Here is a 141,961-nt window from a genome sequence, read left to right as displayed (position 1 = left end):
TTTCATCTTCTCCTCTGTGTGTTCAGCTGTTTCTGTCGTATTTACTAACCTTATGGGGACCAATGAAGGTCCTGCTGCAGTGTTTGGGTTAAAGGTCAGGTTTAGGGTCAGCTTTGACCAGTAGCGGTCAAAAAGAAATTCAGTAAATAAAATGATTTTTGTCCCTGGAAAGTCTTCATTTATGTAGAAATACCAGCATGTGTGTGTGTGTGTCCATGTGTGTCCATGTGTGTGTGTGTGTGTGTGTCCATGTGTGTCCATGTGTGTGTGTGTCCATGTGTGTGTGTCCGTGTGTGTGTCTGTGTGTGTGTGTGTGTGTGTCCATGTGTGTGTCCATGTGTGTGTGTGTGTGTGTCCATGTGTGTGTGTGTCTGTGTGTGTGTGTCCATGTGTGTGTGTGTGTGTCCATGTGTGTGTGTGTGTGTGTCCATGTGTGTGTGTGTGTGTGTCCATGTGTGTCCATGTGTGTGTGTGTGTGTGTCCGTGTGTGTGTGTGTGTGTGTGTGTCCATGTGTGTGTCCATGTGTGTGTGTGTGTGTGTGTGTCCATGTGTGTGTGTGTGTGTCCATGTGTGTGTGTCCATGTGTGTGTGTGTGTGTGTGTGTCCATGTGTGTGTGTGTGTGTGTGTGTGTGTGTCCATGTGTGTGTGTGTGTGTGTGTGTACCTCGACCTCCCACAGGGCGTTGGAGCTGGTAGCCGACGTGGCCGACTGCCTCAGAGTCGTCCGCAGGAAAACGTGCAGCTTGCTCTTGTATTCGTCGCAGGTCAGAAACTTTTCCTGCTCGGCGTGAAACAGTCGGACGACGTCGCCCTGGAGACAGCCGGGGTTAGAACTACGTTTCCCAGGGTTCATTTCTGCAGGCAGCTGAGCTGACCCGGTCTGACTCACTCCTTTCAGGACTTCCTCTCGGTGGTCGCTGAACATCATGAACAGGTTGATCTTCCAGCTCGTGTTGCAGTTCACAGAGTTGACCTGCAGGGGGAGGAAGACACGTCAGAGTCTGCAGCAGGAAATGATGTTTTTGTCATGACTTTATGTTTATGCTTATTTTTAAATCTCCTTTAGACATTTAGCTTCTGTTTGTCTCTTTATTGGACTCATTTAGTCTCTTTTGCCATAATTTAAGTGTTTTTTTGTTGCTTGGTTTGGTTTGGGTCCGGTCGGAGTCTCAGACCGTTTCTCATATTTTCTGTTTTTGTTTATTTTTCTGATTTTCCGTCTTCCTGTCGTCTCACCTCCTTGCAGCCTGGATGGTCGCTGAGCTCGTAGTTGGAGGCGTGAAGCGGCTGGCCGGCGTTCACCGGGTTCATGATGACTTTATCTCCCACAACCACCTGCAGCACAAACGGCACATTAATCGGACTCTGCTTAAAATGTTCTGATTTCTGAACATCGTTCAACTTCTGCTCGGATCAGCTGAAAAGGAAGATATATTAACCTAAAATCACATAAAATTAGTTTTATAGCTGAAATTGAAAAAAGCTCAATTAAGAGACTCATGCATAAAAAAGTGAAATTAAATTAAAATCTATGATCTTTAAAGTAAATAAATAAAATAAATGTTAAATGTGATGCTGTACAAATAAAAAAACTTTTCATAATGTTTAGATATCTAACATTTAATTTTTATGGTAAATATTAAAATATTTTGAACAGTCAGTAAAAGTTAAATAAAAGTTCAATGTGTCTGTTTAGAAAGTTGATGTACTAACAAATGCAGTTTTTAATAACATTTTGCTAAATTAAATTTATGTTCACTTTATGCATTATGACAGTTTTAATGAATCAATTTTCTGAAATATCTTTTAAATTTTGTTCAACTGAAATAACTTTTGGTACATTTTATTCATTTGTCCATTTCTGAGAATATTTTGTTGTTAATATTTAGTGAATCTGAAGGTCACAGGAAGGTCATGTGGAGGTCATGTGGGGGTCATGTGGGGGTCATGTGGAGGTCATGTGGGGGTCATGTGAAGGTCATGTGGGGGTCATGTGGAGGTCATGTGGGGGCATTGGGGGTCATGTGAAGGTCATGTGGGGGTCATGTGGGGGTTGTGGAGGTCATGTGGGGGACATGTGGGGTCATGTGGAGGTCATGTGGAGGTCATGTGGGGGTCATGTATTTTGTTACGTTGTCTCCGTTGGCCCGGAGTTTCCAGAATGGTTGGATGAAGACCAGGATCCCTCGTTCCCCGTCCCGTCCAGCGTGACGCGCATGGCGTTCTCTCCAGCAGCGGCAGACGCTTGTTCACCGTCAGATTTATTACTCTTCATGTGGAAGAAGCTGCAATGCACATGTGGAGAGAGAAAAGCTGTGTTCACACGGCAGGAAATTATGATGACTATCCGACGTTGTACTTCCGATGTTTTCATCCAAACGTCTTTCCACTTCCAAAACTAAATCGTCTCAGATTGTTTTCAAAGCGTCTGAACGCTGATGTCTGTTTATCTGTCATTAATGTGAGAAAAGCGTCATAATTAATAAGAATCTGAACTTAAACAATAAAAATGATAATCATGAAGTGAACGCATCACATCCCAACCCCTCCACTCCTGGTCCAACCAAGGCAGAAGGGTCAGTCAGTGCTGTTACCCTACCCCTACCCTAACCTTTACCCCTAACCCTAACCCCTAACCTTTACCCCTAACCCCTACCCCTAAACTTAACTCTTAACCCCTAACCCTTCATGTTTCTGCTCACAGTTCAGGTTTTTTCCTCTGTTTTTTTGTTGGGGGTTAAAACCACCGTTCTGCTCCCAGCTGCATCCGCCCCCTAATTAGCCCTTCTGGTACTTTTGTCATCTCGGTTTATTTAATCTTCCTGCCTCTTTAATCCGGAGCGATCTGATCGTTAATCTCAGCTCCAGTCTCAACTGGTTCTCCATCCCATAATAACCGCCCAGTTTAAAGCTCTATAGGAAAATTGTTCTAGTAACTCCTCCACTCCTTCATCTCTCTCACACACCCTGCAGTGTGTGTTGACACGCCGTTATCGCAGAGTCAATATTGACTGGGCTTCAGGGCCATAAACTAATCCAGATGAGAGACGGCGGCTGGGAGAGATTCCTGCTGCTGTGATAACCTCTGATCGGCCCAGATCAACTGATAATCTGGACCTGACAGATCAACTGATAATCTGGACCTGACAGATCAACTGATAATCTGGACCTGAACAGATCAACTGATAATCTGGACCTGACAGATCAACTGATAATCTGGACCTGACAGATCAATGATAATCTGGACCTGACAGATTAACTGATAATCTGGACCTGATAGATTAACTGATAATCTGGACCTGACAGATTAACTGATATCTGGACCTGACAGATCAACTGATAATCTGGACCTGACAGATTAACTGATAATCTGGACCTGACAGATTAACTGATAATCTGGACCTGACAGATTAACTGATAATCTGGACCTGACAGATTAACTGATAATCTGGACCTGACAGATTAACTGATAATCTGGACCTGATAGATTAACTGATAATCTGGACCCTGACAGATTAACTGATAATCTGGACCTGACAGATTAACTGATAATCTGGACCTGACAGATTAACTGATAATCTGGACCTGATAGATTAATTGATAATCTGGACCTGACAGATTAACTGATAATCTGGACCTGATAGATTAACTGATAATCTGGACCTGACAGATTAAACTGATAATCTGGACCTGACAGATTAACTGATAATCTGGACCTGACAGATTAACTGATAATCTGGACCTGACAGATTAACTGATAATCTGACCTGATAGATTAACTGATAATCTGGACCTGACAGATCAACTGATAATCTGGACCTGACAGATCAAACTGATAATCTGGACCTGATAGATCAACTGATAATCTGGACCTGACAGATTAACTGATAATCTGGACCTGATAGATTAACTGATAATCTGGACCTGACAGATTAAACTGATAATCTGGACCTGACAGATTAACTGATAATCTGGACCTGACAGATTAACTGATAATCTGGACCTGATAGATTAACTGATATCTGGACCTGATAGATTAACTGATAATCTGGACCTGACAGAATAACTGATAATCTGGACCTGACAGATTAACTGATAATCTGGACTTGATAGATTAACTGATAATCTGGACCTGATAGATTAACTGATAATCTGGACCTGACAGATTAACTGATAATCTGGACCTGATAGATTAACTGATAATCTGGACCTGACAGATTAACTGATAATCTGGACCTGACAGATTAACTGATAATCTGGACCTGATAGATTAACTGATAATCTGGACCTGATAGATTAACTGATAATCTGGACCTGACAGATTAACTGATAATCTGGACCTGATAGAAACTGATAATCTGGACCTGACAGATTAACTGATAATCTGGACCTGATAGATTAACTGATAATCTGGACCTGACAGATTAACTGATAATCTGGACCTGACAGATTAACTGATAATCTGGACTTGATAGATTAATTGATAATCTGGACCTGATAGATTAACTGATAATCTGGACCTGATAGATTAACTGATAATCTGGACCTGATAGATTAACTGATAATCTGGACCTGATAGATTAACTGATAATCTGGACCTGACAGATTAACTGATAATCTGGACCTGATAGATTAACTGATAATCTGGACCTGATAGATTAATTGATAATCTGGACCTGATAGATTAATTGATAATCTGGACCTGATAGATTAACTGATAATCTGGACCTGATAGATTAATTGATAATCTGGACTTGATAGATAATTGATAATCTGGACCTGATAGATTAACTGATAATCTGGACCTGATAGATTAACTGATAATCTGGACCTGATAGATTAACTGATAATCTGGACCTGATAGATTAACTGATAATCTGGACCTGACAGATTAACTGATAATCTGGACCTGACAGATTAACTGATAATCTGGACCTGACAGATTAACTGATAATCTGGACCTGACAGATTAACAGGTCATCTATACCCTGCAAGGATCTGGATCTCCTGGACCTGCTGGTCTGGACTGCGGCTCTGTAACCATGGTTACTGACCCGGTTCGGCTTTTTGATGTCGGGAAACGGTGGTGGATCACCTGGTCGTCATGGAAACAGGGAGCGGCCAGTAAAAAGTAAAAGTCATTCATGTTGACTCGTCATCGCCATGACGACCGATTCTCCAAACTGACTACAGGTAGGATATTGATTAGAAATCGATCAGAGCTGCTCCACACGACCACATTAAACTTAGACAAACATGAACTTTGACCTCTGTGGGGAAGCTGCCCTGATTTACAGGAACCAAAAGTTCTGCAGAGGCAGTTTGGATGTATTGATCCGTCATTAGATGTCAATACTTATGGATCACATTCCGGCTGAGTGGAACCGACCCAGGAAGCAGAACCGGAACCACCGGATCAGTCTGTCCGGATCTGGTCCGGATCCGGACAGATTGACTGAAATGCTTTCTGTTAGCGATCATTCAGATGTTCTGATGATGAAGATCATGAAGAGAAGCTCTGCAGGGTTCTGCTGCAGAACCAGAACCGGGTCCAACCATGCTGTGTTCGCTGAGCCTCAGAGGAAGCAGGAAACGCCGGTTACCTGGATGACGGTTCCGTATTTGACGATGTCTCCATGGACCTTCCTGTTCTCCGTCTCATTCTGCTTCTGCTCCAGGTTGGATGCGTGCTGCAGACCCAGAACAGAACCAGATCAGAACCAGACCAGCAGAACCTCCTCCTCCGCCTGTCCAGTCCGCTAACCTGCAGCTTCTGCAGCAGAACCACGTCGCCGATCTTGTCCTTCTCATGCTTGGCCTGCTTGGCCTTCCAGTACTGCTTCGGGCCGAGTACCGGCTCATCGGACACACCTTGAACAGGCAGTCTGGAAAACAACAGAACCGGGTCTAGAACTCTGTTTGGACTTTGAGAAACTGTCTGATGAACAGAAAAAGTACCGAACCCAGAACCTCACACAATAAAGATGATATCAGTTTTAATGAGAAAATTCATATTATGATATTATTATTTCTGGAATAAAAGTTTTAATCTTGTAAACAAGTTAAATTAATCTAAAAGTTTTTTGGTGGGAATTTTCCTCTTTGTTATTTCCCTGCATTCAGGTCGCGCTGCTTCAGTGTGTTGCGTTCAGGGTGTGTGCGTTGCAGGGTGTGTTGCATTCAGGGTGTGTTGCATTAAGGGTGTGTTGCGTTCAGGTGTGTTGTAAGGTGTTGCGTTAAGGGTGTGTTGCGTTCAGGTGATGCGTTCAGGGTGTGTGTTCAGGGGTGTTGCGTTCAGGTCACGATGCGTTCAGGGTGTGATGCGTTCAGGTCACGATGCGTTCAGGGTGTGATGTGTTCAGGGGGTGATGCGTTCAGGTCACGATGCGTTCATGCGTGTTCAGGGTGTTCAGGGTGTGTTGCGTTCAGGTCGTGTTGCATTCAGGGTGTGATGCATTAAGGGTGTGATGCGTTCAGGTCGTGTTGCGTACAGGTCGTGTTGCGTTCAGGGTGTGATGCGTTCAGGGTGTGATGCGTTCAGGGTGTGATGGGTTCAGGTCACGATGCGTTCAGGGTGTGTTGCGTTCAGGTCACATTGTGTTCAGGCTGCGAAGCGTTCAAGGCCCAGGACTGGTGTTGGGAGTGCTGGCAGGACTCGACACGCAGCTCTGAAGTTTTCCACAGAAATGTGATCAGAGCCTGAAGGCTCAGCTGGAAACCCGCCAGCAGACGCTTTGTTTTCATTTCTCTGTGCTGCAACCCGGCCCTCCAGCCACTCCCGATCTCCTCCTCTGTCTTCTGGACCCGTCCTGGTTCCAGAACCCGTCTCAGTCTGGACTGGGACTCTGAACCGAGATCCGGAGCCGTTGTGTGAAAAGAACTGTGTCAATATTGACTCTCCTGCAGGATCCTGGGTGTTTCCTGCTTCCACTGTGTGTGTTTGTCAAACAGCAGATATCTGTGTGTGTGTGTGTGGTGTGTGTGTGTGTGTGTGTGTGTGTGTGTGTGTGTGTGTGTGTGTGTTTAATGTTAAGAGTCATTGCTTTGGTCCTAATGGAGCCACACAGCTCCGTTTTAACATTGTCTACAAGATATTAAAATGCATCTAAAACCAGATTACAGATTTTATTACAAAATAAATAATTAAAAATACATTTATTTATTATGGATAGCACAAGAAATGAATTTCAAATCCCTACTTTATTATTTTTGTTGTAGTAGGACTTGATTTTTTTAATCATTTTTGCATGTTCTAACCATTCCTGCAGCTTCTTTAGAAATCCACTCTGTGCTAACATTAGCATTAGCTGCTAAATGTTTAGCAGGAGATGCTATTTTAGGCTAGCATCGCTGATAGGCTAAGTCCTTTTAGCACAAGTTGGGCACATTACCAGCGTTGAAGCAGAAATGAACCAGAGTAGCTGCTTCCATCGCTGCTGTTAGCAGATGTAGCTTTGTGTGCGTCAGATATACTGGTATACCAGAAACACTGGCATGCAAAGGTTCCTACTGGTTAACAGTTTCCAAAGTTGAAATCCTTCTAATTAGTTAATTCAAGTTAAATGAACTAATATCTTTGCTACATGTATGTAAATTCAGCATTTCTTCCTCTGTTTGACATGAAATGAATCAAAACTTTTTATGCTTTTTGTCAGTTGGGATTAAATTATATTTTATTTTCAGTTTTTTCACTTCAGCTGTTTTTTATGCACATTTTCATTTTGAGCTGCACATTTATTTCAAACAGTGCTATTTGAATTATTTTTCGATGTAGTTTATGTCTCCATGTTGCCGTTTCTTATTTTACTGTTTCATTATTTCCTTTCAATCTGCTGCTTCTGCTGACCTTGACCTGAATCTCCTCACAGCGGGACACAAATGAACATTTCTATTCTCGATGTTCTGGGTTTTCTTCCTGAAGGTTTTTCTGGATTTTTCTGCGTTCCTCCTGACAGAACCAGTGGAAATGGGTCGGGAAGTTTAATCAGAAACTCTAAAGTTTGAGCCGTCAGTCTGTGTCTCTGATCCACTTCTAAACTGGATCGCGCCCCCCGGGTCCCGGCGACCAGATGGACCGGCCCCTCGGAACCAGCCGGGCCGGGCCGGGCCGGGCCGGGCCGGGGCCTGGCAGCGGTCAGCAGAGAGAAGCTGCTGGAAGCTTGGTGTTGCTGCGGCTCCCTGCGGAGCGGAGCTGGACTCGCTCTAAAGGCCTTATTTCTGTTCCACATGCAGCTTTAATGGCTTCCTGCTGGTTCTGACCCAGGAACAGCCTGGTACCGGTTCACAGCTCCTCAAACTGGTTCAGACCCATTCACTATAAAATTATGTTTTATATTCCAGCTGAATAAACTGAACCAAGCAGAATAAATCAGTTTCATTAAAATCTCATAAACGACACATTTTATTCTGAAACTTTTCATTTTTTAAATAACTAATTATACGTATTGATGATTTAATCTGATTCTTTGAACTCTGAATCACATTATCCTGGATTTATTTGCAGTGTTTGTTGAATGAAGGTTTTTCCTGCTGCCTTTAATGGTTTCCTGTCTCTGACAAAGACTGATTCATAACTAAACTTTACCAAAATGTTTTACAGTGTCAACAAAGATGGAAGCAGAAGGTGAAACTGATTAAATCATCTGTTTTGCAGAGAGGAAGACGTTCAGGAAACGACTGGGAATCAAACCGACGACCCGTCCTCTACGTTTGAAAAAACGTAGACAATCTGCTAACTGGCCGTTGTCATGGTAACCAGCGCCCCGCCCTCAGGCCTGCAGACAGGAAGCGTCACCTCTGAACTTTTTGGGCGGGTTCTCCAGATCACCAGCAGCCGGTTCCACGACGCAGCGATCGTCCACCAACCTGCAGAGAGACAGAAACATTCAACAACCTGCAGCAACACAAACCTGCAACCAGCAACCTGCAACACAGACCAGCAACCTGCAACACAGACCAGCAACCTGCAACACAGACCAGCAACCTGCAACACAGACCAGCAACCTGCAACACAGACCAGCAACCAGCAACCTGCAACACAGACCAGCAACCTGCAACCTGCAACACAGACCAGCAACCAGCAACCTGCAACACAGACCAGCAACCTGCAACACAGACCAGCAACCAGCAACACAAACCTGCAACCAGCAACCTGCAACACAGACCAGCAACCAGCAACACAAACCTGCAACCAGCAACCTGCAACACAGACCAGCAACCTGCAACACAGACCAGCAACCTGCAACACAGACCAGCAACCAGCAACACAAACCTGCAACCAGCAACCTGCAACACAGACCAGCAACCAGCAACACAAACCTGCAACCAGCAACCTGCAACACAGACCAGCAACCTGCAACACAGACCAGCAACCAGCAACACAAACCTGCAACCAGCAACCTGCAACACAGACCAGCAACCAGCAACACAAACCTGCAACCAGCAACCTGCAACACAGACCTGCAACCAGCAACACAAACCTGCAACCAGCAACCTGCAACACAGACCAGCAACCAGCAACACAAACCTGCAACCAGCAACCTGCAACACAGACCAGCAACCAGCAACACAGACCTGCAACCAGCAACACAAACCTGCAACCAGCAACCTGCAACACAGACCAGCAACCTGCAACACAGACCAGCAATCTGCAACACAGACCAGCAACCAGCAACACAAACCTGCAACCAGCAACCTGCAACACAGACCAGCAACCAGCAACACAGACCTGCAACCAGCAACACAAACCTGCAACCAGCAACCTGCAACACAGACCAGCAACCTGCAACACAGACCAGCAATCTGCAACACAGACCAGCAACCAGCAACACAGACCTGCAACCAGCAACCTGCAACACAGACCTGCAACCAGCAACCTGCAACACAGACCAGCAACCAGCAACACAGACCAGCAACCAGCAACCTGCAACACAGACCAGCAACCTGCAACCTGCAACACGAACTTGCAACCAGCAACCTGCAACACAGACCTGCAACCAGCAACACAGACCAGCAACCTGCAACACAGACCTGCAACCAACAACCTGCAACCAGCAACCTGCAACACAGACCTGCAACCAGCAACACAGACCTGCAACCAACAACCTGCAACACAGACCAGCAACCAGCAACACAGACCAGCAACCAGCAACCTGCAAACAGCTTTCAGAAAACCAAAGAGGTGCAACAAAAATAAAAGTTGGTCAATTTAACCCAGAATTATGAATAAATGTTATGATCTTAGAAAAACTAAAACTCCAAACTAAGTCAGTTCTGAGGAATGTGGAGATAGAAACCTTTTCTCTCCTGTCATCCAGTGATATTCTGGTTTCACTAACTGGGCTGAAACTGGGAACAGAAAAATAACAACCAACTCTAAATAACAGATCTGCTTTATTCACGTTGTTTCGCTCTGGTGGTGGATGGAAGGCCTCCTTACCATCACCCTAATCTTCAGCTCCCTCCACTGATTCTCTGTCAGATTAAAAATGAAATTTAAAATAGATAAAAGATTCTGGAAACAGAAATATCTGTCGACCCAAATAAATAAAGGTGATAAACTGATGATGTTTTTGATGATAAAGTTATCGTGATATTCTTGTTCATGAATCGTGATTCCAGTCTGAACCTCAAAGAACTAATAATCATTCTCAGATAAATAACCAAAACATCCCGATCTATTGGCTGGACGTCCAACTGTTAAATAAAACATCTGAATTAAACCCGAGTGACAGACAGATGTTAAAAATGGCCGCCGTCCCCCTCGGTTTCCAGCCAATCGGCAGCGAGATGCAGGAGGATGACGGTGCGGCGCAGGAGAACCGGATGTGACTCGTAAATGAAATGAAAGCTGAAAGCTGCAGGACGGCCGTCTGCACACAGGAAGCTCATCTATTTATAGGCTCGGGTTTTAACTCATGACACAAAACGCTTCACATCCGACAGCCGTTACTGGTTATTACTGGTTATTACTGGTTATTACTCTGTAATAAAGGGGGATGCAGACCCAACCTGAGGACTGTTTGCTTTCTGGAGACGTGTTTCAGTTCCTGATGCGAATCGCTTGGCTGAGCTTCATAAAGAGGACAAAGTCTCAGCTATTGATAGAATATAGAATAAAACTGAACTAAACTGATGAAACTGCCTGATGTTGAACTTTTGCCTTTTTGGGTTAAAAATAAAAATGAAACATACATATTTAAAAATGTATCTTAATATTTTGTAATATTTATAGTAATTTAGATAGTACTACTACTAATAATGGAGATCATTTAAAGGCTCATCTCAATGGTTTTGGTGGTAAATGTGTTGACGGAAGACAACAACTGTTCTAAAAATAAAACTTCCTGGTTATCAGACGAGCTGCAGCTGCACACCAGACACAATCAGTCACATTTCATGAATATATATTCATGTTTTCAAGACTTTCATGCAGAATCACAACCAGACATTCAGTCACAACCATCATAAGAGCCATGATGGTAATAAGGACGTTTCTCATCCTGACAGGCTCCATTATCTCCAGTAAAGATGACAGAGAACATGATGATCCCGCCTGCGGTTAGAAATGCTGAAATTATGGAGCCATGTTGGGTTTCGCTCAGGTTCTGATCGGTTCTTCAGGTTCAGGACCAAATATAGAGTTCAACCTATTTTCATTTTTATGTTTCAGAGTTTATTTCTATTTAAGGAGCTGCTGGTTTTACTGAACTAGTCAGAGCGTGTCAGTGTGTGTGTGTGTGTGTGTGTGTGTGTGTGTGTGTGTGTGTGTCCTCATCAACCATCAACCTCACTGTTTAGGACAAAGCAGAGCTGCTCTTTACAGATGGACACACATGACTTCATCACTCTGAGGAGCGTTTCCTCTTCAGGAACGGCCGCCGTGCTACGAGGCCGTTAGCTGACAGCCGTGCTACGAGGCCGTTAGCTAACAGCCGTGCTACGAGGCCGTTAGCTGACAGGCTACGAGGTCGTTAGCTAACAGCTGTCATATGAGGCCGTTAGCTGACAGGCTACGAGGTCGTTAGCTGACAGGCTACGAGGTCGTTAGCTAACAGCCGTCATATGAGGCCGTTAGCTGACAGGCTACGAGGTCGTTAGCTAACAGCCATCATATGAGGCCGTTAGCTGACAGGCTACGAGGTCGTTAGCTGACAGGCTACGAGGTCATTAGCTGACAGGCTACGAGGTCGTTAGCTAACAGCCGTCATATGAGGCCGTTAGCTGACAGGCTATGCGGTTGTAGGCATTAATCCAGAGCTGCTAGCATGTTGCATTAAGGAACTACTAATGTGTTTCAGCAGAAGTTGCTTGTCTGAGAATATTGCTGCTCTCTTGCCATCAATGTTTAGTTGGTGAGGACTGAACTCTAATTGACCTCTGACCTCCAGTTGTACAAACCTCAGTCTGATTTTGGTTGAAGTGAACTTTGGTTCAGTTTGAACGTGAACACCAAGCGGACCAGAGACCGCGCCAACAGCAGGAAGTGAACTACAGCACAAGGCATTCTGGGTAAATACAACTAAAGCTAACATGTTAGCCTAGCGCTAGCAGCAAAAATGGCTCCTGGTCTTCAGCCAAAGACTAAAGAGAAATCACTAAATACTGACGCCTCCATCTTGTTTCATCTGGTGAAACAGGAAGTTGCTCTCAGCGTCTTCAGAGGTTTTAGTGTCGTTTCCTGCAGTGGTTCTTGGTGCAGCGCCCCCACAGGCCAGGAGGGGAACAGGCTGGTTTGATTCAGAGCCACAGCAGCTGGAGGTGGAGCAGAAGTTCTGGTTCCAGTAGAACCGGGTCGACCATCATGGGGGCTTTTTGACCACCAAAGCCGTGAAGTTGCTCCACTTCTGTGTTTTGGTTTGGTTTTGTTGAGATGTTTCCGTCTCAGACTCGTCGTCTGAGGTTGGATCTTTGTTCTTTCTAAACATGCAGCAGAGTCTTGATTTACATGACCGGTGGTTTTCTCTGACACCATGTTTACTTCCAGGTTCTAATAAAAAGCCACAACCTGCAAACATCAGGTTCACAGGTTACAACGATTCTGCTTTAATGTCCCGATAAACAAATCAGGAGTCTGCAAATTGATGATGTAAATTGGTACCAGGCTGTGAGGTCGCTTCCTGATGCTAACCTCCATTAGCCTCCACTCAAGACATTCAGGTCTCATTTCTGAAAACTGCAGAGCAGTTTTTTGTTTTTGTTCTGCTTTTCTTTAAAACGTGGCGGCTGTAGCTTTTATGCATCATTACTCTCCCTCCACTTCTTCCTTTGTTTGTCTTTTCGAGTTGAAAGCTCTTTCCTTTCAGACTGTTTTCCTTGAAGAGCAGCCAATCAGCTCCTTTGTGTGTCTCTGGGTGTTTTCAGGTGTGCGTCGCCGGCTGATTGCTCCTTTTACTCTCCCTCAGGTGTGTTGACTCAGTCCTGCAGCATGAAGTCGTTCTTCATTCTGATTCGCAGCAGAATTAATCACCAGGATCCAGAAACTAACCCAACTCCGTCACACATGAACGGCGGAGCGGATCTGGCAGGAACCTGCATGTTGTTCCTGATCTTCACCACAAAAGTCCCTAAAAGCTGCATTTCTTCATAAATGACACTTTGGATCAAAAACAAACTGACGTGTAACTTGAGCCGCTTCTAATTTGTTAAGGCTTGTTCGCACGGTTCTGGTTTCACATCCAGGATTCCCAGCTCCAGATAGAATGTAGAGGAGAAATCAGCTCATAATTAATGACTCATATTAAACGTCGGCAGGTTTTAACGCCCTCCTGATGAACGGAGCTGTGTTGGTCAAACCTACAGAACCAGGAACGACGGCGGGTCGTCTGCTGCTTCCTGGAAGCTCTGAGCCGCTCGGCACAATTTGACTGTATGGAAAGCAGCGGGTCCATCTTCCCTCCGTCGACCCGGTTCGAGTATCCCGCTCTGAACCCATTTACCTACAGGAAACACTGTGGGACAGAAAAAGCCGGATCTCTGCACGTTTATCCGTGTTTGACTTGATGGGTGGAGGAAGAGCTGCAGTCCTGCTGCAGTCGTGCTGCAGTCCTGCTGCAGACGTGCTGCAGTCGTGCTGCAGACGTGCTGCAGTCGTGCTGCAGACGCTGACAGGCAGAACAGACAGGTAGGACAACCGGAGACACCAGGAAGTCGTTTCACTGGAACTCAAACAGAAAAAACAACGATTCTGCTTTCATGTCCAGATCCGATCAGACATGGCCTAATTAGGGCCGTGCTGTGGTGGCGCAGAGGTCGGCACGGCCAGCGCTTGGAGGCCTCAGTCCTCGACGCGGACGTCGCAGGGTCAACTCCTGGTGACCTTTGCCCCATGTCTCCCGGTTTTCCTGTCTGTCAACTGTCAAAAATACAAACCACTGGCTCCGCAAAAACTCTTCGGAGGAACAAATGAAACATGGCCTAATTAAAGCATGCCGCTAACATGCTACCGCTAATGTACTTTTCTATTTAGCACTTTGTAAACGTTTAGCGCACAGCTTCCCCTACATTAATATTTCCAGGAAAATTAACATAAAGTGCTAATTTTCAGTTAAAATTGGACTTTTACGTTGAAGTTTTAACTGTTAAGAATTCTTGAAGTTATTAAGTGTTGATATTCATGCTCTTAATTTGAAGGTGACGCCTGTTCTGTTTTCTGCCCCAATAAATTAATTCAAAAGAAGAAATATAGTGGAAGAAATGGAAAATATTTATGAATGTAGATAAAATATCTAAGATTGTTATAGAAAATATTAATTATGATGTCAAAATTAAATAAATGTTTGAGCACATTAGCATTAGCTTCCACTACATACTATGTGTACGTATCGCTTTAGCTACTTTTTAAAAAACCCAACAGGGGTCAGAGGTCATTTAGCCACAGAAATCAGTTCCGTTCAGTCCTTAACAGTTCAGATACAAAGATCCGTTCCTTCCAGTGAACTGTCCATTTAGTTCCATCTAGTGAACTGTTCATTTAGTTCCATTCAGTGAACTGTCCATTTAGTTCCATCTAGTGAACTGTCCATTTAGTTCCATCTAGTGAACTGTTCATTTAGTTCCATCTAGTGAACTGTCCATTTAGTTCCATCTAGTGAACTGTTCATTTAGTTCCATCTAGTGAACTGTTCATTTAGTTCCATCTAGTGAACTGTTCATTTAGTTCCATCTAGTGAACTGTCCATTTAGTTCCATCTAGTGAACTGTCCATTTAGTTCCATCTAGTGAACTGTTCATTTAGTTCCATCTAGTGAACTGTTCATTTAGTTCCATCTAGTGAACTGTCCATTTAGTTCCATCTAGTGAACTGTCCATTTAGTTCCATCTAGTGAACTGTCCATTTAGTTCCATCTAGTGAACTGTTCATTTAGTTCCATCTAGTGAACTGTCCATTTAGTTCCATCTAGTGAACTGTTCATTTAGTTCCATCTAGTGAACTGTTCATTTAGTTCCATCTAGTGAACTGTCCATTTAGTTCCATCTAGTGAACTGTTCATTTAGTTCCATCTAGTGAACTGTTCATTTAGTTCCATCTAGTGAACTGTTCATTTAGTTCCATTCAGTGAACTGTTCATTTAGTTCCATTCAGTGAACTGTTCATTTAGTTCCATCTAGTGAACTGTTCATTTAGTTCCATTCAGTGAACTGTTCATTTAGTTCCATCTAGTGAACTGTTCATTTAGTTCCATCTAGTGAACTGTCCATTTAGTTCCATCTAGTGAACTGTTCATTTAGTTCCATTCAGTGAACTGTTCATTTAGTTCCATCTAGTGAACTGTTCATTTAGTTCCATTCAGTGAACTGTCCATTTAGTTCCATCTAGTGAACTGTTCATTTAGTTCCATTCAGTGAACTGTTCATTTAGTTCCATCTAGTGAACTGTTCATTTAGTTCCATTCAGTGAACTGTTCATTTAGTTCCATCTAGTGAACTGTTCATTTAGTTCCATTCAGTGAACTGTTCAGGTTCTGTATTGTCCGGTTCTGCCCGGTTTTTGGTTCCGTTCTGAACACCGAGATGTTTTACGTCCAAAGCTAATTTGATTGAAGAGATTATGATGACCTTTCACTGACCTTTGTTGCTATGGTAACCACACAACATTATCGTTGACCTTCAGTTGGGAGACAACGAGAATCAGCAAGAGAAGTTCTAAACTTCAGACTGAGTCAGAACCAGAACCACCTGGATGGACACACACACGCTCGCACGCACACACACACACACACACAATAAACACACACACACACATAAACACACATAAACACACACACACACACACACACATAAACACACACACACACACACACACGCATAAACACACACACACAGAGATACACACACACACCACACACACACACACACACACAGACAGACACACACACACACACAGACCTGCATCAACGTTTCAACCCTAATTGGACCCGACTGTCAAAGAGCCACACAGAACTTCCTCTGACAAACCTGAAGTGGGTCTGGACCTGGACGGGCTGCGACCCGGTCCAGCAGAACCTCAGTGGGTTTCTGTTCTGGTTCTGTAGGTTTGCAATGAAAAGAGTTTTATTTGCTCCTGATGGTCCAGTTCTACCTTCAACAGTTTGTAAGAAGAACCGGTTCTGACCCGACGACTCAGGCAGCGATCCGGTTTGGCTGCCTCTGTCCAGACCCAACGTTACTGTCGGGTCTGCGCCCGACTGGATCCAGATCAGCTTCATGTTTTAGATCCTCATGTCTGATTTTCTATGAAAATCTGATTTTGTTAAATAATCAGATCATCGATACGCGATCAATACTGGTCAGGCTCTGGTCAGGTTTTCATCGTTACATTGAGTAAATTAACTCATCATCATAAATGAGTTCTGCTTCCTTTCTTCACTTTCAGTTAGAGCCTCCAAACCGAGCAGACAGGAGAAAACAGCAAAATACAGACAAAACTAATCATGTCTGTTGTGACGTCTGCCTGTCTGAACTTTGACCCTGGTGTAACTGCAGCCGAGGTTCGTCAGAGCCACAGTTCAGTCAGTCGTCTGGAAATCCCCCAACAGAAACAGAACTAGTGAGAAGCACGGTGGTGGCAGCATCATGATGGAGAAAACCTGCAGAAGAGCTTAGCCTGGGGTCAAAGGTCAGCTTCCAGCAGGACAACCAGTCAGAGATATTATGGGATGGTTCAAGTCAAAGCAGGGTCATGTGTTAGAATGGCCTAGTCAAAGTCCAGACCAATATCCAGCTGAGAATCACGGGAAAGACTTTAAAGTTGAAGCCAACAGACTCAGAAGTTTCCAAGTTAGAAAGTTTAGAGACAAAAACTTCAAAATGTAAAAATCTGAGACTGTATGATTCTTTTCCTCTTCTGGTTTCATGTGTTCATAGAACCTGGACCCACATCTGGAAACGCCACAAAACCTCGACGCAGAAAACTCAAAGCACACAGGGAGGCAGAAAATCCCCAAAACATGAAAATATTCTGCAGAAAACTCCAGAATCCCGTCAGATTCAGAGAAACGATTTAAAATGATCTATTTGATCCTGATAGCTCATCAATAATCATCTTTGAACAACTTTAGTTTATTTTATTCTGAGCTTTTTCTTATTTTAAACTTACTTTTTTATTTTAATGTGTTTATGACATTTATATTAAATGATACGTTTGTTTATTGTTTGTAAAATGTTTATTTATTAAACTAAGTTTGTGTTTCATTGAAGTTATCATCATTATTATCATCATTATCAGCAGCAGCAGCAGGCTGGACTCACCCCAGCGTGCTGATGAAGCCGTTCACCGAACCCTCCGCGTACAGAGACACGATGTCTCCGATGTGGAGGAAGCTGGACGCAGAGTCTGACATCCTGCAGCCGCTTCAGGCGCCTCCAGCAGCGGGGAGATCCTGCAGGTGGAGCCGCAGATGGGGCTCCCTGCGCCGGCCTGCCGGCTCTCCGGTCCCGGGTCCGCTGGACTCAAAGGTTCAGCAGCTGCTCCTCGAACCCGCTGCCGGGTTCTGCATGAAAACAAAAACGCGAACCGGTTTCCAGAAACTTTCCCGGGCAGAGTGTGTGCAGCAGGTCCGGGTCCTGCGTGGACTGTGCGGGACGCGGCGCTTCCACGCGGCGGGGCGGCTCGCTGCCTCCCTGGGTGAGAAAGTCAAGACTCTCCGGCGAACAGAACCAGGAAGTGCGCGCCGCGCTGATAAGTCTGCCAGGCGACTTCAAGACTGAGCCGCCGCTGCAGGGCAAACAGGAGCGAACTGCCCCGCGGGCACGCGCGCACACAAGCATGGGCACGTGCACATGCTGGCACATGCACGCCCCCTCCGCCTCGAAAACCAAAACAAGGTCAGCCTCACTAAACTCAAAGTTTCGGTTTGTTGATGAATGCTGACAACAGAGGGAAGAACAGCAAAGTTCAAAGGTCAACCTGAACCAATCAAACCTCTGGAACCTCAGGAGTGGGAGCGGGCCCAGCCAGAAGCACGGTGGTGGCAGCAGCATGACCTTCAGGTTGGATCCAGCGGAATGACTGGATCAGCAGGTCCGGAGTCCAGAACCAAACCAGGCAGGAGAGACTCTGAGGTCAAACTGACGCCTGTCACATGGTCAGATTCACTCGTCGATTCTTCTTGTTTCTGATAATTTAACCTGACAGTTTGTTTGTTTTCATGCTAATTTGCAGAGAAGATATTAAAACGTTTTGCAGTAGAAGCTGCTCCATCTTCATATTCCACGTTAAATTGTTAATTCTGCATCAAACCGTCTCTATGCTGCCCTCTGTGGTTGAAAAGTTGCTGCTGCAGCCCAACTTGACCACGCCCCCACGTGCATCCTGACTCCGCCCACTTTTGGTCGTCATTTCCTAAATATGCCAGAGGGTGGAGCTATGCTCTCACTTCTTAAAAGGATCATTTTGTTTACAGAGATTTTGTGATTCATTTTATTTGAGTTTACGTGAATTTGTTCATTTTCAAAATGTATTTCAGCTCCAGTGTTAATATTTGCTTGAAAAAAGAAGATTTTTGAGAGAATGCATTTCTGTGCCATCATTATGTTATTGAAAATGATCTCAGGAGACAATGTTATCATTCATCGCCATAACTTCTGGAACATTTGTTAACCTGCAGGTCTCCGGGAGGACCGTCTGTTTAAACAATCCCAGGTTCACCTTCTGTCAGGATGACCTCTGACCCCTGAGGCCAGGCGCTGTCTGGCCGAACCTTCAGTCGATGTGAACTGCTGAAGAAGAGACGCTGCGTTCCTGTCAGTCGTTTTCAGGAAGTCTGTGGCTTTTCATCGTCAACCACAGTTTTCTGTCAGAACACAGAAAACCACAGAAGAAGATTTCCCCCAACAGACGTGCAGATTGGGCGTGTGGCGAGTTCTGTCGACCAACTTCCTGCTTCCTGTCGAAGAGGAGGAAGATGAAGATGATCCTCGCTCTGCTTCTGAAGTTTCATCTGCAGAATTTATCATCGGGACGTTTTCAGTCACAAGATGGCCGCCAGGTTCATGGAGACACTCGAGCAGTCAGTATCTGACCTGAGAGAGGAAGAAACCGTTCATCCAGAGGTCACAGGTCAGAGGTCAACATTAGTAGGCCTGCTGGGAACAGTGACATGTAACCCTCTGACCTGCAGGGGGCAGCAGGGAGGCGGGTCATGGCTGCCCAGTCTGCCCAACCATACTGGGCAGACTGGTCCGGTCGCTGCTGTTTCCATGAAATGTTTATGAAAGTTATGAAACGATGTGAAAACCTGATGGGTTCACAGCAGAGATGGGAGAAAAGATCAGCGCTGCTTCAGCACTCAGCAAATTACTGCAGTGGAAAAGTTGAACTTTCTGTTGTGAAATTAAACAAATGACATTTCTTGTTTTTAATATCATAATTTGTGTTGCAGCCGTTTAATGATCCGTCTGACCGGACCGATCCGCCCAGACTTCCAGTTCCTCTGAAGGTTTCTGAGAGTCCAGACTGGGAGCACGCTGGTCTCCATGGCGATGGGAAAATCAGACCAGGCACTCGTTTGTTTCTTATGAGGCGTAAAGCTTCCTGCATGGCGAGAGTGAGACTTCCTGTGAGGCACCAACAGCGTTTCTCCAGAAATCCTGCAGCTGAAGGGAAAACACTGCAGGTAAAGCAGGAACATGCAGAAAAAAACAGAGAAAAAAAACAACAAAAAATACAGAAAAAACACAAAAAAACAAAAAAAACACAAAAAACAGAAAAACCACAAAAAAACAGAAAAACCACAAAAAAACAGAAAAACACAAAAAACAGAAAAACCACACAAAAAACAGAAAAAACACAAAAAACACAAAAAAACAGAAAAAACAGAAAAAATACAGAAAAAAACACAAAAACAGAAAAAATACAGAAAACACAAAAAACAGAAAAACCACAAAAAAAAACAGAAAAAACACAAAAACAGAAAAATCACAAAAAATACAGAAAAAACACAAAAACAGAAAAACCACAAAAAAACAGAAAAAACCACAAAAAAAACAGAAAAAAACAGAAAAAATACAGAAAAAACACAAAAAACAGAAAAAAAACAGAAAAAACACAAAAAACAGAAAAATCACAAAAAATACAGAAAAAACACAAAAAACAGAAAAACCACAAAAAAACAGAAAAAAACACAAAAAACACAAAAAATACAGAAAAAACACAAAAACTGAAAAACCACAAAAAACAGAAAAAACACAAAAAACAGAAAAACCACAAAAAAAAAAACAGAAAACCACAAAAAACAGAAAAAACACAAAAAATACAGAAAAAACACAAAAAACACAGAAAAACCAGAAAAAACACAAAAAAACCACAAAAACCACAAAAAACAGAAAAAACACAAAAAACACAAAAAATACAGAAAAAACACAAAAAACAGAAAAACCACAAAAAAACAGAAAAAACACAAAAAACACAAAAACAGAAAAATCACAAAAAATACAGAAAAAACACAAAAAACAGAAAAACCACAAAAAAAGAAAAAACAGAAAAAACACAAAAAATACAGAAAAAACACAAAAAACTGAAAAACCACAAAAAAAAACAGAAAAAACACAAAAAACAGAAAAACCACAAAAAAAAAAAAACAGAAAAAACCACAAAAAAGAAAAAACACAAAAAATACAGAAAAAACACAAAAAACACAGAAAAACCAGAAAAAAACACAAAAAACAGAAAAAATACAGAAAAAACACAAAAAACAGAAAAACCACAAAAAACAGAAAAAACACAAAAAACAGAAAAAATACAGAAAAAACACAAAAAACAGAAAAACCACAAAAAAAACAAAAAAAACACAAAAAACACAGAAAAAACACAAAAAACAGAAAAACACAAAAAAACACAGAAAAACCACAAAAAACAGAAAAAACACAAAAAATACAGAAAAAAACACAAAAAACACAGAAAAACCAGAAAAAACACAAAAAAAACACAAAAACCACAAAAAAACAGAAAAAATACAAAAAACACAAAAAACACACAAAAACCACAAAAAACACACACAAAAAAACACAAAAAACACAGAAAAACCACAAAAATCACAAAAAAACCACAAAAAACACAAAAAACACAGAAAAAAACACAAAAAACAGAGAAAAATGCAACGAAAACAGCAGGAAAATGAAAGAGAAACAATCCCAAAGATGATGATTTTGTTCATTTTCATCTTTAGTCAGAAAACTGACGGGTTATTGATTCTAAATTTCCACATGAAGAACTTTTAAATGATCAGAGCAAACAGAACCAGGCTCCTGCTGCCCCTACAGGCCAGGGGGTTACATGTCGCTATTCCCCAGATATCGCTGATAATGACTTAAAAATATTATACTCTGAATTTTTTCAACAATTGTTCTGCATTTCTTTGGCCCAAACATAATAACTTTAGTTTGACTAATTTTAATAATTATTGCATCATTATTATTATTCTAACTGTACTATAAAAACTCAGTCTGGCCCTAAAACTCACAAAAACAGAAATCTTTGTTTTAATAATTGTGTTCATCTTTAAAAACATTGTTTAGTTTCCGTTTGTCCACCAGGGGGCAGCAGAACTGAGCGTCTTTAAATGTGTCTGTGTGAGAAAGCGGGAGCCAAACCAGCCAAAGAAAGGATGCATGCATGATTGTGCAGGCAAATGTGTGTATTTGTGAGGCTGCCAGCCTTGTTTGTATGCCAGTCCTGACAAAAGCTCCATCCAGCCGTGCAGCAGAGGGCTGCTTGTTCCCAGAGACCCTCAGAGCTCCAGGATAGCCAGTCCAGACCGGGACCCGGACCTGAGCTCGCCGCCCTGCCCACCGCCTCCTGGAGCTCCGGTTGGATTCCCATGGATGAGAAACACAGACAGGAGCATCTGAAGTGAGACAGTTTGGAGAGGAGGAAACTTCTCGGCTGGATGTCCAAACACACGACACAAGTTGTGCTCAGTTTGGAAAACTCAACTTCAGCTCTCAACCTTTGCATCTGGGATCGGAATATTTTCATTGGACCAATCTTGGAGGAAGACAGTTGGTAACTTCCAAACTCAGGCTGATCATTTTATCCAGAGTTTCAGAAGCGTCTCGGATTCTCCTGGTTCATCAGATTGTTGGGCTTCGATTCCCAGAAACAGACTAAATTCAAGTTCTGGTTTTCGTTGGAAGTGGATTTTTTAAACTTGGAGGTCATGGCTCCATCATTTGTGTTTCTGCTCTGTCTTTACCTCCCGCTGCAGTTCATTCAGGCAAAGACTGTTGAGCAACAGGACAAGCAACAGAGCAACGCCCAGCAATCCCCCGACAGCGTCCAGCTGGAGGTTCTTCACCTGAAGGGCGGGACGCAGTTAAAGGCTGCAGACGATGCCGCAAACCCTGAGCACAGCCCCCCTGTACCCGACATGGTGGACCTGGACCTGGACCGCCGGGTCCGCCTGGACCGCCGGGTCCGCGGTGCAGACGAGGATGAGCAGCAGTCCACTTTCAGCCACTCCTTTGAGAACGAGTGGGTGACGATGCCTCAACTCACAGAGTTCAGCAACACAACCAGGGTGGAACTGAGCCACAGAGACGAGGTCAACCTCCAGGCAAACACCTCCAACCCCGACGACCAGAGTCCCTTCAACCCGTTCTACCCCGCTGGCGGAGAGCTCCTACGTGGCCTATGTGGTTCTGCTCCTGGCCGGCCTGGTGCTGGCCGTGGGCGTGGTGGCCAACATGGCGGTCATGTGTGTGGTTTGGAACAACTACTACATGAGGTCTGCCTGGAACTACCTCCTGGCCAGCATAGCATTCTGGGACTTCCTGGTCCTGGTGGTCTGCCTTCCAGTGGTGGCGCTCAACCACCTGACCCACCGGAGGATCCTGGGTGACGTCACCTGCCGCCTGGTGCCGTACATGGAGGTAGGGGGCCGTGTACGACACAGGAATTATTATTATACTGGTGGTGAAGCTACGATACATATCGCAATAAAGATGTGAACAATATCAATAGATTATACATCCGATAGAATTAAAATCATTTGATAATAATTGAGAAAGGCTTCAGCTGCTCAACCTCTCACAGTTAGCCAAGCTGGGGGCATCAAATAACTCACTCACTCTGCGGATACCTAGCAACGACCTGTTGCGTAACATGCGCAGCAGCAGTTTCATGTTGTACCCAACAGACTGTTGCGTGTGCAATGTGGACGTCAGCACAGGAAGCTACATTCACTGAAAAATTCTGATCCTCGACTCATCAACGTGTCGCTTGTTCTTCCATATTCCTCAGCATTAATGTAACTGATTAATTTATTCAACAGACTCGTGATCCACAACATACACGAATATAAAATACAAGGAAAAAAAATTAGGTAAAAAATAAAATAGATTAAACTGATAAGTTATGATAAGTTAGTGTAAAAACACAGAAAATTCAGTTTAATCAGCAATAATTCTGCTGCCAATAACAAAACCAGAACTTCCTGAACCCAAATGGAACCAAGCAGCATACTGGGTTCTGGAGGGAGAGGGGTGCCGGTACCGGCAGCAAATCCAGGACTGGGAGTCATGAACAGAGGCGGAGCGAGAAAACCTTCACAGGGGCCCAACAACTGACCGGCGCCAGAGATTTGATGATGGTGAAACTGAAGCTTTCAGACAGGAAAGCTGCGAGTCCCAGAAGCTCCGGAAAGAAAGAGCAAGAAAATTCCCAAAGGTTCTAGTAAAATTCCCAGGAACCTCAGGAAAGCAACCTGTACTTTCTGGAAAAGAGCCATAAGTTTTGGGATATCAAACTTTAAATTCTGAGAATCAACCTGTAGGTTTGAGAAAGTTACCTGTGCGTTATGAAAAACGCCTCAGATTTACTGAATGTAAAGAGTAAACTGAGAAGGAAACCTGCAACTTCCAAACACTACTGGGAAGAATCGTGTAAGATCTGGGAAGGCAAAACGTAAATTTCAGGAAAGTGACTTTAAATCCTGGAGTTTCTGAACTTTTCCAGTTCCCTTTCTGAACTGGAAAAGTAGCAGGTGAGTCGATCCTGCATTCAGTTCAGTGCCAGGCAGCAGCAGCTGCTGCAGCAGCTGCTGCTGCTGCAGCAACTCTGAGGAAAGCATGAAGAACCTCAAAGTCTCTGAGAAACTGAAGAGGTTCTGGAGAGAACATGTTTAAAACATGTAGAGAACATGTAGAGAACATGTTTAAAACATGTAGAGAACATGTTTAAAACACAAAAGTTCCTGGATGTGACCCGTATTCATGTCCTGTTGCAGTCGGTCGTCCTGCTGCAGTCGTCCTGCTGCAGTCGTCCTGCTGCAGTCGTCCTGCTGCAGTCGTCCTTGTTTGGCTGAAACAAAGTTGGTTTGGAAACTTTAGGTTTGTAAGGGGAGCTTCATGCAGAGCTGCTGGAAAAACCAACATTCATTTTTTTAAGTGTTTCACTAATTTGATACTAAATTGATTTTGTGTCCAAAGTCTGAAAAAAAACAGTGACTGGTTTTAAATGTCTCCTTGGGTTGGGAGACCCGGTTTGACCCAGTTTGACCCGGTTTGATCTGGTTTGACCCAGTTTGACCCGGTTTGATCTGGTTTGACCCAGTTTGACCTGGCCCGGTTTGACCTGTTTGACCCAGTTTGATCTGGTTTGACCCAGTTTGACCTGGTTTGATCTGGTTTGACCCAGTTTGACCCGGTTTGATCTGGTTTGACCCAGTTTGACCCGGTTTGATCTGGTTTGACCCAGTTTGACCCGGTTTGATCTGGTTTGACCCAGTTTGACCCGGTTTGATCTGGTTTGACCCAGTTTGACCTGGCCCGGTTTGACCTGTTTGACCCAGTTTGATCTGGTTTGACCCAGTTTGACCTGGTTTGATCTGGTTTGACCCAGTTTGACCCGGTTTGATCTGGTTTGACCCAGTTTGACCCGGTTTGATCTGGTTTGACCCAGTTTGACCCGGTTTGATCTGGTTTGACCCGGCCCGGTTTGACCTGTTTGACCCTGTTTGACCCAGTTTGACCCGGTTTGACCTGGCCCGGTTTGACCCGGCCCGGTCGTGGGGCTGACCTGGGTGGTGCTGCAGGTGGAGAAGCTTCATGGTGGAGAGTTTCTGCCAGGCGATTTTCTCCTCAGGTATTTTGGGTTTCTGGGTTTCTGCTCACTAAAATGAGGGTTTTCAATATGAAACATTAAAGATGTGGATAAATATGCAGATCAGATTTGATCTGGACCAGAGATGTGGAAATATGCAGCAAACAGCACCGACTCATTCACCTCCAGTTTCCTCCAGAGGATTATAAGCCTGGCGGGCCACCAGGCTTCCTTTTTTTCCACTTTTGTCATCAGAACCTGCTGGGCTGCTGGTGAACTGCACCAGAACTCTTTACCAGAGTCCAACGCTCTCCTTGTGCCTGCAGATAGCGTCGCTCGGTATCACCTCCTTCACGCTGTGCGCCCTGGGGATCGACCGGTTCCACTCCGCCACCTCCTCGCCCAGCAGGAGGCCCGGCGGGTGGAGCGCTGCCGCTCCGTCCTGCTGAAGATGCTGCTGGTTTGGCTCTCGGCGCTGCTGCTGTCCGGCCCAGAAATCTTCCTGTGGCAGCTGAGCCGGGCGGTGTCTCCGTCCACCGGGAGGCTGGTCGACACCTGCACCATCACCCCGTCCTCCCCGCTGTCCCTGTACCTGCCCGACTCCCTCCACTCCTGCTCCTCAGGTACCACCAGGTGAGCTTCTGGCAGCCCAGTGAAGTGGATCAGAACACGATGGTTCTGTCCGCAGGCGGTGCCGAGTCTCCCGTCTCATCTCTGTTTCAGGGTCGCATGTGGTGGTGCTTCGGCTGCTACTTCTGCCTCCCGGTCCTCTTCACCGTCCTCTGCCAGATGGCCACTCGCAACGTCAACAGCGACTCCAGCTCTGCCCACAAGCATCGGAACCACGACGACCGCGCCAACAGCCAGAAGCGCCAGCAGCACCAGGCGGTGGAGCGGCAGCTGAACTGCACCCTGCTGGCGCTGGCAGTGCTTTATGGGATGTGCGCTCTGCCGGAACACGTCTGCAACATCACCCTGGTCCACACGCATGTCACCGTCTCTGAGGGCACGGCGGCCATTCTGCTGCTGCTACATCACTTCCTGTTGTTCCTGAAATGCGCAGCGACGCCGGTGCTGCTGTGTCTGTGTAAGGTGGGTCAGAGTTCAGACTGGGGGCGTCTGAGACACGATCAACACCAAAACATCACGTCCACAAGACATGAATCCGGTCCAGATGTCCAGCTGTTCGTCTCTCCTTCACTGCAGCTGATCATCTGAGAAAGATGAACAATTTTAGGACAAAAGATAAAAAATACTCAATTAATGTCTGAGAGCAAAGACCTGACAGGACGTGGGGTTTCAGGAGATCTAATCATTTCATCTTGGTGGGAATCCACTTCACTCTTCACTCATAAAATGAGCCAAAAGTCCAATTTAACTTCGATCCGATTCTTAGGGATTCCATGCATCTGCAATCAGATATTATTCCAGACTCAGATTTCACAAAGAATCACAATATTAGAGCTCAGATTTTAACTATGTTGAAGCATCTTTATTATCATTTCACATGAACAGCATCACTAACAGCACAAACTGCTGGAAGGTTTCCAAATGACTAACCCTAACCCAAATCCAGAACCTTAGTTATAAAACATATTTTTCTAAAGTTTCACTTCCTGTTGCAGCAGCATAAATAATGTCTCCTTGGGAAACTTTCTTCCTCTCTGTTCCTGTTTGAAAGCTGCATTGATTGTTAAATCAGAGCTCAGCTGACATCTCGTTAGCAGCAGGTTCCCACCACTCAGTGCTGCCAGTTGGTTCTGACTTGTGGCGACTGGACCAGACTTTCAGCCAATCACAGACGGTTGAGCATTGATCGTCCAATCCCAGCTGACCTGTTGGTGCTTTCCTGGTTCAGACAGATTTCATGTGTGTTTCAGGCTCTTGGTCAGGCCTTCATGGACTGCTGCTGCTGCTGCTGTCAGGAGTGCCAGCCAACCACGGCCCCGGACTCACCAGGCTCCGCCCAGGTCAAACTGAAGGCAGCCAATGAGACGTCCATCTTCTTTGACAAGGCAAAAGACACGACGGCCATCTTGTCCATCTCCAGCTAGAGTCACATGCTCCTCTGCAGCTGTGGCTCCGTGCATCAGTCTCCTCCTGGATGTCAGTCATCTCTTAGAAATAACTGCAGGTTTCCTTCCTTCCTTCCGTCTGTTAACTCTGCACTTCTTCTTTTGCTCTCTACATGATCTATCCATCTTCTTCCATTACCTGTCTTCCTGTGCACATCTTTTCAGCCAGACCACTGTTTGTTTGGGACACTGCAGCTTCCTGTCTGTACAGGAACTAATGTTCAATCGGTTAGAAAAGCTGCTGCTGAGACCTGTGCTGACAGCAGGAACCTGTTCCAGGACTCTGAAGAGACTCGCAGAAGGAAACCCGACCACCTCTGTAGATCCAAGCTGTGAAGTTATATTTCGTTCTTACTGAGAGTAATTTAAGCTAAATCAAAGCTGTAGTTTCTATGAATGTTTAGCTGGCAGAGAAACCTGAAGGTCTGCTGCTACGACCAGCTGGCTGATCACTAAAAACCCAAACATGATCGATCAGTTCATGAGGCGCCAAGTGTGGAATAACAAAATAAAACAGCAGGAATTTGAGTTATTGAGCCGGTCATATTTTTACTGTGTTGTTAAAGCTAAATATTTAGACTCCAAGATCAATATTTAGCTCACTAAATAATGTCTGTAAATATTTGATAGAAATGTTTAGCTTCCAGTTTTAGTTCACTTGGAAGCTAAATATTTAGCTAACAACTTAATAATTAGTTTAGTTTCCAAACTAAATATTCAGATCTAAATATTTAACTAATACTAAATAATTTACAATGACCCAGTCAGCCCAGTTTTTCCATGTTCTGGTGTTCAGAACCAGGCTGGACCCAGTCGGTTCTGGTGTTCAGAACCAGGCGGTTCTGGTGTTCAGAACCAGGCTGGACCCAGGCGGTTCTGGTGTTCAGAACCAGGCGGTTCTGGTGTTCAGAACCAGTCGGTTCTGGTTCTGGTGCGCAGCAGCAGCCCAGCAGGGGGTTCCCTGAGCCTGTTGAATGTGTTCTGGTTTTTACTGCAGGTGTTTCTTTAAAGGTTGTGCTGATAATGAAGCTACTAATCTGAGCTAAAGAGACGAGATGTTGATGAAGAACATGGAGGAAGATGAGGAAGATGAGGATCCGGGTCACACAGTGTAGATTAAAGTGTATTAATGTTCCTAAACCAGAATGTCTAGAACATGAAGGAACAGCAGATAGAAGTTCAACTAATCCCAGAAAACAGGATGCAGATTTTATGTGACATGGATGATTGTGCCTTTGTAATATTCTGTGTTTTAATGTTAAATTTCTGAAATTACAACATGTTTGTCAGGTTTGTGTGTTTGTGTCTCTATCAGAACCAGCATCAGAAGATCTGCATGAAGATCTTAAAAATGCTTTAAAGAGCATCGAAATAAAACCTTCCTACTGGTTTCAGGATGAGATGAATGATATGAAAACTGCCTCAGACCAAACTGGATCGTTTAATACAGCAACAGATTTACAACAGAACAATTAATATGGCCTAATCAAAGTCCAAATTGCAACCTGATTAGAATTCAGTTGTTAGAGCTTCAATGGAGGAGAAATAACTTAAATGAATTGAGGAAGTGAACACTCTGCTGCTGATCCGCTAATGAGCTGCTAACAGCAAAGCTAATTTTTATTTAGCATCACTGATATCTTTGAAAACATTTGAGACTCTCACTTTCCCCTAAATGAATTTATTAGTTTGTCTGTTTTGTAAACTTCCAGTTGAATAAAGTTCAGCATTTAACATAGTTTTTTAAATTCATGCTGCTGTTTGAAGTGGATCAAATCTGTTTCAGTAAAAGTCCTTCATGCTTTCTGACCAAACGCTACTGGGCTAAATCAGAACAACGTTAGCAAAACTAAAAAACTGAACCATGAGAGAAAGATCTGATTCAGATCAGAAATAGATCTCCAGACCATTTCTGAAGTTCAACGTTGGTAACTACAGTTAAATTTAGAACCTTAGCTTCTGCTAAACACCATGTTGATACGCTGCTATAGCATTAGCAGAACCAAGCTTTATGATAGCTGCGTTACAGTTAGCATAGCTAACGCTTTAATAAGCAAAGCTGAACCATGATGAAAATCAACATGGTTGAATTTATCGCTTTAGCATTAGCTATGCTATATCTAAACGCTAGTTAGCTCTGCTAACGCTGCTATTGTCTGCAATTAATGCTGTAGCGTTAGCAGAGCTAATGTCTGTAATTAATGCTGTAGCATTAGCAGAGCTAATGTCTGTAATTAATGCTGTAGCATTAGCAGAGCTAATGTCTGTAATTAATGCTGTAGCATTAGCAGAGCTAATGTCTGTAATTAATGCTGTAGCATTAGCAGAGCTAATGTCTGTAATTAATGCTGTAGCGTTAGCAGAGCTAATGTCTGTAATTAATGCTGTAGCATTAGCGCAGCTAACCGTTTAGGAGATTCGGCCTCTGCTGGTGGGAATTGGACCAGAGGTCTAGAACATGAACCAGTTCAAATGTTTTCACCTGTTCATGTAAAACATGGAGTCTGCATGGTGACCATGTTCTGGTTTTCACGGTTCTGATGGGTTCTTCAGACCCGCGGGTCGGTTAGGAGTTTCTGCTCAGCATATCAATGACCTCACTGCTGACCGGTCTCCAGGGAAACCGCTCCAAATTCACCCAAACCGACTCTCAGTTGTTAATTTAGAAACTTCAACGATTTTCTGATCAGCGCCAGTCTCTTCCCTTGTTGGCCTGGCAACCCATGAAGAGGATTGAAAAGCGGGACATTTTCTGTCCTCTGGAGGGACAGACACAGAAAGGAGGCTGAAGGAGGGAGTCAAAGCTTCAAACTGTTTATCGGCTCCAGACGTTCAAACCGAAGCTGCTCAAAACACACCTGTTGAAATCAGGTAAAGTCTGATCAGCGTCCAGTCGATCTGCAGCAGCGGTGCGGTGCAGCGGTGCGGTGCAGCGGTGCAGCTGCAGCGGTGCGGTGCAGCGGTGCAGCTGCAGCGGTGCGCTGCAGCGGTGCAGGTGCAGCTGCAGCGGTGCGCTGCAGCTGCAGCGGTGCAGCTGCAGCGGTGCGGTGCAGCTGCACCGCACCGCTGCAGCGGTGCAGGTGCAGCTGCAGCGGTGCAGGTGCAGCTGCAGCGGTGCGCTGCAGCTGCAGCGGTGCAGCTGCAGCGGTGCAGGTGCAGCTGCAGCGGTGCGCTGCAGCGGTGCGGTGCAGCTGCAGCGGTGCGGTGCAGCTGCAGCGGTGCGGTGCAGCTGCAGCGGTGCGCTAACCAGACGTTCACTCAGCTCAGATGAGAGAAGAGACACATCGAAACTGCAGGCAGAATCACAGACGTTAAAGGGCCGGTATCATGTAAAATATACGTTTATGATCTTTCCATCATGTGATCATGTTTCCTCATCTAAATCACAGCTGGAGTTGCCTTGATTCATGTATGCATGTTTCAGAAACCCTTTCATTTCCATGTTGAAACGCCTGGGTGGACCTAGCCCCGCCCACTCAGCCCCTTCAGACTAGCCAGCAGCAATTAGCAAACATCTGCTGACCTCATCAACAGAGCTACTTCAGAAAGTTTTTAAAGAGACAGAGGCCCAAATTCAAGGTGTTAATTCAGGAAGTCAAATTTCCTTGAAGTCATATTTAATATATTTAACATTTTTATAACTGAAGTAACAGAGTTAGTTTGTTGTACTTTAAATGGATTATGTGTCTGGAAACATGATCCTGCCTCATTTCCTAGTCGGTCGGGTCAGATCGGGTCAGATCGGATCGGATCGGGTCGGATCGGGTCTTTGAGGTGTTGGAGGTTTTCCTGGACACATTGATGGAGCCGACTCCACCTGCTGATCATTAAAGCTGATTTTAGCTGCTGAATGGGGGCAGATGAGGAGGAGGAGGAGGAGGTGATTGATGCAGAGCTGGAGGAACAGAGTGTTTCAGGCGGCGCTGCCGTTGTTCTCATTAGTAGTGATGAGAGCTCGCCCCGAACAGACCGCCTCTGTTCGCTAATGAACGCACACACTGAGGCGACTAGACCTCCATTGGTCATACAACAGCGTCTCTGGGCCCGACTGGACGGGAACCAACTTCAGGCCTGCGCTTGTGTAACACTGAGGTCACAGGTTCGAATCCCACGTCGTTCAAGGTGGGGCTGACTCTGCATCCAGATCATGCTGAGGGTAAAAACACGTTTCATGAGTAACTGGGTTTGATCTGAACTTTAAAAAGAAGAAAAGTTCTTTACAGTCCAGCTGGACAGGAAGTGAGGAAACATTTTTCACGCTGGTCTTGCAGCAGGAAGGTTTGAATCCCAGCCTGGCGTCTGCAGTTTGGATGCTTGGTTTCTCTCCGCTTCCTGCCAAACACGACTGTCGTTCTAACTGGTCTGCAGGTTTGGCTTCATGCATGTTTGAGTCCCGTGTCTCTGTGATGAGTTGGTCTGGGGTCTCCCTGGCACCGGCCCCCATCAGGGACATGCGGGCGTAGATCATGGCGGGGCGGAGGGTCAGCAGTCTGCTCACAGTAAGACGACAGTAACAACACGCTGCGTTGTCCTGCGCTTTCAGACACACTGGACCCGACTAGTCAGGCTTCAGGACTCCTGCATCTTTTGTAGAAAAATATTCTTAAATAACTCGACTCAATGCAGCTTGACTCGGCTGATGTTCTCAAAGCAGCCAATCCAGGAGCTTCCTTCATTTCTTTGGTACCGTTTGAATGAACCACTTTGGGTTCTGTCCATGTTTTCACGCTCTGATCAGGTTCAGACTGGACACCAGACCCGTTAAGGTCTCCATTTGTTATTCTGCCTGGCAAAGCAGAGAGGCGCTATTTATGGATCAAAATCAAAAATAGATTTTTAATTGAATCATAAGATGGTAAAAGAGTCCCAGACCTTTCAGAAAGGTTCTGGTGAGTTAGCATCCTTAAAATAAATAAAACTGAGGTATGTGCACCAGAAACCAAAATATCTAAGATTTAGTGTTTTTGCAGTGAATGAATCAGTAGGAACCATGACCAATGGTTCGGTCCAAACGACTTGATGCTTCTCCACAGAACCTTTAAGAGCCTGGAAGAACAAAACATCCTGTGAAAAAGTTCTGGTTCTGCTCTGAAAGTGAGAAAAAGCAAACAACATCCCAGCACAAGCTCAGATGTGGATCAGAACCTTTGGACGGTTCTGGATGGACGATGAACTTCATGAGAAAATCGTCTCCAGAGACTCGAACTCACCGTGTGAAACGTCTGATATGAAGAAGCTCTTGTCTGGAAAACTGTGTTTCCCTCTTATGAGTGAATGAGCTGCTCTCCGTGTGTGTGTGTGTGTGTGTGTGTGTGTGTGTGTGTGTGTGTGTGTGTGTGTGTGTGTGTGAGAACAACAAACTAATCTGACCTGAATGTGTTACGTGCGCGCCAACGTGAACGCTCCCTGAAAACCGGGAGCACAATGTCTCTTTTGTTCAGTGAGAAAACTGATGAGGAGTGAAGAGGGGGGATGCTGTTGCCATGGCAGCGTGCTGCGGCGGGGGGGGGATCACCTCACACTGTAGACAGGAAACACTGAGGCCTGCGCCATTGTTGGTCACACACTTCACACTGGGAAAGAGAGGCCGAGTCCTCCAGAGGACGGACGGTTTGTCAGTGCGCTCACGTCCCACCAGCGGCTCTCTGCTTTCACCGTCTTCTGGTTTTGTCCGTTCGCCTTTGAGTCGATGAGAAAGCTGCAGACTCGTCTTTCTTTCCTCTAAACTGTCTCTGATCCTCCAGAATGAGACTCTAAACGGGACAAGAGGAAGTCTGATTCAGACGGTTCACACAAACTCCAAGAAAATCCACAAAAATTCATGAAAATAAACAGCATTGAAGTCAGACGGAGCTGCAGTTCCACACAATAAACATGATTTTGATGTATTTTACCAGTTTGTTGGACTTTTAGGAGTGAAAACCTGCTGAAAGGTTTCCTGTAAGCCAGATCTGACCTTCTGCAGGTGGCGCCCCCTGCAGCAGCTCACCTGTAATTACTGCCACAGGTTCTGTCTCTGCTGCTGCTCAGGTCTCTGACACACACACACACACACACACACACACACACACACACACACCTCCACACACACACACACACACACACACACACACACACACACACACACACCTCCACACACACACACACACACACACACACACACTCCACACACACACACCCACACACACACACACACACACACACCTCCAGAATCTCTGTGAGCATGTGCTGCCCCCTGCTGCCTCTCCAGTGGAACTGCAACTCAGATGCTGAAAGCAGCAAAAAAACAGGAAATGAGTCAGAGTGGAAATAATAAACATTATTAGGATATTAAATAGTTTCTTTGTAGAAAGATGTATAGAAATAATTTCTAACTTGACGAGCAGCAGCAGTGAAGCTCATTTCTTTCCTCGTGGCATTTTGTCGAAACGTTTGTTTGCTTCTACAAACTGCAGCTGCTGCCGTCCAAAAGCAGAGGCAACCGTTGCCGACGTCTGTCAACGTGTTGCTGCGTTTTATGTTGCAGAGCAGCAGAGCAGCTGGACATGCCGACTGACAACCACTCACCTGAGGAAGGCCTCAGCCTGAACCATCGCAGAGAGAAGAACAAAAACTGTTCAGAAACCAGAGAATATTTTCCCTCCATACTCATCCTGAAAATCCTGAAGATTTCCGGGTTGGAAGCCTGAATGATTCCCAAATCTTTTCCAGATTTCAACCTTAAACCTCGTCAAGAAGCAACTTACATGAGTTCATCGGCCCTCGTCTTCACTCGTCCATAAATTACCTACAAATATTTGAAGATACGCTGAATGTTGATGTTTTATTAAAGGGTCACATTTTATTCCAGCTTTTCTCTATTTTCCCATCCAACTAGAGACTTTATCATGTAAAAGCAGATAAATGTTCTGATCGCCGTCGTTCTGAACTCTGTGCCACCAGTCACCATGACAACACCAGCAAATTATTTAATGAATTTCTGCAACATGAGAAGAATTCAATGGTGGGGAGGTCTCTGCTCGGCCCGAATGTTAAAACACACCTGACCAGAACACTGACTTTCTGTTTGCTACATATTTAAAGTGTTTTTCACTGATCTGAAGAGGATTTTCCTAAATATTTCAGGGAGAGAAAATCAGTGGCGCAGCCAGTGGGGTGACATTTGCCACCCCTCTGGAAATGGTCATTTTGAAATACAATACTTATGAGATCGGCAAAGATTTGCCAGGAAAACTGTAATTTCCGACTGTCCCTGAAGGCAGCCCGATGCAGTCGCAGCCTACATGCTGCTCACTGACGCTGCTGTTCAAATCAAAACCAGCAGAAACATTTTCTGGAAGAAGTTAAATAAATAAATAGCAGAAAAGATATTTAGTCTGTTTGAGTTTAAATTAAAAATTTAATATGTGATTATGCTTGATTTAGTTCAACATGATGCAGATGTTTCATGAGATCACATGACACCGCTGGTCCAATCAATTCATAAAACAATAAAAAACAACAATAATATAAAACAAACATGAATAAAAATCTAATTCCAGACAGAAACGTTTGTCCTTCAGGTAGAGTACCACACATCAGGGTTAGGGCACCAGTAGATTATTAACATTAATCTTCTCATTAATATCTTACAAAACCAAAAACAACAGTGCAATAATAAAAAGGTTTGAACGGCTCGCAGAGCGGGAGGAAGAGACGGAGAAGCAGAACCAAAACGGACTGGAGGAGACGGGAGGACAAGCGGCAGGACGGTGGAGGATGGAGGGATGAAGAGGAGGAAGAAGGGAAGGGAGGACAGGATGGTTTCAGGTTGTTAAAAGGTTTTTAGATTCTGATCCAACATGGCTGCCAACGTGAAGTCTGGGAGGTTAAAACGGGCCGACGGTTCTGGTTCTTCTGAAACGGATCTGAATCTGTCTGATGGATCATCTGTAACTCTGACGGTTTCACCAATCGCAGCGTCTCCTCTCTCCGTTCGACAAACGCTGAGCTTCATTTACTGCCGAGTCACCAGAGACGATGCGAGTCTGGTGGGTTCATCGGCCCAGCGGGTCGGCTCGGCCCGGCGGGTCGGCTCGGCTCGGCCCAGCCCAGCGGCCCGGCCCAGCGGCCCGGCTCAGCTCAGCTCGGCCCAACCCAGCGGCTCGGCTCGGCCCGGCCCAGCGGCCCAACCCAGCGGCCCGGCCCGGCGGCTCGGCTCGGCCCGGCTCGGCCCAGTCTGGCGCTTCCTGCCATATTCCAGTCTCAACTCAGGCTGACTTGGATCGGCGCCGAGTGACACTGCATCAGGTTGAGAACTCTCTCTGATTGGTTGATGCTCTGCGTTCAGCTGCAAAACTTCAGGTTTTTGAAGCGTCGGCCATGTTGGATGTGCGAGCCGCTTGCTGTGAACGCAGCATCGTCCTGTAAACTACTTCAACTAAAGCCCAGCTGTCCTCTGTAATGTGCAGGAGGAAGCTGTGGTGCTGGTGTTCTGACCCGTTTCCACAGAAACCCAGCAGTTTTAACCGTGACCTCTGCGCCGCCGAAGCGAAGCGTCTCGGAGGAAGTTTGACCCGGATCCATCCCGGATGGAGGCGGATCAAAGCGTTTAAAGGAGGTCCGTTAAAGACAAACTTCGGCTTCGTTTGGTTCTGATTAAACTGAAATAAGTTGCTTCTGGATTTAAAGTGTTTCTAAAAAATGTTCCTGGAATAGAACCAGCAGCCTCAACATGAACTGTTGGAGGGCAGGGGTCACCTGGAGCTGAGGGTGAGGTCATGAGGAGACAAGAGGGAGGGAGGGAGGAGGGAAGGGGCGGGGTCAGGGCAGGTGGGCGTGGCCCGTCTGGGTCGGGTCGTCCCTCAGGAACTCCTCTTGGTCCTGGAGTGCTGGATCAGCCACTGCAGAGTGATGTCTGCAGACACAACAACATACCTAAACATCATCCAGCTGGTTTATTGTGTGCTTACAGACCAAAGGTCATGAGGTCATCAGCGTGAAAAGCTCAGACAGTAAAATATTATTATTATATGGTCAGTAAAATATTATTCTATAATAAATGTTTTCACCACAAAGACCAACAAAACCTGCAGGAAGCAGCAGGAAGTTCGTTGGTCCAGTTGTTTGGTCCGGACCAGATCCAGACTTTATTTTCTTTCTTTGGTTTGCTTTCACACTGAGCTTTTTGAAAGCGGATTAAAATATGTAAACAAAGTCACATGGGAGAAGATCAGTGCTCCTATTGGACAGAAATGAAGGAGGCGGGACCAAACACCTGGAACACATTTCCTGACTCGGCACATTTCTGCTAATGCGCTAACAGCAGAGCTAATGTTTCACTTGGTGCTTTAGCTAATTCAAAAACATTTAGGCACTTAGCCTCCTGCCTTTTCCCGCCACAATAAAATTAAACATATTTCATCTTATTTTGCTGAAATGTTTTCTATCTAGTGCTAAATAATAACAGGAACCACTTGGTTTGTGAACATTTAAGTTAATTTTACTTCTTCATGGAAAGCACATTGTGTAGATAAACGTGTGTGTGTGTGTATGTGTGTGTGTGTGTATGTGTGTGTGTGTGTGTGTGTGTGTGTGTGTGTGTGTGTGTGTGTGTGTGTGTGTGTGTGTGTTTACCAATGTTGTCTTTCTCCTTGCAGGAAATGGAGTAGCAGCAGATCTCTCTGTCCTGGATGGCCGACAGGTTCCTGAACACAACAACGACCCGAAACACTGAAACAGGCAGCAGAACAGCAGAGCCTGGAGCTCCAACTGGACCCCAGGGACCCACCGGGGACCAGGTCAGACCCGGGTCAGGACTTACATCCTCTCTATGAGCTCCTTCTCGTCCAGAGCGCCTGGCAGGTCCCGCTTGTTGCCCAGAACCAGAACCTGAGGACAGAGAGAAGGAGAACGGGTTGAATGCACCAGAACCAGAACCAGAACCAGAGCATGCAGGTAGAAAGCATTCAGTGCTGAGCGTTTGTGGATCAGGATGTGGGCCTGAGGGAAGCAGTCTGTCGTTTCAGGAAGTGAAGGTCGTACTTCAGAGAGTTTAAGTTTTATTTCTTGTGGTTCGATGATTCACATTTCGCTTGTTTACAGAAAACTGTGATGACATTTCCAGAAGAAGATCAGCATAAAAATAGTTTTTGCAAAAATAATGACAATAAAAAACATATAGTAAGTTTTGTGGCTGCTGGAGTTTAAAATATTTTTGGCCCACAAGTCAATAGTTTAAATAGCGCCGACTGCAAGATTTACGTATTATTGAGAAAGAAGAAAACTGTTGAAAAGAACCTCCAAAAAAGTCATAGAATCGATGAACTGACCAGATTTATCAGCCAGGTAAAAACTGATTCGATTTAAACACAACAGGTTCTATGCGTCCCTCTGGAGCCCACAGGGCCACATAAAGAGCTGTGGCCCGGGGGCCGGATCTGGACCCCGGGCCGTGAGTTTGACCCGTTCCGCTGAGCTCAGCTCTGGCTGCCTGGCGTTTCGGGTTTTCTCACAGGAATCCCCTGCAGCTGCGGTTTGTCCAGCAGGTTGTGCAGCTCGTTCTTGGAGGCTTCGATCTTCTCTGGATCGGCTGCGTCAACCATGTAGCTGCAGCAGGACGAAAACAAACGTCACAAACCAGAAGGAATCCAGACAGCCGCCGCGTCCTGACGACAAGTTAATCCTGAGAAAGATCCAAACTGAAGATACGAACCATGAATCCTCACAAAATGAAAACATGAATTTATTTTCTCATCATCTCATTTTATGACTTGGATTCTCAGAGGTAAAAATCTCCATAATCCAACTGGAATACAAGACACAGCAGAGGAACTGAGGGATTAGCAAACAGACACGAGGCCAGATTAGGATGAAGATGACAGGATTTGGATTAGGACATGGACAGACAGACCAGGTTACGATATGGAAGGACAGAAGGTCAGATTAGGATTAAGAGATTCACATGTGGATGAACTAAAGGTTGGATTAGAATTAGAATACAATTATGTCTGCAATATGGAAGGACATAGAGTCGAATTAGGATTAAGGATATTCACAAAAGACATTAGGATTAAACAAATCAGTCTTAAAATATGGACAGACGGCTAGATTAGGATTAGGACAGATCCAGATGTGGATGAAAATAAATTAGGATTAAAATAAAGAGAGACGGTTGGATTAAGACATGGATACGATCATATGGATGAATGTGATGTGGATTGGAACATGGATGGATTTATGGTTGGATTAGAATCAGAATCTGGACAGATTATGATGGAGATTAGATGCAGATAGACAGATGGATTACATATCAGTGGGAATATATGGGGCCTCTGCTGCTGCTGTGAGGAAACTCTGGTTCTGTTGGGCCTAGGGAGCCCCCCCCCCACTCTGCCGCCCGTGCCGCCGACTTACACGATGGCACTGACGCCCCGGCAGTAGCGTTCCCACATGCTCCTGAAGCGAGGCTGGCCGCCGATGTCCCACAGCTGGAGACACAGAGACGGATGTGAGAGGACAGAGCGGCACAGAGACACGCCGGGAATCGAACTACCAACCTTGATGGTGACGTTACCCTTGGTGATCTTCCTCATGTTGAAGCCCACTGTAGGTATCATGTCTTCGCTGAATTGACCCGACTGAAACACACACACACACACACACACACACACACACACACACACACACACACACACACACTCTGTCAAACAGCTGACACACACTGAACCGACTGATCAATCAGCAGCCTGACCTGCTGATCGATGTTTTCTGACTGAAGTGTCAGGTGACGTTTGTTACCCGGTGTCTGATTGCAGAGCTTTGCTGAGGCGGGTCAGATCGGTGGATAAGATCGGCTCCGTATGGACGCGCCGGCCGATAACCCGTCTCACCACACAAAGGAAATCTGGGCCGATTGATTCGCTGGCCCATAAATCGCTGCATGTCTACCTGAGACTGATGTTCAGGTAAGGCTGCTCTCACTCTGGATACATCTCTATGAAGCTCTGGTTTGTGTTTTCCTTCCACTAAACCTTCCGTTAATATGGTTGTAGGCCAATAAGCAATCAATCAATTAATCACCTGATAAATTAAAACTTTCCATTTGCATGATTTATTGTTTTTCGCTTTTTACCACAAACTGGATGATAAAAGTCTTCAGGCTGCCAGACATTTTTCCAGGACTTCATAATTCACTATATTTGTTGTTTTTATCATTTAGTTTGGATGTTTATAATATCCTTTAATTTCAATGATCACGAGACACTAAAGTTTACTGATATTTGTGTTCTTGCAAAAACGATCAATTATCAAGCTTCTTCATGTGATTAATTGATTTATTGGGCAGGTCTGTTTCTGCCTACTTCCTGCTGCCATTCGGGTTCAAGAGTTTCATCATTCGACAGGCGTGGAAACCTGTGAATTATAAATAATAGCAAAAACTAATCACAGTCATTTCTAGATGGAACAAAGATGATCATCACATCTTTCATGGCCCAAACAGAATTAATCTGTTTTAAAAGTATTTCATATTTAAATATTTGCTGTAATTTAGGATTTTTCTGGTTTTTCATTGGAACTAAATCTTTTGCTGTTTGATCCAGCAGCAGCCTCCAGATGTTCCCCTCCGCAGAACCAGGCGGGATGAACCCACGCAGATTCACCTGGAGGTGGAGGAACCCGAACCCGACCTGCTGGACTCCACCCGCCTGCCTCCAGCTGACCTCACCGCTGCAGGACAACAACGGACGCCGCCACATCCAGCAACACTCACCGCTATCACATTCACAAAGGTGGTCTTCCCGGAGTACTGCAACCCCACCAGGGTCAGCTCCATCTCCTCCTTCCAGAACAGAGCCTTGAACCAGTCCAGGAGTTTGTTGATCAGCGCGATCATGTCTGCGCTCCGTCCGCTACAGCTGCTCGGTTAGCTGCTAACTGGCTGCCCGGCCCGACGCTCCGCTTTCTGTGCCGCTGACAGCCGCTGAGACACCCGCAGCCGGTAAGAGGGAGAGCCACAGAGCCAAGCGGCCTCACATTCACTCTGGAGCTCCGGTAGCTCGGTGTTTTACTGCTTTAATACCCACCGAGTGGCTTTTCTCTGCTGTTTACTAGCTGCGCCTTTTCTTGCTAGCGCCGACAAGGAGGAAGCAACGCGCACGAATACATCCGGCGGAGCCCTTCAGAATAAAACACAGAGAAAATCTATTGTGTCAAAACTTACAATAAAATAAATTTTTTTACACTCAAACATAATGTACTTACTTATTTAATCAATCCGTGTAATCCTAATGTGTTGATTATTCAGCATAATATTCACTATTTAGCCTTTTCGGTGATTCCACATAAAGGGGTGAGTCAAAGTGCGGCAGTATTTCCGGTTTGGGTGGGTTGGTGGAGGAGGCTGAGGAGAGCAGAGCAAAGACAGGCAGAAACAGAAATGTAACGAGTTCTGAAACACTGACCTCTGTTGGTTCACTGCATGATTCCTGCGACAATCTGATGTTTTCTATTTATAGTCTGATCTGAACACAGAAGGTTTGGTTCCCATCAGGACATCATTAAATATGTTTGGCATTTTAAAATGTTGAGGTTTGGACCTCATAAAATCCTCCACATCAGGAATCATCAGAGACACGAAGGATCATTTAGAGCTGTGGCGTCAAACTCGTTTTTGTTTTGGGCCAAATGAAGATCATGAATGTTCTGAAAGGGCCGGCTGCGCCACAGTGGATCAAACCTGTTAACATATTCATGAACTCAATAACATTGAACATTTTTTCAGTCCATGCAGGATTACGAGTTCGTTTTTGTGATTTTTTTGGAAACGGTTTGTGGTGCTAATTTAAAACTATTTCCAATATTTGTGCTTCAGGTAAAGTCGATGCAGCTGTTAGCATCACTTGAACCCAAATGTTTTTGACCATTTTTATGGAAAAATCTGCAGTAAGCTCACAGATATGCTTGGGCACAAAAAGCTGCAGGGATTTGTTGATTTTTGTGTGAATTTGCAAGAAACTGGAGGGACTGATTGATGAAAGCTGACAGAAAATAAAACTGTTTGATTTGATTGATTACATAATATATAAGCACAGTGTAATCTGGACGGTTGGCACCAAAAAAGGCTACGGGGGCCGGATTCGGCCCTCAGGCCTCGAGTTCATGATTTAAAGAACAGTCATGTTTCTGGACAGGAGGAACCCGAAGCTCCCGGTTGATTCAAAACAGACAACTATATTATTGACATGAATATAACAGCAGGTCCTGGTTAAACTGATGATGAGGTCAACCTGCCGCCATGTCAGATGCAGGATGTTTAGCTGATGACACCTAGTGTTCATTGGTGGTACTGCAGGAACAACTCATCCTGCTGATCCATCAACAAAATGCTGTTTTTGTTCAGAAACATCAAGAAGCACAAATATTTTTAATTTAAAACAAACCTGAATTTATACATTTCAGCTAAAAAAAATACTAAAGCAAATAACCAGAAAAGAATCTGAAACAAGTTTTCAGACTTTGTTTCATTAAAGTTCAATTCAAAAGTTCCTATTTTTTAAATTAACTTTATGAACCGTGGAGATTTAGCTGAACAGAACCTGATGGTTGGGTTCAGCTCTGCTCGTCTCTGAGAAACAAACAAACATGTAAACAATACATTTATTTCATTTTAATAATCTAATTTTTTATTTCTCTTTTCAGTCCAGGATGAACATTTTGGTTCTTTGGGTTCTCCATACTTTCAGAGTCAAACTGAAGATCCAGTTCTGGTTCTGCTGTGTTGCCCTAATGGATCCAATTTCCTGTCAGTCCTGTCTGCTGCCGATGTCCATGAGACGACTCTTCGGTTCTCCTGATTCTCCTGGTTCTCCCTGTTCTCCTGATTCTCTTGGTTCTCCTGATTCTCCTGCTTTCTTCAGATTTCTTTGAGGGCATTGCTGGTTTTGTAGGTTCTGGTTTTTCTCAGTTCTGCAGTCGAAGGTTCTGCAGCCGTACGCTGGCCTGGTCCTCAGGCTGGTTCTGTGAGTCTGTGTTGGTCTGGTTCTGGTCCTGATGGGGAGAAAACGCGGTTAAACTGGCAGTTCTTCAACTGAGACACAGAAAGTCGTTTCTCCTGATTTGGTCGAACTTGGCAGCAGGCGGGTCTGACTGACTCCTTTAAAAAAAAGGTTCTGGGCCCGGCTGTATGAGGTTCTGTACCTGGTTCTGCTGCAGCTGGCGGCTGTACTGGGCCAGTGTGGAGTACAGGAACTGGTACTGCTCGGTGGTCTGGATCATCCCCCCTGCACAGGACAGAAGAGGAGAAGCATCACATTTAGATGAAGGTTCTGGCGTTTAACGTTGGAACAACACAGTTCTAACTTTATGCAGTGACCATCTCCTGATTTTTCCTCCTGGTATCATGAGGCTACATGGCAAATTGCTTCTGGACCTTCAGGATCTGAGCCCCGCTAATGGGACCCAAACGGGTCAGAGAGAACTACAGCATAAAGGCAGGAAATATTTCCAGCAGCGAATGTACAAACATCCAAACAAAATGACCTTCAGACGACCTCACCTGTCGAGTCGAAGCTGGCAAACCGTCTCCAGAATGTCCACCTGTCCGGTTTCTCTGAGCTGCTGGCAGCAGATGCTGCTGGCGATGAAGCAACCCGTCCGGCCGTGCCTGCGCTGAGGACAGAACAGCAGAGCAGCTTCACAGTCTCACTGCTACAACATTGTTGAGATACAAGGAGCTTCCAGGAAAAATCCTCCTTCCTGTCTGTCAAAGAGCCACAGAGGATCAAAGTGTCTCACTGACAGCCTGCTGGTCACTAAGAGTTTCAGATCCAGTTTGAAACCAGTTCATTCCTTGTTTTCAGGATTTACTTGAGTGGGAAGGAGCTAACAGGCCCGTTTCCCCAGAAACACTACGCTGGGACCCAGAGCCCCAAAGAGGAAGTGATGTTTTGGGGTTAGGTTCTGGGTAAAGCTGTAGAAATTAATGGAAAGTAAATGGAAGTAAAATCTTTGTGAAGACAGGAAAACATTTTATTGTTGTACGTTTGCAAATTGCCCATTTCGGATAAGCTGTGGTGATTTTACCTCTAAAGACGGATTCCCTCATTGGGTCCAGTTCATACTCATGTCCTGATTGAGAAAAGCCTGTAAATGGTTGGATGAGTGTTTATTTATTAAAAGAGGTCAGAAACTACCCAGACGAAGCCGCAGCTCCCTTGGTCACCCCTTGGGGGCCCGCTGCTGAGCCAGTGTGGTAGATCTATGGTTATAGAGTCAGCCTTTGAAGTTTGGTGTGAATGAAGCCCAGGGTTATGTTGGGCAGAAACGCCACCTTTGGGTCATTTCCACACCGCAGCAGTTTATCTGCCTGCCAGGCTGCGGCCGCTGCTCAGGTTCAGCCGCCGACAGGAAGCGGCTTCAACGCATCCTCCGCTCTGGCTCACACATTTCAGCCTGCTGTTGCTGGAAAACAGTTTTTACAGTTTTTATGCTGGTAAAAGAAGAAACAGGTTTTCTCCATCAGGACTGTTGACTTTTTCTCAGGTTGGATTTTAGTATTTAATCTGATGTGTTAGCGGTAGATCATCATGTCTACATGATGGGATTAATATTTGCCCTGAATAATGCTGATGTTACGATGCTGTTTTACAAATGAAGAGATTCATTAAACAACATGACCAGTTTCTGCTGATCCGCCTTCCCCTCCTGCAGAGACTCAAACCAACAACCTGAGTTAAGTATTTTTATTTTTATTTTTAAACTACAGTAAAACTACAGTTTTAGATCCTGTGGATTTGGAGTCGATGCAGATCTGGACCAGTGTGAAGCGAGGTGAAAAGGTCTGTCTGCTTGGGATCAAACTCTGGTTGTTAATGTCTTTTCTCTTTAATTTTGACTTTGCAAATTAACCATTTGTTCTTCAACATATTAAAATTGACTGGAGGACAGAAGCTAAAGTGTCTTTGTTTTGCAGTAAACTGGAGGCTAAAGCTGCTTTTTCATAAACACCAACCTGCAGTGGACTATGATTGGTCCGTTACCCGGAACGGCGTCTGTGATTGGCTCCAGGGACTTCCTGTGCGTCTCCACATCCTCCACCAGCTTCAGCAGAGAAACAATGCATTCTGGGATGTGGTGGTCGGGCCAGGAGCTGAACCAGTAGTGTCTGACCAGACGGCGCTCAGAGTTCAGCTGGAACACAGTTCAAGGAGGCAGGAGTTGGATTTTCATTAAAGATCGTTCAGAAAGCGAAGGCGAGGATGACGATGAAGCTTCTTCAGAACCAAACTAACAGAATCAACTTCTGGACCATCAACAATCTCTGAAAGCTGCAAAGAGGAAATGTATTATTTATTTCAGTAAATAATACATTCATTTCTTTACTGAAAGGTTTTAGTGATAGAAACTGAGAATCAGGAACAAAACATAAATCAGGATCTGATGGGAAAACAGCGACATCTAGAGGCTTTTGAAGGTAATAACCAATTTTAAATTGCTCCTTTAAACTTATTTTTATTTGTTGGCTTTAATTGAGTTAATTGTAACTTTTATTTTATTTGCTTATTGTTATTACTTTTTGTATTATTATTTTCTCTTCCTCTTTTCATTCACTTATTTTATTGTTATTGATTTTTAAACCAGTTTTTAAAAGTGCTTAAATAAATAAATTTGACATTAGAACTAGAAAGACAGAACTCACAGAAAGTTTGACAAAAAATGTGACAAAACCAAAATCAAAACGTTATTAACCACAGAGCATGACGGGACGATGAGGCCTGAGTTTGTCTGAACTTTGTTTCCTGTTTCTGTTTTATTTTAGTTTGTTTTAAAAGCTGCAGTTTGGATAACCAACCAGGGTTCAGATCAGCTCAGGATTCAATATTTTCAGCCTGTTGAACCTAAAAACATGAACAGGATCTGAAATGCATCCCAGACGGATGTGAGGAAAGTCCTCAGGTGGAACCAGATATTTACATACACTGGCTGGAGTTATAGCTACAGTCACTTTTTTCTATTTGCTGAATGTTAGAAAACTGAGCGATGATATTTTTCAGAATTCAGATGTTTGTAAACATTTGGTCATTTCAGGTATAAGAGTCTTTTCAAATGATTTAACATCAGACAGGCAGGAAAAATGACTATTTTTGTGTTGGACTCACCTGGATCTGCAGATCAGAGATGATGAAGCCGTTTTTTTCCCGTCTGTCTTTAACTCTCAGCAGGAATCTGCCGAAACGACTCGTCTGTCCCTCGTCTTCGTCCCTCTGGATCTCATCCTGCCGGTCCTCGTCCTCCTCCTTCACCTTCGTCCCGTCCCTCGGCTGCGGCCAGTACGGCTCGCATTTCTGAGCAGAGACACGTCAGACGCTGAGCGGCGATCTGGTGATGAATCACAGAGAGAAACGAACCACCGCACCTGGTTGTTCTCCTTCAGCTTGGTCACCATCACAATGATGCTGCTGCGCTCCTGCCACACCATGTCCCAGAAATCTCCCACCGTGTGCAGCATGGGCCCCTGGGTGGCGATGAAGGCCCTGGGAGCCCCTCTGTAGCCCTGCAGGACATCCAGACCATCACAGCTCAAAGCGTCTGCTGCAGCCAAAACGCCAAACTCAGAACAACATGGACGTTTTTTTAAACCGTCATAAAGTAAAACAGTAACAAAGTTTTACTCTATACTAAATTTCTATATTTTTTACTCCTTACATTTTCACTTGTTATTTCCATGATGGAAAAAATCCTGCGCTCACACAAGAAGAGTTCAGTGCCTGTAATTCACCAGTCAGTTGGTTTTCTGTTGCTTTAAACCAGGTTGTAATTATTCTGTCAGACTCCTCAGTGGAAACGGCCGATCAGTGTGAGGTGAACGATGCTACGTCACAACTTATTCAGTAAGTTTCCAAAAAACAAAATCTAAAAACATTTTTTCCAAACTGAGGAGGTTATTTTAGATTTTAACGTTTCTAATGCGATAATTCAGAATGAGAAACATTGATGGAAACACGACTCGAGTCCTTAAACGTTTAAACAGGAACTGATATCAATATCCAATATTAATATCCCTGTTATGTCAACAAATGACACAGCTGATCACCTGATGAGGTGATGCTAATGTTTCCGTTAGCATCATGCTAATGTTTCCGTTAGCATCATGCTAATGTTTCCGTTAGCATCATCTCATCAAGCTTAAAAACTGTTTTACAAAACTGAGCTGTTTTGAATTTTCTGTCTACCTTTCCTGATATGATCCATCAAATATTTTCTGATGGAAACACGGCTTCTGCAAGCTTCCCAAGTTTTACAGCCCACAGCATCACTCCTCCACCGCTGTGCCTTAAATGTTAAGGACTCGGTAAAAGTCTTGTCCTCCATTGCGTCTCCAGGGTTACTGCTGATGTTTCCCATCTACACTGAAGCTACCTGCTAAAATCATCTGCAAGCACTGAAGATGAATTTTATGCCATTTGTTCAAAGTTAACAAGTTAAAAACCATCAAATGTTTTGAATGTTTGCCTCTATGTTGCATGACTTTGTGTTTCTGTGTTTGTTGTGATGTAAATGTGCTATCAAATAAAATGTGGTTAATAAAATGCTGCATTTCTTCCGACAGATAACTTCAGTTCTTCACACAGTAACTTTTATTTGGTCTAAACTGCTGTCTTCGTTTCATCTGCTGTTTTGTGGTTATTGCATCAAGCAACCCGCAGCTTCTTTACATCCCCTCAGCTTCTGAAACCAGCCCACTTCCTTCACGCCATGAAACAGGAAGTTAATGATTAAGACACTTTTGCTCCTCAAAATCAACCATCAGGTATCAACCGGCAACTCGCGACTCGCCGGCCAGACTTATCAGAGCAGGTGAGCCAAAAGACGGAGCCGCAGGTGTGAGCTTGATGAAAACTGCTGGTGCACACACTCCTGATGCGGCGGAGTGAGGGATGCGTGGGCGGAGGAGAGGAGGGGTGAGTCAGGGACAAGTCACTTCCTCCCTCACTTCCTGTGGCTTTCCTGGTTGTCAGACTCCCACGTTGACAAACTGACAGCTTGCACCTCAACTTCTTTTTACTTAACCATTGGAAATACACACACACACACACACACACACACACACACACACACACACACACACACACACACACACACACACACACACGCACAGAAAAACAGATCGACCAGAAGACGCCCACGCTGAGTGACGGAGCTGTCACACACTCAACCAGCTTCCTTTATCTTTAATAAAACCCAGAAGGAAACTCGTTTCTGTCGCTGAACCTAATTAAACAGCTGTGACACTTTAATAATAAGACAACTTGACAACAGCAGATATGTGTTCGTTTTAACTTGAGCAGAAGATGCACAAAATGACCCTTTTTGTCCCAGAAAGAACAGTTTCTTTGTCTTCCAGCCTCATTTTGTGCATATTGCTTTCGTCCTGATTCATTCGGTTCTCCATGTATCGTCTGAATCGGGGCGTTGGTGCCGATCTGTGGTTTTTGGATGAGAGGTGGAAACATCCTGGACATCACAAGAAAATACACAGACACCCCCCCCACCCCCCCACATACACACACACACACACACACACACACACACACACACACACACACACACACACACACACACACACACACACACACACACACACCTCAACCGATCCATGAGTCGACGTTCACTCAGCAGGTTAACGAAGCAAATATCTGACTTTTTATCTCTGCATCCCACAAAACATCCAGTTTTTCTAACTCCACTGGGTTTTCAAAGCGTCTCAAGGCTCATGTCATATTTCATCAACTTCTTTTTTATTTATCTTTATTGATTCTCAAGGAAGTAACATTTACATGACCTTTGATCTCTACACCACAAAACTAACTTCAATATTTGAAATAAGATGAACAAATAGACCATTACATTATATTTTACTGGCTTTTCATCAGCTTCCTCCATCTGCTGACCAAGCTGTCGCTCTCAACAACTTTAAAATCCTGGACCTACATTTGTCCAGACACGGCGGCCATCTTTACCTACATCCGTCCAGACATGGCGGCCATCTTTACCTACATCCGTCCAGACATGGCGGCCATCTTTACCTACATCCGTCCAGACAGGGCAGCCATCTTTACCTACATCCGTCCAGACATGGCGGCCATCTTTACCTACATCCGTCCAGACATGGCGGCCATCTTTACCTACATCCGTCCAGACATGGCGGCCATCTTTACCTACATCCGTCCAGACAGGGCGGCCATCTTTACCTACATCCGTCCAGACATGGCGGCCATCTTTACCTACATCCGTCCAGACAGGGCAGCCATCTTTACCTACATCCGTCCAGGCACGGCGGCCATCTTTACCTACATTTGTCCAGACACGGCGGCCATCTTTACCTACATCCGTCCAGACATGGCGGCCATCTTTACCTACATCCGTCCAGACAGGGCAGCCATCTTTACCTACATCCGTCCAGACATGGCGGCCATCTTTACCTACATCCGTCCAGACATGGCGGCCATCTTTACCTACATCCGTCCAGACAGGGCAGCCATCTTTACATCCGTCCAGACACGGCGGCCATCTTTACCTACATCCGTCCAGGCACGGCGGCCATCTTTACCTACATCCGTCCAGACACGGCGGCCATCTTTACCTACATCCGTCCAGGCACGGCGGCCATCTTTACCTACATCCGTCCAGACACGGCGGCCATCTTTACCTACATCCGTCCAGGCACGGCGGCCATCTTTACCTACATCCGTCCAGACACGGCGGCCATCTTTACCTACATCTGTCCAGCCACGGCGGCCATCTTTACCTACATCCGTCCAGACATGGCGGCCATCTTTACCTACATCCGTCCAGACAGGGCAGCCATCCTTACCTACATCCGTCCAGACACGGCGGCCATCTTTACCTACATCGGTCCAGACACGGCGGCCATCTTTACCTACATCCGTCCAGGCACGGCGGCCATCTTTACCTACATCCGTCCAGGCACGGCGGCCATCTTTACCTACATCCGTCCAGGCACGGCGGCCATCTTTAGCTACATCCGTCCAGACACGGCGGCCATCTTTAGCTACATCCGTCCAGACACGGCGGCCATCTTTAGCTACATCCGTCCAGACATGGCGGCCATCTTTAGCTACATCCGTCCAGACATGGCGGCCATCTTTAGCTACATTTGTCCAGACACGGCGGCCATCTTTACCTACATCCGTCCAGACATGGCGGCCATCTTTACCTACATCCGTCCAGACAGGGCAGCCATCTTTACCTACATCCGTCCAGACATGGCGGCCATCTTTACCTACATCTGTCCAGACATGGCGGCCATCTTTACCTACATCTGTCCAGACATGGCGGCCATCTTTACCTACATCCGTCCAGACAGGGCAGCCATCTTCACCTACATCTGTCCAGACACGGCGGCCATCTTTACCTACATCCGTCCAGGCACGGCGGCCATCTTTACCTACATCCGTCCAGACACGGCGGCCATCTTTAGCTACATCCGTCCAGACACGGCGGCCATCTTTAGCTACATCCGTCCAGACATGGCGGCCATCTTTACCTACATCTGTCCAGACATGGCGGCCATCTTTACCTACATCTGTCCAGACATGGCGGCCATCTTTACCTACATCCGTCCAGACAGGGCAGCCATCTTTACCTACATCCATCCAGACATGGCGGCCATCTTTAGCTACATCCGTCCAGACATGGCGGCCATCTTTACCTACATCCGTCCAGACATGGCGGCCATCTTTACCTACATCCATCCAGACATGGCGGCCATCTTTAGCTACATCCGTCCAGACATGGCGGCCATCTTTAGCTACATCCGTCCAGACATGGCGGCCATCTTTACTGCCATAAACAGAGCGCAAATGTTCTTCTTGGGTCGCTTTGGGATCAGAAACTGATCACACAGAACTTTGACTGCAGTCGGGTTCAGTTAGAACAAAACATGTCGAAAAACTCAGATTTCAGCAAAAAACTGAGCATCAGAACCTGGTGCTACTAAATGCACCACTGTGCAAACATTTGGACTTAAACCTGCCAGGTTCTGTAATCTGTCTGCAGCACTGTGACTGGGTGTGTTGGAGGTAATCCATTACGGCAGGAGAACTCGGACTGTGTTGTCACAAAATGCACCTCAGCATGTCTTCAGATTTGATCCTGAATGATTAATTTCTATCTGGTCATCAGTTTACAGATTTTAAATCACGCAGAAGCTTTAAAAACTCCTGGGCCAGAAGTTGTGAAGTTCCATGCAGATGATGCAGGTTGTTACCTCAATGTTTAGTCTGACCCGCAGTTTGATTTGTCTGAATATTTTGGAGCATTTTCTGCTGAAGAACCCAGTGACGACACATTTTTGAGTTTTCATTTCAAATGTCCTGAAATTCCTGATGTACCGATTTAGACTGCAGTTCGTTGGTTTGAATGAAGTGGAGTTGATGGCTTGTTTTATTAATTATAACTGAAAAACCTTTCAGCTTTGGATTTGTTTTTCACAGTAGAGGAGGATAAAATGAGAGAAGTTGGTTTTATCTGAAGTTTAGTTTAACTAATGGCTTAAATGGAAAAACGCGCCAGTACTGATTCCACCGACTGTTAACATTTAAAGTTAACAAGTCAAACTAAACAGAATAAATGACTATTTATTTTCCACTTTGACCAAAGTGAAACCCTAATCGGTGTTTTCGTTTTCATTCTTAGAGATGTTTTCCACTGCGGTAAAAATGTTCCTGTTCACACGTCGGACCTGTTTTAGATCACAGATTAGATTTAATCTGTTTTTTTCTTATTTAAGTGAAAATCAAGATGTTTCAAACCGACTTTAATCAGCAGGAAACAAAGCAAAGCTCTCACCCTGACATAGTTGGCGTTGATGTAGCGATCCGGACCCGGTTCTTCCTCCAGGTTCTTCAGGATCACCCGAGTCTCCGGGTCTGAGAAGCAAACCGCAGTGATGAGTCGGAGGAGAAGATAAGATCAGCAGAGCTGCTGCTGAGGCGCTTACTGGGCAGGATGGTTTTGTATCTGTCTTTCATCATGTGTCCCGGAGCGTCCAGATCGGCTGCGCTCACAAAGTTTGGAGGAATCTTCTGCAGGGGAAAGCAGAACATGTTGGACATTAAAATTTATTTAATTTTTCCTCTTATCTGTCCGGCTGCTGCATTCAGCCAGCAGGCAGGAATAAACAGGACTTTGGCTGGATTTTATGACTTTGGGTTTAGTTTTGTATAATTTTGAGTTATGTTGTATTTTCAAGGTTGAGCTCAGAGCTAAATTTCTACATTCACTTCATCACTGGCTTCATGTCTCCACTCTATAACTGTAGCTTTTCCTCTTGTCTTGCACGATATGTCAGCTGAAAACAGGATGAGCCGTTTGAACGGCAGTGCAGACGCTTATCGATGGATCGATAGGGACATCAGCATCGAACTGAATCGATTTCACCAGCAGGTGAATACAGCGGTTCTCCAGACCCAGCTTTTATTTTGGTAGTCCACAATTTACAGAGAATTAGCTAAATATTTAGCTAGCTTAGAGCTAACCAGATATTTTTTCTAGATCACTGCTAAATATTTACTTTGAAGCTAAAGAGTTGGATTGATAACTAAATATTTAGTCTCACCTTAAGTCTTTAATGTGGAGCTTAATGTGTAAAGTGGAGTTATTTATTAAATGCTAGGAAGCATTTCATCATCAATACTTTGACAGATTAAACCAAAACTTATTTTCTATACTTTTTCTTAAAGATTTTTGAAATAAGATAAATAAAATGTTTTATTTTTATTTTTTAAAATGAAAAAATGGAGAATTTTCATTGTGTTAAATCTGAACATTTTAGAGCTTTAGTCTTTGAAGGATAACCTTTCACCTCAACAGATAATAAAACCCTTACCTGGTACTCTGTGTTCAGAGCGCTGGTGTCTGCTGCAGCTTCCTGTAACTGCGCATGTGCAAGCGCTCGGGACGAGGTATGTAGCAGCTGAAGCCACACCTCTTTGGGCGTGGTCACAGAGCAAACTGACTCCGCCCCCAGATTGCTCACATCCAATAGCAGCGACAGGTTGGAACCCCGCCTTTTGAAAATAAAATAACTGTTTTGAAAAGGTTTTTAAAAATAAACAACATTTAAATGAATCTTTTACATTCTGCAGAAGTTTAGGTGGGAAAAATGTTTTTTTTTTTTAGAAACAGCTTCATTCATGCTAAAGATTTGATGCAAAGATTTCTTTAGATGCAACTTTCTACTGATTGAGATTATTTTTGAAACACAGCAGAAATAAACTGGATGTTGGAGGGTTGAATGTGACTCTTTCCGTTCTGGACGAAACCTCATTTTCTTGACTCAAGATTTTAACCATGAAAGAGCAGCAACAAAGTAACAAAGTCAATGTGTTTGAAAACTCAACTGATTTCTCGTCAAGTGCTTTTCACCCAAATTAAAGTAAATTTAATAGGAAATGAACACAAGTCAATTCCAATTCAGTTCTAATTAATTCTACTATCCGCTCCCATTCAAGTTCAATTGAGTTACAAGGGTGGAGTCAAAGTGATGATAGAGTGTAAATATATTTAATATATTGTCCAGCTGTTCCTCATTGGTTCTGCAGCCATGGTTCTCCTCACCGTTCCTGGAGGCGGACTGAGGCTTTTCGAGGGGGTGTGGTCAGCGGCGGCGGCGACACCGGTTCCTCGGCAGGAACGGAGCCCAATGAGCTCATTATGAGTGTTTTCTGTTAAAGATGATTTATTTTCTGAGCTGCATTCAGCTCCTCAGCTCAACACCATGCTGCAGAAAAACACAGACAGCATCATTGCACTTTAATCAAAAACCCATGTCACAAAACAAGCAACATTTTCAATTGAAAAATCCTTTTTGCTGCTAAATTATGGAATAACAGGAATGAACTCAACAAGAAAGATATTTATTGCTTTTAATCTGTTGTTTGGGTCATTTAAGTTTTGGTCTGTCTTTCAGCTTTACGGCGTTTCTTTGATCCTTCATGGAGCTTCTTTACAATGTAGACTGTGGACGCTCACATTAGCATTAGCTGCTACTTGTTTAGCATTGAGATGATATTTTAGTCTAACAGCTTCTCTGACATGCCAACTCCTTTTAGCACAACTTCAACACAACAATCGTCTTTTTCAGGGCCAATCAGATCATTTAGAAGCAGAACTTAATCCTCTGCATTGCTGCTGTTCGCAGATGTAGCCTGTGCACCAGATTTATGGATGTACCAGAAACGTGCAAATACAAAGGTTCCATCTGGAACTTTTACATACATTTTTTTCTTGCAATAGAATCTCTGGAATGTATGAATAAATTAATGCTCTAAAGTCAGTTTAAAATAAAATGTCCTCTGTCCATTTCTTTTAACACTCTACATTTAGCTCGAGACATAAGACAGAGTTTCTGAATGAGCTACTTTTTAGATGTTTTTAGTGATTACATTTTATTTCAGCTTTACTTTTCTTTGTGTAGATTAGTTCTCAGTCTGGTTTTATCTTATGTAGTTCAGTCAAGTTGGGGGTCTGAAACAAGTTGCAGTAAAACAAACTGTGGCCTTTTATTACATTTGTGTGGAGTTTAATTTGATTTTACAATAAATAATTGTAATATAGTTTTATTTTACAGAAAGGAAATGTTGAGTTTTTATCCTGTAATGCTGTAAATAATTATTTTAGCTTAATTTATTTGCAGTGTGTTTCTAGTACAGCTGGGCCTGCCTGTAAGTGTTTTAATGGCAACACCAGCTGTTCATTAACAACTGAAAAACCACAAACTTTACATCAGTAACTGGATCCTAAATACAATTCATCCAGAAGTTCATCCAAAGTGTTTTACATAACAAGACAAATCAAAGAAAAGAATTCAAGATATAAAACAAGTATAAAAAAAATACATAATAATGAATAAAGACAATAAAAACAGCTTATCGTCTTACCCTGGGCCAAACCCTACTGGAAAAAGATTTAAAGAGACTCAACAGAAAAAGTTCAAACTCCAGTTCGTTTTTGATAAACGAAAAAGTCTCTGGTCTCCTGATCTGAGGGTCCACAAAGGAAGATCCGGCTACAGTAAGTCAGATAGGTGGATCTGTGGATTGTTCCTCTTTTGGAAAACAGCCACTGGATATTTACAGATTTATTCAAGAAATTCTCTTCATCAAAGGCCAAACCAAACCAAGCAAAACATGGAGAAAACGTGAAGCAGCCAGAGGTGATAAAACCAGCCTGAAGCCGTTTAATGCATCCACTGCATTCAACAGCGTTCTGACCGCTGGATGCGTCGGTAACTGCCTGATAAGAATGTTTCCCCCTCTGGTTCTACTCTGACTGCTGGATGCTTGGGAACCGGATCAGTTACACCTCATCACATCCACATCAGACTGTCTTTCCAGTTCTTCGCTTGGCATCGAGCAGCTTTTCACAATCAGTGTGTAAAATTTGCATGAGTGCCACAGAATAAAGCACATTTCAAATGTGAACATTTAAAGTGCAGGTTAGCAGAATGCAGCAGAGGTTCAACATGGAGGACAACAGACGCAGCAGCATTCCTGTTGCCTTCAAAAGTTCCCCAAACTTTAGGAAACAATGCAAACTTGTTACTGAGGGTTAAAGCCAGCATGTAACAGCTGAACTTTGACCTTGTTAATGGTGGAGAGCTGAGGAGCGCTGTGGTCACACACTGGGGAAGCTACGCATTTGAAATAAATGCAAGGTGTTATCTTCTGTTCCTTACGTTCTATTTCATTAGTCATTTATGTTTCAGGTTATTTAAATATTTCTGCAGAGTTTCTCACATTTATTCAGAATGTAAAAAAATATTTGCATTCTGTCTAAGATGCAAATATAACATTAGACTCCCTGTGTCTCAATACAATCATTATTAACATGAACAAAAAAGAGATTTAACTAGGACGCCAAGCAGAAAGCAACATTTACATGTTCAGTTTGTTAGTTTGACATTAAGCAGTTTTTAAAAAAAGTCCACCAGGTTCTGGCTGTTCATGTGGGCCGGGGTCAGATGGGCAACACCAGATCTTAGAAATGGATTCAAGTGTCATTCATCTATAGTTGAATACTGGAATGAGTGAATGCAAATCAAAAGTTTTCCCTCTCCAAACAGCCGAATGCCCAAAACCCACACATGTTGAGCTTTTAGCTTTTTTGCTACGTTAAACCTGACCACACTCACCATTCTGATCTCCGCAGCTCTTTTCTTGCTTCTCAGGTTCACTTTAAGTTAACTTTAAACGTCTGACGTGTTTTTGTCATGAATGAACTTCCTGATGAGATGAGGTTCAAAATCCAGAGTCCTCTGACAGAAACCGAATTGGCTCAAAGTCGATGTCTGATAAACCAGCCACTGCTGCGATGAGGAGGCATCTCTCTCTATGATGAAGCAGAAACTGCTGGAACGGACGTCTCTCTCTCTCTCTCTCTCTCTGTCTGTGTGTGTGTTAGATATCTGTGTGTTTCCACATCACTACAGATCTGAAATGTTTCAGTTTGTCTCTGTCGGAAGAGCGTTTCCTCAGAGCAGGAAGTCAGCACGCCCACGCTTACTCAACGCGCAGAACACAAACACCACAGACGATACGGCCAAACATCGAGTGCTCTGGACTCTGAAGGCCAAAAGCTGAACATCTGACAAAGAAAATACTGAAGGGTCACCAATATTCTCTGCTGAGGTGCACAAACTTCCTCTGAGTTGTTCAGTTATTCTTCAGACGGCAGTTTTGAACTTATTTTTAGCTTCTCTTTAAAAACAAGATGGGCTGAATTTCTTCAGTTTCAGTTTGAAGGATTTGGCGAGCAGACAGTTTTCAAACGTCATCCGGCTGTTTTGACTCTTAAAGGCCACATCACTACTCTCCCACCTCTGTGCATTTGCTGTGGTAGGCCAGGATGAGTCTGACTTGACGTGATTTTTATGCTGTGGTGGTGAAGGTTGAGGGGAGTTTGATGTCATTTCAGACCTTCTGACATTGACTAATTATTTTCACTTCTTGTCACAGTTCAGCATTTTTTAGTTAGCTTGGCCACAGCTAACTTCTCAGTTCAATAATAAGAGGAAAATCCCAAGAACTCTGCAACTGAGGCCCTTAAAGCTGCAGTATGTGGCTCCTATAAAATATTTGTTTACATATTTGTTGATCTTGCCCGAAATGTTTGCTGGAAATAGGCACCAGCACCCCTCTCAAGCCCACCAAGGGGGTTAGAAAATGGATGGATGGACATATTTGTTGAAACTGTCAACATGTTGAGATAAATCACGACAGATAATCTGTGAAGAAAAATCTACCTTCTCCCAGTGAAAACTAGAAACAACCAATGAAAGTCAGGAAAAGGGTCTTAGTGCTGTCAAGGACAGTCCTTGTGGCACTCCTCATGCCTGCTCCCATTACTGTCTGCTATGATGCAGCTAGCACAGTCTATTCTGAATGCTAAGGCTAGTTTGCATAGCCACCAATACGGTTTTTCTGTAACAGTAAGTTGTTAACTGTGAATACATGAGGGTGATTGACAGCGCTAAGGTCTGCCTCGTTGGTCTGATTGGTTGTTTTGGTTAATTTCTGCAGACAGTAATAGTAGCTCAGGGAGGAGGAGGCAGAAATCGATCTTTTCACAGATTATCTGTCTCATAATCTGCCACAACATGGTGGCAGTTTTAACAAATATGTCACACAATGTTTCTTTAATGAAAGTTGCAAACTGCAGCTTTAAAGCATGATTGGTGTTAAACATCTTGTTGGGAAACTAAAGCAGAATAAAAATTCAAAAGTCTGTAGGACCAGCCATGAAGAAAAGGTGAAACTCTGAAGGAAAACCTTTCAGCTGCTGTGGAGCAAAAGAAGAGCAAAGGTCACAGCATGGAGGAGGCAGAGCTTAGTTAGCAGGAACAGTCAAAGTTTCAATCCTAGTGAAGCTGCGGAAAAAAACAGCACAGAACCAAACAAATAAATGTGTTTTTTTAAACAGCCATGGTTTGATGGGGGTTGGGTTGAAGAGGGGTCAGAGAAATGAAGGTTTAATTCTAGCTTCTCCACCTTATCTCAGTGTCCTTAAGCAAGGCACTGAAACCCAAATTATAAACAGATCAGTGTATGAACATGTAAATAATCAGAAATGTTGTAGGTGAAGGGGCAGAGTTTATCATAGCAGTGGTTCATCCTGGACACCCACAATCTCACACACACACACCCACACACACACACACACGCACACACACACACACGCGCACACACACACACACACACACACATGCACACACACACACGCACGCACGCACGCACGCACGCATACACACACACACACACACACACACACACACACACCGATACAGGTATATGTGGCATAGACTGACATTTTTGCCAAACAGGCCCAGAGGTGGTTTAGATGGACTCAAATACTTAGAGCAAAGGCAGGTGGCTTAAAAAACTGCATCAAATCGGACTTTTTTTGCAGTTTTTTAAGCAAATTTTTTCAACTCTTATTTGAACCTTAGGTTTCAAATAGGAGCTGAACAGCCTTTTTTTTTTACATCAACCTGTGCATTTGTGTGTCGTGGCACACACAAATATATTACCTCAAGAGTAAAGCAATTACAATGGTCTTCAACTGCCACTGAATCCTGACTGTATTTTTTACTACTGCCACTGGGGGAACTGTATGCTTCATTAACAAGTAAGCAACATTTATAATAATAATAATTATAATATGTGAAAGTAGCTAAAAGTTTATGTTTTCAGCCCTAAAGTCTGGGTTGATCAGTTAAAAGAGCAGAAGGAGCAGAAACGTGTTGATTGATCTTACCGGTAGCTCCATGTTGTTCTGTTTTTTTCTCATTTAATCCTCCTGACTGTCTCCAGATCAGCTGCAACGCCAACATGATGAACCTCACTGAATGCAGATTTGACCTGCTAACTCATCCACCAGACCAGCAGCTGGACTAACCAACCAACTAGCCAAACTTCAGCCAAACAGACGCGAGCACCTTGCCTCTTTCCACACTTCCTGGAGTGAAACGTACTGTGAAACCAGGGACAAGAAGAAACAAGTAACCTGAGGGAAAGTGATAGTAAAGCTTCAGGAAGAGAGAATATCGAATGAAGGGAAAAGAGAGGCAGCAGGATTAGACTTGTCTTGTTTTTTCTGGCCGTTATTACCCTGATTCTGGGTGTTCAGGTGGAGAGACCTTAGGGAGGAGAAAGGGAGCGTGAGTCAGGCAGTGAAGGAGAAAAAGAGAGGGATGCTCCTGGCGTTGATTATTAACACACTGACGGTAGCGTCATGAATCATTCATGGGACACAACAGGAACGTGTGCGTTAATGTGCCGCGCAGTCTTATCCAAGCAGAGATAATAAGCAGCGACCTGATCCTGCTCCCTGTCATGACAGAGTGAAAAACAAACAAATAAAATCCAACAGTGAATCAGCCTCACGCCTCCGCTCTGTTTTCCATTTAACAGCCCAAAACTGAAAGTTTGACCCTTTTAACCCCAAACTGATGGCATTATCAGGATAAAAACACTCTCATTATGAAGCCTGACAGTTTGATGCTGTTTTAATTCCTGATCAGAAGCTGCTTTATCCCAGGTTTGTCTCTAGAGAAACAAAAAAGGAAGAACTGTGAATGTCATCAGCACCTCCTTCCACCGCCATCTGCTTCGCTTTAATCTGATTTTAAAGTTGGACAAATTGGTTCAATTTGGTGCAGAAGGGAGGAGACCGAGCCTCAAAAACATAGAAAATGGATCTTCTGGAGATAAATTAAATTGTGCTGAGGAGGAAGAGGATGAACTGAGCTGGATCTCAGCTGTTTGGGTCAGTCGGACTGGCTGCGGTTTTATTGTTGTCAGCTGACAGATGTTCCTCAGTCTTTTACAAACATACAATCACCTGATCTACAGCTGGTCTGGTTCTGTTGGACTACAATTTAATTATGTTGTAGCATTTTTAATATTTTATAAAATAAGCTTAAGTAGTTACTTAAAAATGTGCCAAATTTTTAGTTGATTAATCAATACATAGTTCCCTCAAGTTTGAACTGGAAGTGATTCACAACATCAAGGTAGGCAAGCACAAAGCATAGATCAACCTGGACAGCAGGTTGATCCATATTCAATTAAGAACACAAATAAAAAACAGTGAATATCTGCTCCTGCTGACTGGTTGCAAGTCAGCCTCTTTATATGCTGCACAGTTTCTTCTTCTAGAGGAGAAATAAAACTCAAAGACAGCCTGCAGAGCTTTTCCTTTGATAAGTGAGTATAATATAAGACAAAATTCAATTTAAATATTAGATTGCAGTAATTTCTTTCATTGAGTGAATGGACTCATTTATGTGACCCAGTTCAGAGATAAATCTGTTTCACTGAAATAATAAAATAAAATTAGGTCTAACAAGATGAAAATCAATCAAACAGTAGTTTGCTCAAATTTAAAACTTACCTGAATATACAGTCCTTATATTTTAATCAGAAAAAAACAGATGACATACAGAAAACTAATTCTGCTTTAGAGGAAACTCCAAATGTCTAAAGGTCTAAACTGTGGCTGAATCTTCAACAGGTTAGAAAAACAGCTTGAAGCTCCAACATGAAGACGTGGAACTGTTGAACAGATATTTTTAGTTTGGAGATCTGCTGCCTGCTGTTAGGTTGGCTTCACAGACAAACAGAAACAAATGCACTCTCCATTTGGGACAATGTTGCACCCAACTACATCACTGTGCCACACCTAAAGAGTATCTAAGTCCCAAATCAACTATTTTGTTTTATTTGGGACTTAGATTTATACAACCTTTACCTGTCTAAATTGATCCTTAAGGGTGTTATCATATGTTTCTGTGCAATATGTGACATTTTAATGCAATTTCTTTAAAATTCTGCAATATTTGGTCTAAAACTATGTCAGTGCTGCCCTCTGTGGGTTGAACAATGACTACTGCAGTTGAATGTTTCTTTTGATTCCAACAGACCAGCTTGGTTGATGTCTATGTCCCAGCCCTAAGTTTGGGTGTAAGACCTTCTCGTTTTCTCAGTCAGGAGATGGAATAGCCAAAAATCAAACCAAAAAAAGCCAACAAATTAGTAACTTCAATAATGCACAACAAAGACAAATTGAAAAGAAAACACTTCAATCAATGGAGCAAATTGCTGTCTGGTTTCAGAGTCTTTTCAACAGGGCCAGAGGAGTCAGGCCCATCCTGCCCAAGCAGCAACAGGTTTGGTGGAGAGCAGCCCAGACAACCACCGGCAAGACAAGACAGCACAGCGTCCAAAGCGCTGCAGCTCCAGAGCAATCATGCACCCAGGGGGAGAAACACAGGCAGGGAGCTGATCAGCAGGTGAGGACTAGATGGAAGCTGCAACAGCCTCCAGCTGCAGCCGCTAACGCCAGGAGAGCAACGGATTTCACCTAGAGCGAACATTTAACGCTCTCACTTGTATATTTGGTGGAATCATTGAAGAGTCATCATGAAGGCGCCGGAGTGAATTCGAGTTAAAACAAGAGGATCAAACTCCCCAACAATAACAGGCAGCTCGTCTTCTTGATGGTGAGTGAATTTACTGTATTCAGCATCGTGGACAGAAATCGTCTCCATGTACAGACACATCTGGGGAAACAGAATGTCAATTTAGTTTAATGGTTTACATACTAAACCACATACATACACTAGATGTATGTATGTGGTTTAGTATATGCTTTGACTGAATAGCAGAATACCACATTATTCACCATCCACTTGATTGTTGCTGTGATTAGTGTGTGTGTGTGTGTGTGTGTGTGTTGTGTATGTGTGTGTGTGTGTGTGTGTGTGTGTGTGTGTGTGTGTGTGTGTGTGTATGTGTGTGTGTGTGTATGTGTGTGTGTGTGTGTGTGTGTGTGTGTGTGTGTGTGTGTGTGTATGTGTGTGTGTGTGTGTGTGTGTGTGTGTGTGTGTGTGTGTGTGTGTGTGTGTGTGTGTGTTGTTAACTATAGGGAAAAAATATCCTTCCTCAGTAAAATGTTTAGCCTCTTTAGAACTTGAACAAAACCATTTCTGCTGAGCATTGTGAGAGTTGATCGATGGCATTTCTCAGGTGAGACTCAATTGCAATGTGGACAGGAAGTGGAAAGTGTTTTCTCTCTCCTCTGACTCACTGCAAAACTATGAGACTCACTTAAGAGGTGGGAGGGGCTTGTTTGATGCCATAGATCGTCTCCAAGAAAACAGAAAAAAAGTCACTAGATTTGTAGGTAACCGTTGCTTTGAAAGAAGTCGCTAAATATAGCAGAACAGTCTCTAAGTTGGCAACAGTGCAGAATCCCCACACTTAGCCCTCATTGTCTCTTGGTTCTGCCCACTTTAGTGAAGCTTTTCATCATTTATCACAGGGTGGGGTTATGCTTTTGCAGAGGGGTTAGTTACACTGAAGCAGTAAAACATTTATGAACAGCGAACAGAATTGGATCTAAAGCACATCCCCGAAGACATGATCTGGTTTCTAAACATGATTTATTTGAGAAAAGGTAATCAAAAACCTCTTAGCTTATCAAAGTTAAGGTGTCATGTTGACGTCTGAGCTGCCAACAGAACCAGAACTCTAATTTAACATCCCAGGTTCTGCAGCTGTCCTGATGAGACAGGATCCAGAAACCAGCTCATCAGGAATCCAGTGATGATAGTATGATCACAAGTCCATCAATACCACACAAAACTTTTCAGAATATGTGGAAGATTTTAAATATGAACCAAAATATGAATTTATCAGAACTCATCGGGACATCGAGAAGAGCGACGCTCTGTCTGACCTGCTGGGTTCAATAAAACATTTTGAACTCTGAACCAGGTACAAGATAAATATTTAAAAAACACTTTTTAAGAACTGCGAGTCCTGACAGTGTCATTTGCAGTAAAAGTCCATCGTGATTTACATGAATAACTTCATAATTTAAAAGACAACATATTAGTTCCTAAAGATTAACACACAGCTTTTCATGGCTTCATCTGACTAAAACTAGGATTTTCTCTCTCATGAATTGGTAATGATATTAAAATTTAAAAAACTTTATACTCTATAAGATGCACATCTATAATCTTTGCAGAATTTTTACTGTTTTCAAGAATTCAAAGCAAACCTTCAGACGTTTTCATCACCTTTCCCTCGTCCTCTTCCTCGTCCTCTTCCTCGTCCTCTTCCTCCTCTTCGCCTCCTCTTTTGCTTTTGATTCTCAACCCCGTATCTGTCTTCCTCCTTTTTCTCATCTGTTGCTTTCTGTTGTTCTGTTTTTATGTCTACCTTCTCTGCCACTTCCTTTCCTGCACCCACCCACTCGCTCATTACAACACACACACACACACACACACACACACACACACACACACACACACACACACACACACACACACACACACACACACACACACACACACACACACACACACACACACACCCATCCAAGGTTATGGGTCCCCTTCAGACTGCACGCCACAGGCTTCTGCATTGTTGTTCTGCGTGTTTGTGAAGCCCACAGCAGCATCTCTCAGTGATCTGATGTTCCACAGCTTCTTTCCTCTCCAGCTGTTACATGAACAGAGGGTCCAAAGTACATTAACCGGATCTGTTGTCTTTATCAGAGCTGGAAAGGAAATTCACAGAGAAGAGCAGGCTCTGCAGTTTACCATAAAGTCCTTCCTCACATTTACGTCCAGTCATAAATTATCTCACATCAGACGATTTATCTTTGTTCTTCTGAGCTTCTCAGCATCTACAGTCTTAACAATATTTAGAATCAAACAATAACTGGAAATAATTAGAAAGAGGAAAAAATAAAAGACAATAAAATAAAACCAATTTAAATATGTCATAAATATGATAATCTGAAAGACTATGTCTCTGTCTCAGTATAGAGCATCTAAAATATTTAATCAGAAATCAAATATGCAGGAGGCTTGACAGTGACAGAAATGTGCTAGCGTAACATTTCTGGCACATATTGCTAACATTTATTTATCATAAAAAGATATGGCTGATTTATGGGTATTTCACCAAATCTCTGATTTTTGCCACATCATATGTTTCGTTATTAGTTAAATTCCACAATTTTCCAGGATATTAAATTCAGGCGGAAAAATGTCTTTTTTCCAGAAATGTCCAGATTTCATGTTCTGTTCAGGGCATATAAGGGATTTCATAGACTGATAAAATGTTTTATCAGTTAGCATATTGAGTGGTGTGAGCATGAAATATGACAGCCTCTCATTAATGTGACGTCCTCCGTGAGCCGCTGCCCAGTGGTGGCTTGCTTTCCATTCATCTCCAGAAAAGACAAAGAGCTGCACTGCTGCTCATGTTTCTGAAAGGGCAGCTGGAAGTTTACAGACAAACTGGAAAATACATTTCTTTCACAGCTTCCTGGATGCATCAGAGGGTTTGTCGTTGGACGTTGTCTCAGATCTGACAGGCTGATGACAGTCCACTATTTGGCTGGCAGTTCTTCCACGGCTCCTTTAAAGGTCCTGCATGGTGATCTTGGTTGGAGCAGAGTCTCCATCCATCCTGGTTGTGGTTTGACTCAAACTTTGGGATCTCATTGATGTTCTGGTCGACTGGATTTCTCAGTTTGTCCAGAGTGAAACCGTTTTCAGGTTGTAGGAGAATCAGACATGTGACGTTTCTGCAGAGAATCTTCATTAGAAACAGGTCAGTTTAAGTGACATTTACTTCTTATTGACCTCTCACCCAGTCATATGAAAACTGTGCACATCTCTCTTTGCTTAAATAGCTTCAAATTGTATCAAGTTATTATTTGACATCTTCAAAAAGATGTCAAAATGTACAATTATCTGTTTTCATCAGAGAGATATATCTGTAAATAACTCCAAATTAAGCTCCTTATTTGTCGTATCATCTCTTTTGCGCTTATTGCCTTTATTTTATTTTGTATAATATACGGTTGACTTCCAATTTTTGATTTGATGCTTTTATTTTGATAAGAGATCTTCTTTTGTTTATATTGTAGGATGGCAGCTTAACAAAAGGAAAGAAGACAAATTGCAGCAGCGTAGTAAAAATGTATCTTGTTATTATCGGCCCCCTAATAGAGGCACCAGGTATGTTTATTTTGTAAATAATGTTTATTTAGTAAATAAAAACATTTCTAATATTGATCTGTTGGAATTGTGAGTTTGTTTCATTGTAATCAAATAGTGTAGAGTTTTTGAATCTGAGTTGATACTTTTAGTGGTTTGTAGCTTCCTCAGTCTTTTGGTGTGTGTGTGTGTTTGTTCGTACAGCTCTTACGGTGAAACTCAAGGTTTAGTTCCAGTAAATTGTTCATCAGTAAAGCCACAATCCTTCACTTGGCTACAATATGAATAAAAGCCTATTATGAAAAGGTTTTTAGAAATGTCTGTAGAAAATCAGCATTTTACTTCTGCTTTCAGCTGTTTTTGCTCTTTCTGTTCCTTGTTTTTGTGAATGGGAGTAAGCAGAGGTCGGAGGTCAGCATTATTTTCCACAGCTCTAAATATTAAGTCCCAGCTCTGCCTCAGAGGCTTCAAGGCAACTGAAAACGTACATCATGTTCAGTAAAACAACCTGAGGAGTTTTTCAAACTCCTCTGCAATTATTCCCTAAAATGATGAAGACTTTTAAGCCTCGGTTATTATTGCTCTGCAGTCCCTGCCTGCTCCTTACCGACACTTATGACAAACTGGATTACTAGCACTCATGCGTTTCCTACAAATGACTCAATCCAGAATCTGCAAAGCAAATTTCCCTCAGCAACAATAAGAGCCAAACAACTGAAAGAATCAGACAATTTAGCGTTAATGAAGCTCAGCGAGGCCAACTTCAGCGACTCCCTGTGAAGCCGTTTCATTAGTTTCTGCAGGAAAATAGTTCACAGTGGAGTCACAAGTGAAATACTTTAATTCAGACGTTAATGTTACAGGGAGGATTTCCTCTGTCATCTGGCTTGGAACGGGACAAGGAGGAGAAGAAATGGCAGAAATGGACGGAGAAGGATAAATTGGTAGAGATGGAAAAAAAAGCTGAAAAAAAGAATGGATGGAAGGAGTAGAATTCTATTTAAATTATTTATGTTCAGTTTAGCAAAAGTTATTCAGATATCCAGCAGATTTGTTTCTGATCAGCAATGAGAGGAATCTTTTAAGACAATAAACCTGTAAAAAGAGATCAACCTAAAAATATGGATTTTCTTTTTCAAACTTTCTATGTCCTTTTCAAAATGTAGCTAAAATTAAATTTAGTTATATGACGTCAATTCACAACAAATGTCATGTTGAAGCAACATTTAGAGGAAGAATCTTTATTGGTTTTCACCAATCAATCACTTTGGTGATGACACAGAAAGGTCTTTTTGCCATCACTCTAATTTTTTGCTCTCCACACAGATTCTCTAAGGCATAGAAGATGGGTACACACACACACACACACACACACGCACACACACACACACACACACACACACACGCACACACACACACACACACACACACACACACACACACACACACACCCACACACACACACACACACACACACACACACACACACACACACACATATCTATTTATATTGGCTCCAGTCAGAAGAAACATGGCTAAAATTTAAAGATGACTTTAATCTATTTCTAGCAATGGTATGAATAATTTTGGGCTTAAATGTGTCAGAGGGACATCACAAACAAATCAGGAGATGTTTAGATGAAGAAGATACAGGAAACTTCTTTCATCTGATGTTGAAAAGGACAAAAAGTGATGCTATGTCGCCCTCTGGTGGTGGTATTGCAGATGACAGGTGCGCTGATGTCCAACTGAAGATCCGATCACCTTTGGGAACATTCAGACAAAAAAAATGAGGCTCCACCTCAATATCTCCGCAAGATAAAGAGATTTGGAATTAAATTTTCTATTTTAGTTCTGAGTGGTGAGTCCTGTTTTCACACCTGATAGCCCAGAGACTTGGTTTGATTGGGGATCAAAATTGAAACCTTTGTTATATTTTCATGACATGCAAAGTCTGAGCAACAAGGAAACCTTTGCTTTGTAAGAATGCCAGGAAGAACGGAGAGAAACTTCTGGTACATTGTTCTTAGGGTAGCAGAGCCTAAAACTTATTATTTAGACTCCAGACAGAGAACATGTTTGGCATAAACCAAGTACAGCAGTCCAGGAGAAAAACTTCATAGCAAATGTGAATTAAGGAGGAGGAAGTGTCATAATTTGGTACACTTTGCTGCAGCAGAACCTGGTCAGTTCACCATCATAGAAACCACCACGGATTCTACAGTGTATCAGATGAAGCTTCAGAAATATGTGAGACATTCTCTGTAAACTGAAAGCTGAGACAGAACTAGACCCGACACCCGGTCAAGAAGTAACTAAAGTTACTGGGCATAGTCAAAGCCAGACCTGGGTGTCTTTGATAAGTTAATGGATGATTTGGAAATTACTAAATGTACAAGAACCCTCATAAACATCTCACAGATGAAAGTGAGTGGACAAATGTTCCTCAGACTGATGTCAGAGATAAGATGGAGACACGAAACATCAATCAGCAATAACTGGAACACAGCAATTTGGCTGTTACTTTCCTGATACGGGCCTAATATATCTGACTTGATAATCCATGCATCCATCCATCCAGAAGTGCTTTAACTGTAGAATATCGACAGATGCCAGTTTGAAGAGAAGTAATCATTGTCCAACTCTTTCTAAGGGATGACATAAAACTGCTTGCAAAAAAGAACTGGAAATAACTCACTGATCAGCAACATCTCACAGATACGTCCTTTTTTAATCCACTTCTGTTATCAGAGAGTACATTCCATACAAGAACACAGTTCTGGACAGAGAAGCAGAAGTGGCAACATCAGCCGGTTTGGTCCGGTTCTAATCACTTCTTACGGTACGTAACTCTTCACGCTATCAGGAAAACGTCCTGGCCGAATCCTGGAAGATTCTGCAACAACTTGAACACGTTGTAAAAAAGTGACAAAAGCGAGAACAGACAGTGACTTACTCCAAAATGTCCACTTCACAGACAAACAAAGTGAAGGTATATAAAGTCTGTGTTTCCATCTCTGAGACATCCTGTGACCAGAAAACTGCTGCTGGAACAGACTCTTCAACTAACCATCAGAACAAGGTAACATTTAAAGTCCTACTGCTCATGGTGATGTTTTATGTCTTGGTTGAGTTGATCTGTGATGCTAATTATGAACTTTCCTAACCATTCTTTCTACAGATGGCTGCCGGTCTTCTCTTCTCTCTGCTTCTTGGTCTGAGCTTTGGACTCTGGGATGGAGCTGATGTAAGTATGGAGAAGGACTTAAGACAATGACTGGTATGTCCCTGTTGGGAGCTTTGGCTGACTGACGTAGATCAGATGGAGCAATCTGAGCCATCACTTGGTTGATGAGAAAACTTTGTTTTGTTGGGAATTTGTTCTAAAACTTTGGGTTTTTCATCCACAGGCCGGATGTCGACTGAAAGGTATGTGATTCTTTTATTGTTGGAGTTTCTAACATAAAAGACAATTTATTGTGAGAATTTTTGAAAAGATGGAAACTTTGCTTTCTTGGGTCATCCTTTCAGCAAAATTACAGGCCTTAATTTCTGCATAATGTAAATTAATAAATAGTTTATTTAGTACTTATTGTATAGAAACATCCCATCCCACAAGGCGGATAGACAACAGTAGTTTTTACTGAAGGCAAATTATTTTTTCTGAATAAAATAATCAGAACCAATAAATGTGTCATTTCAGAGGCTTTTCATGTGAAAATATTTTCCAATAACTTTTATATATTTTTATCATATTGTTTGATGCAGCAGAACTCCTGGTTTGTGTTAAAATGATGCTGATTATCAGATCTACGTATTTAACTTCTCTCTTCAAAGATGCCAAATCAACTGAATGTCTTGGAAATTGGACTTGGTACGATGGTCGCTGTTTCAAGTTTTTTGAAGCTCACAAGAACTGGGACAATGCAGAGGTACAACAGATGTGATGATCTCAGCAGATTTCCTACATTCAAAGGAAATGTAAATTTATTGATATAAAGACAATAAGATTCACCAACAATAAGGTTCCAGAAACTGATTTCCATTAAACAAATAGATCCATAATTTCTAAAGGTTGATATTCAGCTGCACCAACTGTCTCACTGCACAGAGGAAAGTTTAAACCAGTGTTGCCTTTTTCAGAACGACTGCCTTTCATTCAAAGGAAATTTGGCCTCAATCCATAGTGGAAATCAATACAACTTAATTAGAGACCTTGTCTTCAATGCAACTGGAAAACACACAGAAACTGGGTTGGAGGTCATGATACAACACAGGTGAGAATTTAAAAACATACAAATATCTCCATTTGGTCGTTTTCTGTCAAGATGTATTTCTCATGGCTCTTTTTGTAAAAGCTTTGAGACGACATTTGTTGTGAATTGTTGTCATATTAATAAACTGAATTGAATTGAACAGGTGTTCCTAATAAAGTGGTCAGTTCAGTCAAAGACATTCCAGTTGATTCTGGTTATAATGCAGTTAACTGCAGATTAGAATATCAGTTGGTCAACAGTTACCTGAGGAAGAAACCCAGTTTGTTGTATTGAATAACTGACTATGCTAAACTCCCTCATGCTGAGGAAGCATGTGGCAACAGTGGAGAGGAATGAGAGGAGACCTCCAACAGAACCAGAACCGGCTTCTGTTTTTCCTCCGGCTGCTCTGACCAGCTGAGGGTTTAAATATCAATGATCCAAACACAGTTCATGTTTTCTATAGTGAGTGGCAGAAGTCCAGGTTGGTTCTGTGGGATTTATTTGCATTGGAACTGAAAACTAAGATGTTCTTTCAGGAAGGCATCTGGTTTTGGAGTGATGGCTCCAAGTTTGTGTTTCATCACTGGGGCTTTCATGAGCCAAACCAAGCCGTTTCAAGCGAAGACTGCATGGAGATCAACTTTGATGGTATTTATTTCTGGGAAATCAAAATCTGTAGTTTGATCATTTTGTTTAAATGTATGTTTTTATAAGGTCTTTATATCCAGTGGCTTCGTGGGTGGGAGTTTGTCCTGTAATTGGTGGGTTCCTGGTTCGAAACCCTGCTCTCTTCGTCTCTTTACAGAACGAGATCATGTGAATGATGAAAGCTGTAACAAGGAGCTTCCCTACATCTGTGCCAGTGTCCCATAACTTTTCTCTTCTAATGTCTAATAATCTGAAATGTATCCATAATATATGGCTTTCCTGCTGCCGATGTCACTTTCATTTGGATGTCAAGCCTTGATAACATCACTGTTGGAAGAACCTGATTTCACTTCATTTTATCACTTAAATAAACGTTTATTTCTCTGAAATTTGATTGTTTGATTTTTCCAGCATTTAATATCTGTTCATTTAAGCAGCCACATTGTAAAATCAACTGGTGCTTTTTACTAAACAGAAGTTAGTTTTGTTCTAATTTCAGCAAAATGATAAGAGTAACTTTATAAATTGAATTGAATAGATCTAGTTTGATTTTCTAACTCATTTACTGTAAGTACACAGATGCTTATAATTTATTTTAGTTTTCAGACATGTGACCCGGATGCTTCTGTAAACCAGTTCAGATGTCGGTCAGGAAGTGGATTTCTCCTGTTCAAATCAGAGCAAAATTGATCACAACAGAAGCTGACGAGGCTGGACCAAATGAGGCATCTCAAAAAAACTGCGTGTATTTAGGATGGGATCCGTATTATCTCGGTACAAGACTTGTCTTATAACCTGGAGGATTTCCCCGCATGGAGGCGATCCACATAACGAACCACCTGGACCTGCAGGCCTCATATTGGACCACGAGTCAGAAGAACGTTTCCAAAAGCCTGGAGAATAAAATCATTTAGTTTCAGGTTGGGTCAAATTCAGGATCAAAGGAAGCTTTAAATGGCCGTCGACTCGTTTCTGCTGGGAGACTAAGCTTTGTGCTATTTTAAGTAATTAGTCCATGATAATGATGCTAGCAGTAACGAGAAGCTAACATGTTGTTTCTATGAGGATCTCCTGCTAAATCATTTATTTAGCTTCTGTAAACCAGTTCATGCTGGAGTTGCAGTTGGTTTTGAGTCGCTGTGGGATGTCTCCAGAGATTCAGGTTGCAGATCCTGATCTAGCAGATGGAAAATGTGATCCTATGCCAATACAGCACCCAGAAGTAGAGCATCACAATTTTTAATTCACTGTTACAGTAAAATTATGAAGGTTAAAAATATTCACCACTGAATATCAATAGGACATTTATCAAGTATAATTTCTTTGGACTTCCCTGTTGGCCCCGTCTGGACCCAGCCGTGTGCTGCAGGTCCATGTCTGGTGCCTTTTTGGTTAGCATGGTTTTTCTTCATTGATAGGAAGTCAGGTTATCCAAACTGGTAAACAACATTAACAAAATAATTCAGTAAATTACCACTGAACAATGTATTCATAAAATATATAAAGATTTCTAAATAAAACACACAGAACATCTTCTGTGTTGGAGAGAAGGTACCATCACATGGAGCCTGTGGAGGTGGCAGCATCTGGAAGGACCTGATGCTGTAGTAGGATTTCCATGCGAAGGTGGAGACATCAGGCAGCATACAGGCGGTTTGTGAAGGACTTTGGGTTCTGGCCACAGAGCATTGTTTGGACAATCCAGGACAGATTTCCAGGTCCTCATGGACAATGCAGAAGTTTTATTTCCAGCAGAGTATATCTGTAGTGCTGTGTGCTTTTAAAAATGTTAATGCTTTCTGTCATCATATAAATATTTTGCTTATTCAAAACCCACTCACTGTCATTTTCAGGTATTACACCAAATAAAAAAATAAACATAAAGCCCCCAAAAATATGGCTCTAGTAGACCGGGCCCTAATTGTAAATGGCAGGTGACATTACAATTACCTTCAAATGAAATCATAGAGCCAAAACAAAAATGAAACAAATTATACCCAAAATTTGAGCACATTAGAGACAGGTCTTTCTGGGATGCTTGTTTTTGTTTGAAGACTCACGGATCGTACCAGACCTTTTTTGTCTGGGAAAGTTTCCAACCCAGAAGCCCAGACACCGGTGGATCCACAGGATCCATTACAATAACTATGATTCTAAGAACAAAATTTCTCCTCTTTTGGTTCCATTTGTCTCACTCTTGATGTAATGGAAGGTACTCTTGAAGCCATCTTTTCCAGAACAAATCAGCAAGGTATTGGATTTGTGGCCATCTCTTCTTCACATCCAGATCATCCTTGTTAAATGATCGGGTGATTAAACTGGCTTCCCTTTCACCAGATGAATGTGTTTAGGAGTGAGTGGGTCCAGATCAGTGGATCATTTGAGAGAGGGGTCGACCAATCAATACAGCCTCAGCCTCGCACAAAATGGTCTGCAATCCATCATCACCGTAACACAGAGGTAAGACCCTTTCTCACCATCCGAATGACACGCTCCCAGACTCCACCTTTGCAAAGTGTCAATGCCTAAAGATAAAGCCACTTCCAAATGAGCAACTCTGCTTGCAAAGCAGGTAAAAAAGACACCATGATGCTTGAAGAAGCTTTGTTCTCTTTTCACCTCCAAAACACCAAAACAATCCACTGCTACATGAGTAAAAGGAGGGAGATCTGGGAAGACTTTCCTTTGTGTTGTCTGCAGAAACTGCATTATGATGTAATTTTTCTCAGAACTGAGAAGGCATTTGTTATCCAAAATCTTTTTTGCAGAATTGACAGCGTATAATTTCTGCCGCTGTGACCAACTTGCTAATGCGTGTCTTAAGATGAGTGTGAAGACGTGTTGTTCTGGTAAAGCTGACTTACTCAAGTGGCCTCCAACTCTCAAAAGTCTGTCCTATAGATGTGGATCTAGTTTGCAAATAGAGCTTTGTCTTGGTACAGCTTTCCCTACTGATAGGGCAGCAATCTCTTCTGCCAACTATGAAAATAATGGAAATTTCAGCATCCAAAAGATCGTCAATCGACAAGGTTTGATTTGTTGCTGTTTTGCCATCATATGTTATTCTTCTACACTCGTTTTACGAGTATCCAACTTTTTTATTTTGTTTCAACTGCAAAATAACCTTTTTTAATTTAATAAACCATGCAACTGCCACTTTATGTTTTACTCCAATCTGACAAATTTACAAGGTGCTGATCTGTAGCAATACGAGAGACCCGAGTGATTACATTCACTGACATCCTTTTAAACTCAACATCTTCAGCAGCAATTGTGGCTTCCACATCATCGGAAGGCCAACCCTTTTCTGGTCCAAGCAGAAACTTTGAGCCTTCAATCCAACTTTCTCCTTTCAGGAAGTCACCTTCATTCCTCTGGAGTCACAGCCTGCAGGATTGTCTTTAGTATTAAGACTTCTACTGTGAAAGGTGATAGATCTTTGATGGTTGACACACAATTTGCCACAAATATGCAGAAATGTTTGTCTCGTTTTTTATGTACTTGAGCACTAAAGTGCTGTCTGTTCAAAAAACTATTTGATCCAATTATGGCTCCAATTCTGTTTGCAGCATCTGATGAGGAATGGTTATCAGTTTCACGGGAGTTACTCTTGCTTTTCCCAACAAGAAGGAAGCTTCTTGTTGCCGTCATCATTTTCAATGGATCTTGCAACTTGAAAAGAAACCAAATCCTTGAGATCTTCCATTGGCCACCATTGTAAGAAATGAATACAAAAAAGAACACTGCACACCAAACAAAAAAATAGAACATGCAGAGCAAATGAACCAAAAAATAGCTAAATGAAACATGCAAGCAAATGACAAATCAAACCTACATGCAAAACAAAAACAACTACAGTGTGCCAATAAACATGCCAAAAAATTATAAGAAGGACTCAACGTGAGCGGTTGAACACTGACCTGAATAAAAAAAAATTATTAATTGGGTAAATGACAAACATTCAGTTTTGGTGCACGTTCCAGGAAACAGAGGGAGGCGGTGAAGCCACAAACAATTCACTGGCAGGAACCACAACAACTCAGGATCTCGGTCAAGAACCCCACACCTATGACCACACGCACTCTCAGAGAGGGGAGCGAGACCACCAACCCAACCGCAGTCCTGAAAACAATTGATCGACATCTGAGGAAAGAACAGGATAATGGAAGTCCATACCATGCCATCTCAACAACTCAAGACAAATGTGTGTGAGGGTGCACATGACACACCTAGCTTTACAGGCCACATTGGTGCTGCCTTTAAAGGTGAACCTGCATGAACATACCACACATCCATGGGAGGCAGTGCATGGAAGGCAGTGCATTGGAGGCAGTGCATTGGCTTGGTTTCAAGTGTTTTATTTGAAGGCAGTCAACAGACTGAATCCAACAGAGTCAGGAAAAGCAGAGCAACATCTCACAGATACGTCCTTTTTTAATCCACTTCTGTCATCAGAGAGTACATTCCATACAAGAACACAGTTCTGGACAGAGAAGCAGAAGTGGCAACATCAGCCGGTTTGGTCCGGTTCTAATCACTTCTTACGGTACGTAACTCTTCACGCTATCAGGAAAACGTCCTTGGCCGAATCCTGGAAGATTCTGCAACAACTTGAACACGTTGTAAAAAAGTGACAAAAGCGAGAACAGACAGTGACTTACTCCAAAATGTCCACTTCACAGACAAACAAAGTGAAGGTATATAAAGTCTGTGTTTCCATCTCTGAGACATCCTGTGACCAGAAACTGCTGCTGGAACAGACTCTTCAACTAACCATCAGAACAAGGTAACATTTAAAGTCCTACTGCTCATGGTGATGTTTTATGTCTTGGTTGAGTTGATCTGTGATGCTAATTATGAACTTTCCTAACCATTCTTTCTACAGATGGCTGCCGGTCTTCTCTTCTCTCTGCTTCTTGGTCTGACCTTTGGACTCTGGGATGGAGCTGATGTAAGTATGGAGAAGGACTTAAGACAATGACTGGTATGTCCCTGTTGGGAGCTTTGGCTGACTGACGTAGATCAGATGGAGCAATCTGAGCCATCACTTGGTTGATGAGAAAACTTTGTTTTGTTGGGAATTTTGTCCTAAAACTTTGTTTTCCATCCACAGGCATGTCAACTGAAAGGTATGTGATTCTTTTATTGTTGGAGTTTCTAACACCTAAAAGACAATTATATTGTGAGAAGTTCTTTGAAAAGATAGGAAACTTTTGCTTTCTTGGGTCATCCTTTCAGCAAAATTACAGGCCTTAATTTCTGTAATGTAATTAATAAATAGTTTATTTAGTACATATTGTATAGAAACATCCCATCCCACAAGGCGGATAGACAACAAGTTTTTACTGAAGGCAAATTATTTTCTGAATAAAATAATCAGAAACAATAAATGTGTCATTTCAGAGGCTTTTCATGTGAAAATATTTTCCAATAACTGTCATCTCTTAAATCATTTTGTTAAAGTGCAGTATTTTTACTTCATTATTTATTTAATTCAACATTGATTATACTTTTTTAACAGTTATTAACTGACATATTTCCTATTTTCATAACCTGTAATTTTGGTCATTTTTTCTTACATTTCATATTGTTTGATGCAGCTGAACCTCTGGACTGTTTTGGTGTGAACATGATGCTGATTATTAGATTTATGTATTTACCTTCTGTCTTCATATTTCTCAGCTATTACAGAGGTTGACTGCCCTCCTGGTTGGACTTGGTTTGAACGTCGCTGTTATATATTTGTGAAGGTTAAAAAGTCCTGGGCTGAAGCAGAGGTACAACAGATGTGATGATCTCAGCAGATTTCCTCAATTCAAAGGAAATGTAAATTTATTGATATAAAGACAATAAGATTCACCAACAATAAGGTTCCAGAAACTGATTTCCATTAAACAAATAGATCCATAATTTCTAAAGGTTGATATTCAGCTGCACCAACTGTCTCACTGCACAGAGGAAAGTTTAAACCAGTGTTGCCTTTTTCAGAACGACTGCCTCTCAATGAATGGAAACCTGGCCTCATTCCACTCTTCAAATGACTACTACTTCCTCAAACACCTTGTCTACAGGACAACTGGCAAAGATACAAGAAGTTGGATTGGAGGTCATAGTGCATTGATTGTGAGAATTTAAAAACATACAAATATCTCCATTTGGTCGTTTTCTGTCAAGATGTATTTCTCATGGCTCTTTTTGTAAAAGCTTTGAGACGACATTTGTTGTGAATTGTTGTCATATTAATAAACTGAATTGAATTGAACAGGTGTTCCTAATAAAGTGGTCAGTTCAGTCAAAGACATTCCAGTTGATTCTGGTTATAATGCAGTTAACTGCAGATTAGAATATCATTTGGTCAACAGTTACCTGAGGAAGAAACCCAGTTTGTTGTATTGAATAACTGACTATGCTAAACTCCCTCATGCTGAGGAAGCATGTGGCAACAGTGGAGAGGAATAGAGGAGACCTCCAACAGAACCAGAACCGGCTTCTGTTTTTCCTCCGGCTGCTCTGACAGCTGAGGGTTTAAATATCAATGATCCAAACACAGTTCATGTTTTCTATAGTGAGTGGCAGAAGTCCAGGTTGGTTCTGTGAGATTTATTTGCATTGGAACTGAAAACTAAGATGTTCTTTCAGGAAGGCATCTGGTTTTGGAGTGATGGCTCCAAGTTTGTGTTTAATTCCTGGACCCGAAATAACACATCGGATGGGAAAAGATGCATGGACATCAACATAGCAGGTATTTGTTACTGGAGACACACAACCTGTAATTTAATCATTTTGTTTAAATGCATGTTTTTATCATATCTTTGTATCTGGTGTCTTAGTAAGTAGGAGTTTGTCCTGTAATTGGTGGGTTCCTGGTTCGAACCCCCACTCCATTCATGTCCGTTGTGTCCTTGGGCAAGACTCGTCATCTGCCTGCATGCTTTCTGAAACCAATCAAATCATGTCAAAGTCTTTGTCAAAGGTTTGCAGTCAGGATTTGTCCCTTTGTCTTTTTACAGGACAGACACTTTTGTCTGGTGCTGACTGTTACACGACGCTTCCCTACATCTGTGCCAGAGACCCATGACTTTTCTCTTCTGATGCCAAATAATCTGAACTGTATGTCTGTCCTACTGGTGATGTCAAGCCTCAATGACGTCAGGGCAGGAAGAACCTGATTTCACTTCATAAAGGATTTCACTGAAATAAATGTTTTCTTTCTCTGAAATCTAATTGATTGATTTTATTCTTTTATTTAAAATATGTCAACATTGCATTTAAGCAGCAACTTCTAAACTTAGTGGGAATAGATCTAAATCTCAGCTATATCTTTATTCTGAGAAAATCAGAAGTCAGTGCAGCTACACTGATAAACACTTGAACATTTCTCTTTGGCCTGCCAAATAAAATCAACGTTAAAGTAATGTAGCAGCATAGAAACGTGAATATTTATATCTAAATATTTTTCAGGTGGAATAAATTACAGTCGGATGAAGTGGGCCGGGATAAAAGTATGTCAATAGCAATTTATTTAAATAGCTCTATATATGTATTTAAAATTAAAGGTAGAATAATAAGAGTAATATTAAGTAAAATAATTTATAAAGCATTATAACAGAAGAGTTCCAGTATCAGACCTCAATTAAATGCCTGGGAATCAAAATGAGGTTTAAGAAGCGATTTGAAATGATCCGGCTGTGGGCAGATCTAATCTGGAAAGGCAGATTATTCCAGAGATTAGAGGAGAAAGCCCGATCTCCTTCCTCTGGAATCGGCTCCGTGGGATTTTCAGTAGCTGCTGATTGTTGCATCTTAAAGTTCTGGACACAGAATGAAGTTTCAAAAGATCCTGAAGATAAGGAGGAGCTAACCCATTTAAACTTTATAAATTGTTAAAAGAATCTTAAAATCTCTTCCGTATGAAACAGGCAGTCAGTGTAAGGAAGCCACTATGGGCCTTATATGGTCATGCTTCCTGGTTCTGGATCACTGGGTGACACTGGATGAGGGATTCATCCAGGCCTCTATATAATGAATTACAATAATCCACTGAAGATGTGATGAAGGCATGGATAATTCCTTCAAGATCCTAAAAAAGAGATTTCATCTTTGATAAAATCCACAAGTGATAAAAACTTGATTTAATGATGGAACTAAAGATAAAACCAAGATTCCTGGCAGAAGTTGGACAAAACGAAGCGAAAGGACCAAATATCGAGTCTGGATTTTTATCCAGTTTGGATCAAATTATATGACTTGAGTTTTACTGTAATTGAGGTGAAGAAAGTTTTGGTCCAAGTTCAGCTAAACATCCATCAATGCCTGTGAGATTTATTTTCACCACTGAAACCCAATTGCACGATTTTATAATTGTTAGCCGATTTTTAAAACCTGAGAGACAACAATAACATAATTTAAGATAATAATTTTAAGATTATTACTTGGAATGTTAAGGGTCTAAATTACCCCATTAAAAGAAAAAAACCCCTCAATATATGAAAACTTAGGAATGGTTTTCCTTCGCCACTGATCTGCTGTATCGTTTAAATGTGATGTGTTTTAAAATGTGGGTGGGGCAACTTTTCTATCCAACTTTCCAGGGTAAAGTGAGAGGAGTCGTAATACTTAATAAAAATGTATCATTTGCACCATCAGCAGTTGTTGCGGATGCCAATCGCCTGCAGCGAGTCTTACCCAGCGTTAAATCCTCGATCAGACAGGGTTTGTTTGAAAGCAGACACTCTTCTTAGAATATAAGTCGTTTACTGAATATAATGCAGATCCCTTGTCAAAATAATTCTGAATGTGTTCTTTGCATGGACGCAGAGAAGGCATTCAACAGTGGAGGGGATCTATATGTTTGAAACTTTGGAGAGATTTGGTTTTGGCAGGCCATCTATATCTTGGGTCAAGTTACTGTACTTCTCTCCATCAGTTATTTCAGACGAATAACTTTTACCGCAGGAACCAACAGGGGTTCCCATTAGCCCAAACAACTCTATTAAAGGTATTACCAGGGGCAAGGTTGAGCATGAGCTCTCTCTCTATCCTGATAACCTTTTGTTATACATATTGTAGCCAGAACTGAACATCCCTCACATTTCAACAGTCCTCACTCAATGTGGAGAAATCTCTGGGTATAAAGTGAACATGCACAAGAGTGTTTCTGCCTCTGAACCAAGTACCCTAGATTATGTCAGAAGTGTTACACCTTTTAAGATAGCTATTCATAGCTTTGTCTGTCTAGGTATTACAATAACAAAGACTTTTGATGACCTCTATAAAAATAACTTTAATAATTGCTTTCTGAGACCAACAATTACTTAAAGAAGTGGTCAGCACTCCCTCTCTCTCTCCCTGGAGTCAGGGAGCACTGCCTGCTTTAGTGTCTCCCTGTTGTTGTTCCAGTTTCTTACTTTAAAAAATTAGATTTGGCCTTTTTGACTTACATTTGGAATGACCAAAAGTCTCGTTTTAAAGACTGCCTGCAAGAATCAAAGCAAGATGGAGGCCAGGCTCTTCCCAATATCCGACATTATTTCTGGGCCTGTAATTTGGGTTGATTGTCCTTTTGGGTGCACTACAGCTGCAATGATGGTGGTCCCATTTGGGTGGAGATGTGGCCCCATGTGCCCCTTTATCTCTGCCAGCTGTGACGGTGCAGCCTTACCCTTACCTCTAAATCGTACTTCCTCTAACCGTATAGTCTATAACTTCCTGGCAATCTACTCACAATTTAGGAAACACTTTGACCTTCGTCAGATGAGTCTTTCCAGTCTAATTGCGTTTGATTAACCTTTTCCTCCTTCATTGCAGGATGCTACTTTGGTGTGTGGCAAAGTAAAGGTCTTCATATTGAAAACAAGTTTGCTTCTTTTAAACAACTGTCTAAAGAAGCAAACTTTGAATTGCCTTCCTGACACTTCCTTTGATATTTACAGGTTAGACATTTTATTACCTCATACGTCAAGATTCCAGGCAAGTCTCCAGATAACCTAATATAATTAGGTTACAATTGATAAGTTGATGTTTCTTGACCCAACAAGGAGTAAAAAAATTACTTAATTGATAAAACTGATCTCACATTTAGATTCCTGATCCTTTGTCACAAATAAACAGTCCTGGGAGCAGGATCTTCAAATTACGATTAGTGAGGCAGTTTGGGCTGATAGTTTGAGGAGAATCCACTCATCTTCAATATGCGTGGAATATAAATTAAGCAAACATTGTTGCTTCACCATCTCCTCGGAACATCTGACATTTACCACCTGAATCTGGGAATCTCCATCCTCTACCTCAAACGTAGTGTTTTATTTGAAGGCAGTCAACAGACTGAATCCAACAGAGTCAGGAAAAGCAGAGCAACATCTCACAGATACGTCCTTTTTTAATCCACTTCTGTCATCAGAGAGTACATTCCATACAAGAACACAGTTCTGGACAGAGAAGCAGAAGTGGCAACATCAGCCGGTTTGGTCGGTTCTAATAACTTCTTACGGTACGTAACTCTTCACACTATCAGGAAAAACGTCCTTGGCCGAATCCTGGAAGATTCTGCAACAACTTGAACACGTTGTAAAAAAGTGACAAAAGCGAGAACAGACAGTGACTTACTCCAAAATGTCCACTTCACAGACAAACAAAGTGAAGGTATATAAAGTCTGTGTTTCCATCTCTGAGACATCCTGTGACCAGAAACTGCTGCTGGAACAGACTCTTCAACTAACCATCAGAACAAGGTAACATTTAAAGTCCTACTGCTCATGGTGATGTTTTATGTCTTGGTTGAGTTGATCTGTGATGCTAATTATGAACTTTCCTAACCATTCTTTCTACAGATGGCTGCCGGTCTTCTCTTCTCTCTGCTTCTTGGTCTGAGCTTTGGACTCTGGGATGGAGCTGATGTAAGTATGGAGAAGGACTTAAGACAATGACTGGTATGTCCCTGTTGGGAGCTTTGGCTGACTGACGTAGATCAGATGGAGCAATCTGAGCCATCACTTGGTTGATGAGAAAACTTTGTTTTGTTGGGAATTTTGTCCTAAAACTTTGGGTTTTTCATCCACAGGCCGGATGTGAAGTGAGAGGTATGTGATTCTTTTATTGAGTTTCTAACACCTAAAAGATAATTTATTGTGAGAAGTTCTTTGACAAGATAGGAAACTTTTGGTTTCTTGGGTCATCCTTTCAGCAAAATTACAGGCCTTAATTTCTGTATGAAGGACTGTATGTGTTTGGTGTGACATGATGCTGATTGTTGGATGGATGTATTAACCTTCTCCATTCATATTTCCCAGCTAACACACCACTTGACTGCCCTGCAGGCTGGAAATGGTACAAAGGTCGATGTTTTTTGTTTGTGGAAGATCCAACTAGATGGATAATGGCAGAGGTACAATAGATGTGATGATCACAGCAGATTTCCTACATTAAAATAAATTTATTGATATAAAGACAATAAGATTCACCAACAATAAGGTTACAGAAACTGATTTCCATTAAACAAATAGATCCATAATTTCTAAAGGTTGATATTCAGTTGCACCAACTGTCTCACTGCACAGAGGAAAGTTTAAACCAGTGTTGCCTTTTTCAGAACGACTGCCTCTCAATGGATGGGAATCTGGCCTCATTTCACACTATAGAGGAGTACAACTTCATCAGAGACCTTATCTACAAAGCAGCTAAAAAACACACAGAAACTTGGGTTGGAGGTCATGATTCAGCACAGGTGAGAATTTAAAAACATACAAATATCTCCGTTTGGTTGATCACTTTTTCTGTCAAGATGCATTTCTCATGGATCTTTTTGTAAAAGCTTTTAGATGACATTTGTTGTGAATTGTTTTCTTCCGGCTGCTCTGACCAGCTGAGGGTTTAAATATCAATGATCCAAACACAGTTCATGTTTTCTATAATGAGTGACAGGAGTCTAGGTTGGTTCTGTGTGATTTGTTTGCATTGCAACTTCAAACTAAGATGTTCTTTCAGGAAGGCTACTGGATGTGGACTGATGGTTCTAACTTTATTTTGAAGTCCTGGGGCCCCTGGAGCCAGATAATAAGCAAGGAAAGGAACATTGCCTGTTGATGAACTCTTCTGGTATTTATTACTTCGAAATCATAACCTGTAATTTAATAATGTTGTTTAAATGCATGTTTTTATCTTTGTATCTGGTGTCTTAGTAAGTAGGAGTTTGTCCTGTAATCAGTGGGTTCCTGGTTCGAACCCCCACTCCATTCATGTCCGTTGTGTCCTTGGGCAAGACTCGTCATCTGCCCTGCATGCTTTCTGAAACCGATCAAATCATGTCAAAGTCTTTGTCAAAGGTTTGTGGTCTGGATTTGTCTCTTTGTTTTCAGAACAAGATCATACAGCAGATGAAATCTGTAGCAAGAAGTTTCCCTACGTCTGTGTTCGACCCCTGTAACCTTCCTTTGCCTAATAATCTGAACTGTATGGCTTTCCTGCTGGTGATGTCACTTCCACCTGGATGTCAAGTCTCGATGACATCACTGCTGGAAGAACCTGATTTCACTTTATTTGATCACTGAAATAAATGTTTTCTTTCTCTGAAATCTGATTGATTTAATTATATAATTGAAAATCGACCAGTGTTTCAGCCTCCCTGCCTTACATGTTTTAGATGTTTCCCTTCTGCCACACCTGGAATCTGTGGGTGATTAACAGCCCTGTAGTTCTTGATGGCTACAGAAGAGATCATGCAATCCTTTACTGAGCTATTCTGGAATAGAGACACATCAAAGCATATCAGTAAGCACATCAAAACAGAAAAAAATAAATCAAGCAATTTAAAATGATTTAAAGCCCAGCAAACCTGACACTTCCTCGTCCACCACATGTTCTCCCAGACCGAGCAAAAGGCCCCGTGTCAAACCATTAAAAACTCAAATCTCACAGCATCTCACAGAATTTCACACGTTGGTCTGAAGTGGTGGGAAGATAAAAAATACAAAGGGAGACGTAAACCTGTTAAAATATTTGTTGTGCCTCAATGTCCTGGGTTACAATGGGCACGAAATGCTGTTATTTTTTAATAAACACATTTAAGATGAAAGTAATGTTGCCAAACTTACCATAAAAGTTCTCAGAGCAGAATTCAATTTAGATCCCGGTTGCAAACAAGCCAGCAGCAAAGTGGCGGTTTGGTTGGGACCAACCACTAGTGTAAAACTGGGGAGGCAGACCGATCCGCTCCTTGTAGATGATTTTCAGCCAGCACATACTACACAGTCAGTAGTAATTTTTACAGACAAGCAAGAAAATGGAAAGAAAGGAATCACAATCCACTGTTCTCAACATATAGTGCTTAATTTAAAACAGTGGTTCTTAACCTGGGTTCTACAGAATCCCAGCGGTTCTGCAGAACCCCGGCGGTTCGGTGAGTCGGTCTCAGGGGTTCGGCGGATCTTCTGCCGCAGAGGTAAAGACACTCTTTTGTAAAGTCGTGATGATGCGCCCTGCTTGGCCAATCAGTGCTGCAGGGAAGTTAGTGCCCAGTAGTCAATGGATGTCGTCGTTGGATGTCATGTTGTTTCTTTCTCAATATTTGAATCCATACTAAACATGTCGAGCAAAATCAGAAAGTGGTTGGACGAATATGTACAAGAGGAATGCTCAACAAGTCGACTGTTCGATCTTGGGAAGGTTTTGAGTCTCGGCAGCAGGAAGCAAACTGAAGGCCTCCAGAACGCCGAGACCAGAACTTCCTTTCTGACTGGCTTATCAAAATATTCACCAAGATCCAAAACGTTAAATAATAATTGTAAAACAATCAACAAAATGTGTTAAAATTAATAATCTGTAATCTTTGATTCAAAATGGGTGACCAGTCTTTCCCAACCCTGGTCCTCCAGCCTGTTCATCAGTCATCAGTTCAAATCATGTGTGCTGAATTAGGGAACTACCTAAAACTTGCCTTGAGGACCAGCGTTGAAGAACTCTGGATTAGTCGCTGGCATTTCAATCATTAGATTTCAACCACTGAACAAAATTGATTCAATCTTTCCAACATCAGTTCATTGGCTAGAATTGGATTATTGTTTCATGGTTTATGCACCATCAATTGTCAACCTTAGCCAAAAATTCAACCTTTATTATCATAATTCAATGTTAAATGAACATATTTTCAAATCAAGCCAACAGCAGAGTGGCTGTGTGTTTGGGACGTCCAATGCATGTAAAAATAGGAGCCGGCCGCTTCACTCCTTGCAGTCACTTGTAGATGTCTTGGTGTCAATTTATCACGCACAAACAGTAATAATTTTTATGGACAAGTAAGAAAATGTATAGAAAGAAATCATAACCTACTGTCCAAACCTACGCTTATTACTGTGCATAATTGAAAACATGTTGAACCTGCTCAATAATAAAAGAGCAGGAGGCGGAGTGCGACAAGCAGCATTCGTTGATTGAATATGAAATATCAATATTCAATATTAATATTGAATATTGATCAGATATTGACATTTTCAACCACAAAACAAGATTGATTCAATGACATATTTTCAACATTGGTTACTTGGCTAGAATTAGATGATTGTTTGATGGTTGATTCACTGATAATTGTCGACCGCAACCAAAAATCAACCATTTTGACTGTAATTCAATGTTGAATTAACATTGATGGCTAACTAGGTGATGACAAGAACATGTGGTGTGGCTGGATGGCAAATTCATAACCCTGTATTGATTTACAATCAATACAGTTGATTGTAAATCACACATGCATCATCCTATTTGCATCAAACTGGATAAAAAATAATATCCAAAAATGGCAATAGGATTATATAAGAGTTTGACTCTGGTGCTACTGGAACAGAATATCTCTATGATAAAAATGAAAGATTCTCTAAATGCGCTGCCTGGTGTACAGCACATTAAAAGCTGTCTACCTCACATGTCACCTGAATAACATAGATCTTGAAGTGCTTTGAACTGTAAAATATTGACAGATGCCAGTCTGAAGAGTAGTAATCATTGGCCATATTCTTCTCATGGATGACTTAAAGCTGCATGCCAAGGATGAACTAGAAATAACTCACTGATCCTCATATATAGCAAACTCACCGGAACATCATTCAGATGGCAGAAGCTTTCTAATTGTTTCCAAAAAGTCGAGGTGATCACAGCTAAACACGGAGCAGCCAGCATGAAATCAAAAGGAATCATCTGTAGACCTCTGTGACTGGACTGTCTTGAGACACAAATCTGGAGAAGGATCCAGAACCTGCCCTCTTTTAACACAGGTGGACTGAAGCTGGTTTTTCAGTCTTCAGGACGGCCGACTGCTCTTGTCCTCTGCCACGGAGTCCTTCTGGCATGACAGATCCCACTTCTCACACCAAGCATGTGGTGGAAACTCCTTATCAAACAGGAAGACAAACTACTCAAGAATGATAAAGTTTCAACTTTATCTTTCAAGCGTTTTATTTGAAGGCAGTCAACAGACTGAATCCAACAGGTCAGGAAAAGCAGAGCAACATCTCACAGATACGTCCTTTTTTAATCCACTTCTGTCATCAGAGAGTACATTCCATACAAGAACACAGTTCTGGACAGAGAAGCAGAAGTGGCAACATCAGCCGGTTTGGTCCGGTTCTAATCACTTCTTACGGTACGTAACTCTTCACGCTATCAGGAAAACGTCCTTGGCCGAATCCTGGAAGATTCTGCAACAACTTGAACACGTTGTAAAAAAGTGACAAAAGCGAGAACAGACAGTGACTTACTCCAAAATGTCCACTTCACAGACAAACAAAGTGAAGGTATATAAAGTCTGTGTTTCCATCTCTGAGACATCCTGTGACCAGAAACTGCTGCTGGAACAGACTCTTCAACTAACCATCAGAACAAGGTAACATTTAAAGTCCTACTGCTCATGGTGATGTTTTATGTCTGGTTGAGTTGATCTGTGATGCTAATTATGAACTTTCCTAACCATTCTTTCTACAGATGGCTGCCGGTCTTCTCTTCTCTCTGCTTCTTGGTCTGAGCTTTGGACTCTGGGATGGAGCTGATGTAAGTATGGAGAAGGACTTAAGACAATGACTGGTATGTCCCCGTTGGGAGCTTTGGCTGACTGACGTAGATCAAATGGAGCAATCTGAGCCATCACTTGGTTGATGAGAAAACTTTGTTTTGTTGGGAATTTTGTCCTAAAACTTTGGGTTTTTCATCCACAGGCCGGATGTAACATGAGAGGTACGTACTTCGTTTATTGTTGGAGATTCTAACACCTAAAAGACAATTATATTGTGAGAAGTTTAAAAAAAAAAGATAGTAAACTTTTGCATAGATCAGCTATATTGGGTTGTGCTTTAGGCACAAGTACAGAAACATCCCATCCCACAAGGCCGATAGGCAACAGTAGTTTTTACTGAAGGCAGCTAGAAATGCTAAGGCAAATTATTTCTGAATAAAATAATCAGAACCAATAAATGTGTCATTTCAGAGGCTTTTCATCTGAAAATATTTTTGAATAACTTATCTGCTAAATCCTCTTGTTAAAGTGCAGTATTTTTAGTTGATTTTTCATTCAATTCGACATTGATTATGCTTTATCAATAAAGTACGAGTCTAAGTCTAAGTCTTTTTCACAATGATTAACTGACATGATTTCATAGATTGTAATTTCTGTTAATTGCTCATACTTTTTATGTATTTTTACCATCATGTTTGATGCTGTCAGGAAAGTGGGATGCTGTGTTTTCTCTGTGGTTCTTGCAGCTGGTAGCCACCTGAGGCTGCCATGGTTAGCAGCCATACTTGCAAGTCCTTCAGCCTCATCATACACAGAACCGGTCTGGTTGTATCTACGTATGATGATACAACCACTTCTGTTGTCCTGCAGTTTTTATATGTGCCATAGGTACAAAACACTGGAATGAAATGGCTTCATTACCTCCTTGTTCTCCAGAGCCTTAATGACCTAATTATTCTATTCAGGTGGTGCAGCAGAGGTACATGTAAACGTTGCAGGACACTGGCCTTTGAGGACTGGAGTTTGACACCCCTGTGGTAGATGAACCAGAGACTGTGGATAACCTGATTACCCAAGTAACTCAACTTGATCTGAGATTAAAGGACAGACTATGAGACAGACCAAGAAGAAACTACCTCAATCTTCCCATTAATTTTTCACTAACTTTCACTCTGTCTCTTCATCCTCCTCAATTGCTAAGTCTCCTACACAGAAACCAGAACCAATGCAAGAAGCATCTCTTGAGGAATGGTAGCGCAGGATGCAGACTAACCAGTGTTTGTATTGTGGAGGTTCTGATCACTTCATCAACACTTCAGTTAATAGCCAAAGTCCATAAATAACTAAGGGGAGTCTGAATCTGTGTTTTTTCCTCCGTGCTACACAGTTTTTTCAATAATACTCATTCCATATCAGCGCTTTGGTTGATCCAGGTTCTGAACAGACCATCAATGCCCCGTCCGTTATTCAACAACATGAAATAGTGACTATTCCTATTAGGAGCCCTCTTGAGACAAATGTCAATGGAAGACCCTTGCCACCAATAACCCATTGCACGAACCCATTCACTCTGATCATCTCAGGTAGCCATCATGAAATTGTCAATTTCTTTGTTTTCTATTCCAAACATTCATCCACCATACTAGGTTTTGGCTGGCTACAAAGACACAACCTATATCTCAATTGTGAAAATTGAGATATAGGTGAATCCTGGCCCACTGTCTTTCTTCCTGTCTGCAATCTGTCATCCCTCCTTGCCCAACCCCAGGAAATTCACCTGTTGATGAATCCCCAGAACTGAGCCAAGTTCCAGAGGATTATGGATCTTAAACAAGTTGTCAGCAAATGCAAGGCTCTATTGCTGCCACTCCACAGATCATATGACTGTGCCATAAACTGTCTCGCTGGAGCACCTTTGCCTTCTAGATGTCTCTTCAATGTGTCTCATCTTGAAAGAGAACCCATAGAGAAGTATATAAATGAATCTCTTGCTTCTGGCATTATTAGACATTCCTCTTCTCCTCTGGGGGGGGGGGGGTTCTTCTTGTTTAAGAAGGATGGCTCACTCCGATTGTGCATCAATTACCATGGACTAAAGCAAATCACAATCAAGAATCCTTACCCTCTGCCAGTTATCCAGATTTCGAACCCCTCCATGATGCTAAGATTTTCACCACCACACTTGACCTCCTCAATGCCTACCACCTAATCTGTGTCAGCCAGGGAGATGAGTGGAAGACTGCTTTCAAGACCCCTCTTGGCCATTTGGAATACCTTGTCATGCCATTTGGACTCTGCAAAGCCCTACGCAATCTTTCAGGCCGTCCAATGAATCTGGACCAATGCCATTGTTGCTCTCAACCAAACAGCAGAACATAACAAGAGATACTCAGACAAGACACATATTCCCTCCTCAATACACCCCAGGTCAGAAAGTTTGGTTATTCTCCCATGCCCTGTAAAGTCCATTTCTAAGAAACTCTTACCCAGGTTCATTTTTCCATCATAAATGCCTGCTATCCATTTTTGCCTACCCCAAAGTCTTCATATGCACCCAACCTTCCGTGTTTCCCAGATAAAACAGTCCATATGAGCTCCTTCTGAGAACCCTCCTCCCGTCCGAGTCATTAATGGGCATCCAGCTTTTGACATCCAGTGGATCGTGGCCTCCTGTCGGTGAAGTCTGTATCAGTATCTTGTTGACTGGGTATGGTACAGTCCTGAGAAGGATTCGTGGGTGCCCCAGTATATCATCTTGACTCAATCTCTCATAGCTGACTACGAAGCCTCCCTTGTGTCCACTTCTTTTGCCTGAGTGTTAACCCATGTTGTGACATCAAGCCCACTTTGTGAACTTCTGAGTTGCTTTCTGTGTGAAGTAACTGAGCCCAGTGTTACTCCTTGTTTCCCTCTCTTCAGGTCTTCCTGAGTACCACCTTAAATTTATCTGTGAAAACTCTCATGCATTGTCAGACCAGAAACAGTCAAAATTTTCAGCTTGGATTTTCTGACTGGTAACTTTAAGCTCCTCCATCAACGTTGTACCACCTTTCCGCTCTCCAACAGTTCTGCAGCAGCCACCGATCCTCAGCCTACTATTTTGCAGTTTTTACCTCAAGACCAACACCCCACTCACCTCTCTCTGGTGGACTTCCTTGTCATTCTCTGCAAGTTGCTTATTCACCATTTCCTCTTACCTTCATCTGCTCAACTAATTTATTTCTTCCAATTTATTTTTTCTTCCAGAGGTTCCCCACATTGCCGATGTACCAAGGACCACCTCCTCAATGCCTACCATTGCAAATAAACCCCATTTTACTGAATTCTGTCCTGAGTCTTTCTCTGTATGTGGGTCAGAAGCCAAAACAGAGATATGACAGATGCAACTGAACTTCTATACTGTGTCTGGTGTTAGAATTATGTTGATTATCAATAGGATGTATTTACCTTCTCTCTTCACATTTCCCAGTTGACATATGTGAAGGCTGCGAAAAGGATTGGAGCTGGCATGATGGTCGATGTTTTCTGTATGTGAATAATGCAAAATCCTGGGCTGCAGCAGAGGTACAACAGATGTGATGATCTCAGCAGATTTCCTACATTCAAAGGAAATGTAAATTTATTGATATAAAGACAATAAGATTCACCAACAATAAGGTTCCAGAAACTGATTTCCATTAAACAAATAGATCCATAATTTCTAAAGGTTGATATTCAGCTGCACCAACTGTCTCACTGCACAGAGGAAAGTTTAAACCAGTGTTGCCTTTTTCAGAGATTCTGCCTCACAATGGGTGCAAATTTGGCCTCATTCCACAGTGTAGCAGAGTACAACTTCATCAGAGACTTTACCTACAAAGCAACTGGAAAACACACACAAACTTGGGTTGGCGCTTATGATTCAGCAAAGGTGAGAATTTAAAAACATACAAATATCTCCATTTGGTTGATCACGTTTTCTGTCAAGATGTATTTCTCATGGCTCTTTTTGTAAAAGCTTTGAGACGACATTTGTTGTGAATTGTTGTCATATTAATAAACTGAATTGAATTGAACAGGTGTTCCTAATAAAGTGGTCAGTTCAGTCAAAGACATTCCAGTTGATTCTGGTTATAATGCAGTTAACTGCAGATTAGAATATCAGTTGGTCAACAGTTACCTGAGGAAGAAACCCAGTTTGTTGTATTGAATAACTGACTATGCTAAACTCCCTCATGCTGAGGAAGCATGTGGCAACAGTGGAGAGGAATGAGAGGAGACCTCCAACAGAACCAGAACCGGCTTCTGTTTTTCCTCCGGCTGCTCTGATCAGCTGAGAGTTTAAATATCAATGATCCAAACACAGTTCATGTTTTCTATAGTGAGTGGCAGAAGTCCAGGTTGGTTCTGTGGGATTTATTTGCATTGGAACTGAAAACTAAGATGTTCTTTCAGGAAGGCAGGTGGCTGTGGAGTGATGGCTCCAAGTTTGTGTTTAATTCCTGGGGTTTTCATGAGCCAAACAATGCTGGAAAAAGTGAACACTGCATGGACATCAACATACATGGTATTTATTACTACAAATGTACTAAAATTATTTTTTTAGTTAATGCATGTTTTTATCATATCTTTGTATCTGGTGTCTTAGTAAGTAGGAGTTTGTCCTGTAATTGGTGGGTTCCTGGTTCGAACCCCCACTCCATTCATGTCCGTTGTGTCCTTGGGCAAGACTCGTCATCTGCCCTGCATGCTTTCTGAAACCAATTAAATTATGTCAAAGTCTTTGTCAAAGGTTTGCAGTCAGGATTTGTCTCTTTGTCTTTTTACAGAACGAGATTATGTGAATGATTCTGACTGTTCTGAGAAGCTTCCCTTCATCTGTGCCAGACTCATGTAACCTGATGCCTAATAATCTGAACCATATGGTTTTCCTGCTGGTGATGTCACTTCCACCTGGATGTCAAGCCTCGATGACATCACTGCTGGAAGAACCTGATTTCACTTGATTTCTCACTTAAATAAATGTTTCCTTTCTCTGAAATCTGATTGATTTAATTATAGGATTTAAAATATATCAAAATTCCATTTCAGCAGCAACTAATTGGTAATATTTGTAAATCTCAGCTATAAATTTGTACTGAAAATTATCAGAATATCAATGCATTTGTAAAGTAATAAAAATCTATAAAATATGAAGTTTTCACAAACTCTGAATCACATGTTTTGCACAAATTCACTCGTGTCACAAATATTTTACACTAATGAAACCTTGTAAAAATGTTTGTCACCATAAACCTCTGGAACACCAGAGCATCTTTAGTTAAAAATCTGTAAAAAAAAACTTAAATTTATAAAAATAAATGCAATGTATCTTAAACTCTTTTGGCTGCGTTTCCATGTTGGAAAGTTAACTAGAAACCTAAGATTATACATGCAAAACTATTTTCAAATCCCTTAAATTAAATTGCATTATTTTTTATCATTCATCCTGCCATTGTCTACTCCTGCTTGTCCTGGAGAGACTGAAGAGGGCCTGGTGCGCCTGGTCAGAGGTTTGTTTCCTATTAGAAGCTGTTGGTGAAAACAGAATCTCCTCCTCAATCAGGTCATCAGAGGATTTGGCTGGCAGCCTTGATCAACAGTTTGTTGACATTTATGCTGATCACTGCACATCTCTAGTGTGCACACTTCAGAGAACCTGTAATTCCAGGGTTCCTTCTGCAGAATCCTAAGTAAACCTGGATTCCTTTGGGTGATGGTTTATTCCTTTGGCTGGGATTAAGAACTGGACAAACTCACAGTAACCTGTAGTTTTTGATCTTTAGCTCCTGGGACATGAAGGAGCCTTCTCTTTGCTGGTGTCACCATTCAAAATGGAGGATGACAGAGAATGTTTGTCCTGGTTGTGAGGTTTTAAGGTCTCCATCACATCACAGAGTTTCCTTTCTGAAACTCCTGCTCTTCAAGGGTTAACATAGTACATGATTGAATCTGTAGTTATAGTTATCAGTTCTTCATGGCCAACACTGCTAAGAGGCCTCGTTGATTCAGAAATGGTCGGAGTCAGAAGGACTCTGGCTAAAACGGACAAAGTCTCCCTCTCTGTGCTGAAAGCTGCTGCTGAACTGTAGAGCTCTCTCAGTGACAGACTTCAGAAAGGAGCGTTATCACAGATCCTTCCTCCCAGCAGCTGGAAGAATTTACAGCCATCACTGCTGTGTACATTCACATGCCGGTATTGTCAATTTATGCAGTTTTTACTCACTTCAAAGAACATTTTAGCTGATATCTGCAGCATAAATGTTTTACTGTGTGTTACAATCTTTATTGACACTGTAAACAGTCTGTTATTGTTGGAATGATTTTATAGTTTATTATCATGTATTTGTTTTACCTTTCTCCTATATTATCATCCATTCATTTGCCTTTGTATTTCCATTTTAATGGTGTGCTTTGAGTGTTTGCAGAAAAGGAAACTGTTTGAAGCGGCCTGCTGAAGAGTGCTTACTCTGACATGTAACCAGGGTATTTCTAACTTTCATAAAAGCAGGAAGGGGGCTCGACTGAAGCTTCAGAGCATAGTTTTGAATTCTGTAACTGGGTTTCAGCTGTGTTCTCCCTGATTCTTGTCCCTTCTTTGTGTCTGTATTCAGGTATTTATACCTAACATAAATTGGTCCTTCGAGCCAGATTCCAACATGCCTGCAGTTTCCAGGGGAGGAACGGACATCAGAAGACCGTGGCCATGGCAGAGTCTCACATATCCATTCCAGGACTGATCTCCACCCTGCCTGCTGGGACCCAATGGCTGATGGAAAGGAGCGAAGGAGACAAGAGTCTGTGAGTACTGTTTTGATTGAAATGTGAGCGAACGATTGAGAGTCATTGCGCGTTTAAACCTTATAATCCTAGACACTGATAGATAATAAATAAGAAGGACGACGGTGTCCACGTGAACTGAAAAATCCATAATACCAAGTGTGTGTGTGTATTAATTTAAATACCATTGGTATTTGTCCTCATACCAAATGGCAGGAGTGTAAATGGTGAACCTCTTGTGGATGTTTAAAGAATATTTCTGCTGATATCTGCAGCATCAATTTTCTATTGTGTGTTGCAATCGTTATTGTGACTGTTAATAGTCAATCTTTTCATGCTCAGATGCATTTACATATTTTGAACCTCCATCCATCCATCATCTTACACTCCCATACCAAATGCGGTCAGGGATATTTTTAACACCAATTAAATGAAACTGTTCAGTTGCACATTCCTTTGGACCAGGGTTTTCTATGTATAATAAATACATAGTATAAATGTAGAAAATTTGCCCTGACTGTACATTATTAAATTCTTGATTCTGTTTTTATATATGTAGGCCTTCGCAGTGACAGCGCTGTTATATTCATAGTGTTTATTAATATGATTCTTTTATCAAATGAAATGGTTTTATGGAGACCTTAACAAATCTGAAAACTCAAACTTCACAGAGACAGACAGATTTTTGAATTTATGTTTCAAAGTTGTTGCAAAAATTCCTAATAAACCCAACGGAGAAATTATGACAAATTTTACGCCACACTCACTGAGAACAGGAACTGTCATGTTTCACTCTAAATAGCCTCTATCTGACCCCTTTGACCTAATCAACTTGAAGGTGTGTCCAGTAACTGAAGACATGTTGACATGATGTGGTTTCCAGCTGACCCTGGTGTGTGCACTGTGGAAATGTCACAAATGACACCATTACCGTAAGTTTGGCTCTAAATTCCACAGATCCGAACTCACCGGGATCGATCCTTATCTGACCCCCAACAGAAGTCCTCAACCATCTTTGGTGAGCGTGGCCTAATTACAGCGCCCCCTACAATACTTTAAATACACAAACTTCAGAATCATTCAGCACAGTCTTGAGGCATTGAAGACCAAAAGTTATAAAAAATGTTTTGCACATCTAAGCATGTGGGCGTGGCCGACCCTGAAATCTGACCATTGCCCATGAAACATCAAGGTGCAATAACTTCTACATACAAGGTCACAGCTGCAGTGATCAATGCAATACTCTTAATGTGATGATCTTGGTCTGTTTAGGTTTGTGTCCACTTTGCTTTAGAGCTTCCTTGCATCTATTTCACCATCCTATGGTAATCATTCTACTTCCCTACGTTTGCATAGATGCTGTCTTCCACAGCTGTTCCTGATTCCATAACAAATGTATTTGAATTCAATGTCATTTTCTCCTTATTACTCAGTAGAAAAGGTCACTGGTTTTCATTGTTCTGGCTGGTTACTCACAATGGCCATACTTTATGTGATCCTTCTCATGGATGACTTAAAGCTGCATGCCAAGGATGAACTAAAAATAACTCACTCATCCTCATATAAAACTTTCTAATTGTTTCCAAAAAGTCGAGGTGATCACAGCTAAACACGGAGCAGCCAGCATGAAATCAAAAGGAATCATCTGTAGACCTCTGTGACTGGACTGTCTTGAGACACAAATCTGGAGAAGGATCCAGAACCTGCCCTCTTTTAACACAGGTGGACTGAAGCTGGTTTTTCAGTCTTCAGGACGGCCGACTGCTCTTGTCCTCTGCCACGGAGTCCTTCTGGCATGACAGATCCCACTTCTCACACCAAGCATGTGGTGGAAACTCCTTATCAAACAGGCAGACAAACTACTCAAGAATTGATAAAGTTTCAACTTTATCTTTCAAGTGTTTTATTTGAAGGCAGTCAACAGACTGAATCCAACAGAGTCAGGAAAAGCAGAGCAACATCTCACAGATACGTCCTTTTTTAATCCACTTCTGTCATCAGAGAGTACATTCCATACAAGAACACAGTTCTGGACAGAGAAGCAGAAGTGGCAACATCAGCCGGTTTGGTCCGGTTCTAATCACTTCTTACGGTACGTAACTCTTCACGCTATCAGGAAAACGTCCTTGGCCGAATCCTGGAAGATTCTGCAACAACTTGAACACGTTGTAAAAAAGTGACAAAAGCGAGAACAGACAGTGACTTACTCCAAAATGTCCACTTCACAGACAAAAAAGTGAAGGTATATAAAGTCTGTGTTTCCATCTCTGAGACATCCTGTGACCAGAAACTGCTGCTGGAACAGACTCTTCAACTAACCATCAGAACAAGGTAACATTTAAAGTCCTACTGCTCATGGTGATGTTTTATGTCTTGGTTGAGTTGATCTGTGATGCTAATTATGAACTTTCCTAACGATTCTTTCTACAGATGGCTGCCGGTCTTCTCTTCTCTCTGCTTCTTGGTCTGAGCTTTGGACTCTGGGATGGAGCTGATGTAAGTATGGAGAAGGACTTAAGACAATGACTGGTATGTCCCTGTTGGGAGCTTTGGCTGACTGACGTAGATCAGGTGGAGCAATCTGAGCCATCACTTGGTTGATGAGAAAACTTTGTTTTGTTGGGAATTTTGTCCTAAAACTTTGGGTTTTTCATCCACAGGCCGGATGTCGACTGAAAGGTATGTGATTCTTTTATTGTTGGAGTTTTTAACATGTAAAAGACAATTATATTGTGAGAAGTTCGTTGAAAAGATGGGAAACTTTTGCTATATTGGGTCATCCTTTCAGCAAAATTACAGGCCTTAATTTCTGTATAATGTAAATTAATAAATAGTTTATTTATTACTTATTGTATAGAAACATCCCATCCCACAAGGCGGATAGACAACAGTAGTTTTTACTGAAGGCAGCTAGAAATGCTAAGAAGGCAAATTATTTTCTGAATAAAATAATCAGAACCAATAAATGTGTCATTTCAGAGGCTTTTCATGGGAAAATATTTTTGTAATGACTGTCATCTAATAAAACTTTTGGGTTAAGTGCAGTATTATTAGTTGATTACTGATTTAACATTGATCATGCTTTTTTAAAATAATTATTAACTGAGTCCTTCTGGACTCCTAATTCCTATTTTCATAAGATGGAATTTAGATTAATTTCTCATATTTTTATGTATTTTTACCATAATGTTTGCAGCTGAACATCTTGACTTTGTTTTGTGTTTTAATTATGCTGATCAGTGGATGGATGCATTTACTTTCCCAGTTGCCGACTGTGAGGAGTGCACTCATGGTTGGAGATGGTATGAGGGTCGGTGTTTCCTGTATGTGAAGGTTAAAATGACCTGGGGTGATGCAGAGGTACAACAGATGTGATGATCTCAGCAGATTTTCTACATGCAAAAGAAATGTAAATTTATTGATATAAGAACAATAAGATTCACCAACAACAAGGTTACAGAAACTGATTTCCATTAAACAAATAGATCCATAATTTCTAAAGGTTGATATTCAGCTGCACCAACTGTCTCACTGCACAGAGGAATGTTTAAACCAGTGTTGGCTTTTTCAGAGATTCTGCCTTTCATTGGATGCAAATCTGGCCTCAATAAACACCTTACATGAGTACCACTTCATCAGAGACTTTACCTTAAATTCAACTGGAAAACACAAACAAACTTGGGTTGGAGGTCATGATTCAGCACAGGTGAGAATTTAAAAACATACAAATATCTCCGTTTGGTTGATCACTTTTTCTGTCAAGATGTATTTCTCATGGCTCTTTTTGTAAAAGCGTTGAGACGACATTTGTTGTGAATTGTTGTCATATTAATAAACTGAATTGAACAGGTGTTCCTAATAAAGTGGTCAGTTCAGTCAAAGACATTCCAGTTGATTCTGGTTATAAATATCAATGATCCAAACACAGTTCATGTTTTCTATAATGAGTGGCAGAAGTCCAGGTTGGTTCTGTGTGATTTGTTAGCAAAGAAACTTTGAACTAAGATGTTCTTTCAGGAAGACACCTGGTTTTGGAGTGACGGCTCCAAGTTTGTGTTTCATCGCTGGGGCTACAGAGAGCCAAACAATTTTGGTGGAAACGAGAAATGTATGGACATCAACATGCATGGTATTTACTACCTGTATTTTAATCATTTCGTTTAAATGCATGTTTTTATCTTTGTATCTGGTGTCTTAGTGAGTAGGAGTTTGTCCTGTAATCAGTGGGTTCCTGGTTCGAACCCCCACTCCATTCATGTCCGTTGTGTCCTTGGGCAAGACTCGTCATCTGCCCTGCATGCTTTCTGAAACCAATCAAATCATGTCAAAGTTTTTCAGTCAGCATTTGTCTCTTTGTCTCTTTACAGGACGAGATCATGTGAATGATAATGAATGCTCCAAGAAGTTTCCATTCATCTGTGCCAAATCCCCATAACATTTCTCTTCTGATGCCTAATAATCTGAACCGTATGGCTTTCCTGCTGGTGATGTCACTTCCACCTGGATGTCAAGCCTCGATGACATCACTGCTGGAAGAACCTGATTTCACTTCATTTCTCACTTAAATAAATGTTTTCTTTCTCTGAAATCTGATTGATTTAACTATAGGATTTAAAATATATCAAGATTCCACTAAATGGTAATATTTCTAAATCTCAGCTATAAATTTGTACTGTAATAAATAAGTGCATTTGTAAAGTAATAAAAATCTATGAAATATTAAGTTTTCACAAACTCTGAATCACATGTTTTGCACAAATTCACTCGTGTCACAAAAATTTTACACCCAATGAAACCTTGTAAAAATGTTTGTCATCATAAACCTCTGGAACACCAGAACATCTTTAGTTAAAAATCTGTTGACCCCAAGCAGGATACTGCAGATGGGTCGTTATTTACAGCAGGATGATGAACCAACATGGTAGAAAATTGGTTGAATCAACTTTCTACCATGGTAATCCCATCGCTCAGACCAAAGTCTGACATTACAGCCTCATTGACGACTGTTTGTTAAGCACTGAGGAGTTATCTGAAGTTTGTATATCAGATATTGTCCAAGTGTCATTTGGAGTCTCCATTTGGAGTCTCCATATGACAGTGGCGGAAAACTATTTCCCAGAAAACTGCAGAACCACAGCTTGGGTGGGAGTGCTACTGGCTCACCAGTCATTGATTGTAATAGTTATTGATTTCAGCTTGAACTCATGCAAATGGCATTTGGAGTCTCTAAGCGGAGACTCCAAATGGCACTTGGACAACATCTGTACATCCTCAAAAATAAAACATGTCCAAAATGACATTTTTTTGTGCTAGCTTGATCAGTCTTTAGATCCAAGAGCAGAATACTCTGTTCTACAGATTTATTGTATTTTCCAGTTCATACATTCAACACTCAAGGTGCATTTACAAGAAATAAACAGGAAAAATCTGGATGGAGCAAAATCTTTCAATTTCTTTTGTGTTACAAATGTAATGGCTACAAACTACTTACAATTAAAGTATTTTTGACGGCAAAAATAGAACATTTAGCTATTCATTTTCATAAAAAGAATAAGCTTTTGCATGTAGTCCAAATTGTTCAAGAACAAGCTGCTTAAATTTGGGTATACCTTTTCAGCCGTTTTGGGTGATTTTGGTACCGCCAGGTAAGGGATTAACAGTTTAGTCTTAGCTTGGTGTTTTGCATTGTAGTAATGACAGAAAGCAGAATAAGCTTATGACAATAGTGGAAGAAGAAATTCAGGAAGTTAAAAATCTGGCAGCAAGCTCAAGAACTGACAATGAGCAGTTGCAACAAGGATAGACTAGTTCAAGTGCTCTGCCGATCATTTCTTCAGCATTGCCTAATGCCCCTCGTACATATTTATCTTAGGACCCTTCTAAAATATTTGAGATGATCCAGGAATTGTGTGGTTGTATGTTGCTGTTCCAGAAGCCTTTTTTTTCCAGAAAACAGCAGGCAGAGAGTCTTCAGGAGTTCTCCTCACATTAATGGGTTTTATGGAGAGAGCGAAGCAGTGTGCACCTGCTGGCATGTTAAAATCTGAGACTCTGTTAAGAGACCAGTTTACTGTGTAAGTGTTGGACAGTTCCCTTTATGGTGAGTTGAAGCAGTTGGTGCGCACACAGCCGGATCGCTCTCTGCTTGATGCTTGTGCTGCAGCAATCCAGTGGGAGCATGAATGGAGGTGCCTCATGGTGTGAGGAGCCAAAGACAGTCGGTTCCGTCAGTCTATGGAGTCCAGTTGGGGGTTCATGGTGGTCCTCAGATAGCTGAAATGTGATTTATAATCAATAATTTACCTTGATGAGTTACAAGAAAACTACAAGTGGAGTCTTGCTTTGTCCTGCATTCCCTTCCCCAGTGTGAGTCTGACCTTTGGTAGCTTGATTTGCATAGGGAAGTGATAACGACATCCTGCAAGCCCTGTCCAAGTTAGAAGGCAAGAACCAAACTGTGGAGTAAACAGGAGATGAACCAAATGGTTGTTAATAGGCCTCAGTGGGATTGAATGTCATAGAGCAGTGCAGACCCAGGGTTGTGGTCCACAGAATTGAAAACTGTTGGGAAAGCAGATTGTTATTGAAGACAGTACTGGATGTACGAGAACTGTGAAAAAGGAAAAAGAGAAGAAAGAAAAAGAGGTAAGAGAAAATTTATAGGCGCTAATTATTCAAGAAGGGAAAGAAGTTACTGATGAAGTTCCTTTAGGACCATTGTTATTATGGGCCAGAGTCCAAGGATGTGCTGAAAAGTATGAGGAGGCAGGACAAAATGAAGACTGAGCTAAATTTTGTCAAAAGAGTACACTTAAAAACACAAAGCGATCCAGGAGAAAATTAGAAAGTTCTGTTCAGAGCTAGCAGAGCTTTGGCAAGGAACTTCACCTTTACAAAAAGACAGAAAGCATGGTGGAGTTGTTGAAAAAGTCATGACCTTGAACCCCCTCATAAATCCTCAACTCCTAGCTTGTATCTTGTTTTAACTGTTACATGATGCTGAGTCTAAGTTCAAACAATCCATTTACTTCAACTGGATCTCAGGGACCTTCTCTGTCAGGTGTCTCCAGGGGAACATCTAGTAGTCAGGGAGGTTATGTACAGCCATTTCATGATAGAATAGCAAGAAAATGCCGTTGAGAGCACAACCATTTTATAAAATGGTGGGCCGCCATTTTTACCAGTAGCTCGTCCCGTTCCACCACTGCAGATTGTTCCAGCAGAGGAGCTCCCTCCAGGGAGTACCCACCTCAACAGACTGGTAGTACAGCCCCTGTAATGCTAGAGGCTAATCTGCTGGGGCACTGGGTCCTGATACAGCAGCTAACAGGGTTACAGAGTCGACATTCAGCAGCATCACATCACAAACATCCAGAACAAGGATCCAGAACCTGCCCTCTTTTAACACAGGTGGACTGAAGCTGGTTTTTCAGTCTTCAGGACGGCCGACTGCTCTTGTCCTCTGCCATGAAGTCCTTCTGGCATGACAGATCCCACTTCTCACACCAAGCATGTGGTGGAAACTCCTTATCAAACAGGAAGACAAACTACTCAAGAATTGATAAAGTTTCAACTTTATCTTTCAAGTGTTTTATTTGAAGGCAGTCAACAGACTGAATCCAACAGAGTCAGGAAAAGCAGAGCAACATCTCACAGATACGTCCTTTTTTAATCCACTTCTGTTATCAGAGAGTACATTCCATACAAGAACACAGTTCTGGACAGAGAAGCAGAAGTGGCAACATCAGCCGGTTTGGTCCGGTTCTAATCACTTCTTACGGTACGTAACTCTTCACGCTATCAGGAAAACGTCCTTGGCCGAATCCTGGAAGATTCTGCAACAACTTGAACACGTTGTAAAAAAGTGACAAAAGTGAGAACAGACAGTGACTTACTCCAAAATGTCCACTTCACAGACAAACAAAGTGAAGGTATATAAAGTCTGTGTTCCATCTCTGAGACATCCTGTGACCAGAAACTGCTGCTGGAACAGACTCTTCAACTAACCATCAGAACAAGGTAACATTTAAAGTCCTACTGCTCATGGTGATGTTTTATGTCTTGGTTGAGTTGATCTGTGATGCTAATTATGAACTTTCCTAACCATTCTTTCTACAGATGGCTGCCGGTCTTCTCTTCTCTCTGCTTCTTGGTCTGAGCTTTGGACTCTGGGATGGAGCTGATGTAAGTATGGAGAAGGACTTAAGACAATGACTGGTATGTCCCTGTGGGAGCTTTGGCTGACTGACGTAGATCAGGTGGAGCAATCTGAGCCATCACTTGGTTGATGAGAAAACTTTGTTTTGTTGGGAATTTTGTTCTAAAACTTTGGGTTTTTCCATCCACAGGCGGCTCAAATGAAAGGTATGTGATTCTTTTATTGTTGGAGTTTCTAACATGTAAAAGACAATTATATTGTGAGAAGTTCTTTGAAAAGATGGGAAACTTTTGCTATATTGGGTCATCCTTTCAGCAAAATTACAGGCCTTAATTTCTGTATCATGTAAATTAATAAATAGTTTATTTAGTACATATTGTATAGAAACATCCTGTAGAAGCCTAAATTTAGTCTCTGGGATATCTTGTGAATTTGCATATCTAATTGGAGTGGAAGATTTGGGGTGTGGCTAAATTGAAGGAGCTGGGCAGTTGGAGTGGAGCCACACAGTTTTTTGACCTCACTTTTTCTTTCTCTTTTTTGCTTACCTTTTATTAGTGCGGAATGTAAAATTTTGTACTGTTTTTATTTCTGAAGTAAACCGTTCAACTTATCAAGAGAATTCAGTCTGTTTTCCGTTTTGGGTTTTTTTTTGTCATCGAGTAAGATGAAGGGAAAAGACGGAGGGCGTCAAGCTGATGGCTTCGACAATTAGGAAACAATACATCCCATCCCACAAGGCCGATAGGCAACAGTAGTTTTTACTGAAGGCAGCTAGAAATGCTAAGAAGGCAAATTATTTTCTGAATAAAATAATCAGAACCAATAAATGTGTCATTTCAGAGAGTTGGGAACCGGGGTTTTGGGACCTGTGTTGGGTTTTCTATTCCTTCTGGCTCCTCAGGTTCTCCACTAGATGGAGCCATGGGGCTGTTGTCACCGAATCTACTGTTTATTGATCGCACCTGCAGATAAACCCCGTTGTTATCCTGGCTTTAAGAGGAGCAGGCTGTCAGTCCTTTCACGCCTGAGTGTTATCTACTATGTTACTTCAAGCCTCAGAAGAATCACCGCTCTGGTTTTTTCCTCAAGTTTTTGTGATAACCTACAAGCTGACCTTTCTGATCTTTTCCCAACGTCCTCTCGGTGTTTGGATCTGCTCTTTAGTGTCACTCTGGTTACCTTCTCACGTCTCAAGATCTTACATCCATTTCCTGGTTACATCTTCCATGACTGACTACTCCCTAACGCCTCTTCTTCAAGTACTCCCAGTCCGCCCTCCAACTCCACCTCACTCTGGTTTACCTGAACAGAAACCCCACTTGATCTCAATCCCCGGAAACCTCCAACTTCCACCCTGGCGGATCATCTCCTTGATCATCATTGAGCGAGAGAATTTAGTTTGCAATTCTGTTGTCTCCACTACCTTCTCACCTCTCGTCTATTCTGTTTTCAGTGATCCATTTGTTCCCAGTCTGCTGGGTCGGCCAAACCTCTTTCAGAATAGAACTCTCTCATACAAGCTCATGATTCTGTTCTTAGGTGTCTCTGTGATCAACATAATCGATCTAAGCAATGTCTGGATCAATTAACGCACCTCTTGCACAATGTTCAAGCAGCTTCTCCTCCAATTCAAGTGTACCAGCGAGTTTTTCGTCTCCTGAGAGTGTTATGCATGTGGACCAAAAGCCTACCTAAAACCATGACACAGAAGTTTTACATGTAAACAGTCATCTACTAAAAACTTTTGTTGAAATGAAATATTTTTACTTGAATATTGACTTAATTTAATATTGATTATACATTTTTATTATTAACTGATATAATTCCCATTTTTAAAACATGTCATTTGGATTAATTTCTCATATTTTTATGTATTTTTACCATAATGTTTGATGCAGCTGAACTTCTAGACTGTGTTTGGTGTTGAAATGATGCTGATTATCGGATGGATGTATTTAATTTCTCTCTTCATATTTCCCAGTTGCAAACTGCAATCAATGCTCTTCTGGTTGGACTTGGCACAACGGTCGATGTTACGTGTTTATGAACATTAAAATGTCCTGGTCTACAGCAGAGGTACAACAGATGTGATGATCTCAGCAGATTTCCTACATTCAAAAGAAATGTAAATTTATTGATATAAAGACAATAAGATTCACCAACAATAAGGTTCCAGAAACTGATTTCCATTAAACAAATAGATCCATAATTTCTAAAGGTTGATATTCAGCTGCAGCAACTGACTGCACAGAGGAAAGTTTAAACCAGTGTTGCCTTTTTCAGGGACTCTGCCTCACATTGAAAGGACATCTGACCTCAATGCGCAGTACAAATGAGTACCACTTCATCAGAGACCTTATCTACAGAAAAACTGGAACAAACACACGAACTTGGGTTGGAGGTCATGATTCACCAGAGGTGAGAATTTAAAAACATACAAATATCTCCGTTTGGTTGATCACTTTTTCTGTCAAGATGTATTTCTCATGGCTCTTTTTGTAAAAGCTTTGAGACGACATTTGTTGTGAATTGTTGTCATATTAATAAACTGAATTGAATTGAACAGGTGTTCCTAATAAAGTGGTTCTGTTGGAGATTCTGGTTCACATTTTCTATGAGATGGCAGAAGTCTAGGTTGGTTCTGTGTGATTTGTTTCCATTGGAACTGAAAACTAAGATGTTCTTTCAGGATGGCATCTGGTTTTGGAGTGATGGCTCCAAGTTTTTGTTTCATCAGTGGGGCCAGGATCAGCCAAGCCATACCGATGGAATTGAACACTGCGTCAACATCAACAATTTTGGTATTTATTACTGGGAAATCATAACTTGCAATTTAATCATTTCGTTTAAATGCATGTTTTTATCATATCTTTGTATCTGGTGTCTTAGTAAGTAGGAGTTTGTCCTGTAATCGGTGGGTTCCTGGTTCGAACCCCCACTCCATTTATGTCCGTTGTGTCCTTGGGCAAGACTCGTCATCTGCCCTGCATGCTTTCTGAAACCGATCAAATCATGTCAAAGTCTTTGTCAAAGGTTTGCAGTCAGGATTTGTCTCTTTGTGTCTTTACAGGACAAGACTTTGTGGAGGATTCTGACTGTAACACGAAGCTTCCCTTCGTCTGTTCCAGATCCCCATAACCTTTCTCTTCTGATGTCTAATAATCTGAACCGTATGGCTTTCCTGCTGGTGATGTCACTTCCACCTGGATGTCAAGCCTCGATGACATCACTGCTGGAAGAACCTGATTTCACTTCATTTCTCACTTAAATAAATGTTTCCTCTCTCTGAAATCTGATTGATTGAAATAGAAAATTTAAAAAGTGTCAAGATTCTAATTAAGCAGCAGCTATAAACTAATTGGTAATATTTCTAAATCTCTGCTATAAATTTCTACTGAAAATTATCAGAGTATCAGTGCATTAGTAAAGTAATAAAAATCTATGAAATATGAAGTTTTCACAAACTCTGAATCACATGTTTTGCACAAATTCACTCGTGTCACAAATATTTTACACCTTATGAAACCTTGTAAAAATGTTTGTCATCATAAACCTCTGGAACACCAGAACATCTTTAGTTAAAAATCTGTTGACCCCAAGCAGGATACTGCAGATGGGTCGTTATTTACAGCAGGATGATGAACCAAAACACACATGAATACAGACATTTTTCGGCAGACAGAGAATCAACTTTGTAACGCTGGAGATATTAGTTGGGGCCTGCTCATAGCAATGCATAAGGAGAGCAGTGACTGACTTGCGTACCGCTGCGAGCCCACCTACAAAAGTGATATCAAAACGTGCGGCTTGGCGCTGGCATTGGAGCTATTACTTTTGGTGGGATTCGGAGTTATGATGAAAAAGTAAAAAGCGAAAAACCATCAAAAAATTTTCGTCAGTTAGAAACTGCCCAAACTAGAGTGTAATCAACGTTTCGTTAGTGTGGGAAGCAGTGCGATTCTGACCCCAAATAAATTTTGAAATCGCCGACACGCCCACAAATATCGCCCTATCGGTATCAAACTCGGTCATGACATAGATATGCATGCCTGCTCCGGTAAAATGTTTTCAAAATTTTCCTAGGGCTTACGGTTTTCTGTCTAGGGGCTTCAGAGCGAAGTGATGCGACAGGATTTCGACTCGCTCAGCCAGGATCACTTCCATGTATTTCTGAAAGATGTCAGACCTCAGCGCACACCATTTTTATCTTGTCGCTGTTATTAATGTGAGTGATGTACAGATATGAATCGCGGGACTATCGGAGACGAAAGATAGCCCTCTCATACGCTTCAAACGGTTTTCCGATACGTATCACAGTTTCCGAATGGGAAGGAGTTGTTCGGACTGCTTTTTTCAGTGAAAACTGACTGGGTGTCTCACAAAGATAGAATTCTTTCTGTCTCACACACATGACAGTTGCAGAGGATTAATTACCATAGCAACGAAGCACAGCAGGGCCGAGCAGCTAATTAGAACTACAAAAACGCATCACTGTAGTTTTTACTATGGCAGAGCTCTGAGGAAGGAGCTGGCCTTTAGAATTATAGATTAGAACTACAAAAACGCATCACTGTAGTTTTTACTGTGGCAGAGCTCTGAGGACTGAGCTGGCCTTTAGAATTATAAATTAGAACTACAAAAACACATCACTGTAGTTTTTACTGTGGCAGAGCTCTGAGGAAGGAGCTGGCCTTTAGAATTATAGATTAGAACTACAAAAACGCATCACTGTAGTTTTTACTATGGCAGAGCTCTGAGGAAGGAGCTGGCCTTTAGAATTATAAATTAGAACTACAAAAACGCATCACTGTAGTTTTTACTATGGCAGAGCTCTGAGGAAGGAGCTGGCCTTTAGAATTATAAATTAGAACTACAAAAACGCATCACTGTAGTTTTTACTATGGCAGAGCTCTGAGGAAGGAGCTGGCCTTTAGAACTGCTTGTGTTTTGGACATTTTTAACTGATTTTAACCAACCTTTGCTACACATGGGATTAGTGTGTCAATTTTACATTAAGCTTAATGAAAATTTCAAAATAAAAGCTGAATATTTCTCTCAGGCCTTTCAGAAAAACTAACTGCTTCAAGCATTTAGAATTTAGTCTCTCTTTGTGTGTCACACTGACATGAGAGTTGACCTTCTCTTTAGAACTACAATGACTGCAGGGTTGGACTACAACATGGCGGAACACTCCGTGCCTAGAGAGGAACTCTGAGCTGATTGGCAGAACTACAACATGGCAGAACTGTCAGTTACTGCTGAGGAGAAATGAGCTGGCCATGACAAGTACTTGTTTTTTGGGAATTTTAGAACTGATTTAAAAACACCATAGTTACACATGGAATTAGTGTTGCCATTAAAAATTAAGCTTAATGAAAATTTCAAAATAAAAGCCTTGACAATGTTTATATCAATTGCTGTTTGGAGCATTTTAGAACTGATTTAACCAAATTATTGTTACTTATGTGAATAGATTGGACATTTAAAACGAGGCTTACTGAAAATTTCAAAATAAAAGCCTTAAGATTCCTTTCTGGCTCATGCCTATTTTAGGGAAAATGGCTGCCTCAAACTGATTGAATTATGTCTCCCCCTGTCTGACTCAAAGCTGGCAGAGGATCCATTACCATAGCAACGGAACACAGCAGGGCCAGTGGTTAGGACTACAAACCGCATCACTGTAGTTCTAACTATGGCAGAACTCAGAGGAAAAAGCTGGACTTTAGAACTGCTTGTGTTTTGGGCCTTTTATAACTCATTTTAACCAAGCATTGTTACACATGGAATTAGTTTGGCAATTTTAAATTAAGCTTTAAACAAATTTCAAAATAAAAGCCTTGACAATTTTACATTAAGTGCTCTTTTGACCATTATATGTCTGATTTAACCAAATCACTGTTATACATGGGATTACATTGACCATTTAAAATTAAGCATTCTGAAAATTTCAAAATAAAAGCCTTAAGATTCGTCTGTGGCTAATGCAGCACCGCAGGCACTGCAATGATATTAGCTTGCATTATCTTTTCCTCTCAAGTTAGGGCACTGTGCATTAGCATTAGCACAAACATTAGCATTTCACTATTCCCCACTAGTGCACTGCCGTAGGCAGTGCAATAAGATTATCCTGCATGATCTTTTTCTCTCAGGCATTAGCATTAGCCTTTTGCCTTAAATGAGGTATTAGCTGTTTCCTTTACTTATTACCCATGTTCAATAATTCATGCTTGTGACTATCCACGTGCTATTGATGACATTGCAGCTTTCTTTAGCATGGATGCTAATGTTTAGCATCAGAACGCTGGGTCCAAACCGACGGGCACACTTTGGCAGGCCCCAGTTAAATTTCTTCAGGAATTTTCTAGTTAAATTATGTTAGTTTCTAATAGGCATCAGTTAAGTTAGATTTAGACTCATCAATATAATCAATATATAACTTTATCAGTAGGACTTTTGTCTTTAGATATAACCATAATTTGACTAGAATTAGTCTATGTAGAAGAATTTTTTTGTCTTACATCACTTTCTTAAAAGAGTATATGTCATCTATTCATCTGAAAAATGTTTCTAGTTTATGAAAATCATGGATGTAGAAAACTAATCAGAAAATATTGAGTGTTGTAGTTGTTTCAGTATTGAAATTATCTGTTATATGAGTTTAATGATATTATTGAAACGTGTGCTAATTTGTAGAATTGAAATCTGCTGTTTAATGTAGTAATGTTGGGTCAAAGGAGAGTCAGAAGCTGGTTGGGAGCAGCTTGAACAGATGAAAGTAAATTCTGTTCCACGCGCTTTGTGTAGAAAATGTTTTCGCATTGAATAGCTCATGCATTGTGCTTCGCTTGGAATAACTATGGTAAGGAGATGTGAGAGGATGACTTGGATAGCGGATAGATTCATTTGGGAATAAAAATACCAGTAAAACCAGTAAACCTTTTGTTGATGCAAACACAAGAAACTCCCACTTGGTGACTTTGTGTTTTTGTGTTTTATTATGATGTGAAGCACAATGAAATGCCTTGGTACTGAAATGTGCTATACAAATAAAATTTGATTGATTGATTTTGATTGATAATGTGACACCTGCATTGTATCCAGGCAGAAGTCTCACCCACTGCCTACGTGTTGCAGACGTTCTGCTGGGATGTAGGATGAGTCCACCTCCAAAGAGTAACATCAGACAGCAAAAACCCACCTTCATGTACTTGATATAAAAGTAGTTTTATAGCTCGTTCAGATCACTGGTCTGTTTTTTCCTGGGTCGCATCTTCAGGAGAAATGTCTTCCTATTTTGCATTTCTCTAAGGTAATGTTTTCTTTTGGTTTTGGTTTCTAAAGGCCATGTTGAGACATGACTTATCGTGCGCCATTACTGTCCACTGAGTCAGGAATATTGGTGGCCAGGAAAATACCACACACAATCACGCAAAAAATTTGAAAAAGAACACAGTGTTTAATTCAACACTACGACAGCCACTGATACAGTGCCTTGCGAAAGTATTCAACCCCTTGAACTTTACAACGTTTTGCCATTTTCAGGTTTCAAACATAAAGATTTAAATTGTTATTTTGTGAAGAATCAACAACAAGTGGGACACAGTTATTAGGTGGAATAAAATTTATTGGATATTTTAAACTTTTCTAACAAATAAAAAACTGCAAATTGTGATGTGCAAAGTTATTCATATCCATAAAATGTCTGGTTTAAAGACAAGCCACCTGGGAGACTCCAACCATGGAAGAAGGAGCTCTGGTCAAATGAAATCAAAATCAAACTTGTTGACCATAATGCAAAATGAAACACAACTCATCAAAACGCACCATCCCCACTGTCAAACATGGTAGTGGCAGCATCATGGTCAGGGCCTGCTTTTCTTCAGCAGGGAAGATGGATGGAGCCGAATACAGAACCATTCTGGGAGAAAACCTGTTAGTCTGCAAAAGACCTGAGACTTACCTTCCAAGTCTGAGGAGATTTACCTTCCAACAAGACAATGATCCAAACATAAAGCAAAACCTACAATGGAATGGTTCACAAAGAAACGCATCCAGGTTTTGGAGTGGCCAAGTCAAAGTCCAGACTTGAATCCAATGGAGAATCTGTGGAAAGAACGGAAAATGGCTGGTCACAAGCGCCCTCCATCTAACCCCACTGTTGTTCTGCAAGGAAGAATGAGCAAGAATTTCAGCTTCTTGATGTGTAAAACTGATAGAGACAAAACCAAACAACTTGCAGCTGCAATTGCAGCAAAAGGTGGCGCTACAGATCAGAGACTTCCTCACCAATAGGCCTCAGGTGATGAGAATAGGTGGCTCAACATCGTCCCCACTGGTCCTCAACACAGGCACACCGCAGGGCTGTGTGCTCAGCCCAGCTCTCTTCACCCTGTTCACACACGACTGTGTGGCCATCCACCCCACCAACACAGTCGTGAAGTTCACAACAGCAGGGGGTCTCATTTCAGACAACAAGACCCCCTGCAGAGAGGAGATTCAGCAGCTCACTCAGTTCAGCAAACAACTTGGTGCTGAACACAGGGAAGACCAAGGAGGTCATTCTGGACTACAGAAGGTCCAGGAGGACGGATCACACTCCCCTTCTCATGGATGGAGAAGAGGTGGAGCATGTGGACAACATCAAGTTCCTGGGCCTCCACATCACGTCTGACCTCTCCTGGAATACCAACACCTCCCACCTGGTGAAGAAAGCACAACAAAGGCTGTTCTTCCTCAGGAAACTGAGACGGGCTGGACTTTCCTCATGGCTGCTCCTGAACTTCTACAGATCGAGAGCGTCCTCCGTGTGGTATGGCAGCTGCACAGCACTGGAGAGGAAACAACTGACACGGGTGGTGAGAACGGCACAAGGCATTGTGGGATACCCCTCCCGGACCTGGACTCTATTTACATGGACCGGGTCAAGAAGAGAGCTGGATCCATAGTGTTAAAACTTAGAGGAATAACTTCACTTTGCTCGCTAATTTTCCTCTAGTTTCCCAGATTCAGGACTCTGCATGTGCAGTGGAAATAATAAGCAACCATTCGACATCAAACTTCAGAGATATCTAGAGCTTTATCCAGAGAATTCAATGCATACAGAATGTTTCATCAGCATCACCCCCAGATCATCAAGAAGTCCAACACATGACAAAATATAGAATTACCTGCAACGAGTTGAAAAGGAAAGACAAAAATGCATTTTTGGGAATTGCTCACTTGGACACAAACAAAGCAATTCGATCTTCTGCTGTAAAACAGACCTTTTTATAAGGACGCATATTCCTTCATTTAAATATATGCATTAGAAGGGGTGTCCTCCCCTTGTAGGGCTGTTTAATGTTAATTTTATTACCCTGCTTGAGACCTGCTGAAATCCAAAGGCAAATATATGGAGAGCACAAAGGTCATCCTCAACCAGTCTTCCCGTACCAATCTCCTCCTTTTTACATTCCAGACCAGAATTTATAACCTGCAACCTGGCCTGGTGGTTTTCTGCCTCAGTGATTCAACAAGAAACTGATTTCAATTTTAAACAAACTGGCACAAAAATCTAATGCCAAATAATAACTATGAGATTGGATCTAAAAACTGCAGGGTTGTCTACTTTTAGAAAAGCTCTTTTAGAATACCTGAAATATTTTAGAAGTAAAATAGTTTCCTAATCCTATTGTATTTCATTAATATACTGAAATTATAATATATTAGAATTATCGTTGGATAATTCTAACACATAGAGCGAGAGAAAACAGAATGAAAGTGGGTTTGTCTAGTTTTGTTCCTCACTAGCTTTATTGTGGCCCACTGCAGCCACTGCCATTTCTTAAACAACAAAAAATGAACTTAAATTCTCTTTTGTTCATAGAACATGACGAGGTTTACAGCAGTCATCAAACTGTGGCTCCTACAGCCTATTTAAGGCAAAATGGTTGAACAATATGAGAAAAATTAGCTCTTTGTTGCATTTTGACAGAACTAACAGAAAGCTATTTATAGATTTATATCAAAGAATGTATGCATTTGTCATGTTGGGTTCACTTGGACTTGAACCTTGCGAGCCACATAAAGACAGTTACAAAGTCGGCCTTCTATCACCTGAAGAACATCTCCAGGATTAGAGGACTAATGTCTCAGCCAGATCTAGAGAAACTCATCCATGCGTTTATCTTTAGTCACATTGATTATTGTAACAGCGTCTTTACAGGCCTGTCCAACAAATCAATCCTCCAGCTGCAGCTGATCCAGAAGCTGCTGCTCCTGTTCTCACTAGAACCAGGAAGATAGAGACATAACAGCAGTTTTAAAGTCCCTCCACTGGCTCCCTGTAGCTCAAAGAATAGATTTTAAAATACTGTTGTTAGTTTATAAATCACTGAACGGTTTAGCACCACAATACATCAAAGATCTGCTGTTGTTGTATCAACCTTCCAGACTCTCAGGTCTTCTGGTTCTGGTTCTGCTCTGCATCCCCAGAACCAGAACCAAGAGAGGAGAAGCAGCTTTCAGCATCTATGCACCAAAAATCTGGAACAAACTTCCAGAAAACTGTAAAACAGCGGAAACCCTGACTTCCTTTAAATCTAAACTAAAAACCAGCTGATAAGTTTTATTTGAAATGTAATATGGAACAATGTATTGTTTATTCTATGACTTTGTGTTTATGATGTAAAGCCCTTTGAAATGCCTTGCTGCTGAAATGAGCTATACAAATAAAATTAGATTTTTTTGTCACGTGTTTTTGACCCCTTTGACCTAATCAACATGAAGGTGTGTCCAAAAACTGAAGACATGTTTCCAGCTGACCCGCTTCGGTGAAGGATGTGCACTGTGGAAACGTCACAAATGACACCATTACCGTAAGTTTGGCTCTAAATTCCACAGATCCAGCCGAGCTCCACCGAACTCACTGGGATCGATCCTTATCTGACCCCCAACAGAAATCCTCAACCATCTTTGGTGAGCGTGGCCTAATTACAGCGCCCCCTACAATACTTTAAATACACAAACTTCAGAATCATTCAGCACAGTCTTGAGGCATTGAAGACCAAAAGTTATTGTTAGGGTTAACACCTGTTAAACATACATTAACAAAGACAGAAAAGACAAAAGAGTTAGATTTTTTTTTACTCGCGAGGAGAACGGACAGAGATGTGCTTCAGTTACAATCTCCTACCGCTCTGAAGCACATTTTGTCTGCTCCTCTCTTTTTATTGTTTCTAGGATCCCTAATCACAAGGACGCTGTAGCTCTAAAGGGAGGGGGCAAACAGCTACAGCTGTTTGTTTCCTACAGAGGAAACAACTGACACGGGTGGTGAGAACAGCACAAGGCATTGTGGGATGCCCCCTCCCGGACCTGGACTCTATTTACATAGGCCGGGTCAAGAAGAGAGCTGGATCCATAGCCATGGATTCCAGCCACCCGGGCCACAGACTGTTTGTGCCCGCTGCCATCAGGCAAGCGGTTCAGGAATATACGGACTACAACAAACAGACTGAGAAACAGTTTCTTCCCCACAGCCGTCAGAGCCATTACTCCCTGCCGCCCCCTCCCACACATATCATAACCTCACATACACCCCCCACCCCACACAGCCATATTGTTCTGCACTTTGCACTGTCACATCATCTGCACTTTACCATAATTGGACCTGCTGCTTCTTCTTTGGTGTGGTTGAGTGCCTTTAGTTAATTTTAGTTGTATATTTGTGTGTTTGTTTATTTAATATTGTTTTGACTTTTTGCACGGGAGTTGCAATAGAAATTTCGTTGAATCCTGTTCAATGACAATAAATGCTATTCTATTCTATTCTATTATTCACTAACTAACACACAATCATTCTGCACTAGATAATGTCCTTCCAGGCACAAAGATTAATAAATATGTAGTGATCTTAGCAATGATGGTTTTATTGGAGGCCAGCAACTCAACCGAAGCAGAGCTCTTCACCAAGAGGTAAACCTGCAGAAAGATTTTGTTTCTGCTCTCTGTCAGTGAGGCCTTCTGAGAAAGGAATCAGAGCAAATCAACAATACAAGAAACATTCTTAATTCTATAATGAGATTAACTTAAAGGAAAGCATAAAATAAATATACATTATAAAGATAAATGAGAATAACAAATAATTGATTAATAATATCACAATTTCTCCAACAGTTATGAAAAATGTTTTGCACATCTAAGCATGTGGGCGTGGCCGACCCTGAAATCTGACCATTGCCCATGAAACATCAAGGTGCAATAACTTCTACATACAAGGTCACAGCTGCAGTGATCAATGCAATACTCTTAATGTGATGATCTTGGTCTGTTTAGGTTTGTGTCCACTTTGCTTTAGCGCTTCCTTGCATCTATTTCACCATCCTATGGTAATCATTCTACTTCCCTACATTTGCATAGATGCTGTCTTCCACAGCTGTTCCTGATTCCATAACAAATGTATTTGAATTCAATGTCATTTTCTCCTTATTACTCAGTAGAAAAGGTCACTGGTTTTCATTGTTCTGGCTGGTTACTCACAATGGCCATACTTTATGTGATCCTTCTCATGGATGACTTAAAGCTGCATGCCAAGAAAATCTGGAGAAGGATCCAGAACCTGCCCTCTTTTAACACAGGTGGACTGAAGCTGGTTTTTCAGTCTTCAGGACGGCCGACTGCTCTTGTCCTCTGCCACGGGGAACACAGTTCTGGACAGAAAAGCAGAAGTGGCAACATCAGCCGGTTTGGTCCGGTTCTAATCACTTCTTACGGTACGTAACTCTTCACGCTATCAGGAAAACGTCCTTGGCCGAATCCTGGAAGATTCTGCAACAACTTGAACACGTTGTAAAAAAGTGACAAAAGCGAGAACAGACAGTGACTTACTCCAAAATGTCCACTTCACAGACAAACAAAGTGAAGGTATATAAAGTCTGTGTTTCCATCTCTGAGACATCCTGTGACCAGAAACTGCTGCTGGAACAGACTCTTCAACTAACCATCAGAACAAGGTAACATTTAAAGTCCTACTGCTCATGGTGATGTTTTATGTCTTGGTTGAGTTGATCTGTGATGCTAATTATGAACTTTCCTAACCATTCTTTCTACAGATGGCTGCCGGTCTTCTCTTCTCTCTGCTTCTTGGTCTGAGCTTTGGACTCTGGGATGGAGCTGATGTAAGTATGGAGAAGGACTTAAGACAATGACTGGTATGTCCCTGTTGGGAGCTTTGGCTGACTGACGTAGATCAGGTGGAGCAATCTGAGCCATCACTTTGGTTGATGAGAAAACTTTGTTTTGTTGGGAATTTTGTCCTAAAACTTTGGGTTTTCCATCCACAGGCCGGATGTCAACTGAAAGGTACGTGATTCTTTTATTGTTGGAGTTTCTAACACCTAAAAGACAATTATATTGTGAGAAGTTCGTTGAAAAGATGGGAAACTTTTGCTATATTGGGTCATCCTTTCAGCAAAATTACAGGCCTTAATTTCTGTATAATGTAAATTAATAAATAGTTTATTTATTACTTATTGTATAGAAACATCCCATCCCACAAGGCGGATAGACAACAGTAGTTTTTACTGAAGGCAAATTATTTTCTCAATAAAATAATCAGATCCAATAAATGTGTCATTTCAGAGGCTTTTCATGTGAAAATATTTTTGTAATGACTGTCATCTAATAAAACTTTTGGTTGAAGTGGAGAATTATTAGTTGATTACTGATTTAACATTGATCATGCTTTTTTAAAATAATTAACTGACATAATTCCTATTTTCATTAGATGGCATTTCTCATGTTTTTAGTATTTTTACCATAATGTTTGCAGCTGAACATCTTGACTTTGTTTTGTGTTTTAATTATGCTGATCAGTGGATGGATGCATTTACTTTCCCAGTTGCCGACTGCGATAAGTGCACTCAGGGTTGGAGTTGGCTTGAGGGTCGGTGTTTCCTGCATGTGAACATTGAAATGACCTGGGGTGATGCAGAGGTACAACAGATGTGATGATCTCAGCAGATTTCCTACATTCAAAGGAAGTGTAAATTTATTGATATAAAGACAATAAGATTCACCAACAATAAGGTTACAGAAACTGATTTCCATTAAACAAATAGATCCATAATTTCTAAAGGTTGATATTCAGCTGCACCAACTGTCTCACTGCACAGAGGAAAGTTTAAACCAGTGTTGCCTTTTTCAGAAATTCTGCCTCACAATGGATTCACATCTGACCTCAATAAACACCTTACATGAGTACCACTTCATCAGAGAGCTTGCCTTCAATGCCACTGGAACACACAGACAAACTTGGGTTGGAGGTCATGATTCAGCACAGGTGAGAATTTAAAAACATACAAATATCTCCATTTGGTCGTTTTCTGTCAAGATGTATTTCTCATGGCTCTTTTTGTAAAAGCTTTGAGAAGACATTTGTTGTGAATTGTTGTCATATTAATAAACTGAATTGAATTGAACAGGTGTTCCTAATAAAGTGGTTCTGTTGGAGATTCTGGTTCACATTTTCTATGAGATGGCAGAAGTCTAGGTTGGTTCTGTGTGATTTGTTTCCATTGCAACTTTAAACTAAGATGTTCTTTCAGGATGGCATCTGGTTTTGGAGTGATGGCTCCAAGTTTGTATTTCATCACTGGGCGATGAGGAGCCAAACAATTTTGGTGGAAACGAAAAATGCATGGACATCAACATATTTGGTATTTATTACTGAAAATACACAACCTGTAATTTAATCATTTTGTTTAAATGCATGTTTTTATCTTTGTATCTGGTGTCTTAGTAAGTAGGAGTTTGTCCTGTAATCGGTGGGTTCCTGGTTCGAACCCCCACTCCATTCATGTCCGTTGTGTCCTTGGGCAAGACTCGTCATCTGCCCTGCATGCTTTCTGAAACCAATCAAATCATGTCAAAGTCTTTGTCAAAGGTTTGTGGTCAGGATTTGTCTCTTTGTCTCTTTACAGGACGAGATCAAATTAATGATAATGAATGTTCTAAGAAGCTTCGCTTCATCTGTGCCAGATCGCTGTAACCTTCTGATGCCAAATAATCTGAACCTGGATGTCAAGCTTCGATGACATCACTGCTGGAAGAACCTGATTTCACTTGATTTGATCCCTGAAATAAATGTTTTCTTTCTCCGAAATCTGATTGCTTTAACTATAGGATTTAAAATATATCAAGATTCCACTAATTGGTAATATTTCTAAATCTCAGCTATAAATTTGTACTGTAATAAATAAGTGCATTAGTAAAGTAATAAAAATCTATAAAATATGAAGTTTTCACAAACTCTGAATCACATGTTTTGCAGAAATTCACTCGTGTCACAAAAATTTTACACCCAATGAAACCTTGTAAAAATGTTTGTCATCATAAACCTCTGGAACACCAGAGCATCTTTAGTTAAAAATCTGTTGACCCCAAGCAGGATACTGCAGATGGGTCGTTATTTACAGCAGGATGATGAACCAACATGGTAGAAAATTGGTAGAATCAACTTTCTACCATGGTAATCCCATCGCTCAGACCAAAGTCTGACATTACAGCCTCATTGACGACTGTTTGTTAAGCTGAGGAGTTATCTGAAGTTTGTATATCAGATATTGTCCAAGTGTCATTTGGAGTCTCCATTTGGAGTCTCCATATGACAGTGGCGGAAAACTATTTCCCAGAAAACTGCAGAACCACAGCTTGGGTGGGAGTGCTACTGGCTCACCAGTCATTGATTGTAATAGTTATTGATTTCAGCTTGAACTCATGCAAATGGCATTTGGAGTCTCTAAGCGGAGACTCCAAATGGCACTTGGACAACATCTGTACATCCTCAAAAATAAAACATGTCCAAAATGACATTTCTTTTTGTGCTAGCTTGATCAGTCTTTAGATCCAAGAGCAGAATACTCTGTTCTACAGATTTATTGTATTTTCCAGTTCATACATTCAACACTCAAGGTGCATTTACAAGAAATAAACAGGAAAAATCTGGATGGAGCAAAATCTTTCAATTTCTTTTGTGTTACAAATGTAATGGCTACAAACTACTTACAATTAAAGTATTTTTGACGGCAAAAATAGAACATTTAGCTATTCATCTTCATAAAAAGAATAAGCTTTTGCATGTAGTCCAAATTGTTCAAGAACAAGCTGCTTAAATTTGGGTATACCTTTTCAGCCGTTTTGGGTGATTTTGGCACCGCCAGGTAAGGGGTTAACAGTTTAATCTTAGCTTGGTGTTTTGCATTGTAGTAATGACAGAAAGCAGAATAAGCTTATGACAATAGTGGAAGAAGAAATTCAGGAAGTTAAAAATCTGGCAGCAAGCTCAAGAACTGACAATGAGCAGTTGCAACAAGGATAGACTAGTTCAAGTGCTCTGCCGATCATTTCTTCAGCATTGCCTAATGCCCCTCGTACATATTTATCTTAGGACCCTTCTAAAATATTTGAGATGATTCAGGAATTGTGTGGTTGTATGTTGCTGTTCCAGAAGCCTTTTTTTTCCAGAAAACAGCAGGCAGAGAGTCTTCAGGAGTTCTCCTCACATTAATGGGTTTTATGGAGAGAGCGAAGCAGTGTGCACCTGCTGGCATGTTAAAATCTGAGACTCTGTTAAGAGACCAGTTTACTGTGTAAGTGTTGGACAGTTCCCTTTATGGTGAGTTTGAAGCAGTTGGTGCGCACACAGCCGGATCGCTCTGCTTGATGCTTGTGCTGCAGCAATCCAGTGGGAGCATGAATGGAGGTGCCTCATGGTGTGAGGAGCCAAAGACAGTCGGTTCCGTCAGTCTATGGAGTCCAGTTGGGGGTTCATGGTGGTCCTCAGATAGCTGAAATGTGATTTATAATCAATAATTTACCTTGATGAGTTACAAGAAAACTACAAGTGGAGTCTTGCTTTGTCCTGCATTCCCTTCCCCAGTGTGAGTCTGACCTTTGGTAGCTTGATTTGCATAGGGAAGTGATAACGACATCCTGCAAGCCCTGTCCAAGTTAGAAGGCAAGAACCAAACTGTGGAGTAAACAGGAGATGAACCAAATGGTTGTTAATAGGCCTCAGTGGAGAACTCTGTATGCATGTTTGATGCTTCAAGTGGATCTCCAAGATATATCTTGTACTAATGAAATAAGTACAAGACTATGATTTTTGTTAATACCAGAGGATTAAAACTTTGGTGTATTTTATCTCACTGACTCTTCTGGAATCCCTTGCATCAACGAACCATAACTGGAGACGTGAAAGTCTCCAACAATTTTGGAGACCTCAGTAAGAAGCACAGAGATCATTGATATGGACAACTGAGCAGAACTTCACCGACACCATTCTCTGGGTCGACCCGTATGAATAAGAGGTATAACAGAAACCTTTAATTCTGTAATTGATTGAAACCAAATCAAGAGAGTTGGCGTCTGAGTTGTTGGGCTCCTAAAATCAAAGAGTAAAAGTGTAGCTTATTGTTAATTAACAGAAAAGATAATGGAATAAAAAAGTTTTACACCTCCCGTAACCGACACTCGACGGAGAGTCGGTCGGCCTGAAGGCCCGTTTGGAGTTGGACGCTCTAGAAACTAGGAATTTCTTAAGTCTGTGTTTTATAGAGAATGGAAAGCACCTAAATAAGGAAACAACAAAGGAAAACCGGTCTAAAGAATATAAGGAAGCTGACGTCACTTTTAATTTTGATGTTTTCAGTGTTTATGGAGGAAGATGACCTCACTGCATATTTGAGTGTTTATGTGGAGAAATGACCTCATTGTATGAATTTATGCTTTTTGTGTGTGTTGACGTGAGAAGTGTCAGGCATGTGTGTGAATGCATGTGTCTTGGTACAGAAAGTGACAGCCCTGCAGATCTGTACTCATGTGCCTGTCTAACAGGACCATTGAGTTGTGTGTTGCTGCAGCTTGGATTTGAGCTCTGTTATGTATTTATAGTTTTTGTTGTGTTGTTTGTTTGTCTTGGGATCGTCTGTGTTGGCGGGTTGTGAATAAAACATGGAAGGAGAATGTCATAGAGCAGTGCAGACCAGGGTTGTGGTCCACAGAATTGGAAACTGTTGGGAAAGCAGATTGTTATTGAAGACAGTACTGGATGTACGAGAACTGTGAAAAAGGAAAAAGAAGAAAGAAAAAGAGGTAAGAGAAAATTTATAGGCGCTAATTATTCAAGAAGGGAAAGAAGTTACTGATGAAGTTCCTTTAGGACCTTTGTTATTATGGGCCAGAGTCCAGGGATGTGCTGAAAAGTATGAGGAGGCAGGACAAAATGAAGACTGAGCTAAATTTTGTCAAAAGAGTACACTTAAAAACACAAAGCGATCCAGGAGAAAATTAGAAAAGTTCTGTTCAGAGCTAGCAGAGCTTTGGCAAGGAACTTCACCTTTACAAAAAGACAGAAAGCATGGTGAAGTTGTTGAAAAAAGTCATTGAACCCCCTCATAAATCCTCAACTCCTAGCTTGTATCTTGTTTTAACTGTTACATGATGCTGAGTCTAAGTTCAAACAATCCATTTACTTCAACTGGATCTCAGGGACCTTCTCTGTCAGGTGTCTCCAGGGGAACATCTAGTAGTCAGGGAGGTTATGTACAGCCATTTCATGATAGAATAGCAAGAAAATGCCGTTGAGAGCACAACCATTTTATAAAATGGTGGGCCGCCATTTTTACCAGTAGCTCGTCCCGTTCCACCACTGCAGATTGTTCCAGCCAGAGGAGCTCCCTCCAGGGAGTACCCACCTCAACAGACTGGTAGTACAGCCCCTGTAATGCTAGAGGCTAATCTGCTGGGGCACTGGGTCCTGATGCAGCAGCTAACAGGGTTACAGAGTCGACATTCAGCAGCATCACATCACAAACATCCAGAAGTAGGATCCAGAACCTGCCCTCTTTTAACACAGGTGGACTGAAGCTGGTTTTTCAGTCTTCAGGACGGCCGACTGCTCTTGTCCTCTGCCACGGAGTCCTTCTGGCATGACAGATCCCACTTTCTCACACCAAGCATGTGGTGGAAACTCCTTATCAAACAGAAGACAAACTACTCAAGAATTGATCAAGTTTCAACTTTATCTTTCAAGTGTTTTATTTGAAGGCAGTCAACAGACTGAATCCAACAGAGTCAGGAAAAGCAGAGCAACATCTCACAGATACGTCCTTTTTTAATCCACTTCTGTCATCAGAGAGTACATTCCATACAAGAACACAGTTCTGGACAGAGAAGCAGAAGTGGCAACATCAGCCGGTTTGGTCCGGTTCTAATCACTTCTTACGGTACGTAACTCTTCACGCTATCAGGAAAACGTCCTTGGCCGAATCCTGGAAGATTCTGCAACAACTTGAACACGTTGTAAAAAAGTGACAAAAGCGAGAACAGACAGTGACTTACTCCAAAATGTCCACTTCACAGACAAACAAAGTGAAGGTATATAAAGTCTGTGTTTCCATCTCTGAGACATCCTGTGACCAGAAACTGCTGCTGGAACAGACTCTTCAACTAACCATCAGAAGGTAACATTTAAAGTCCTACTGCTCATGGTGATGTTTTATGTCTTGGTTGAGTTGATCTGTGATGCTAATTATGAACTTTCCTAACCATTCTTTCTACAGATGGCTGCCGGTCTTCTCTTCTCTCTGCTTCTTGGTCTGAGCTTTGGACTCTGGGATGGAGCTGATGTAAGTATGGAGAAGGACTTAAGACAATGACTGGTATGTCCCTGTTGGGAGCTTTGGCTGACTGACGTAGATCAGGTGGAGCAATCTGAGCCATCACTTGGTTGATGAGAAAACTTTGTTTTGTTGGGAATTTGTTCTAAAACTTTGGGTTTTTCATCCACAGGCCGGATGTCAACTGAAAGGTATGTGATTCTTTTATTGTTGGAGTTTCTAACACCTAAAAGACAATTATATTGTGAGAAGTTCGTTGAAAAGATGGGAAACTTTTGCTATATTGGTCATCCTTTCAGCAAAATTACAGGCCTTAATTTCTGCATAATGTAAATTAATAAATAGTTTATTTAGTACTTATTGTATAGAAACATCCCATCCCACAAGGCGGATAGACAACAGTAGTTTTTACTGAAGGCAAATTATTTTCTGAATAAAATAATCAGATCCAATAAATGTGTCATTTCAGAGGCTTTTCATGTGAAAACATTTTAGAATAACTTTTATATATTTTTATCATATTGTTTTATGCAGCAGAACTCCTGGTTTGTGTTAAAATGATGCTGATTATCAGATCTATGTATTTACCTTTTCTCTTCAAATTTTTCAGATCCCACAGCATTTGACTGCCCTGCAGGTTGGAGTTGGTTCGACCGTCGCTCGCTGTTTTGTGGTTGTAACTTTTCAAAAATCCTGGGCTGCAGCAGAGGTACAACAGATGTGATGATCTCAGCAGATTTCCTCAATTCAAAGGAAATGTAATTTATTGATATAAAGACAATAAGATTAACCAACAATAAGGTTCCAGAAACTGATTTCCATTAAACAAATAGATCCATAATTTCTAAAGGTTGATATTCAGCTGCACCAACTGACTGCACAGAGGAAAGTTTAAACCAGTGTTGCCTTTTTCAGAAACATTGCCAGCATTTGGATTCACATCTGGCCTCATACAATATAGACGAGTACAACTTCATCAGACAGCTTATCTTCAAAACAACTCAAGCACACACAAGAACCTGGCTTGGCGGTTATGATTCACCAGGGGTGAGAATTTAAAAACATACAAATATCTCCATTTGGTCGTTTTCTGTCAAGATGTATTTCTCATGGCTCTTTTTGTAAAAGCTTTGAGACGACATTTGTTGTGAATTGTTGTCATATTAATAAACTGAATTGAATTGAACAGGTGTTCCTAATAAAGTGGTCAGTTCAGTCAAAGACATTCCAGTTGATTCTGGTTATAATGCAGTTAACTGCAGATTAGATATCAGTTGGTCAACAGTTACCTGAGGAAGAAACCCAGTTTGTTGTATTGAATAACTGACTATGCTAAACTCCCTCATGCTGAGGAAGCATGTGGCAAGTGGAGAGGAATAAGAGGAGACCTCCAACAGAACCAGAACCGGCTTCTGTTTTTCCTCCGGCTGCTCTGACCAGCTGAGGGTTTAAATATCAATGATCCAAACATTCATGTTTTCTATAGTGAGTGGCAGAAGTCCAGGTTGGTTCTGTGAGATTTATTTGCATTGGAACTGAAAACTAAGATGTTCTTTCAGGAAGGCATCTGGTTTTGGAGTGATGGCTCCAGGCTTACTTTTACCAACTGGGCAGCCGTGAGCCAAACAATGGTGGTGACAAAGAACACTGCATGGACATGAATGTACAAGGTATTTATTACTGGAGTTACACAATCTGTAATTTAATAATTTTGTTTAAATGTATGTTTTTACAACATCTCTGGGTCCAGTGGGTTAATAGAAAGGCATCTGTATTGTAATTGGTGGATTCAAAGTGTTGGAGACTTTCACATCTCCAGTTATGGTTGATGATGCCAGAAATTCCAGAAGCGTCAGTGAGTTAAAATCAACCAAAATGTATTCAAAGTACAATATATAACTTGGAGATCCAAGTATCAAACATGCGTACAGTGTTACCCAAAGGCAATCCCAGTGAAATCTGAAGCCCTTTGTCTGTGTCTCCCACTATGCATCCTGCCAATGACTGTCCTGATCCGCTCTGTGCCGCCTCTCCCTTGGCTCAGAGTTAGGTCATCCCTTTGTTTTAAGGCCAGTAATCATAAATAATTTTATTGGGCTACACAGCAAAGATGACCACTTTGAAGCAAACATCTCTGATCATTAACCAGTCTCAGTGTCATAACTGGGACACAGTTATTAAGTTAGTGGCCATTTGTTTCATTTCCTCTTTGATCCACATTTGGTTACTGTCTTGTAGCCTTGAGAAGTCTGCATGGTCCCGTTGTCACTTCCCTATGCAAATCCTTTACCAAAGGCCAGACTCACCATGGGGGAGGGAACGCAGAACAAACCAAGACTTGTAGTCTCCTTGAATCTTATCAAGGCAAATTGATGCTTATACATCAAAGTAACATTCAACACAAATCATTTTAGAATATTTCCACAGAACCCCCACTCCATTCATGTCTGTTGTATCCTTGGGCAAGACTCGTCATCTGCCCTGCATGCATGAAACTGATCAAATCATGTCAAAGGTTTCCAATCAGGATTTGTCTCTTTGTCTCTTTACAGGACGAGACTTTGTGAACGATGATGTCTGTTCCAAGCAGCTTCCCTTCGTATGTGTTCTGCAGCTCTAACCTTTCTCTTCTGATGCCTAATAATCTGAACCGTATGGCTTTCCTGCTGGTGATGTCACTTCCACCTGGATGTCAAGCCTCGATGACATCACTGCTGGAAGAACCTGATTTCACTTGATTTATCACTTAAATAAATGTTTTCTTTCTCTGAAATCTGATTGATTTAATTATAAGATTTAAAAGGTGTCAGGATTCTAATTAAGCATCAGCTATAAACTAATTGGTAATATTTCCAAATCTCTGTTACAAATTTGTACTGAAAATCATCAGAATATCAGTGCATTAGTAAAGTAATAAAAATCTATAAAATATGAAGTTTTCACAAACACTGAACCACATGTTTTGAACAAATTCACTAGTGTCACAAATATTTTTACACCTTATGAAACCTTGTAAAAATGTTTGTCATCATGCTGTATGCTGATGACCTGGCTCTTCTCTCACCCAGCAGTGCTGGTTTTCAGCAGTTACTGAATATCTGCTCTGATTATGAGTTGAGATTTGATGTGCAGTATAATGCCAAGAAAACTGTTTAGTAGTTTGTAGGACTAAAGCTGACAACTTTGTTAAACTAAACATCTGGGTCACTACATCACAGTCCAGCTCTCTGATGATGATGATCGTCAGTGTCACGCCCAGGCAAACCTTCTGGAGAGGAAACTCCAGATGTGCTCTGATGAGGTGAAAATACATGTGTTTAAAGCTTACTGTACATCCTTGTATGCAGCTCCTTTGTGGTGTAAATTTAAAAAAGCTAGTATGCAGAAGCTTAAGGTTGCTTATAATAACAGAGAATTCTGAGATCAGAATTCTCTGATCTGCCTGCCGCAGTTTCTAACAGAAAAACATCATTTTGACTGTGATACATTAACACATGTTGCAAGTACATAAATGGAACAATGCAAATAAAACATTTTTCTCTTTAATGGAAAATCTCCTTTACAATTCCTCCCCTTTTTTCAGAAACAATCATAGAAATAACTAAGTAAATGAAACCTAGAAATAATAAAATAAGGTAAATAGTGCTACAAGACAGTTGTGAAACAAAACATCAGTTTACATTCGTCATTAAGTAATGGTTTAAAGTATAAACATCACAGGAGTGTTTCAGCACGAAATTTAATGCTGTTTCCTCAAGGGACTGTCCTGACAGAGTGATTTTAAGCAGGATGAAAACCTGAAAATGCTACACTTCTAAAATGATGCAAAAACACAATAAAAGTAAAAAAGGAAGTTTAAATTTACCTGTACTTGGGATAATGAGAAAACCTTGAGCATTGCAAAATAAACTTAACCTCAACATCAGGAGGGTCAGGGAAAGGGACAGACCTCATCGTTTTCGATTTTGGGCCCATGGAATGTTGTTGTTGTTTTGCACTGGGAAGTAGCGGGAAACCAGGGGGTGAATCAGAGATGGAAGATGTTTTGGGATCCTCCACGTGTATGCACACTTTTTTGTAGTGGGGCAATAGCAGTTGTTTTTGATCGATTTGGCATCCTTTATCCATGTGGGTGTTCTGGTGCAGTGATGTCTTGTCCCGACCATGTTCTTAATGCTGCCTCAGCTAGATGCTAGGTGAGCTATTAAGTGGGCCTCCGGTGATGTCCCTATTTTTCCAGGGGTTCTTTGTTGGAATCCCCTTGGTGGGCCTGGTCTTGTTTCTCAGTGAACTTCTTACAGTGGCAGGCATGGATTCAGGTGGACCTCTCTGCAACTTTCACCCTGGTGAGGGTGGCCAGGAAGACTTGGAATGGTCCCTGCCAGTGGTGGGATCACCAATTCTTCCTCCTGAAACTTTTTAATAAACACAAAATCTGCAGGCTGGAGGTTATGCAATAGTTTGCTCGCTGGCACAGGTTGTCCTCCTTAGATCTGCTTTCTGATGGTTTTTAATTGATCTAGAGAAATACAATAGTTAATCACTTTGTCATTGCATATTGCTAAACTATCTCCAGGTTTCATTGGTGGTCCCATTGCCATGTTGGGTGGTCCTGCAAAAAGGATTTCAAACAGTCAGAGATTGTGTTTTTGTTGGTGGTGCATGTGCATGTACATCAAAGCAATAGGGAGAGCTTGAACCCAGTTAAGATTTTTGTTCATTTGAGTTTTAAAGTTCCATTATCTCATTTTATCACTCCCCCAGTTTGTGGGTGGTACAAACAATGTTTTTTTTAAAATCCAAAATAAGCATTTTAGAGAGTTGTGTTAGAACATGATTTGCAAAATGTGTGTCATTTTCACTGGAGATTGTTCTTGGCACTCCCCAGCAGCAGATCACCTCCTGTAGGAGGATCTTTTCCACTGTGAAGGCATCAGCTGTCTTAACTGAGAACGCTTCAAGCCATTTGGAAAGCATATCAACCATCACCAAACAATACTTTTTTCCTTCGGCAGAAGTTAGTTCAATGAAATCAATCATTAAATGTTGAAAAGATGCTGTGACTGTGGTGTGGGCTCCCACTCCTGTCAGTATGAGGCTTCTAGAAATGTTGTTTGAGAAGCAAACTAAGAGGTTTTCACAAAAGATTTGAGCAAATTTAGGAAAGTTGACTGTAAACCAATTTAGATCCATTTTTCTTAACATACTCCCTTGTGACGCATGGTCGACTCCATGGGTCACAACACAGAAGGATGAAAAAAATGTTTTGATAAGCAGAAATTTTGGTTTGGACCAATCCAAACTGAATGTTGGAGGGAAGACCTCTTTTCCCACCACTGTGTTTTCTCATGTTGAGTTGCAAAGGATTGGAAATCTGTGAGATCAAGAGTGGTTGGGGTGGAGGCTAGCGACATTGTGGTATCCAGAGGAAGTGTTGCTGCACATTTTGCCTCAGTGTCAGCTACTGCATTTCCTCTAGAGACACAGTCAGAGCCATTTGTGTGGGCTGCATTTTTGATTACGGCAACAGTTTTAGGCTGAAGCACCATGTCCAACATTTCAGCAACAAGTTTGTGATTTAAGATGGGGGAACCATCAGAACGAAGAAAAGATTGTTGTTTCCATAAAGCACCAAAGTCATGAACTGCACCAAAAGCATGGCAAGAGTCTGTGTAAATGTTCAAATTTTTGTCTTCAAAGAGAACGCATGCATTTGTCAGAGCCACTAGTTCCGCAGCAACTGTGGCCATTTTCTGCCAGGAAATGGAGTAATTTAATGCTTTCAGGAACACACAGATCATGAGTGGGAGCTGCCAGCAGAAGGTCATCAACATACTGTAAGCCAGCTGTTCGTGGTGCGAGTATCAGATGTGAAAGATTCTCATTCATTGCTTGGTGGAAAATGGTTGGTGATTCACAGTATCCTTGACATAATCTTATGAATGTGTAGAGTTTATCATCAAATGGAAATGCAAACCAGAACTGACTGTCTGGGTGAACTGAAACACTGAAAAAAGCATTTGCTAAATCAATGACTGTGAAAGACATGCTGCCTGTAGGGATTTGTGATAGGATGGTGTAGGGATTTGTGATAGGATGGTGTAGGGATTTGTGATAGGATGGTGTAGGGATTTGTGATAGGATGGTGTAGGGATTTGTGATAGGATGGTGTAGGGATTTGGGACAATAGGTTCTCTAGGAATGACGGAATCTCTGAGATCTTGAACAAAACGCAAACTCTGACCTGCTTCTGTCTTATTTGTGCAGCAACAGTTTGCTTTGGTGCACTTCCACCTTTGTGCCACAACCCTCTGAGCATGGATGTGGCGCAAAGTGCGCTGACATGAAATTATGCAGAAAAATACAGAGACCTGTTAAGGAAAGTTGTGAGCATGGAAACAGACTTTATTCTTAAATGATTGAGCTTCAATCTATCACCTCTCACCTAAAATCTCTCCTCTTCCACTGAAGCTACTGCAGATCCATAGCTCTAGCTTAACATTTCACATACTGTTCTGCACTGTTATACTTTTGTCAATGCTATCTTCAGTGAGTGTAGGAAATTTTAGTATCCAAGAGCTGCACAGGATCTGTCAAAGCCTCGGATCGCTACCCCTGCACCGAAGGGGTAGCGGGTTGTTTGTTGATGGCTCAGCAGAAGCTTTCTAATTGTTTCCAAAAAGTCGAGGTGATCACAGCTAAACACGGAGCAGCCAGCATGAAATCAAAAGGAATCATCTGTAGACCTCTGTGACTGGACTGTCTTGAGACACAAATCTGGAGAAGGATCCAGAACCTGCCCTCTTTTAACACAGGTGGACTGAAGCTGGTTTTTCAGTCTTCAGGACGGCCGACTGCTCTTGTCCTCTGCCACGGAGTCCTTCTGGCATGACAGATCCCACTTCTCACACCAAGCATGTGGTGGAAACTCCTTATCAAACAGGCAGACAAACTACTCAAGAATTGATAAAGTTTCAACTTTATCTTTCAAGTGTTTTATTTGAAGGCAGTCAACAGACTGAATCCAACAGAGTCAGGAAAAGCAGAGCAACATCTCACAGATACATCCTTTTTAATCCACTTCTGTTATCAGAGAGTACATTCCATACAAGAACACAGTTCTGGACAGAGAAGCAGAAGTGGCAACATCAGCCGGTTTGGTCCGGTTCTAATCACTTCTTACGGTACGTAACTCTTCACGCTATCAGGAAAACGTCCTTGGCCGAATCCTGGAAGATTCTGCAACAACTTGAACACGTTGTAAAAAAGTGACAAAAGCGAGAACAGACAGTGACTTACTCCAAAATGTCCACTTCACAGACAAACAAAGTGAAGGTATATAAAGTCTGTGTTTCCATCTCTGAGACATCCTGTGACCAGAAACTGCTGCTGGAACAGACTCTTCAACTAACCATCAGAACAAGGTAACATTTAAAGTCCTACTGCTCATGGTGATGTTTTATGTCTTGGTTGAGTTGATCTGTGATGCTAATTATGAACTTTCCTAACCATTCTTTCTACAGATGGCTGCCGGTCTTCTCTTCTCTCTGCTTCTTGGTCTGAGCTTTGGACTCTGGGATGGAGCTGATGTAAGTATGGAGAAGGACTTAAGACAATGACTGGTATGTCCCTGTTGGGAGCTTTGGCTGACTGACGTAGATCAGATGGAGCAATCTGAGCCATCACTTGGTTGATGAGAAAACTTTGTTTTGTTGGGAATTTTGTCCTAAAACTTTGGGTTTTTCATCCACAGGCATGTGAACTAAGAGGTATGTGATTCTTTTATTGTTGGAGTTTCTAACATGTAAAAGACAATTATATTGTGAGAAGTTCTTTGAAAAGATGGGAAACTTTTGCTATATTGGGTCATCCTTTCAGCAAAATTACAGACCTTAATTTCTGTGTTTGGTGTTAAAATGATGCTGATTATCAGATCTATGTATTTACCTTTTCTCTTCAAATTTTTCAGATCCCACAGCATTTGACTGCCCTGCAGGTTGGAGTTGGTTCGACCATCACTGTTTTGTGGTTGTAACTTTTCAAAAGTCCTGGGCTGAAGCAGAGGTACAACAGATGTGATGATCTCAGCAGATTTCCTACATTCAAAGGAAATGTAAATTTATTGATATAAAGACAATAAGATTCACCAACAATAAGGTTCCAGAAACTAATTTCCATTAAACAAATAGATCCATAATTTCTAAAGGTTGATATTCAGCTGCACCAACTGTCTCACTGCACAGAGGAAAGTTTAAACCAGTGTTGCCTTTTTCAGAAACATTGCCAGAATTTGGATTCACATCTGGCCTCATTCCACAATATAGACGAGTACAACTTCCTCAGACAGACTGTCCTCAGATCAACTTTAAAACAGTCAAGATTTTGGATTGGCGGTTATGATTCAGCACAGGTGAGAATTTAAAAACATGCAAATATCTCCGTTCGGTTGATCACTTTTTCTGTCAAGATGCATTTCTCATGGCTCTTTTTGTAAAAGCTTTTAGATGACATTTGTTGTGAATTGTTTTCTTCTGGCTCCTCTGACCAGCTGAGGGTTTAAATATCAATGATCCAAACACAGTTCATGTTTTCTGTAATGAGTGACAGGAGTCTAGGTTGGTTCTGTGTGATTTGTTTGCAAAGAAACTTTAAACTTTGACATTCGTTCAGGAAGGCACCTGGTTTTGGAGTGACGGCTCCAAGTTTATTTTTTCCACCTGGGGCTCCGGTCAGCCAGACAATGCTGGTGGAAATGAACACTGCATGAACATCAACGATCGTGGTATTTATTACTGGAGATACACCTGTAATTTAATCATTTTGTTTAAATGCATGTTTTTATCTTTGTATCTGGTGTCTTAGTGAGTAGGAGTTTGTCCTGTAATCAGTGGGTTCCTGGTTCGAACCCCCACTCCATTCATGTCCGTTGTGTCCTTGGGCAAGACTCGTCATCTGCCCTGCATGCTTTCTGAAACCAATCAAATCATGTCAAAGTCTTTGTCAGGACTTGTCTCTTTGTCTCTTTACAGGACGAGATTTTGTTGATGATTCTCCCTGTGATATGACCCTTCCCTTCATCTGTGCCAGAGCCGTGTAACCTAATGCCTGATAATCTGAACCGTATGGCTTTCCTGCTGGTGATGTCACTTCCACCTGGATGTCAAGCCTCGATGACATCACTGCTGGAAGAACCTGATTTCACTTCATTTCTCACTTAAATAAATGTTTTCTTTCTCTGAAATCTGATTGATTGAAATATAAAATTTAAAAAGTGTCAAGATTCTAATTAAGCAGCAGCTATAAACTAATTGGTAATATTTCTAAATCTCAGCTATAAATTTCTACTGAAAATTATCAGAGTATCAGTGCATTAGTAAAGTAATAAAAATCTATGAAATATGAAGTTTTCACAAACTCTGAATCACATGTTTTGCAGAAATTCACTCGTGTCACAAATATTTTACACCCAATGAAACCTTGTAAAAATGTTTGTCATCATAAACCTCTGGAACACCAGAACATCTTTAGTTAAAAATCTGTTGACCCCAAGCAGGATACTGCAGATGGGTTGTTATTTACAGCAGGATGATGAACCAAAACACACATGAATACAGACACACACACACACACACACACACACACACACACACACACACACACACACATACACACACGCACACACACACACACACATTCATAACATCCTTCCACTCGAGGTTTGTCTCGAGGTTTGTCTCCTTATGGGGACCTCATAAAAAAGGGACGGAGAAACTCCGACCTGCTCCTCTTTTTCTTTTATTTTATTTTAAACATTTTAGACCAAATTGGGACTTAAACCAATTGAGGATGGGACTCCAACCCAAATTAAAAATGCTTATCAAGTCATGTTTCTGTCAGTTTGCCTTGTCTGGTCGAATCTCTTCAATCCGTCGTTGGCAGACAAAGTCAGACATAAAGCGTGAAGAATCCCCTGAACATTGTCCTCCAGGTCTTGTCGACTCTTTAAGAGTGTTGTTTCTTCGTCTGTCAGCGAACGGGCATGTAGATATCCGGGTCATAACGCCAGTATAATAGGTATTTTGTTTACCTAAATAAAAAGAACCGCAGATGTTAATTAGTGTTCGATCAAGGTCTTGTTTGCAAAATGAGAAAACACAGAGAGCTGCTCCTCCAAACAGTGCACCATGTGTTCTGACACTGCAGAAATGTTTGTCTTTTATTACACAAAGCAAGAGTGAGGGGGCTACATAAAGGAAGGGGGGCTGGTGCTGATTACAAGACAAGCAGAAAACAGAAACTATATTCTGAACACAGACAGTTTTACGACTAAAGAATCCACAAATCGGTGACCGGCAGCGCCCTCCATGACTGCTTGTCCTGAACCGCTCCTCCTCTGGCTGCGGACCGACTCCCATCCTGCAGTAACTCCAGATCCATTTTCTTCTCTGGAACCTCCATGTTGACTCCAATCTCACATAATCCAGCTGCAGCAGCAGTCATTATACACCTTCACTTTTCTGTCCTCGCAGAAAACTTTCAGTCGCTGGAAATAAAATCTTTCACTTTATTTTTCTTTCCCAGAGTAATTTAGTTAAATGATAGACACTTCTGTCATTTACTTGAACAGTCTTTGTTCTGGATGCAGCCTGCAGCACTTTGTGTTTCATGACATATGACTGAAATTGAACCAGAACAATTCTGGGTTTTATCCTATGGTCCTGTTCTCTGGTCCAGGCCTCGGCCCCATCCTATGGTCCCTCTCCACATGGAGTTCATCTGTCACTCGCAGTTTTTTCTTGGCTTTATTCATTGATAAAGATAATCATGTCATTTCCTTCAGAGCTTTCTGGCACTGAGTAAATTCTCATATTGTTTCTTCTGGCTTGACTTTCCAGTTCCTCCCATGTATGTTCTGATTATTTTTGCATTTGAATAACATGTAAAAGCACTTTAGAGGTTTTCATTCAATAATCTTCAGATCCATTCTTTTTTTTAACATTTGAGAAATCTGCATGTAGCACATTTAACTCTGCCTTTAATGATCCAAAACTAACTATTGTTTCAGATCTAAATTATTTTAGTTATTTGACTATTGCAGCCACACCTGTGGCTTTCACTGAAAGGTGTCCTCTATTGATCTCCAAGCAACTACGCAGCACACCCTGGCCCTGCCGTATAGATAAATATGATTATCTACACACCTTGATCACCTTCAGAATAGTCAAACCTGACCTGCTTGGCATTAATTTGCTGATCCGACTGTTTTCTTTTTCAGTGAGAATGAAATGATCCTTTAGATAAAATGCATTTCATTCTCACGCATTTCAATTTTATGTGACAAAAACTGAGGACATTTACTCTTTTTATTAAAGTGAGGTTTTCAAATTCTTTTTGAAATGTTATTTATTTATTGTGTGTTATTGTCTGAGGACAAATGTGTTCCAATTTCATTGTTTCAGTTTAAACAACAAAAGATTAAAATCATGGAAAATGTTTGTTTTTCGTGATTTGCATTTAGGTGAGTTTTGTAACTTTGTAGTTTGTTATTGTCCATAAACAAAGTTGAAATCTCAACCTTCTTCTAAAAACACATCACTATTTCAGTGATGCAACAGAACAGTATAATAATAAAAAATGTTTAACAGAAACTCTGAATTTTATATTTACAACAAAAATAATTCCCCCCTAACTATCTCATATTAGAGTTTATGTCAGATATGTCATAAATATCTGACATGCTTGGAAATTTTAAGTAGAAATCTGGTGATGTGTGAAGATGGGTTGTCACTGGGTCCAACTAAGGTCAAAGATCAAAGATGCCTTCCTGATGTTCTGTGATATCGGGTTTTTCTGTGTGAGGAAACACAGACAGCTTAGAGTTTGTGTGCATTATGTCTTGTATGATTGTCTCTCCCTTTATACAAAATTGACAATTTGTTCACTTGAGATGTTATTTACCACTAATTTGCACCAAAATCCTGACGCTGTTGGCAGGATCCTTCCTGTGGCCACTGGGACGTCGTGAGCAACTGAAATATCATCCTGCTATTTTTTGTTTGAAATCTCAGCTACTTTTAACTCTTCTGTTGTTTTCACATTGTCGTCATGCAACTTTTTACCAGTAGTGGGCACTCTTGCATGTTCCAGCCTCCAACTTTGACAGAGTACAGAGATGTGTGAACTACACAAAAAGACTACCATGGACACTGCTGTGATTCATGTAAAAAATATGAAGTGAAGCTTCTTTATAATTATAATTTTAAATAATTGAAGGACACAGTGGTACTGGAGGGATGTAGGTAGCTGGGTTAGAATGCTACCAGGCTGTGGCCTTTGGACTTGTTGGAATTATTATAATAATGTTTGGAATAGCAAATCAACAGGACAGAGGATAGAGAGCTTGTTGGAGTCCTTGTAAAGCTAACTGTAGATAAGACAGGCGTTGCTGTTTAGTGCATGAGAACAAACAGTCAGAACACGTCACAAACCCACACAGAGCTTTGTGCAGGAATACCATGTGCAAGCTGGTTTGTTCACATCTGTGCACATAAAAAGCCCCCACAAAAAACAGTTTTTGTCATGTTTGAATCTTTTGACAAACCTGATGCTTTTTGTAGTTTTCAGCAACTGAATATCAAAATGATTAATTTTTTTTTCTACATCTAAGAAGATCTAATAAAAGTCCAGGAAAAATCTGACCATAGCAAGTTGAAGCCACATCACATGGAAACAACCCCACAGAGTGCAATAATTCATGCAAATATAGAATGGAAAATAACAGCTGATATTTATCAAAGAGCATTTTGATTCTAGTTACTATGACATGGTTGATTTATTCGAAAACCTTGTTTCTGTTCATATTTTCTCTAGTTTTTAAAGATGTTTTATTTTAGGATGCTGCCATTAACTACCGATATCAACTTGTAATTAGAAAGCATCTGATGTGTTTCAGTATGTAAATAATTTTATTCTGACATATTTTGAATGCAAAGCCTACAGTACTTTGTATATTTATGTTTAGCAGTTTGATCAGGATCATATTTGTAAAGTCTGAAATAACCAAAGTCTACCAACAATACATTAATAAATAATTTACTAATTACTTATTAATTCATAAATTATTCATTAATAATAATATATATTCATTAATATCAATAAATAAATATATTAAAGGAGATGTTTTACTGGTTTTACTCTGGTTCTGCTCTCAGTTACTGAACATTTAAATGCTTCTGAAAACGGAGTGACTAATATGTGAACAAAGACAACGACTGTCATGCCACCTAATATACCTGAACAGATATTTACAGATTCACTCCACCAGAAAACTATCTGGACGATCATTTCTATAAAACAAGTCATTGTTCAAGAGACAAAATGAAGATGTTTACGGTTCAAGGAACAAACAGAGTTTCTGCATTAATAGAAATAAATTTTACAATAAACATCAAACTGCAGCAAACTGAGGAATCAGCTGACTGTTTCCAAAACATTTTTCTTTTTTTGTTGTTGTTTTGCTTCCTTTTCTTTTGATTTCATCCCAAAGGAGAGGATTTAAGTTGTTTTCCTGTTTAGAAACAATTAGCAGTTAATAAATATAGTCAATAATCCAGATGAGAGGCGAGGTTCGTTGGTAGACGGTGTGCAGGCAGACATTTGCTCTGATCATGTGTTTCTGATTGAAGCTGCTCCTGTGTTCGTTATGTCGGGGCAGCAGAACCGGCCTGTTGGTGTCGTGATGTGTGAGTTGCAGTGGCGGAGCCAGAGGGGTGGCCGGGGTGGCACTTGCCACCCCCAACAGAGCCCTGGCCCCCCCTACTGCCACCCCACTGAAAATGGTAATTTTAAAATAAAATACTTATGAGATCGGAAAAGATTTGCCAGGAAAACTGTAATTTCCGACTGTCCCTGAAGGCAGCCCGATGGCCGACGCTGTTCATTGGTTAAACTGACATGTTGGTTCCTGCTTGATCCAAAACACATCAACGGCTTTAGAGTTACACCATCAGGAGTTTTGCAGGTATTTCCAACATTTTACCGCTCAGCAGTAACCGCTGTTACCTTCCTAATGAGAGGCGGCTCTTGTCATACATTTCTAAAAAGAAACAAAATGGTTGTGTACCGCTGCATAGTGCCTCGTTTATTATATTAGCCATGCTAGTGCTGGTAGATCGTGTTTTAGACAGATTCTTTTAACATATGTTTTAGTGACATGCTGCCCTCTAATGTTTTATTTCTCCCAGCTCTTGCTTGAAATGTGTGGTAAGAATATGTGAAAAACCATTAAGTTTAATAATGACTGAAATGTAAGTAGGCTATGTCATATGAAAGCTTTGAATTATAACCTCACTAGTTATATTAATTAATTTTAATTAATCTATTTTTAATTTAGTATTATTTTAGATAGCTACAGAAAAGTAAAAACTATAGTTTAAATAATAGTTAAAATGAAGAGAGAAGGGAATATCTCCCAGTTCTTCTTAAAGAGGCAAAAACCAGGACCATACAGAACCTTGCAGCAGTGACCAGGACCAGACAGAACCCTGCAGCAGTGACCAGGACCAGACAGAACCCTGCAGTGACCAGGACCAGACAGAACCCTGCAGCAGTGACCAGGACCAGACAGAACCCTGCAGCAGTGACCAGGACCAGACAGAACCCTGCAGCAGTGACCAGGACCAGACAGAACCCTGCAGCAGTGACCAGGACCAGACAGAACCCTGCAGTGACCAGGACCAGACAGAACCCTGCAGCAGTGACCAGGACCAGACAGAACCCTGCAGCAGTGACCAGGACCAGACAGAACCCTGCAGCAGTGACCAGGACCAGACAGAACCATGCAGCAGTGACCAGGACCAGACAGAACCCTGCAGCAGTGACCAGGACCAGACAGAACCATGCAGCAGTGACCAGGACCGGACAGAACCCTGCAGCAGTGACCAGGACCAGACAGAACCCTGCAGCAGTGACCAGGACCGGACAGAACCCTGCAGCAGTGACCAGGACCAGACAGAACCCTGCAGCAGTGACCAGGACCAGACAGAACCCTGCAGCAGTGACCAGGACCAGACAGAACCCTGCAGCAGTGACCAGGACCAGACAGAACCATGCAGCAGTGACCAGGACCGGACAGAACCCTGCAGCAGTGACCAGGACCAGACAGAACCCTGCAGCAGTGACCAGGACCGGACAGAACCCTGCAGCAGTGACCAGGACCAGACAGAACCCAGCAGCAGTGACCAGGACCAGACAGAACCCTGCAGCAGTGACCAGGACCAGACAGAACCCTGCAGCAGAGACCAGGACCAGACAGAACCCTGCAGCAGTGACCAGGACCAGACAGAACCCTGCAGCAGTGACCAGGACCAGACAGAACCCTGCAGCAGTGACCAACCTGGAGAATCCAGCCAGGAGACTCCAGGCCCAAGTGGATCACCAGCGGGTTAGAGGCTGACAGAGAGTTATTAAGTATTAAAATCCAATAAGCCTAATTCTAAAGGTTAGCATGATGCTTTTTGCATTTTTTATTGTGTCTGTTTATGCATTTCCAGTTAAGTTCCAGAGAGAGATGAGGGTGATACAGATTCAGAGTCAGACTCTGGGGAGGAAAATAGTGAAGCAGAAGGAAATGGGACTGAACTGCCCCCACCCAGCACAACCTATTGCACACCAGAAGCACCAGTTTATTTATTTATTTATTTTTGAGAATTTGTTTTTGGTCATATTCTGGGCTCTGAGTTTACATTTACATGTTCACTGTTCCATAGTGCCGTTTAACGTCTTGTTTGATCATGGCAAATCTTTGTTAAATAAACCATTTTAATTTGAGTGTGTGTGAGAAAATATTTGTTTCCTTTCGTTCATCATTTGTATATGGACCCTCTGATAAAGCCTTGCTCACCCTTTGGCCACCCCTTGAAAAAAAGTCTAGCTCCGCCACTGGTGAGTTGAACATGGGTCATGTTGAAGGCTCAGTGAAAAATAAAACAATAAAAACTGCAACAAAAAAACAAGGAGAAGACAGGAAAAAAATACTAAGAAGGAACTGAAGTAAAACTGCAGAACTAACAGAAAGAAACAGAAATAATAACCCAAAACAAAAGTGAACAAAATCCTGACCGTCGGTCTCATCACTCTGTCAGCGCTTCTACTCTGGATGAAGCCTCAAACACGTCATGATCCGATTGCTTGATTTTATCCCCATTTAAATCAGTTTAGATTTCAATCTGCTCAGGGAGTTTTGCCCATGAAAACCTTCCAGGTATTCAGGTCAAAGGTCAGCTGTCCAGAGGAAGAGCTGCCGTCGCCAGGCTGCAGAACCATTAGCTGCTGCTGGTTCACTGCAGGAGGCGTCGCTGCAAACTGGAGATTTCATCTCATCTTCACCGACTTCTTCATAAACTCACAGACTTCAAGAAAAAAGGAAATTAATTTCTCTGCATTTCCAACAGTTTTAGAACATTTGAAGATCGTGACACTCACCTGAAAAACAGAGCAGAAGATTCAGAAACCTGCTTTCATAACATCGACTTCTAGAGTCTGAACATAAACGACCCCAAGTTCAGCTCTACGTCTGCAACAGGACAAGACAAACGTCTGACCATCAGCTCATTTCAGGACTTCCTGTGAGCTTCTGCAGTGAAATCACAGCTTTTAGTTTTCACCCTTAAATGTTTGATGTTGACAATCAAACTATTACTTTTGACCACCAGAAGGTTTTTGATGTTTCAGAATAAAGGAAAATAAAAAGCTTTGAAAACAGAAAACTCAAACTTACAAGTAAAGTTATTTTAAGGTCTGAACCTTAAAACAGGAAGTTGAGGCGAAGGCGTCTAAACGCTCAGCTGAACGTTTCTGTTCACAATCTGATTCAGAAATAGCTCATGTAAGTTTGGTTTTAAGGTATTTTGGCTCCAGTGGTCCTTATAAAACAATAAATTAACAAATTATTGGGTGGAGGTCAAAGGGGAAATCCCAGACCGAGAATCGAACCACTGACCCACTCAGAGCTGAAACCGAGTCGGCTCAATGAGAAAGGAATAAAAAGAGAGGCTGTAAGAAAGACGAAGCAGAACCAAGTAATGATGAAGAGGAACCAACCAGAGCTCCTGCAGCTGCAGCTTTTAGAGACAAAGGAACATTTTCAAGGCGTTAAATTACTCAGTGCTGGCCCTTTAAAGGATTTTACTCCTTTAATGTCTTCCAGCTCATCTTGTTGCTTGTTGCAGCCGCCGGATGAATGAAGCACAAATCTGACAGATCTTATCAGAGCAGAGCTGCATGACATCTGATCAACTTCTGAACCCAATTAACTGTCAACTGTTGCAAATGAAGTTGTGTTCATGTTTCTGTTTGATTTCTATAAAGAACGTTTCCCTGCATGTTTTAGTGTGGACTGAGGCTACGCAGTCTTAGTTTTACTCCATTTCTTTCGGCCCAACAGCAGAGTTTTCTGTTTAGTGATAGAAAATAATAAACAGAAATGACAAGAGGCGGTTCGCTGACTGTAGAAATAATTTATTAAGCAGAAGTTTGAAAGAAAACCAGGAGAAATAACAGACATTTTTACAGAGCAGAGATGTTTCATCAGGCAAGACGATCTCTGACAAAACCACCAGGTTTTCTGATATGAATGAATCAAAAAGAAAGTCGACTTGAAAGATCAAGAGTTACATTTAAATTCAATATAATAACAATAATAAATGGACGAAAAGAAGTTAAAATGGATGAATCTGCCTGTTTCAGCTTTGAACAGACTAAAGCCGGTTTCTCTCTGCGGTCCTGACGCTACGCCGTGTTGGAGTACAGAGACTCTCCTCCAACATGGCTGCCAACAGCCACCCGAGGAACCGAGTAAACCAGGTCGTTAGAAGGTCTCAGCTGATTCTCCGAGCTTCTGTTGAGGAAGTTCACCTGGGTATAGGTTGGTCTAGTCAAATCATCTTCAGCCTGAAGAAAGAAAAGCAAGCGGTCAGGGTGAGCTGCTGGTCAGAGCAACAAGAGCTTCCTGTTCATTAAACTGGGTCTGAAAAACACAAAGCGGGTTTGGGACACCAAGGCACTCAGGTCATCTCCATTCCATCCAACGATCTTTTCATGTTTTTATTTGTCACGAATGAATGAATGTCAGTTTTTGCCAGTATTCAGGTCAAAGTTCAGCTTACCGTGTCCAGAGGAAGAGCTGCCATCGCCAGGCTGTAGACGCCATCAGCTGCAGCTGGTTTACAGAAGGAGGCGCAGCTGTAAACCGTAGAGATTCTCACAGGAACAGAGTTCATCTCATCTTCTCTGATTTCTTCATAAACTTCGTTAGTCTTCAGGAGAAAAGGTGAAATTGATGCATCTTTATTTCTGACCGTTTTAGAGTTTTTATGCTGAACTGTGAAGCTCCTCAAACTCACCTCAACAGCAGGAGTTTTCCTTGTTTTCACAGCAGGAGCTGAAAAACAGACCAGAAGATTCTGCACAGGTGGTGATGTCCTGGAGGTTCTGTCTAAAGAGGTCACAAAGGAGCCACTAACTGAACCTCCACAGTCCTCCATCCGTCCTCGACCAGCTGCAACTTGGTTGAACGGAAACAGATGAACCAAACTGGACCTTCGCTTGCTCACCAGGTTCTCCCTCCTCCTCAACTTGAGGGAACTGAAATGCTTTTCCAGAGAGCCGAGAGACGTGATTTCCAGGTGAGTCTCCTCTCACTGAGATGTGTCTAAAACATCTTGCTGAGGAATTATCCAGCAACCAAATGGCCTCAACCTGAAATCCAACTGATCTGGTTACATCCTGCAGCCTGACCTCAGATCTGCTGCAAGCTGGGCTCATGAGCAGGTGGACAAGAGTCACCAGAATCATATCTGAAAGGTGTTGAGCGTTCAGGTGAGCGCATCTGTGAATCTACTCTTCTTTCTGATTTGGAGCTTCAAGATGCAGACTTTCTCTTTTTCCACCTTCCCAAACTCACTCCACACCTGGGAATCCTGCATGTCTGTCCTCTTCCTGCCTTCTCAACCAAGATCTATCAGACTAAACACCAGAACACTAAAAACCAGAACACTAAACACCAGAACACTAAATACCAGAACACTAAACACCAGAACACTAAAAACCAGAACACTAAAAAACCAGAACACTAAACACCAGAACACTAAATACCAGAACACTAACCACCAGAACACTAAAAACCAGAACACTAAACACCAGAACACTAAAAACCAGAACACTAAACACAAGAACACTAAAAACCAGAACACTAAACACCAGAACACTGAATACCAGAACACTAAACACAAGAACACTAAAAACCAGAACACTAAACACCAGAAACACTAAACACAAGAACACTAAAACCAGAACACTAAAACACCAGAACACTAAAACCAGAAACACTAAACACAGAACACTAAAAACCAGAACACTAAACACCAGAACACTAAACACAAGAACACTAAAAACCAGAACACTAAACACCAGAACACTAAACACCAGAACACTAAAAACCAGAACACTAAACACCAGAACACTAAATACCAGAACACTAAACACAAGAACACTAAACACCAGAACACTAAAAACCAGAACACTAAACACCAGAACACTAAACACAAGAACACTAAAAACCAGAACACTAAACACCAGAACACTAAAACCAGAACACTAAAACACAAGAACACTAAAAACCAGAACACTAAACACTAGAACACTAAACACCAGAACACTAAAACCAGAACACTAAAACCAGAACACTAAACACCAGAACACTAAATACCAGAACACTAAACACCGAACACTAAAACCAGAACACTAAACACCAGAACACTAAACACCAGAACACTAAAAACCAGAACACTAAACACAGAACACTAAAAACAGAACACTAAACACAGAACACTAAAAACCAGAACACTAAACCAGAACACTAAACACGAACACTAAAACCAGAACACTAAACACCAGAACACTAAAACCAGAACACTAAAACCAGAAACACTAAACACCAGAACACTAAAAACCAGAACACTAAACACCAGAACACTAAAAACCAGAACACTAAACACAGAACACTAAAAACCAGAACACTAAACACCAGAAACTAAACCCAAGAACACTAAAAACCAGAACACTAAAAACCAGAACACTAAAAACCAGAACACTAAACACCAGAACACTAAAAACCAGAACACTAAACACCAGAACACTAAAACCAGAACACTAAAAACAGAACACTAAAAACCAGAACACTAAACACAGAACACACTAAAACCCAGAACACTAAAACCAGAACACTAAAACCAGAACACTAAAACCAGAAACACTAAACACCAGAACACTAAACACCAGAACACTAAACACAGAACACTAAAAACCAGAACACTAAAAAACCAGAACACTAAAAACCAGAACACTAAAACACCAGAACACTAAAAACCAGAACACTAAACACCAGAAAACACTAAAAACCAGAACACTAAAAACCAGAACACTAAACACAGAACACTAAAAACCAAACACTAAAAACCAGAACACTAAAAACCAGAACACTAAAACCAGAACACTAAAAACCAGAACACTAAACACCAGAACACTAAAAACCAGAACACTAAACACAGAACACTAAAAACCAGAACACTAAAACCAGAAACACTAAACACAAGAACACTAAAAACCAGAACACTAAACACAAGAACACTAAAACCAGAACACTAAAAACAGAACAAAACACACAGAACACTAAAAACCAGAACACTAAACACAAGAACACTAAAAACCAGAACACTAAACACAAGAACACTAAACACAGAACACTAAAAACCAGAACACTAAACACAAGAACACTAAAACCAGAACACTAAACACAAGAACACTAAACACAAGAACACTAAAAAACCAGAACACTAAACACAAGAACACTAAAACAGAACACTAAACACAAGAACACTAAACACAAGAACACTAAAACCAGAACACTAAACACAAGAACACTAAAACACAGAAACACTAAACAGAACACTAAACACAAGAACACTAAACACAAGAACACTAAACACCAGAACACTAAACACCAGAACACTAAACACAAAAACACAACATCACTCCACACTATCAGTCCTGGTCTTACATGCAGCTTCAGGTCCTGAAAGCTCAAACTTTAAGATCCCAGTCAGAACCAGTCAACCTGAAATACCTGTCATACTTAAATCAAACTGAAATATTGAAAAGAAAAGAAAAAAAACTTTGGAGATTTGGTCAATGGTAACCAGAATAACAATGTTTCCGAGTGTTTGTCCCGTTTCCTACCTTCAGGGTTCTGTGATCTGTTTCTGCAGAAAACCCAGAGAGCCGCAGTCAACATGATGATGATGAAGATGAAGGCCAGACCCACGATCAGCAGAACGTCTGCAAACAGGACGTTTTGTTGGGTTATTAGTGTTGATGTGGGTTTCAGAGCCCAGCTGGACAAATATTGATCCCAAACATCCAAAAAGGTTTCATGTTTCTGATGTAACTTCATTATTATGTAAAGTGTGATCATTGTGTATTTATGAATTATGTGTTATGTTTCTAATATGCATATGTAACTGTTTTTGTAATTAATGTTTTAATGTTTTAACCCCAGGAAGAAAAGCCGTTGTTATGGGGATCCAAACAAACAAATCCTAAAAACATAAATTAGCATCAAACTGAGCATTTCTGTGCAAACAGAGTAAAATCTCTGCATGTCCAGCAGGGAGAGCGGTTGGACCTGGAGGTGA

The 141,961-nt window shown here is 41.6% G+C and overlaps 10 protein-coding genes, 2 long non-coding RNA genes and 2 pseudogenes across 19 annotated transcripts in view; 10 read left to right on the top strand and 4 right to left on the bottom strand.

Moving 5' to 3' along the window:
- Positions 1-18,294, bottom strand: part of LOC129352937 (inositol 1,4,5-trisphosphate receptor type 3-like) — a 51,859-nt gene extending 33,565 nt beyond the window's left edge. Inside the window, 10 exon segments of the mRNA XM_055022149.1 lie at positions 666-812; positions 891-974; positions 1,238-1,336; positions 2,134-2,177; positions 2,180-2,281; positions 5,601-5,691; positions 5,766-5,845; positions 5,848-5,886; positions 8,796-8,866; positions 17,750-18,294. Of these exon segments, the coding sequence (XP_054878124.1) occupies positions 666-812; positions 891-974; positions 1,238-1,336; positions 2,134-2,177; positions 2,180-2,281; positions 5,601-5,691; positions 5,766-5,845; positions 5,848-5,886; positions 8,796-8,866; positions 17,750-17,841 (849 nt within the window). The 5' untranslated portion in view covers positions 17,842-18,294.
- Positions 18,295-22,105: 3,811 nt separating this feature from the next.
- On the top strand, positions 22,106-28,906 carry LOC129353003 (G-protein coupled receptor 37-like 1; annotated as a pseudogene).
- Positions 28,907-34,992: 6,086 nt separating this feature from the next.
- LOC129353008 (ADP-ribosylation factor-like protein 8A) lies at positions 34,993-40,960 on the bottom strand. Its single transcript, XM_055022221.1, has 8 exons — positions 40,856-40,960; positions 40,365-40,770; positions 39,151-39,231; positions 39,008-39,081; positions 38,107-38,200; positions 37,416-37,483; positions 37,229-37,299; positions 34,993-36,509 (listed from the first exon to the last, which is right to left on the bottom strand). The coding sequence occupies exons 2-8, from the start codon at positions 40,485-40,487 to the stop codon at positions 36,457-36,459; spliced, it is 564 nt and encodes a 187-aa protein (XP_054878196.1). The 5' UTR covers positions 40,488-40,770; positions 40,856-40,960; the 3' UTR covers positions 34,993-36,456.
- A 904-nt stretch (positions 40,961-41,864) lies between these two features.
- On the bottom strand, positions 41,865-56,033 carry LOC129352919 (tyrosine-protein phosphatase non-receptor type 7-like). The gene is given in 11 exon segments (XM_055022132.1): positions 41,865-42,640; positions 42,791-42,873; positions 43,144-43,256; positions 44,598-44,782; positions 45,751-45,936; positions 46,008-46,145; positions 51,464-51,543; positions 51,615-51,699; positions 52,503-52,683; positions 53,234-53,396; positions 55,809-56,033. Coding segments are annotated over 10 exon segments (1,233 nt in total). The 5' UTR covers positions 53,329-53,396; positions 55,809-56,033; the 3' UTR covers positions 41,865-42,553.
- Positions 56,034-67,641: 11,608 nt separating this feature from the next.
- LOC129352911 (galactose-specific lectin nattectin-like) lies at positions 67,642-69,915 on the top strand (annotated as a pseudogene).
- A 4,084-nt stretch (positions 69,916-73,999) lies between these two features.
- Positions 74,000-76,820, top strand: LOC129352918 (galactose-specific lectin nattectin-like). Its single transcript, XM_055022131.1, has 7 exons — positions 74,000-74,387; positions 74,487-74,552; positions 74,715-74,730; positions 75,284-75,378; positions 75,590-75,724; positions 76,241-76,343; positions 76,612-76,820. Exons 2-7 carry the CDS (start codon positions 74,487-74,489, stop codon positions 76,677-76,679), a joined length of 483 nt encoding a protein of 160 aa, XP_054878106.1. The 5' UTR covers positions 74,000-74,387; the 3' UTR covers positions 76,680-76,820.
- An 8,334-nt stretch (positions 76,821-85,154) lies between these two features.
- Positions 85,155-90,766, top strand: LOC129352915 (galactose-specific lectin nattectin-like). Of its 3 annotated transcripts, XM_055022127.1 has the most exons (8): positions 85,185-85,229; positions 85,366-85,469; positions 85,568-85,633; positions 85,798-85,816; positions 89,065-89,159; positions 89,371-89,505; positions 90,030-90,141; positions 90,404-90,766. In XM_055022127.1, exons 3-8 carry the CDS (start codon positions 85,568-85,570, stop codon positions 90,469-90,471), a joined length of 495 nt encoding a protein of 164 aa, XP_054878102.1. In that variant the 5' UTR covers positions 85,185-85,229; positions 85,366-85,469; the 3' UTR covers positions 90,472-90,766. The 3 variants fall into 3 exon arrangements, with proteins under 3 accessions (XP_054878103.1, XP_054878101.1, XP_054878102.1); XM_055022128.1 differs by having other exon boundaries at positions 85,155-85,469; positions 90,034-90,141; XM_055022126.1 differs by having other exon boundaries at positions 85,170-85,469.
- A 3,854-nt stretch (positions 90,767-94,620) lies between these two features.
- On the top strand, positions 94,621-97,116 carry LOC129352914 (ladderlectin-like). The gene is made up of 7 exons (XM_055022123.1): positions 94,621-94,724; positions 94,824-94,889; positions 95,054-95,072; positions 95,659-95,753; positions 95,965-96,099; positions 96,411-96,522; positions 96,761-97,116. Exons 2-7 carry the CDS (start codon positions 94,824-94,826, stop codon positions 96,826-96,828), a joined length of 495 nt encoding a protein of 164 aa, XP_054878098.1. The 5' UTR covers positions 94,621-94,724; the 3' UTR covers positions 96,829-97,116.
- Positions 97,117-100,323: 3,207 nt separating this feature from the next.
- LOC129352916 (galactose-specific lectin nattectin-like) lies at positions 100,324-104,007 on the top strand. The gene is made up of 7 exons (XM_055022129.1): positions 100,324-100,412; positions 100,512-100,577; positions 100,742-100,757; positions 102,536-102,630; positions 102,838-102,972; positions 103,244-103,355; positions 103,625-104,007. Exons 2-7 carry the CDS (start codon positions 100,512-100,514, stop codon positions 103,690-103,692), a joined length of 492 nt encoding a protein of 163 aa, XP_054878104.1. The 5' UTR covers positions 100,324-100,412; the 3' UTR covers positions 103,693-104,007.
- Positions 104,008-113,283: 9,276 nt separating this feature from the next.
- LOC129352913 (galactose-specific lectin nattectin-like) lies at positions 113,284-115,831 on the top strand. 2 transcript variants are annotated; one of them, XM_055022122.1, is made up of 8 exons: positions 113,284-113,306; positions 113,443-113,546; positions 113,646-113,711; positions 113,877-113,895; positions 114,434-114,528; positions 114,740-114,874; positions 115,140-115,250; positions 115,515-115,831. In XM_055022122.1, the coding sequence occupies exons 3-8, from the start codon at positions 113,646-113,648 to the stop codon at positions 115,626-115,628; spliced, it is 540 nt and encodes a 179-aa protein (XP_054878097.1). In that variant the 5' UTR covers positions 113,284-113,306; positions 113,443-113,546; the 3' UTR covers positions 115,629-115,831. The 2 variants fall into 2 exon arrangements, with proteins under 2 accessions (XP_054878097.1, XP_054878096.1); XM_055022121.1 differs by lacking the exon at positions 113,284-113,306 and having other exon boundaries at positions 113,382-113,546.
- Positions 115,832-120,089: 4,258 nt separating this feature from the next.
- On the top strand, positions 120,090-120,913 carry LOC129352920 (uncharacterized). The gene is made up of 3 exons (XR_008604953.1): positions 120,090-120,221; positions 120,385-120,403; positions 120,823-120,913. It is a non-coding gene; the product is annotated as an uncharacterized LOC129352920 (long non-coding RNA).
- Positions 120,914-121,150: 237 nt separating this feature from the next.
- LOC129352922 (uncharacterized) lies at positions 121,151-122,985 on the top strand. Its single transcript, XR_008604954.1, has 3 exons — positions 121,151-121,259; positions 121,772-121,882; positions 122,765-122,985. It is a non-coding gene; the product is annotated as an uncharacterized LOC129352922 (long non-coding RNA).
- Positions 122,986-127,518: 4,533 nt separating this feature from the next.
- On the top strand, positions 127,519-129,453 carry LOC129352917 (ladderlectin-like). Its single transcript, XM_055022130.1, has 7 exons — positions 127,519-127,636; positions 127,736-127,801; positions 127,966-127,981; positions 128,182-128,276; positions 128,488-128,622; positions 128,883-128,994; positions 129,242-129,453. The coding sequence occupies exons 2-7, from the start codon at positions 127,736-127,738 to the stop codon at positions 129,307-129,309; spliced, it is 492 nt and encodes a 163-aa protein (XP_054878105.1). The 5' UTR covers positions 127,519-127,636; the 3' UTR covers positions 129,310-129,453.
- An 8,255-nt stretch (positions 129,454-137,708) lies between these two features.
- The window catches only part of LOC129352907 (uncharacterized), a 5,321-nt gene continuing 1,068 nt past the window's right edge, over positions 137,709-141,961 (bottom strand). For 2 of the 5 annotated variants that reach the window (XM_055022115.1, XM_055022114.1), the window contains 5 exons: positions 141,507-141,961; positions 138,734-138,862; positions 138,614-138,651; positions 138,377-138,526; positions 137,709-138,161 (listed from right to left, as the gene is read on the bottom strand). The exon at positions 141,507-141,961 is cut by the window's right edge and continues 172 nt beyond it. In XM_055022115.1, the coding sequence (XP_054878090.1) occupies positions 138,000-138,161; positions 138,377-138,526; positions 138,614-138,651; positions 138,734-138,862; positions 141,507-141,741 (714 nt within the window). In that variant the 5' untranslated portion in view covers positions 141,742-141,961 and the 3' untranslated portion in view covers positions 137,709-137,999. The remainder of the gene's footprint in view (positions 138,162-138,376; positions 138,527-138,613; positions 138,652-138,733; positions 138,863-141,506) is intronic. The other 3 variants (XM_055022117.1, XM_055022118.1, XM_055022116.1) reach the window with 3 other exon arrangements.

Source organism: Poeciliopsis prolifica, unplaced genomic scaffold (assembly GCF_027474105.1).
Source record: "Poeciliopsis prolifica strain line A6 unplaced genomic scaffold, Auburn_PproV2 SCAFFOLD082, whole genome shotgun sequence".
NCBI classification, from domain to species: domain Eukaryota; kingdom Metazoa; phylum Chordata; class Actinopteri; order Cyprinodontiformes; family Poeciliidae; genus Poeciliopsis; species Poeciliopsis prolifica.
The sequence above is the reverse complement of the archived record's forward strand: the minus strand, read 5'-3'. Positions and strand labels throughout refer to the sequence as shown.

Excerpts from the sequence above, each read along its gene's own strand:
- LOC129352917 (XM_055022130.1), top strand. The coding sequence starts at position 127,736 with ATGGCTGCCGGTCTTCTCTTCTCTCTGCTTCTTGGTCTGAGCTTTGGA. Across the intron at positions 128,277-128,487 it reads AGTCCTGGGCTGAAGCAGAG|AAACATTGCCAGAATTTGGA; the intron begins GTACAACAGATG and ends TGCCTTTTTCAG. Across the intron at positions 128,623-128,882 it reads GCGGTTATGATTCAGCACAG|GAAGGCACCTGGTTTTGGAG; the intron begins GTGAGAATTTAA and ends ACATTCGTTCAG.
- LOC129352915 (XM_055022126.1), top strand. The coding sequence starts at position 85,568 with ATGGCTGCCGGTCTTCTCTTCTCTCTGCTTCTTGGTCTGAGCTTTGGA. Across the intron at positions 89,506-90,029 it reads GCGCTTATGATTCAGCAAAG|GAAGGCAGGTGGCTGTGGAG; the intron begins GTGAGAATTTAA and ends ATGTTCTTTCAG. Across the intron at positions 90,142-90,403 it reads CATGGACATCAACATACATG|AACGAGATTATGTGAATGAT; the intron begins GTATTTATTACT and ends GTCTTTTTACAG.
- LOC129352914 (XM_055022123.1), top strand. The coding sequence starts at position 94,824 with ATGGCTGCCGGTCTTCTCTTCTCTCTGCTTCTTGGTCTGAGCTTTGGA. Across the intron at positions 95,754-95,964 it reads TGACCTGGGGTGATGCAGAG|AGATTCTGCCTTTCATTGGA; the intron begins GTACAACAGATG and ends TGGCTTTTTCAG. Across the intron at positions 96,523-96,760 it reads TATGGACATCAACATGCATG|GACGAGATCATGTGAATGAT; the intron begins GTATTTACTACC and ends GTCTCTTTACAG.
- LOC129352913 (XM_055022122.1), top strand. The coding sequence starts at position 113,646 with ATGGCTGCCGGTCTTCTCTTCTCTCTGCTTCTTGGTCTGAGCTTTGGA. Across the intron at positions 114,875-115,139 it reads GAGGTCATGATTCAGCACAG|GATGGCATCTGGTTTTGGAG; the intron begins GTGAGAATTTAA and ends ATGTTCTTTCAG. Across the intron at positions 115,251-115,514 it reads CATGGACATCAACATATTTG|GACGAGATCAAATTAATGAT; the intron begins GTATTTATTACT and ends GTCTCTTTACAG.
- LOC129352918 (XM_055022131.1), top strand. The coding sequence starts at position 74,487 with ATGGCTGCCGGTCTTCTCTTCTCTCTGCTTCTTGGTCTGACCTTTGGA. Across the intron at positions 75,725-76,240 it reads GAGGTCATAGTGCATTGATT|GAAGGCATCTGGTTTTGGAG; the intron begins GTGAGAATTTAA and ends ATGTTCTTTCAG. Across the intron at positions 76,344-76,611 it reads CATGGACATCAACATAGCAG|GACAGACACTTTTGTCTGGT; the intron begins GTATTTGTTACT and ends GTCTTTTTACAG.
- LOC129353008 (XM_055022221.1), bottom strand. The coding sequence starts at position 40,487 with ATGATCGCGCTGATCAACAAACTCCTGGACTGGTTCAAGGCTCTGTTC. Across the intron at positions 39,232-40,364 it reads CCTTTGTGAATGTGATAGCG|TCGGGTCAATTCAGCGAAGA; the intron begins GTGAGTGTTGCT and ends TGTGTGTTTCAG. Across the intron at positions 37,484-38,106 it reads CGCAGCTGCAGGGGATTCCT|GTTCTGGTTCTGGGCAACAA; the intron begins GTGAGAAAACCC and ends CTCTGTCCTCAG.
- LOC129352916 (XM_055022129.1), top strand. The coding sequence starts at position 100,512 with ATGGCTGCCGGTCTTCTCTTCTCTCTGCTTCTTGGTCTGAGCTTTGGA. Across the intron at positions 102,631-102,837 it reads TGTCCTGGTCTACAGCAGAG|GGACTCTGCCTCACATTGAA; the intron begins GTACAACAGATG and ends TGCCTTTTTCAG. Across the intron at positions 102,973-103,243 it reads GAGGTCATGATTCACCAGAG|GATGGCATCTGGTTTTGGAG; the intron begins GTGAGAATTTAA and ends ATGTTCTTTCAG.